This window comes from Podarcis muralis, chromosome 18, assembly GCF_964188315.1.
Source record: "Podarcis muralis chromosome 18, rPodMur119.hap1.1, whole genome shotgun sequence".
Taxonomy (NCBI): Eukaryota; Metazoa; Chordata; class Lepidosauria; order Squamata; family Lacertidae; genus Podarcis; species Podarcis muralis.
Window position 1 is genome coordinate 10066530 of NC_135672.1, and position 139965 is coordinate 10206494.

At 49.9% G+C, this 139965-nt stretch overlaps 7 protein-coding genes across 10 annotated transcripts in view; 4 read left to right on the forward strand and 3 right to left on the reverse strand.

Annotated features, from left to right (window-relative positions):
• Window positions 1-13027: 13027 nt before the first annotated feature.
• SHC2 (SHC adaptor protein 2) lies at window positions 13028-46385 on the reverse strand. 2 transcript variants are annotated; one of them, XM_028714017.2, is made up of 13 exons: window positions 45709-46384; window positions 40456-40526; window positions 37584-37644; window positions 36518-36637; window positions 31945-31998; window positions 24640-24691; window positions 23726-23852; window positions 21593-21773; window positions 20941-21007; window positions 19964-20128; window positions 16819-17135; window positions 15589-15720; window positions 13028-14792 (listed from the first exon to the last, which is right to left on the reverse strand). In XM_028714017.2, exons 1-12 carry the CDS (start codon window positions 46264-46266, stop codon window positions 15592-15594), a joined length of 1902 nt encoding a protein of 633 aa, XP_028569850.2. In that variant the 5' UTR covers window positions 46267-46384; the 3' UTR covers window positions 13028-14792; window positions 15589-15591. The 2 variants fall into 2 exon arrangements, with proteins under 2 accessions (XP_028569850.2, XP_028569851.2); XM_028714018.2 differs by lacking the exon at window positions 31945-31998 and having other exon boundaries at window positions 45709-46385.
• Window positions 46386-48046: 1661 nt separating this feature from the next.
• Window positions 48047-52912, reverse strand: CIMAP1D (CIMAP1 family member D). The gene is made up of 3 exons (XM_077922042.1): window positions 52795-52912; window positions 50062-50175; window positions 48047-48724 (listed from the first exon to the last, which is right to left on the reverse strand). The coding sequence occupies exons 1-3, from the start codon at window positions 52910-52912 to the stop codon at window positions 48240-48242; spliced, it is 717 nt and encodes a 238-aa protein (XP_077778168.1). The 3' UTR covers window positions 48047-48239.
• Window positions 52913-75616: 22704 nt separating this feature from the next.
• On the forward strand, window positions 75617-83473 carry MADCAM1 (mucosal vascular addressin cell adhesion molecule 1; the record flags this gene model as incomplete). The annotated part of the gene is made up of 4 exons (XM_077922043.1): window positions 75617-75896; window positions 77715-78029; window positions 80596-81309; window positions 82745-83473. Coding segments are annotated over 4 exons (1416 nt in total), but the record flags the coding sequence as incomplete, so codon positions are not given.
• A 2506-nt stretch (window positions 83474-85979) lies between these two features.
• On the reverse strand, window positions 85980-90094 carry LOC114588504 (uncharacterized). 2 transcript variants are annotated; one of them, XM_028713852.2, is made up of 2 exons: window positions 89461-90094; window positions 85980-87994 (listed from the first exon to the last, which is right to left on the reverse strand). In XM_028713852.2, exon 2 carries the CDS (start codon window positions 87986-87988, stop codon window positions 87272-87274), a length of 717 nt encoding a protein of 238 aa, XP_028569685.2. In that variant the 5' UTR covers window positions 87989-87994; window positions 89461-90094; the 3' UTR covers window positions 85980-87271. The 2 variants fall into 2 exon arrangements, with proteins under 2 accessions (XP_028569685.2, XP_077777913.1); XM_077921787.1 differs by having other exon boundaries at window positions 85980-88017.
• Window positions 90095-90100: 6 nt separating this feature from the next.
• On the forward strand, window positions 90101-92285 carry TPGS1 (tubulin polyglutamylase complex subunit 1). The gene is made up of 2 exons (XM_028713851.2): window positions 90101-90478; window positions 91458-92285. Exons 1-2 carry the CDS (start codon window positions 90126-90128, stop codon window positions 91987-91989), a joined length of 885 nt encoding a protein of 294 aa, XP_028569684.2. The 5' UTR covers window positions 90101-90125; the 3' UTR covers window positions 91990-92285.
• Window positions 92286-95951: 3666 nt separating this feature from the next.
• CDC34 (cell division cycle 34, ubiquitin conjugating enzyme) lies at window positions 95952-112179 on the forward strand. Its single transcript, XM_077921782.1, has 5 exons — window positions 95952-96333; window positions 106539-106625; window positions 107691-107788; window positions 109860-109994; window positions 110847-112179. The coding sequence occupies exons 1-5, from the start codon at window positions 96157-96159 to the stop codon at window positions 111055-111057; spliced, it is 708 nt and encodes a 235-aa protein (XP_077777908.1). The 5' UTR covers window positions 95952-96156; the 3' UTR covers window positions 111058-112179.
• Window positions 112180-114288: 2109 nt separating this feature from the next.
• The window catches only part of BSG (basigin (Ok blood group)), a 37200-nt gene continuing 11523 nt past the window's right edge, over window positions 114289-139965 (forward strand). Inside the window, exons 1-4 of one of the 2 annotated variants that reach the window (XM_028713435.2) lie at window positions 114289-114466; window positions 130386-130733; window positions 133744-133903; window positions 139413-139501. In XM_028713435.2, the coding sequence (XP_028569268.2) occupies window positions 114394-114466; window positions 130386-130733; window positions 133744-133903; window positions 139413-139501 (670 nt within the window). In that variant the 5' untranslated portion in view covers window positions 114289-114393. The remainder of the gene's footprint in view (window positions 114467-130385; window positions 130734-133743; window positions 133904-139412; window positions 139502-139965) is intronic. The other variant, XM_028713436.2, reaches the window with a different exon arrangement.

A 139965-nucleotide genomic window follows, 5' to 3' on the forward strand; every position in this document is an offset into this window, starting at 1 on the left:
TGGGGGGGGGGGAACCATGTTACGGAAGGCAATCTTACTCGGCTACGAGGGATCGCCAAAGAAGAAGAAGATTTTGCTCAATGGCTCACCCAGCCCTGATAAGCTCCTCCCCTGGGGCACCTGGCTCCTCCCACATGCCAGCACCTCCCACCCGCCCACCTGAGCCTCAGCCCCTGGTAATTCTCTCCCTGACCCCGGTCCTGATCCATACCCGTAGCTCTACTCTCTTCCCAGACCTTTTGAGCTGCCAAGTGCAGGAGAGGGAAGGAAGGAGGGGAGGGGTGGGCTGAGAAAGGCTACATTTCGCGTCACACCAGAGGAAATTAAAAAGATTCATGCCACCGGCGTTCGCCTCGTTAAAGGTCCGCGGCTCGTTAAGGCTGGCGCAGCAGGCAAGGACACCTCATAAATTACAGGCGGGCACTCAAAGCAGATGCCCCCCTGACAAGGAGGTGGAAAGGAGGGGGACACCGGAAATAGACTTGGAAGACAGCCGCCACTGAGATTTCACAAAGAGGAAAAAATGTGGGTTTTTCACAGCACAGAGGAGGAGGCGTTGTGGGCTGGTCCCATGGGTTACCCGAGAGACGAGGTCCAAGTCCGGTCCGTGGTCAGAGGTGCAACGTGGAGGCAGCCCGTAGTAGCTGGAGCTGGGTGCAGGGCAGGGAGTCGGGTGAAGTCAGGAACAGGCTTGCAAGCAGGGAGTCGGGTGAGGTCAGGAGCTCAGGCAGGAAAGCAGGACAGGGTTCAGGCAGGAACTAGCAACCAACAATGTTGCTCCCGCAACCTGGGACTGGGGCTGGCCGGCTTTTATCTGCCTTGAGGCATAGGGTGGCCCCGATCCTCTGGTGACTCGCCTCTCCTGGCCTGGAGGCGAGCACTCCTCCTGCGGGAACTTAGTTCCCTCTGCCTCTCTGCCCTGAGCCTCTGCAGCTCAGGAGAGGCTGGAGGGTGACCGGACCCAGAGGCAACCTCCGCTTCCCCTGACAGGGCTGAGAGTGGAGCACCTGCAGGCAATGGGTCCTCCATCACCTCAGGTAAAGGGACCCCTGACCATTAGGTCCAGTCGCAGACGATTCTGGGGTTGCGGCGCTCATCTCGCTTTACTGGCCGAGGGAGCCGGTGTACAGCTTCTGGGTCATGTGGCCAGCAGGACTAAGCCTCTTCTGGCGAACCAGAGCAGCACACGGAAACGCCGTTTACCTTCCCGCCAGAGTAGTACCTATTTATCTACTTGCACTTTGACGTGCTTTCGAACTGCTAGGTTGGCAGGAGCAGGGACCGAGCAACGGGAGCTCACCACGTTGCGGGGATTCGAACCGCTGACCTTCTGATCGGCAAGTCCTAGGCTCTGTGGTTTAACCCACAGCGCCACCCGCGTCCCTACCTATCAGTTGAGTGGCGCTGACAGCAAGTCCTGCTTGCAAAGGAGAAAAAATTCGAGAGTTCCCTTTACGCTTCCAATTGCTCCTGTGAAGCTGAGCCCTAAAGATGGATGCAGCCAAGATATTGGGTGCCTTCAAAACTCCAAGGTGATGTAGCTGTTAGAGGGCCAGCCGTGCTAGGGGCTGCAAGACCCGAGTTCAAATTCCAACTCAACCATGAAGCATCACTGGGTGATGAGTCTCTCTGTCTGTCTGTCTGTCTGTCTCTGCCTCCCCTACTTTGTGGGGTCGTAGGAAGGGGTGGGGAGCTTAGCTGTCAACTTACAGATTTGAAAATAAGGGACCAGCAGCCTCGAAAATAATGGATCAGCAGCCAAAATAAGGGATTTTCCAAGCACAGGTATGTTCGACTTCTGAGCCCCTCCGAGCCAAAGGCAGAAAGCCCAGCCAGCAGCCAAACAAAGCCTCAAGCGGTGGTTCCCACAGCGCAGCAACCCGGCAAAGGGGATGCAGCAAGGAAAACCACCGTCACCTCCCTGCTGGGAAGTGCTGAGCAAAGGCAATTTGAGGCATGCAAGCTCCACCCCCCAGTCGTTCTTAGACTCCTTATTGGGTGAGCAACGCAGCCAAGCAACACAGCTGGAGCCTCCCTCCTCCCTGGCCGGCAGGGAGGGAGGGAGAGGAGCTGCTTCCTTTGAAACCCGGGAAATTTAAGGGACATCATCAATAAGGGACAGCAGCGGGACACGGCGCTGGGATAAGGGACTTTCCCGCCAAATAAGGGACGGTTGACAGCTATGCACCAATCGACAGGAACAACTTCTGCCAAGACTGAAACCATACGCCGGAATCCTAAGGGGTTTAGGAGGTCATCCGAGTCTAGCTGTCCGGTCAAACGCCAGTCCCTCCTTGACATTTTTTGAGGTTGCTATGGTGGGGAGCCATGCGCATATGCGGAGGAAAGGAAGGGAATCTGTGTAAACAAATAAGGGGGAAAATATCTTCCCAACCAGCTTCCAAGGAAGAATGCCAAAGGAGGTCTCCGCCTGTGTGTGATTTTGCGACGAGGTCCGTGGCCAGAGGGAGGTTGCCGCTTGCTTAATTGGGATGCTATTCTAAGGCTTCTTGAAAATTTGTGAGCTCTGACACCCTGTTTCTACACTTATTCTACCCCCCCCCCCCCTTCCATCTGTTCCACGGGAAAAGTGTGGAGAGGTTTTTGCATACTGTTGCTGGGCAAAAAGAGGCAGCCTTCTCTTTCGTTCTAATATCCCTGTTCCATGGAGGCGCAGGTCAATTCTGTGTCCAGGGCAGCTCCATCTGGTACGCAGGATGAGACCCTATCTGCCTGTAGACTGTCTTGCCAGAGTGGTGCATGCACTAGTTATCTCCCGCTTGGACTACTGCAATGCGCTCTACGTGGGGCTCCCTTTGAAGGTGACCCGGAAACTGCAATTAATCCAGAATGCGGCAGCTAGACTGGTGACTGGGAGTGGCCGCCAGGGCCACATAACACTGGTTCTGAGAGATCTGCATTGGCTCCCAGTATGTTTCCGAGCACAATTCAAAGTGTTGCTGCTGACCTTTAAAGGCCTAAACAGCCTCGGTCCTGTATACCTGAAGGAGCATCTCCACCCCCATCGTTCTGCCCGGACACTGAGGTCCAGCGGCGAGGGCCTTCTGGCGGTTCCCTCATCGCGAGAAGTGAGGTTACAGGGAACCAGGCAGAGGGCCTTCTCGGTGGTGGCGCCCGCCCTGTGGAACGCCCTCCCTTCAGATGTGAAGGAAATAAGCAGCTATCCTATCTTTAAAAGACATCTGAAGGCAGCTCTGTTTAGGGAAGTTTTTAATATTTAACGCTGTACTGTTTTTAACACTTGATTGGAAGCCGCCCAGAGTAGCCCATCAGCCAGATGGGCAGGGTATAAATAATAAATTATTATTATTATTATTATTATTATTATTATTATTATTATTATTATTATTATTCCTCTGCCTCAGTCGTCATGACGCCCCTGCAAGGGCGTTTGGACTGAAAGAAAAGGGACAACAGTAGCTGGCTGGATTTATAAGAACACCAGAAGAGCATCCTTTTCTCATCAATGGTATTTTAATATTTTTTTGGAAGCTGCCCAGAGTGACTGGGGAAGCCCAGCCAGATGGGCCGGGTATAAATAATAAATTAGTAGTAGTATTATTATGGCCAGAAGAAAGAACCGAAACAAAACATTGAGATTGAAGCCCATAAAAAGGTTAAATATTTAGGGATTTGGTTAACATCAAGAAATATAAACCTATTTAAAAATAACTATGAAAAATTTTGGCTTGAGGTAAAAAGAAATTTAGAAATATGGAGCAGAATGAATCTCTCAATGTTAGGGAAAATATTGGCGATTAAAATGAATGTGTTGCCAAAAATGCTATTTCTTTTTCAATCAATACCAGTCATCCTGAAAGATGAATGCTTTAAAAAATGGCAGAAAGAGATTTCAAGATTTATCGGGGGGGAGGGGGGCAAAAGGCCAAGGATAAAACATAAAATACTTACAGATGTAAAAGATAGTCTGCCCTCCCAGACCTTAAATTGTATTATGAATCTGCTTGTTTGGTATGGATCAGGGACTGGATGAGACTGGATAAGCAAGATAAGCAAAATTTTAGGGCACACACACACACACACACACACACACACACACAGCAAACACACGCTCCACAGAAAAGCCCAATCCTTCGCCCTTCAAAATTTAGGAAATATTCCCTGAAAAAGCTGCACGTTATTTTAGCCCGCAGAACAATCCCAAATAGCTCTCCTGATTATTCTAAATTTATTTCCTCTACAGAAGGAAATATCCTGCAGGCAGCTTTCCCAATAGTTCTTTCACTTACTAATCCTGTCTTCTGAACATATATTGTGTATGTAGAGGGGATGTCCTGTGACCTGGATTCAAGATTTACCATCTCAAAAGAATAGCCAGACTGCCCAGGTAATGCAATCAGCAAAACATTATCAGGTTTCTTGGCAGACAGGAGAGAAGTCACACTCTCAAATTTCTGCACCCCTGTTTCTGGGATGTATGCTCTGATGGTGTTTCCTGCTTGGCAGGGGGTTGGACTCGATGGCCCTTGTGGTCTATTCCAACGCTATGATTCTATGATTCTTGCAAGACTCCCTTTTGCAGACAGTACGGTAACTGGGGCCCGCGAGGTGGGAGGGCAGGCAGCAGCCAGGTAACAAAAGGAAAGTGTGTTTGCATCGACTCCAGGAGCAGGAGGAAAACAAACAGGTTCCCTTTTGGATAAACACAAGGCCTGGGCAAAAGTCCAGCCTTGCCCAACTGCAACAGCTGGCAAGCGACCGATGCCCTGCAGGGGCTGGCAGAGGGCACGGGAGGAGGAAGAAAGCCTGTACTGTTTGCCCACATTTATTTTATTGCTTTCCCACTTCGTTCCTCTAAGGAACGCGGCGTAACATACACAGTTCACCCCAACCTCCTCCTGTTATTGTTACAACAGCCCAGCGAGGTGGGTTAGGCCCAGAGACAGCACCATCCATCGTGAGTTTCACGGCCAAGTGGGGGTTCAAAATCTAATCTCCCAGCTCATATTCTGGTGCTTTGGGTTAAACCACAGAGCCTAGGACTTGCCGATCAGAAGGTCGGCGGTTCGAATCCCCGCGATGGACTGGGTGAGCTCCCGTTGCTCGGTCCCTGCTCCTGCCAACCTAGCTGTTTGAAAGCACCTCAAAGTGCAAGTAGATAAATAGGTACCGCTCTGGCGGGAAGGTAAACGGCGTTTCCGTGCGCTGCTCTGGTTCACCAGAAGCGGCTTAGTCCTGCTGGCCACATGACCCAGAAGCTGTATGCCAGCTCCTTTGGCCAATAAAGCGAGATGAGCGCCGCAACTCCAGAGTCGGCCACGGCTGGACCTAATGGTCAGGGGTCCCTTTACCTTTACCTTTAACCCAGGGGTCAGCCAACTTTTTCAGCAGGGGGCCGGTCCACTGTCCCTCAGACCTTGTGGGGGGGGCCAGACTATATTTTGAAAAGAAATAATGAACAAATTCCTATGCCCCACAAATAACCCAGAGATGCATTTTAAATAAAAGGACACATTCTACTCATGTAAAAACACACTGATTCCTGGACCACCCGTGGGCCGGATTTAGAAGGTGATTGGGCTGGATCTGGCCCCCGGGCCTTAGTTTGCCTACCCATGCTCTAACCACTACAGCCCAATGGCTTGGAAAATCTCAGCAGGGGCTTCCTTTAAGCTCCTTGGCCGAGGGAGCCGGCGTACAGCTTCCGGGTCGTGTGGCCAGCAGGACTAAGCCGCTTCTGGCGAACCAGAGCAGCGCACGGAAACGCCGTTTACCTTCCCGCCAGAGCGGTACCTATTTATCTACTTGCACTTTGACGTGCTTTTGAACTGCTAGGTGGGCAGGAGCAGCGACCGAGCAACGGGAGCTCACCCCGTCATTGCGGGGATTCGAACCGCGACCTTCTGATTGGCAAGTCCTAGGCTCTGTGGTTTAACTCACAGCGCCACCCGTGTCCCTTACGCAATGCTTATTTACATATTTTCATTTTCATTCTTTTATTATTATTATTATTATTGCACTGACAGCTCAAGCTGGCATACATGGTTCGTTTGATTCCCACAAAAACCTTCCAAGGTAGGTAAGGCTGAGACTGAGTGGCTGGGCACACTGAGTGAGCCTCCTAGCCGAGTGGGGATGGATGGAGGACCCCGGTTGCTTCTCCCAGGTCCCATTGCAGCACTCTGACCACTGCACCCCACTGCCTCTCTGTCAGTTCCCACTTTCGAAACAGCACCTTGTAATTCAGCACTCGTCAGGAATGAGCCAGCTCCAAGTGAAGGTTTGCAGCTCGCTGCAGAAAGCAGCCAGGAACAGAGAGGTTTTGACATTAGTCAGGCAGGAGAGAGCAGGCAGCTGCAGACTTCGGCTCTTCCTACCTTGATGGGCAAGCTGATAAGGCAGTCGCTGAGAGCAGGCTGGAACACAGCCAAAGCTCGCCGGAAGCACAAACAGGCGCGAACAAACTCAGAGACAACCTCTCAGAAAAGGAAGATGTAGGAGCTGATCCACTAAGTCCGAAGAGTTGGTGAATGGGAGGGCTGCTATATAGGAAGCAAAACAAGAGACGTAAGGGTCGTAAGTTCAAGATCTTCTGTCAACGCCGGAAGGAGTCTTCAGAAGGGTCATCTTGAGTCGTGATGCCAGAGGCTTTGTTAGAGCCGTCTGGAGCTCTCCGTTTTTGCAACAAATCCTCCTTTTTACTGTGTTATCAAGCTGGGAACCTGTTCTCCTGACAGCTCTTCAGAAAACCCACAAGCATTTCGGCCATGGGGCATTTCAGAAGCTTTATTAGGTGTCAAATCCTGCCCTTGGGACACAGGCTGCTCCTTTTTGCAGACCTCAGTCCTCGAAGGGGGTTGGACTAGATGACACTACGACTCCCTTTCAACGCCGCAATTCTACGGTTCCATCTTGTCTCTTATCCCCCTTCGTCTTCTCCCCTCCCCTCTTTCCCCCATTCAATTGCAAAGCAGTAGGCATTTCCTTGGAGAGCGGGGGGAAAACTCCAGCGCCTTTTGATCGTTCTCATTTTAATATCCTGCGACACCGTCCCACCGCCCCCAGGTAAAGGTGAGCGCCGAACAAGAACAGGTCCCGGACTTTGATTTATGCTTCCTATTTTCTATTTATCCGGCAACTTCTCTCTCTCTCTCTTCGCTTTGCCATTGTGCAAGGAACAAAGGCGAGATGAAAAGCAGCCCGGTCTTAAACCGCTGCGCTGGAAATCGCTTCCTGGTAATGAATGAAGCCGTGACGCCAAAGGGGGAGAAAAGACTCAGAGATCCCAGGACCCACGGGGTTGCTTTGTTGACGGCTTTCCGGTTCTGCATGCGAGGGGGCAGCTCTGGGTCGAGAGATGGGCTCCTGGCCTCATCCAGCAATCTCTTCTCCTATTCCCTGAGGGGCAGCTGGGTGACCCCTTTGCAAAGAGGGAGCTGGACTAGATGTGACAGTCGCTTCTTCCTATATGTTCATGGGCCCTAGGTGCTGCTGCTGCTGTAGCTGTAGCCGCGCCATCACCATCTTTCAAGGAGTTGGAGGTGGCGTTTATAAGTGATCCACGTTTCACAAGCATACAATAAGGTTGGTGGTGTGATAGCTTTGTAAACAAGCCTTTTGCTTTCCCTGCGAATGTCCCAGTCCTCAAACACTCTGCACTTCAATCGGGTGCAAAATAAGCATGTGCTGAAGGCATCTAGTGAAGGACCACAGAAATTTCCCATCGCTGGGTTTCCCACCAGCAGATGGATGGTGGCGCTGTGGGTTAAACCACTGAGACTAGGGCTTGCCGATCAGAAGGTCGGCAGTTCGAATCCCCACAATGACAGGGTGAGCTCCCGTTGCTCGGTCCCTGCTCCTGCCAACCTAACAGTTCGAAAGCACGTCAAAGTGCAAGTAGATAAATAGGTACCACTCCAGTGTGGTGTAGTGGTTAAGAGCGGTAGTCACGTAATCTGGGTAACCGGGTTCGTGTCCCCGCTCCTCCACATGCAGCTGCTGGGTGACCCTGGGCTAGTCACACTTCCTTGAAGTCTCTCAGCCCCACTCACCTCACAGAGTGTTTGTTGTGAGGGAGGAAGGCAAAGGAGAATGTTAGCCGCTTTGAGACTCCTTCGGGTAGTGATAAAGCGGGATATCAAATCCAAACTCTTCTTCTCTTCTTCACTCCGGCAGGAAGGTAAACGGCGTTTCCGTGCACTGCTCTGGTTCGCCAGAAGCGGCTTAGTCCTGCTGGCCACATGACCCGGAAGTTGTACGCTGGCTCCCTCGGCCAATAAAGCGAGATGAGCGCCGCAACCCCAGAGTCGGTCACGACTGGACCTAAGGGTCAGGGGTCCCTTTACCTTTACCTATGTGTTTGCCTTGCACATTTATTATGAACATTTATTCTATATTTGAGAGCTTAGAATCCTTACAACATGGCTATGGGTAGCCTTTCCCTCTGCAAGCTTGCCTGATCCTCTTTCAAAGCTGTCGCCTCTTTTGCAAGGGAATCCCATAATTTTCAGTATGCACCATGTGAGCAAATCGTGCCTTTTGTCTGTCGCCCTGTTGGGTACTCAGATTATGAGAGAGGGTTTGTTGTTTTTTTAAGCTGTCTCCCTTTCTGGGGCAAAGTCTTTCAACGGGTAAGTCACCAAACAATCTGCCTCGCCAGATCCTAAGATAGCTTTATTTTCCTACTATTTCCCGGCTGCTCCGGATTCGTCTAATAAAGAGCTTATGGCTCACCTGTTGCTTGTGGCTGAGAAACTTGCTATATAGCCAGATGATGTAGAAAAAACCCAGCTCCTTTTCCCTTGTGGGATATTCCAGAGCCCTTATACAGTGGTACCTCGCGTTAAGTACTTAATTCGTTCCGGAGGTCCGTTCTTAACCTGAAACTGTTCTTAACCTGAAGCACCACTTGAGCTAATGGGGCTTCCTGCTGCTGCCGCGCTGCCGCAGCACAATTTCTGTTCTCATCCTGAAGCAAAGTTCTTAACCTGAAGCACTATTTCTGGGTTAGCGGATCTGTAACCTGAAGCGCATGTAAACTGAGGTAGCACTGTAGGGTCTTTAAGTGGGTTCCCTACTGGTAGGAGAAAATGACAGAGGCCAGCCAGAGGAAACACTGGCCTGCGAGCGCTCCAGTTGGAGAACAGCCTTGACCAAAGGTGTCATGGGCTTTGAAGACACTCCAACTCAGGATGAAAGGGGGAAACGTGCTAAGAGGAAGGCAGGCTTGGCAAATCCACACCTTGATCAAACCCTGCCCGTAAACCAATGTCCCCGCTGTGGAAGGACGTGTGGATCCAGAATTGGCCTCCACAGACACTTACGGACTCATTGTTAAAACCGTGTTTATGGAACACAATCTTACTCGCTACGAGTGATCGTCAAAGAAGAAGAGGAGGAGGAGGAGGAAGAAGAAGAAGAGGAGGAGGAGGAGGAGGAGGAGGAGGAGGAGGAGGAAGAAGAAGAAGAAGAGGAGGAGGAGAAAGAAGAAGAAGAGGAAGAAGAAGAGGAAGAAGAGGAGGAGGAGAAAGAAGAAGAAGAGGAAGAAGAAGAGGAGGAGGAGGAGGAAGAAGAAGAGGAAGAAGAGGAGGAGGAGAAAGAAGAAGAAGAGGAAGAAGAAGAGGAGGAGGAGGAGGAAGAAGAAGAGGAAGAGGAGGAGGAAGAAGAAGAGGAGGAAGAAGAAGACGATGAAGAAGAAGAGGAAGAGGAGGAGGAAGAAGAAGAGGAGGAAGAAGAAGACGATGAAGAAGAAGAGGAAGAAGAAGATTGAGAAGCAAAGCAGCTAGTAAGCCTGATCTCTATTCAACTCTTGCAACAGGGTCCCCACTCACCACACGCAGGAGGAAGGATGAACCCAGAACATTGGTGTGCAAGCTCTTATATAGACTTTTGAAATTGCCCCCTGTAGCTCAAGACCACCCCCCAAAACACCACACATACATCACAGAAGAATCGGGCTGCAACAGATTTGACAATGGCCCGTGATTGCTTTATTTGGGCAGCCCTGCCATTCTTTTGTGATGGTAAATACTTTAATTTCTGAATCCAGGTCACAGGCTCGCCCTATTCATACACTGAGATGCCCTTAAGGCAGGTGAGCAAAAGACAATGGAGAGGTTTTTCCCATTTCCTTCCTCCTGGCAGAGAAACATTTGAGGTCAATTGAGGAGAGACAAAATGGTTTCAGGATTGCTCTCCTGTACAGTGGTACCTCGGGTTAAGTACTTAATTCGTTCCGGAGGTCCGTTCTTAACCTGAAACTGTTCTTAACCTGAAGACCACTTTAGCTAATGGGGCCTCCTGCTGCCACCGTGCCGACGGAGCCCAATTTCTGTTCTCATCCTGAAGCAAAGTTCTTAACCTGAAGCACTATTTCTAGGTTAACGGAGTCTGTAACCTGAAGCATCTGTAACCTGAGGTACCACTGTACCATTTGCAGACAAGTGGTTTATATACTTACGTATATGTTTGCCTTGTCAAGTTATAAACATTTAATTTATATATTTCCCATTCTGAAGGAAATCAGCCCTGAGTGCTCACTGGAAGGACAGATCCTGAAGCTGAGGCTCCAAGACTTTGGCCACCTCATGAGAAGAGAAGACTCCCTGGGAAAGACCCTGATGTGGGGAAGATGGAGGGCGCAAGGAGAAGGGGACGACAGAGATGGTGGGACAGTGTTCTTGAAGCTACCAGCATGAGTTTGACCAAACTGTGAGAGGCAGTGGAAGACAGGAGGGCCTGGCGTGCTCTGGTCCAGGGGGTCACGAAGAGTCGGACACGACTAAATGGCTAAACAACAACAACAACAACAACAATTTGTATATTTGAGACCTTAAATTCTTATAACACTAGATGCCGGGGTCACACCTATGTTCTGCATCTTCTGAGGCCCTTCTTCGTGTACCTCTTCTCCTTGAGAGGTCCAGAGGGTGGCAACACAAGAACAGGGCCTTCTCTGTGGTGGCTCCCCATCTGTGGAATGCTTTCCCCAGGGAAGTTCGCCTGGTGCCTTCATTATACACCTTTAGGCACCAGGCAAAAACCGTTCCTTTTTAACCAGGCCTTTGGTTGATCTTATTGACATCCCCTTTAAAATGTGGCTATTTTGGTGCGGGTTTTGGGGATTATTGCTTTTGGTTTGGTTTTATCTGTTGTGGTCTTGAACTGTCCTGAGACCTCCAGGTATAGGGTGGTGTATAAGTTGAATGTATAAGGTGTATAAGGTCCGTATAGTAAAAGCTATGGTTTTCCCAGTAGTGATGTATGGAAGTGAGAGCTGGACCATAAAGAAGGCTGATCGCCGAAGAATGGATGCTTTTGAATTCTGGTGCTGGAAGAGACTCTTGAGAGTCCCATGGACTGCAAGAAGATCAAACCTCTCCATTCTGAAGGAAATCAGCCCTGAGTGCTCACTGGAAGGACAGATCCTGAAGCTGAGGCTCCAAGACTTTGGCCACCTCATGAGAAGAGAAGACTCCCTGCAAGAGACCCTGATGTTGGGAAAGATGGAGGGCACAAGGAGAAGGGGACGACAGAGGACGAGATGGTGGGACAGTGTTCTCAAAGCTACCAACATGAGTTTGACCAAACTGCGGGAGGCAGTGGAAGACAGGAGGGCCTGGCGTGCTCTGGTCCAGGGGGTCACGAAGAGGCGGACACAACTAAATGACTAAACAACAACAACATAAGTTGAATGAATAATAATATTAATGGTACCCCACTGCCGGCCATCCTTCCCCCCTTCCCTCCTGTTGTCAGTCTCTGCTCTCTCCTCCACACAGAAGAGCAAAAGCATAATAATAATAATAGCAAATTTATGTAAATTGAGGGGGTGGGATTCCATCAGCTCCCCAGAAAAGGCCGCAGGTTGCGAGGGAAGAGAGAGGGAACGAGATTGCGGCAAATCAAATCAGAGAAGAACCGAGAAAACTGCAATACTGAATTATTGCCTCCGGCGCTGAAAAGAAAATCTCTGGGTAGTTCGAAGGATTCGTGTTGACACACTTCTAAGCAAGATGTGGAAAAATGAGGGGGGGGGGAAGGACGAGGAGAGGAACAATCTTGAAAAAGCACACATAAACTTCTCCCCTCCGCCATCTGCTCATAGCTGGATTCCCTCTTTCCCAAACCAATTTGATCTTTGTTTTATTTCAGCAGAGACCTCTTGCCAAGGCGGAAGAAAGGGGAAAAAATTTCAGGCAATTAAAACCCTGCAAAGTGCAGCAGAGGGGTGGGTGGGAAGGGAGTAGCAGTCAAAAAAGAGACAGCCCTCCAAGATCTGTGTCCGCAGCAGATCTGGGAGCCAGGAGGAGGCCGCAACAGCCAAGTGCCCAGCGCCGTAATTGGCTGAAGGTTATTCCAAGGCTCTGAGCGGCAAGGAGACCGTCTCAGGCAGCCTGCAGAAGCGTCCACTCCAGAGGATGATGCAATTATCTTGGCAGAAGCCAAACAGCACAAAAGAACGATCAAAGAGAGAAGTGGGCGTCTCAGAAAGCTACAAACGTGTCTCCCTTTGTGGCAAAGTGGCAAGGAATTCGCCGGCGTCAATGCTCAGTGCGGTAGCCGAATCTGGCTGGAACGGCTTATAAAAATGTCAGCCGGCATGGTGCAATGGTTAGAGTGCGAGATCAAGACCTGCGAGACTAGGGACTTCTTGTTGTTTAGTCGTTTAGTCGTGTCCGACTCTTGGTGACCCCCTGGACCAGAGCACGCCAGGCACTCCTGTCTTCCACTGCCTCCTGCAGTTTGGTCAAAACTGAGCACATTCGGCTTCCGAAAAAGGTTCGCAAACAGGAACACTTACTTCTGGGTTTGCAGTGTTTGGGTTCCAAGTTGTTCTAGTACCAAGGTGTTTGAGAACCAAGGTACCACTATACTTGAAAGAAGTTTTCTTCTCTTGAGAAAGGAGTTTCGGTTTTTCTGTCACATTCAGAAGATCGAACGTTAATGTCTAAATGATGCGTACATCAAAACATTTTATTTTCATTTTTTTGAGCAGGGAAAACAACAGCCATCAAACAAACAAGGAAACAAAGAGACTTAAGAGCAATGTTAAGCATTTCCGTGTTTAATTAGAAACATATTTAAAACAGCCAGTGCTTTCCGGACATCAAATGTTTCCGTGGATAACTGTGCGATAGAATAGGCCATATTTATTCATATATGTGCTAAGAGTTCTGAAGACATTCGCCTGGGGAGGGAATGGGCAAAACGAGTTTCTTTTTTAAATAAAAAAATCTAGGCAGCAATGTGATAGATCAGAGAGAAGTGGGGCATGCCTAGAGAAGGCGGGTTTGTTTGTTTGCACTGGAAAAAGAGAAGCAACTTTGAAGTGCTGCCCTAGCGTCACAGCACCCCCTGGTGGCACAGGAGGGGATTTTTCAGCCACCATGACCCAAAAGCAGCCGGTCCTAAGAGATAATTTTTAGATAAAACATGTGGTGTTGGAGCCTTCCAAACTCCCATTAACTGAAAGGAGCACCAATGTCTGTAGGGAGAAAAACCAGGCAGTGTCAGGCAAGCAGTTCCAGATCATTTGCACCCTTCTCCCTTCCCTTCCAGCGACTCCAGAAACCCACAGAATTCAGAGAAAGGAAGACACTTTGCAGAAAAGGAGGTTAGAGAACCACACAGTTGTTCCTCGACTGCCTCTGCCGCAGGCTGTTTGGGAAGAAGATCCCTTCACTGGATTTGAAACTGGATTGCCCTATATATATATTTTAAAAGCCTGTTGTTGATTCCAAAGCCAGGCGGAGGCAGACAGCCCCCAGAACATCTTGGCTGCCTCTCATTCCAATCGAGAATCTCCGTTTTCATCTAGAAAGTGAGACCTAGCCTAGCTTCTCTCCTGCCTCCCTGCCATAGCTGTCAAGTGTCCCTTATTTGAAGGGGCAGTCCCTTATCCCAGCGCCGTGTCCCGCTGCTGTCCCTTATTGATGGATGTCCCTTAAATGATGTCCCTTAAATTTCAAAGGAGGCAGCTCCTCTCCCTCCCTCCCTGCCGGCCAGGGAGGAGGGAGGCTCCAACTGTGTTGCTTGGCTGCGTTGCTCACCCAATAAGGAGTCTAAGAACGACTGGGGGGTGGAGCTTGCATGCCTTGTGTGTGGCTAGTTAATGCAAGCTGAGGGGGTTTTTGAATGCTGGACGCCATTTTGTTGCACGTGCTGCTGCAAACTTTGCAGTGCAAAGCCAGGCCGGGGAGCCATCTTAAGTTGAGGCTGCATAGGCCTTGTGGTGCATGTGATTCAGATTCTATTCAGTTGAACCTCTGGTTACAAAGTTGTTTGGACAGTGTTCTTGAAGCTACCAGCATGAGTTTGACCAGACTGCAGGAGGACAGGAAGACTGGAGTGCCTGGAACAGGTGAGGCTTCAGGTCCCTTATTTTCAAGGCTGCTGGTCCCTTATTTTCAAATCTGTAAGTTGACAGCTATGCTCCCTGCCCCAACCCTAATCCATTTTTAATAAAACAGAAACCTCAGCAACTCTGAGCTGATTTGCTAGAAAGCTGGGCACAGGCCTCCTTGCAGTGTAGGCCACCTGGACTGATTTAAAGCGTTCCACCCCATATCTGGAGTGGGAGAAGGAGATGGCTGGACTTTAAAAAAGAATTTTAAAAAGTGGGAGCGACTGGTGATGGAGCAGAGCAAATCGGGAAGGTGGCGATTCAGGTAGAATCCAGGATTTCTGACTCCAGATCTCTCAATGTCTCTCCTCCGCCAATAGATTGCTGCTTCTGCAAAGCAAGGATTCCAGTCCCAGATTTGTCTGGTAGGAAGGCTGGGTCATCTTCTGCGCAGAGGGCCAGATTCCTAATGGAAAAGACATTTCAGTAAGGGGAGCAACGGAGGACCCCTTGTGGTTTCTGCACTGCTCCACATATCTCTGGTTTCTTCCTTCCTCCCCCTTTTTAAAATAAGATATTTTCCTTAAAGGTAAAGGGGCCCCTGGCCATTAGGTCCAGTCGTGGCCGACTCTGGGGTTGCTGCACTCATCTCGCTTTACTGGCCGAGGGAGCTGGCGTAGAGCTTCCGGATCATGTGGCCAGCAGGACTAAGCCGCTTCTGGCGAACCAGAGCAGCGCACGGAAACGCCGTTTACCTTCCCGCCGGAGCGCTACCTATTTGTCTACTTGCACTTTGACGTGCTTTCGAACTGCTAGGTGGGCAGGAGCAGGGACCGAGCAATGGGAGCTCACCCCGTCGTTGCGGGGATTCAAACCGCCGACCTTCTGATCAGCAAGTCCTAGGCTCTGTGATTTAACCCACAGCGCCACCCGCGTCCCAGAAGACGCTTACGTATATTGAAATTGAAATATTGATATACTACATGACCCGGAAGCTGTACGCCGGCTCCCTCAGCCAATAAAGCGAGATGAGCGCCACAACCCCAGAGTCGGCCACGACTGGACCTAATGGTCAGGGGTCCCTTTACCTTTACCTAAGCCTCTTCTATATGGAGTTGCACAACCTTGTTTAATTTTAGCATTATTTGAAGTCATCGCTGCTCATGGTGCATTCCCCTCCATCTAGTGGCAGTCAGTTACACAAGCCACCGATGCAACGATGCACCAATATCATGCCACCAGAGCAGAGAGTGGGTACTTACCCGTCATTGTTTCCACCTTACCGCCTGTCGCAGGTGGAGCTCGCTTTCGGCGGCAACGATGGGCTGTTCGTTCTGCAGGTGGTAGTTTATCAGGTGGCTGATGTTCTCAAACAAGGCATCCTTTGTCCTCACCTGAAGCAAACAGGTGAGGAGAGCAAGAGGTTTAATCTTTGCCCATGGGAGAAACAGCGCAAGCACATAGATCTTGCAAGCACTGGTAGAATCAGGCCTGAGGCTCCGCCCCCTGCCCCTTTAGCCACACCCAACATCTGACACAGTCCCCTCCCACCTGTGGCCACGCCCTTCCTTAAAGGAACAGGTCACCAGTTTTGTCCGGTCCAGTCCGTTATGCATCCAAACGTTTCGAAAGTTTATGTGAGCTTGAATCTGTATTTAGCCCATTGCTATTTTGACTTTTAAAATAAGTTTTAAATTCCTGTTGTTAATTTTTCTTACTGGTAATCTTATTAAAGTTTGAAAGGTTAATATCTTTTTTTGGTAAACCACCTTTGTGTATAGATTTTAAGAAAGAAATTAGGTAAATCCTACTCGGAGCAGACCATGGAAATTAATGAACCCAAGTGTGCTGTGTTCATGCGCTTCAATGGGTCTACTCTGTGTAAGAGCAACGCTGCATGCACCCCTATATTTATAGATCGCTTCTGCCAGGCAGAAGCAGCAATTTATGACAATAAAATACAGAATGCTTAGGAAATTCAATCCAACCGTACAGATATGAAATACTAAAAGTCTTCATCCAAATAAAAGTTGCCTAAAAATACAGAAAATTTCTATGCAGAACGTAAGTTGTCTTTGGGGCTCCTTTTTCATGGTATTTTGCTTATTTTTCTTTAATCTGGGAGCAAAGGAAGCTCTATTCTAAGCACCGAAATTTGATCACGTTACAAAATTCTGCTTTCTGGATGGGTGCTGGTGTCATGGCGAATTTGAAAAATGATTTTGGGTTGTGTATATGTTCAGTATTATCTAAACAGCATGGTTGTGTTCTGATTGCGAACTGCCCTGGCATATATATATGAAGGGCGGTATACAAATAACTTAAATAAAATACATATTTAAAAAGTACCCTAGGCGCGTGCAAAGTGCCTTTTCCCTCCCGTCTGCACAGGGCACGTCAGACTCAGGGGAGACCCACTGAGACCAATGGAGGCCTCAGTGTCCAGCCACGCATAACCGCAAACCCAGCCTCATTGAGGTTCGGCTGCTTACCACGCCTTCCGGGTCCACCAGAAGCAAGTGCTTGGGCTGCCCGCTTTGCATCCCGGTCAGGACGTATTGTCCCGGGTTAGTGACGCTGTCCCTGACCAGGAAATCCCCATCCACCTGCAGCAGCTTCTCCGCGTCCCTCCGGCTCAGCTTCCCGCGGTACCAGGGCTCCTGCTTCAGCTGCTCCTCCGTGGGGGCGATGGGGGCCTTCCGGGTGGGTGGGCTGGGCCACTGGTCCTCAATCGGCGGGCTGCCGCCGCCGACACCTGCACCGCAAGCTGACATGGATTCGTGGAGCTTCAGAGCATCTTCAAACGGCCCTGGGGGAAACCAAAAGAACTCAGTCAAGGGCCACACACCCTTGTCAGTGGTGGGTGGGGGCAGAGGCGAAAGTGGATGGAGCAATGAAGCAGCAGGCTACAGTGTTGCCCCGCAAGACGAATGCCTCGCAAGACGAAAAACTCGCTAGACGAAAGGGTTTTCCGTTTTTTGAGTCGTTCCGCAAGACGAATTTCCCTATGGGCTTTCTTCGCAAGACGAAACGTCTTGCGAGTTCTTGCGAGTTTGTTTCCTTTTTCTTAAAGCCGCTAAGCCGTTAATAGCCGCTAAGCCGCTAAGCCGCTAATAGCCGTGCTTCGCAAGACGAAAAAACCGCAAGACGAAGAGACTCGCGGAACGGATTAATTTCGTCTTGCGAGGCACCACTGTAGTTTCCACACCCCATCCTGGTCCTAGAAGGCCCACATCTCTGCCTTAGTGCTGTCCGTGGTGCTGAAGCCACACCTGACATCTCAGACTCTTTGCTGTTGCTGTCAAATCTGGAGTGAGCTTATGGTCATTGTCCTTAGGAGCATAGAAAGTCACCTAACACTGAGTCAGACCATCGGCACATTGAGCTGGGTACTGCCTGAGTTCTGATTCCATCAATGGTGTCTCCGAAGTATTTGACACATCACTTGAGAAGACAGGCGAACTAATGCCAGTGTACTGGAAGAAGCAAAGATCCCGAGTGTCAAAGCGATGATTCTTCAACATCAACTTCGTTGGACTGGTCATGTTGTGCGGATGCCTGATTGCAGTCTTCCAAAGCAACTACTCTATTCCGAACTTAAAAATGGAAAGCGTAATGCTGGTGGTCAACAAAACAGGTTTAAAGACTGTCTCAAGGCAAATCTTTAAAAATGTAGTATAAACACCGACAACTGGGAAACACTGGCCTGCGAGCGCTCCAGATGGAGAACCTTTACCAAAGGTGTCGTGGGCTTTGAAGACACTCGAACTCAGGACGCAAGGGAGAAATGGGCTAAGAGGAAGGCACGCTTGACAAATCCACACCATGATCAACTCCCAACTGGAAACCAATGTCCCCACTGTGGAAGGACGTGTGGATCCAGAATTGGCCTCCGCAGTCACTTACGGACTCACTGTTAAAACCGTGTTTGTGGAAGACAATCTTACTTGGCTGCGAGGGATCGCCAAAGAAGAAGATCCCATCCATGTTTGAGTCTGGGGCTTTCTGCATGAAACGCAGATGCTCTAGCACTGTAAAAGGTAAAGGGACCCCTGACCATTAGGTCCAGTCATGGCCGACTCTGGGGTTGCGGCGCTCATCTCGCTTTACTGGCCGAGGGAGCCGGCGTACAGCTTCCGGGTCATGTGGCCAGCAGGACTAAGCCACTTCTGGCGAACCAGAGCAGCGCACAGAAACACCGTTTACCTTCCCGCCGGAGCGGTACCTATTTATCTACTTGCACTTTGATGTGCTTTTGAACTGCTAGCTTGGCAGGAGCTGGGACCGAACAACGGGAGCCCACCCCATTGCGGGGATTCGAACCGCCGACCTTCTGATCGCCGACCTTCTGATCGGCAAGCCCTAGGCTCTGTGGTTTAACCCACAGGGCCACCCGTGTCTCTAGCACTGAGTCATGGTCTATTTTCCGAAATGGCTAATGGATGGTGTGCAAGGGGTGGTCAACGTGCCTGACCCACTGCTAACACACTACATTACTATTTACTTAGATCAGCGGTTCTCAACCTGATCTAAGCAAGGCCAGAGCTCGGGGATGATGGGAGTTGTAGTCCAACAACATCTGGGGACCCACAGATTGAGAACCACTGGCTTAGATGAAGCTTTTCTCGGTGCAGAATTTAGCCACTTGGCCTAAATGCAACAACTGCCCTGTCCATGTTGAGCGCAGAAAGTCGGAGAGAAAATGGTGCCAGGAGCCCTTCAAATTTTTCACAATACAGTCGTACCTCAGAAGTCGAACGGAGTCCATTCCGGAAGTCCGTTCAACTTCCAAAACGTTCGGAAACCAAGGCGCGGCTTCCGCTTGGCTTCAGGAAGCTCCTGCGCCCAATTGGAAGCTGCGGAAGTCGCATCAGACGTTCGGCTGCCAAAGAACGTTCGCAAACCGGAACACGCACTTCCGGGAGGTTTGCGGCGTTCGGGAGCTAAAACGTTTGACTTGCAAGGCGTTTGGGATCCAAGGTACGACTGTACAATAGAATAATATCTAGACCAAATAGAATCGAAAAGAAAAGAGAGAGAGGAAAAAGAGGAGAACAATGAAGGGAGCGGGAGGCAGGAAGAGGAAGAGGAAGAGGAAGAGGAGGAAGAAGAAGAAGAAGGAGGAGGAGGAGGAGGAGGAGGAGGAGGAGGAGGAGGAGGGGAGTTTGGATTTGAAATCCCGCTTTATCACTACCCGAAGGAGTCTCAAAGCGGTTAACATTCTCCTTTCCCTTCCTCCCCCACAACAAACACTCTGTGAGGTGAGTGGGGCTGAGAAACTTCAGAGAAGTGTGACTAGCCCAAGGTCACCCAGCAGCTGCATGTGGAGGAGCGGGGAAGCGAACCCAGTTCACCAGATTACGAGTCCACCGCTCTTAACCACTACACCACACTGGCCAGAACCTTTCCTTGCCACAAACTCCTTTCCCCCTCTCACCAAAGCTCCTCACATCAGACTCACTTTCTGTTGTGTTCATTTTCTCTCACCCTCCTTACGCAACTCACCCCAAGCACCATTCAGTGTGGGAAGGAGATATTAATAAAAATTATCGTTCGGTTCTGCCAGGTGGGAGTAGCGCACTTCTGTCAGGTTCTGTCCTGCCGAGGCAACTTTTCTTACTCATATCACTTTCTTACTCATATCAAACAGGTCCTTTGTGGGGCTTTCGTCAGCCGCTCGGTGTACACCAGCATCCGCCTCCCAGTTGTCCAGGCTCTGGGTGTTCACATACATGTGCTCTTCATAGTCTTGGGAGCCCAGGGGTTTCCCATCTGCCTGGACATACCCATCGCAGCTCTGGCCTGGAAGACACAACCACACCGTGTTGTCTAGCTTTCGCAGCTCACCATAAGGTCTCCCTGGTCCTAAATGGGGTCACTGTGCCCCCGAAGGACCAGTTGCGCAGCCTGGGAGTCATTTTGGGTTCACAGCTGTCCATGGAGGCGCAGGTCAATTCTGTGTCCAGGGCGGCTGTCTACCAGCTCCATTTGGTACGCAGGATGAGACCCTCCCTGCCAGCAGAGTGTCTCGCCAGAGTGGTGCATGTTCTGGTTATCTCCCGCTTGCACTACAGTGGTACCTCGGTTAAGTACTTAATTCGTTCCAGAGGTCCGTTCTTAACCTTAAACTGTTCTTAACCTGAAGCACCACTTTAGCTAATGGGGCCTCCCACTGCCGCCGCGGCACCACGACTGTTCTCATCCTGAAGCAAAGTTCTTAACCCGAGGTACTATTTCTGGGTTAGTGCAGTCTGTAACCTGAAGCGTATGTAACCCGAGGTACCACTGTACTGCCATGCACTCTACGTGGGGCTACTTTTGAAGGTGACCCAGAAACTACAACTAATCCAGAATGCGGCAGCTGGACTGGGGACTGGGAGCGGCCGCCGAGACCATATAACACTGGTCCTGAAAGACCTATATTGGCTCCCAGGACGTTTCCGAGCACAATTCAAAGTGTTGGTGCTGACCTTGAAAGCCCTAAACGGCCTCAATGGCCCAGTATACCTGAAGGAGCATCTCCACCCCCATCATCCAGCCCGGACACTGAGGCCCAGCTCTGAGCAGCACTTAGAGAACTGAATCAGAAAGAGGAATAAGTGGTGATGACTTACCGTGAGCATCGGAGTCCCAGTTCAAGTTGGAGTGAGTGCTGTGATCTCTCCTGGCCGGAGACGCAACCTACAGACCAGAAGATTGAGGAGACAACAGATGTCACGCTTGGCTGGAAGGCCAAAAAGGTGGGTTCCTTAGGCAATCGGTCCAGTATATCTGAAGGAGCGTCTCCACCCCCATCGTTCTGCCCGGACACTGAGGTTCAGCTCCGAGGGCCTTCTGGCGGTTCCCTCACTGCAAGAAGCCAAGTTACAGGGAACCAGGCAGAGGGCCTTCTCGGTGGTGGCGCCCTCCCTGTGGAACGCCCTCCCACCAGATGTCAAAGAGAACAACATCTACCAGACTTTGAGAAGACATCTGAAGGCAGCCCTGTTTAGGGAAGCTTTTGATGTTTGATGTATTACAGTGTTTTAATATTTTTCTGGAAGCCGCCCAGACTGGCTGGGGACGCCTAGCCAGATGAGTGGGGTATAAATAAATTATTATTATTATTATTATTATTATTATTAAGATTAAGATTAGAAAGTTCCTCATCTTGTGGGGCCTTTGCTCAAAGGTGGCACCCACACACCTGTCCCCAGAAAGTCCATTTTCGGAAGGAGGCGATTGCATTTTCACGAATAATACTTGCAAAGGGCAATTGGTGGTCACCTGGCTGAAATGACTGGCGCAGGAGAACTGAGAATGGGCATGGCTGAGGGAGGGGCCACGCTGAAGGCGGGAGTCCACCAACCCACCAATCGGAGGCTCCTTTCCTGGGATGCTGTTGTAATAGTCATGTTCCGAGGTTTCTTCATCCTCTCCCCATACAGAGTCTTCTGTTCCCATTGGCCTGGCCGGGAAGATAAATTGGGAGGGGAGGAAGGGGTCATGTGACATAGCAAGCGACCAATGGGCTTCCACCTGAACTACAAAGCTGAGCATCTTTTATTTATCTCATTCCAGCAACGGTGGAACTGCCCTCAAAGTACAGATGGGTGAACCTGCCCATTTTTGTTTAAGTCAGCAATGCCTAGGCAACACGATGACCATAAGGGTAAAGGTAAAGGGACCCCTGACCATTAGGTCCAGTCGTGGCCGACTCTGGGGTTGCGGCGCTCATCTCGCTTTATTGGCTGAGGGAGCCGGCATACAGCTTCTGGGTCATGTGGCCAGCATGACTAAGCCGCTTCTGGCGAACCAGAGCAGCGCACGGAAATGCCGTTTACCTTCCCGCTGGAGTGGTGCCTATTTATCTACTTGCACTTTGACGTGCTTTCAAACTGCTAGGTTGACAGGAGCAGGGACTGAGCAACGGGAGCTCACCCCATCGTTGCGGGGATTCGAACCGCCGACCTTCTGATCGGCAAGTCGTAGGCTCTGTGGTTTAACCCACAGCGCCACCCGTGTCCGCACGATGACCATGTACATATGCAATAAACAATCTTTTTATAGAATTCCTTCAAACCGTAACAAGTCCAAAATGAAATCTTTAGTCTCAAAGTCTCTGAAAATCTTCAAATGAAGTGAGGTACCAGATGACAGAGAAGCTGTGAAGCTTTGTGTATTCACCAAATATGATGTCCAACACTGAACAGTGATTGCAGATATTGACAACTGTTTCGCAGAATTCTTCGTCAGCGTGGTTGGAGGATATAGAATTGCTTCATAAACCCATCTTATTTCGAATGAATGAATGTAAATGAAAAATTTGGTGAATACACAAAGCTTCACATCATACAAAGTCTGGTACCTCGCTTCGGAGAAGATTTTCAGAGACTTTGAGACTAAAGATTTCATTTTGGACTTGTTATGGTTTGAAGGAATTCTGTAAAAGATTGTTTATTGCATATGTTCCTGGTTATTGTGTTGCCTACACATTGCTGGTGTTCTCTTCGCAACACAGGAGTTTGTTCCTATTAGTTTAAAAACATAAGAAGAGCCGTCTCCTCTTTGAAAGCCATCTCAGCTGGTGGCCACTTCTGCCTCCTGCAGCAGCGAGTTGCACAGTTGCATCAATAAATCCTTTCTTTTCTCTGCCCTGAACCTTCCAGCTTCAATTTCTTTCAGTCTCCCCCCCCCCCCCGAACCGGTTCGGTTTGCCCCATTTCAACATCTCTTCACGAACTGCACTGAAACGTTTTTAAAGACCTCATGAAACGTTTTGACAGAGTTTGAAATTACATTGCTCCCCCCACCCCCTTAAGGTAAAGGTAAAGGGACCCCTGACCATTAGGTCCAGTCTTGGTCGACTCTGGGGTTGCAGCGCTTATCTCGCTTTACTGGCCGAGGGAGCCGGCGTACAGCTCCCGGCTATTTATCTACTTGCACTTTGAGGCAGTGGCGTAGCGTGGGTTGTCAGCACCCGGGGCAAGGCAAGTAATTTGCGCCCCCTAACCCGTGGATTTGCGCCCCCTAACCCGTGCGTTTGCGCCCCCTAACCTGTGTATTTGCCCTAACCCCAGATGTTGCGCCCGGTGCAGCCGGCCCCCCCTGCACCCCCCACGCTACGCCACTGCTTTGAGGTGCTTTCGAACTGCTAGGTTGGCAGGAGCAGGGACCGAGCAACGGGAGCTCACCCTGTCGCAGGGATTCGAACCGCCAACCTTCTGATCAGCAAGTCCTAGGCTCTGTGGTTTAACCCACAGCGCCACCCGCGTCCCCCCCCCCGCCCCCTTACCGTAATGCATATTTCATGCTATTTTAATTCATACATTTCTTTTCATGCGCAGCTGGTGTCAATATGCACTTTTTTATCGTTGCTGGAGAATTGCCCTGGAGAGGTTCGGATTCTGAGATACATACCTATCCTGAAGCCCCATAGCCTTGGGGGGGCTGTGGAGATATTGCTTAAACCGGAGCTCGAAAGCTTGCCCCACGGTATTGATGACACTCTGTGCCAGCCCGTTACAACACTCCAAGATGTGGCAGGCTGCCAATCAGAGAGAGAGAGAGAGAAAGAGAGAGAGAGAGAGATGAGTTACTCAACACTCACTCAGCTTGATGACAAGCTCAACACGATCCAGTAGAATGACACAGCTGCTCAAAGGTTGAATGTAAAACTTAGACTGCATTAGAAGCAGAAGGTTACAATATACCGTATTTTTCACTCTATAAGGTGCACCAGACCACAAGACGCACCTAGTTTTTGGAGGAGGAAAACAAGGAAAAAAATATTCTGATTCTCAGAAGCCAGAACAGCAAGAGGGATCGCTGCGCAGCGAAAGCAGCAATCCCTCTTGCTGTTCTGGCTTCTGGGATAGCTGCGCAGCCTGCATTCGCTCCATAAGACGCACACACATTTCCCCTTACTTTTTAGGAGGGGAAAAGTGAGTCTTATAGAGCAAAAAATACGGTAACCACTCTGGCCAGGGATTGGATAGTTTTAGAAAGTTGTTACAGTAACGTTGTACTGGAGCTCTATATAAGCAGGCTGGCTGAACCCTTCAGTTCAGTTCTGTTCTGGCCTGTAAATAAACAAGAGCTGTTTGAAGCATTGCTGTGTCGTCTAGTATGTTCACCCACAACTTAACAGTACCCTTGCTTGTGTTGGAGGACTGAAGGAGATACGAGACAGGTTGACTACACAGGGTGCAAATTTTGATCCTTGCAAATTGCTGTAAGAAATACTTAGCGTTCGTATTGCATGATCAAGTTTTCAGAAGACCTGGGGGGTGTCAGACCTTTCCTTAAGTCCCTCATTGTGGGGTTTCTCTCACCTCGTTGATTGATGGGGTCCTTTGCAACGTAAGCCACGTAGTCAGTTGTGTCCTGTCCAAAAGTCCAACGAAGAAAGGAGAGTTAAGGGGTGAAAGACAGAGTGGAGTAGGAGAGCTGGGGAGGAAATCACATCTGGCAGACATTGTCTCCCTTTGGTTTCAGATAGTACATGGATAGAAGCCCAGGACACCAATTTTCATTTACAGGAAGTTAACTCTGGAATTTATACTCAATTCTGACCAAAATATGCAAGATGCATATCCCGGGTTTTTGAGACTCATATACTATCTGAACGACAAAGGTCCGTATAGTTAAAGCTATTGTTTTCCCAGTAGTGATGTATGGAAGTGAGAGCTGGACCATAAAGAAGGCTGATGGCCGAAGAATGGATGCTTTTGAATTCTGGTGCTGGAGGAGACTCTTGAGAGTCCCATGGACTGCAAGAAGATCAGACCTCTCCATTCGGAAGGAAATCAGCCCTGAGTGCTGACTGGAAGGACAGATCCCGAAGGTGAGGCTCCAAGACTTTGGCCACCTCATGAGAAGAGAAGACTCCCTGGAAAAGACCCTGATGTTGGGAAAGTTGGAGGGTGTAAGGAGAAGGGGATTTCCATGACGGAAACCAGAGCGCGTGGAAATGCCATTTACCTTCCCGCCACAGAGGTACCTATTTATCTACTTGCGCTGTGTGCTTTCAAACTGCTAGGTTGGCAGGAGCTGGGACAGAGCTCACTCCGTCGCGGGGATTCGAACCGCCGACCTTTTGATCGGCAAGCCCAAGGGGCTCAGTGGTTTAGACCGCAGCGCCACTCGCGTCCCTCACACTAGTTCCATGAGACACATAATAAAGAAATCTAAGTGGGTTTTGTTTTGGGATGCATCACTTCTCTTGCCAGAATCCCTTCTTTTACATAAATAATAATATGCTGAAGGAGTTGGCAGGTGCAACAGAATACCTCAGCTCTTTAACGAACCAGCAGGTTGCACTCAGACAGATGGGGCATCCTATCAGTGACTAAATCGCCTTCTATAAAGCACTCAGCTGCTCAAGGGCATTGCTGAGGCAACCTGGACTCAGCTGCTGGGGTGCTGTCCGTGGTCCTGAACTCCCACCTTGACCTCCCTCCAAGGTTTTCTCCTTGCCTGAAAGGTAAAGGGACCCCTGACCATTAGGTCCAGTCGTGTCCGACTCTGGAGTTGCGGCGCTCATCTGTCTTTACTGGCCGAGGGAGCCGGCGTACAGCTTCTGGGTCATGTGGCCAGCAGGACTAAGCCGCTTCTGGCGAACCAGATCAGCGCACGGAAAGGCCGTTTAACCTCAGGTCCCTTCCAGCTCTAAAGATTCTGTGATTTTACGAAAGTCTCTGCCCACAGAAACAGGAGCGGGGGGGTTTCATAAAATCATATAATTGTAGAATTGGAAGAGACCCCAAGTATCATCTTGTCTGTGTCACACGTCCAAAAAGTGTGTTGCCAACATGGAAAGTTTGGATAGATAAAGGTAAAGGTACCCCTGACCATTAGGTCCAGTTGCGGACGACTCTAGGGTTGCGGTGCTCATCTCTCTTTACTGGCCGAGGGAGCCGGCGTACAGCTTCCGGGTCATGTGATCAGCAGGACTAAGCCCCTTCTGGCGAACTAGAGCAGCGCACGGAAACGCCATTTACCTTCCCTCCAGAGCGGTACCTATTTATCTACTTGCACTTTGACATGCTTTTGAACTGCTAGGTTGGCAGGAACAGGGACTGAACAACGAGAGCTCACCCCGTCACGGGGATTCAAACCGCCGACCTTCTGATCGGCAAGCCCTAGGCTCTGCGGTTTAACCCACAGCGCCACCTGCGTCCCCTTGCCTGAGCCCTGCTCAAAGCAGCCTCAACGCTGCTCCCCTTGTTTGTGCCAGCGACCCTCCCCAGTGGTGTCCCCCTACGGATCATGGCCACAAATAAGGGTGCAGCTCTAGGGCTGGTGTGCTTTTTCACCCTTTAGGGAGGCGTCCAGGGTACAAGGGGGGGGGGGTTGGGGGTCCAGGGGCTCTGAGACTTCCTGCAAACCCACCTGGCTTCTAGCCCTTCCACCTTCAGAGCTGATGGCAGAGCAAAAGTTGTGGCAACCTTCCACCACCTCATCAGATGGAGACCTTCAGGCACCCTCCCAGGAAGAATTGACTTGCTTCCAAAGTTACCCATCAAATCTTAATAATAATAATAATAATAATTTTTATTTATACCCCGCCCTCCCCAGCCAAGGCTGGGCTCAGGGCAGCAAACAAGCAATAATAAAAACCAAGTTGAATGAATACAACTTAAAAACAAGATTAAAATACAACATTAAAATATTAAAATGCAGCCTCATCACAGGAGGAGAAAGGAAAAAGGAAAAAGAAAGAGGGGGAGAGAGTCAAATTGGCTCCAAGCCAAAGGCCAGGTGGAACAACTCTGTCTTACAGGCCCTGCGGAAATAAATCAGATCCCGCAGGGCCCTGGTCTCATGAGGCAGAGCGTTCCACCAAGTCGGGGCCAGTGTTGAGAAGGCCCTGGCTCTGGTTGAGGCTAATCTAACTTCCTTAGGGACCGGGACCACTAGGGTGTTGCTATTTATGGGCCTTGAAGCTCTCCGTGGGGCATACCGGGAGAGGCGGTCCTGTAGGTACGAGGGATTTTGCACTAGCATTGCATCCTGGGGAGGGATGTGGGGTGGACCTTAACAGCGGTGATAGCAGCATGTCCTTATCAGCCCTCGGAAGAATCTGAACAATTCCCTTCCAATAACTTTGGGCTTTTTATATAGCCATATATGAAAATCAGATGCAGCAGAGCTCTGACATTAACCTATTCATTTGGCTTAATTTGAAAGGAGTTAAATACCAATTATGTAAACCTGCAGAACAATTTTCCCTCAAAGGGGTAGAAATGGAGAAGTTTAAGCTCATTTGCAAAAATAGCTTCCCATATACTGGCAGTAATCACCCTCTTACAATAACAATTCCAATTCGCTTTCAGACCTTGGATTTTTAACCACCACCACTCCATTTCTATCATTAAACCCCGATATATATTTAGTTAATAATCTTTTAGTGCTATGAAATTATTTTTTCAAACCAAGTGAGTTGTCTATTCACTTCCCTCCCGCTATAATTTAACAAACAACTTAATTGAAAACATTCGAACCATTGAATTCAATTGTCGTGGAATCTTTTACCAATTTCTGTATACTGGGGAAAAAAATGAGTGTTTCTTTTAAATGGAAAAAAATGATATTATACCGAAGTGACCTGGAAGCTGTACGCCGGCTCCCTCGGCCAATAAAGCGAGATGAGCACCGCAACCCCAGAGTCGGCCACGACTGGACCTAATGGTCAGGGGTCCCTTTACCCTTTACCTATATGCCTATGGCATTTTTAAACTTAAAATCCATTGTTGTATATTGTTTTCAATGTTTGTTTTGCTATTGGGATTGTAGATCCATTTGTGTTTCACAAGCTGGTCTCTGACCGTAATAAATTTCATCAACAACAACCCTGTGAGGTAGCTTAGGCTAAGAGGCAGTGACTGACCAGTGAGTTTCCTGACCAAGACAGGATTTGTCCTCTCCTCCCAGGTCCCAGTCCATTGCTCTAACCCATGGGTAGACAAACTAAGGCCCGGGGGCCAGATCCAGCCCAATCACCTTCTAAATCCGGCCCACGGACAGTCCGGGAATCAGCGTGTTTTTAAATGAGTAGAATGTGTCCTTTGATTTAAAATGCATCTCTGGGTTATTTGTGGGGCATAGGAATTCGTTCATTTCCCCGCCAAAAACCATATAGTCCGGCCCCCCACCAAGGTCTGAGGGACAGTGGACCAGCCCCCTGCTGAAAAAGTTTGCTGACCCCTGCTCTAACCGCTCCACCACACTGCCTCTCACTAGGCACTTCCGCCAGCAACAACAGAACTTCTGGTTTCAGGACTCCAGTTCCTACGTCCAACCTCCCTAATCTGCTCCAGACATCTGAGACGGATTTGAGGGGTTCACAGTGCGCTGGAGGCGGAAAAGAAGCCCTGTTGAACAAAGGGGCGTCTGCTCATTCTACACCCCGGATCTCGCCCACCAGCTATAAAACGACCAAAGGTCAACTATCCGAGAACATCGATCACGGTGGAGCACTCGGAGGAGGGAAGGCGAAAGAGCAATTAGCTAAAAGCCTCCTGGAACAGATGAGGTTTGGCCAAACGCCCGCGAGAATAAGTGATTGGGCCTCTGGAGGGCCATTAAGGACGGCAACCAGAGAGGCCTAATGATAAATGGGGGCTGGTGGGCTGGTGGGAGTCATACGCCAAGACATCTAGAGAGCACCAGGTTGGGTTTGTCAAGAAAGGTGCGGCCGCTCAGTGGACTCGGTCCAGTATCCCTGAAGGAGCGTCTCCACCCCCATCGTTCTGCCTGGACACTGAGGTCCAGTGCCAAGGGCCTTCTGGCAGTTCCCTCGCTGTGAGAAGCCAAATTACAGAGGGTCTTCTCGGTGGTGGCGCCCGCCCTGTGGAACGCCCTCCCACCAGATGTCAAAGAGAAAAACAACTACCAGACTTTTAGAAGACATCTGAAGGCAGCCCTGTTTAGGGAAGCTCTTAATGTTTAATAGATTATTGTACAGTGGTACCTCAGGTTACATACGCTTCAGGTTACGTATGCTTCAGGTTAAAGACTCTGCTAACCCAGAAATAGTGCTTCAGGTTAAGAACTTTGCTTCAGGATGAGAACAGAAATTGTGCTCTGGCAGCGCGGCGGCAGCAGGATGTGGTACAGTAGTACCTCGGGTTACATACGCTTCAGGTTACAGACTCCACTAACCCAGAAATAGTGCTTCAGGTTAAGAACTTTGCTTCAGGATGAGAACAGAAATTGTGCTCCGGCAGCACGGCAGCAGCAGGAGGCCCCATTAGCTCAAGTGGTGCTTCAGGTTAAGAACAGTTTCAGGTTAAGAACGGACCTCCGGAACGAATTAAGTACTTAACCCGAGGTACCATTGTATTTTAATATTCTGTTGAAACCCAGCCAGACGGGTGGGGTATAAATAAATTATTATTATTATTATTATTATTATTATTATTATTATTATTATCATTATCATTATTACTATTACTACTACTACTACTACTGCTACTACTATTGCACTTCCCAAGTCCAGTCCCCCAATTGCATCTCTAGGCAGCGGAAGACTTCCACCAGTTTCAACAGGTATACTCTGAGGAAGGTGGTGCTGTGGTCTAAACCACTGAGCCTCTTGGGCTTGCCAGTCAGAAGGTCAGCAGTTCGAATCCCCGCGACGGGGTGAGCTCCCGTTGCTCTGTCCCAGCCCCTGCCAACCTAGCAGTTCGAAAGCACACCGGTGCAAGTAGATAAATAGGTACCACTGCGGCGGGAAGGTAAACGGCATTTCCGTGCGCTCTGGTTTCCATCATGCGCCAGAAGCAGCTTAGTCCTGCTGGCCACACGACCCGGGAAGCTGTCTGTGGACAAACGCCAGCTCCCTTGGCCTGAAAGTGAGATGAGCGCCGCAACCCCACAGTCGCCTTTGACTGGACTTAACCGTCCAGCGGTCCTTTACCTTTACCTTTTGCTCTGAGGAAGAGTAACTTTGGGGAGGGCCAATCCGTTGCCTCGCTTCTGGGGCACCCCAGGAGTAGGAAAAAATGCCGGTCACTGATAGGACCTGCCGTTAGAGGGTGGAGGTGACTCCCTTTCCCATTCCTCTCTCCCCTCCCACGTTGAAGTTGTCCTGGGATGACAGAGTACCCGGGGGATTCTGGGAAAACAAAATGGCGGCCAACACTAGGGGTGGCAAGCCACCAAAACTGGTTTCGGGGCCTCTGCCGAAAGTCGTAGCCACCAAAGGAATTGAAATAGAAGAGGAGAGGAGAAACCTCCGGAAAACGTGGAAAACAACATTCATATGAATGAACAGGTAATGAAATGAATGTTGTTTTAACGAATGAATAATGCAATGTTCACATTGAATAGTGGGGATGAAGAGGCTAATAGCAAACGTTGTTGCACCCTGATCTTTCCCGAAGGCCAGCTGTTATGTACTGAGTTGAATAGGATCCAAAAGGCAGCAGTCTGATTGGTCCTAAAACAATAGGATCCAAAATGCAGCAGTCTGATTGGTCCTAGAACAATAGGACCAAGAATGCAGCAGTCTGATTGGTCTACAGGAGCTGCCCAATCCAGCTCCAGGTGGAAGTGAATCCGCAACCTGATTGGCCTACAGGTGAATCCCGGAATTAGCCAATCACGTGGGGCCCATTGCGTAAATAATGTATATAAAGCAGACATCCTGGGGGAACTTCCATTCCTCCTCACCACTATGAGCTGAATAAAGAGCATGAAATCCACTCTGACAACATCTCAGGCGAACGCAGGCTCTGTTGCTTAATGCTTGTGCATGGACTCACAGCTGTCCATGGAGGCACAGGTCAAATCTGTGTCCAGGGCAGCTGTTTACCAGCTCCATCTGGTACACAGGATGAGACCCTCCCTGCCCACAGACTGTCTCGCCAGAGTGGTGCATGCTCTGGTTATCTCCCGCTTGGACTACTGCCATGCACTCTACGTGGGTCTACCTTTGAAGGTGACCCGGAAACTACAACTAATCCAGAACGCAGCAGCCAGACTGGTGACTGGGAGCAGCCACCGAGACCATATTCCACTGGTCTTGAAAGACCTACATTGGCTCCCAGTACGTTTCCGAGCACAATTCAAAGTGTTGGTGCTGACCTTGAAAGCCCTAAACGGCCTCGGTCCAGTATACCTGAAGGAGCGTCTCCACCTCCATCGTTCTGCCCGGACACTGAGGTCCAGCGCCAAGGGCCTTCTGGTGGTTCCCTTACTGCAAGAAGCCAAGTTACAGTACAGGGAACCAGGCAGAGGGCCTTCTCGGTAGTGGCGCCCGCCCTGAGGAGCGCCTTCCCACCAGATGTCAAAGAGAACAACAACTACCAGACTTTTAGAAGACATCTGAAGGCAGCCCTGTTTAGGGAAGCTTTTAATGTCTGATGCATTACTGTATTTTAATATTTTTTTGGAAGCCGCCCAGAGTGGCTGGGGAAGCCCAGCCAGATGGGTGGTGTATAAATAATAAATTATTATTATTATTGTTTTGCATGCATGCCCATTCCTACAGTCCTTCCGGCACAGTTTTGTTTTGGGGCTACGATCGTCCTGAGTTTCATCCGTCCCCGATGTGAGTGCCTGTGCCTCTTCCCCGACTTCTCCCACAGTTTGACACACACAGACAAAGCTTTCAACCCCCCCCCCCACCTTACCGTATCACCCCCCGAAGCGAAGGAGATGGATTGCATGTGGTGGTTCGCGATGATCTGCGATGGAAAGAGACAGGCAGAGGTGGGTGGGAGGGCGGGAGAAGAGTTGAGAAGAGCTTGACAGACACGGAGGACAGAGAAGGTCATGGGGATGACTTAGCCATCGCTCAGCGACTGGGTCGATAGAGCATTTGGAGTGAGAGAGAGAGAGAGAGGGAGGGACTGAGCAGATCAATCCGCACTCGAGTCTCTCAGGGGCAAAGCCTTCCTCACAAACGTTGGGGTCGCCTAGGCCTCTTTCGGCACAGAACAGGGGACAGGACAACCTTGGGGCGGCGTGATACCCCCCTAAAGGATTGGCGAGGTCTTCTCAGGGAGAGCCACTGCAACGGTGGCCAACGCCACAGAGACAACCTGCCCTCTCTGATATGATGGCACCCGGAACAAGCGGACATGTTCCATTTTGTCAGGGAACTGCCATGGGCTCAGGGGCGAGAGGGGAAAAGCCGGCTGGATTACAGAGAACCCCCCAAAGATCGTGGGAAGCAGCTCCTCCTCAGCGGAGGAGAGTAACCACGCCTCCAGTGGAGAGGAGCTTCAGGGCTCGGAGGAGGCGAGGCGGTGCCAGGACACCTGGCCTGGGCAAAGCGGGGAGGAGAGAGGTCCTCCGTTACCCATGCCCTCCCTGCGCAGTAGGCTTCCGCACCGAGAGGGGAGGCGCAGACTGGGCGTCAAGAAACTACTCTGCTGGGGAAGGTTTAAGGACCGCCCACTCACGGATTCTGCCCGTGAATGAGCCAGCCATGGGAGAGTGGCGCTCTGGACCGATAAAGTTTATTTTGGCATCAAAAGCAAGGCTTCACAGCCGAGCAGGGAGGCATTTGCCCACTTGCTCTCAAGTAATCCCTTGGAACCCTAACAGCAATCTGAGTAATCCATCCGGCTTTTCCCCTCTCGCCCCTGAGCCGATGGCCGTTCCCTGACACATTTGGTTCCTCGTTTCCCCAGTCTCCAATTCAGCTCTCGGCATCAGTCTGAGATTTATTAATATTCCTTCAAGCCCTCGTGGAAATCCGCCAGAATTTTGGCACCCATTACTCCGAACAGAGGCGTTTCTGTAGGTCTGCGTTCTTCAAACTTGGAAGAGGACGCCGGACTACAACTACCATAATCCCTGAACCATTGGCACGTGCTTCAGGTTACAAACTCCGCTAACCTAGAAGAGTTCCCTCGAGTTGAGAACTTTGCCCCAGGATGAGAACGGAAATTGTGTGCCGGTGGTGCAGCGGCAGCAAGAGACCCCCTGAGCAAAAACACACCTCTAGTTAAGAACAGTTTCAGGTTAAGAACGGACCTCCGGAACGAATTAAGTTCGTAACTAGAGGTACCACTGTATCTAAGGACGGCCGTGTTATTCTGGAAAGTGGCAATTCCATAAATGCAAACGAAATTGAATTCCCACCCTCCACAACCTTGCTTGGGCCAGCTTTGGTGACCATGGTCAAGGGCCAACACAGGCCAAGCCGTTGCCCTCCAATGACTCAGACTACAACTCCCATCAGCCCCAGCTCACACTAGGCCCGGCCAATCCAGGAGCTGATCTACACCTGGAGGGCGGGGCTTGATAACCTGTGTTCGTTCATTCCTGGGCAGGATGGAAGGAGCTGCACATTGCACTGCCCATTCTCTCATCTTTCCCAATCTTAAACTTCAGTTCTCCACAGATTGAGGTTGAATCCTGACAAGACAGAAGCACTGTTTTTGGGGGACAGGGGGCGGGCAGGTGTGGGGGATTCCTTGGTCCCAAATAGGGTAACTCTGCCCCTGAAGGACCAGGTGTGCAGCCTGGGAGTCATTTTGGACTCACAGCTGTCCATGGAGGCACAGGTCCATTCTGTGTCCAGGGCAGTTGTCTACCAGCTCCAACTGATACGCAGGATGAGACCCTCCCTGCCCACAGACTCTCTGGCCAGAGTGGTGCATGCTCTAGTTATCTCCCGCTTGGACTACTGCAATGCGCTCTACGTGGGGCTACCTTTGAAGGTGACCCGGAAACTGCAATCAATCCAGAATGCGGCAGCTGGACTGGTGACTGGGAGTGGCCGCCGAGACCACATAACACCAGTTCTGAGAGATCTGCATTGGCTCCCAGTACCTTGCCAAGCACAATTCAAAGTGTTGGTGCTGACCTTGAAAGCCCTAAACGGTCTCGGTCCAGTATACCTGAAGGAGCGTCTCCACCCCCATCGTTCAGCCCGGACACTGAGGTCCAGCGCCGTGGGCCTTCTGGCAGTTCCCTCATTGCGAGAAGTGAGGTTACAGGGAACCAGACAGAGGGCCTTCTCGGTAGTGGCGCCCACCCTGTGGAACACCCTCCCTTCAGATGTGAAGGAAATAAGTAGCTATCCTATCTTTAAAAGACATCTGAAGGCAGCCCTGTTCAGGGAAGTTTTTAATATTTAATGCTGTATTGTTTTTAATACTTGATTGGGAGCCGCCCAGAGTGGCTGGGGAAACTCAGCCAGGTGGGCGGGGTATAAATAATAAATTATTATTATTATTATTATTATTATTATTATTATTATTATTATTATTATTATTATTATTATTATTATTTGCAGCCAATTGCTAATTATATACACTTTAAAAACATCTTGAAAGTTCACAAGCACTTTGGTGAGGATTTCCCCCAATAAACGTATTTTTTTCCCCTATGACGGCTCTTCATATTTTTGCAATTACTTTCCCCGAATATAGCACAAACTTTCCATGCGATTTTCATTCTTATGCACCCTTTCCCCTAATTTATGTGTTTTTGCTTGGTCGGAAAACTGCATTGCAAAATTCAGACCAGTGCGGATTTCAAGGGACGACTGTGTTTTGGTCCTCATGTTCTTTTGGAAAGAATGGATTCGATAGATTTGGCTTTAAATGCAAACCAAGTTGAATTTCTTCCCCCAGTCCCAGCCAGGCCTGAGGTTCCTGGTTCACAGGTACATAGAGTCCCTGATCGGGGTTGCCATCAGATTATCTCCTCTTCCTGTGAATTTGGGCCGACACCCCACCCCTCCCAAAAAAAGGCAGTGCTTTGAATATTTAAGAAAATACCAAGGCTGTTCTGTTTGATGTTTGAAATGCTGATTTCTTAATTTGGGGTTCAAAAAAACAGGGGTGGCCTTATTTTCACAAACAAGTTACCGTATTTTTTGCTCTAGAAGACTCACTTTTCCCCTCCTAAAAAGTAAGGGGAAATGTGTGTGTGTGTCTTATGGAGCGAATGCAGGCTGCGCAGCTATCCCAGAAGCCAGAACAGCAAGAGGGATTGCTGCTTTCACTGCGCAGCGATCCCTCTTGCTGTTCTGGCTTCTGAGATTCAGAATATTTTTTTTCCTTGCTTTCCTCCTCCAAAAACTAGGTGCGTCTTGTGGTCTGGTGTGTCTTATAGAGCGAAAAATACGGTAGTCCTTGTCAAAAGGTGTTCCCCCCCCCAAAAAAAAAACGGCAATGAAATGGAAGTGTTTCTGACAATCAGCCTGTGGTGACATCATTACCTCATCACATTATCCCTGACTGACTAGACCAGGCATGTCCAAAGTCCATTTTGGGGACTTGTGGCAGCTTATTTATTGGGGTCAAATCCTAAAAAAAGGTTAACAACTTTGGTTGGCCCTCACACATTGTGGAGTTTGCCTCCTAGGATGGGACATAAGCAAAGGGTTAAAATAGATGTGATGTGATTGGCCAGTGTGAATGCAAGGGGGGGATAAAAGTTAGAGTGGGAGGTTTTGAAAGTCAGTTGAGTTGAGAGTTGGGGCTTGGGAGTTGAAGAAGGAAGAGGGAGGTTTAGGTGTGGGTTAGTAGAGTTGTATTGTGAGAGAGTGAGAGGAATTCTTAGGTGGCGTCAGATAGATAGCTGGAATAATCAGTTTGAAGTTGTTAGGAACTAAGAATAAGAAACTGACAAGAGAAAAATTAACTGAAACCATAATAAGCTTTTTTCCTGCATTTAAAAATAAACTTGATTATTTGTTTATGTTAACAACTGACTGGACTCCGTGTGTCCCCGTGAGATACAGGGTGGTGGCAGCGGAAAAAGCAATCACAGTGGGGGCACAGGGTCAATAGACCGTCAAACGTCTGGAGGCCCTGTGTGTGATCGCCACACACATGTTCACTTCATCAAATCTGGCCCTCTTTGAACTAGACCAAGCATGTGACCAGCTGACGAAGTATCGCCTTCTGTGACATAATCCGTTGAACTTGTGATCCCTGATTGGCTAGAACCACACCTATGACTAGCCCAGGAAGTGTTGCCCTCACTCTAACTTGGCTTCGTTGACCCTCAGTGACATCACCCAATCACGGCAAGATCCCAGATTTTCTAGGAACACCCTGTGGCTGGTCCAGGAAGTGTTGCCCTTCCTGCACCTCTTGGCTTCGTTTGCCCACAGTGACATCACTATGTGAGCCCTGATTGGCAAGGATCATGCCTGGGTGGTGGACACCTCTCAGCACCAGCCGAGAGAAGGGCCCTCAACTGGGAATATTGGAATATTGAGGGGTATTCCGGGCTTACCTGTCGGGTTGTAGGGATCATGAGATTCAGCCCGTCGATGGAGATGTTGACCGCTATACTAATGCCAGCGAAACGGAGATTGCTTTTGCCCAGAATTGAGAAGAGAGCTTTGTTAGGTGCCTGGGAGGAGAGAGGGGAGAGAGAGAGGGTCATGCCAAACAACTTGTGAAAACCCTCAGTCCTTTATGGCCATTTCTCCACCACAGCTGTCCATGGAGGCACAGGTCCATTCTGTGTCCAGGGCGGCTGTCTACCAGCTCCATCTGGTACACAGGATGAGACCCTCCCTGCCCGTGGACTGTCTTGTCAGAGTGGTGCATGCTCTGGTTATCTCCCACTTGGACTACTGCAATGCGCTCTACGTGGGGCTACCTTTGAAGGTGACCCGGAAGCTGCAATTAATCCAGAATGCGGCGGCTAGACTGGTGACTGGGAGCGGCTGCCGAGACCACATAACACCGGTCCTGAAAGACCTACATTGGCTCCCAGGACATTTCCGAGCATGATTCAAAGTGTCGGTGCTGACCTTGAAAGCCCTAAACGGCCCAGTATCCCTGAAGGAGTGTCTCCACCTCCATTGTCCAGCCTGGACCAAGCGGTCCAGCTCTGAGGTCCTTCTGGTGGTTCCCTCCTTGCGAGATGTGAGATTACAGGGAACTAGGCAGAGGTCCTTCTCGGTGGTGGTGCCCGCCCTATGGAACACCCTCCCATCAGATGTCAAGGAAATAAACAACTACCTGACTTTTAGAAGACATCTGTTTCGGGAAGTTTTTAATGTTTGATGTTTTATCGTGTTTTTAATGCTCTGTTGGGAGCTGCCCAGAGTGGCTAGGAAATCCGGCCAGATGTGCGGCGTAGAAATAAATTATTATAATTATAATTATTATTATTATTATTATTATTATTCACGGGAGTCTTTCCCAGTCCTACCCAGAAATGCCTTTGGGGACTGAGGCTGGGTCCTTCTACATGCAAAGCAGATGTTCTGCCACTGTGCTGTGGTCCAGCCCAAAATTACTGTTTTATGCAATAATCTCATAGAGGGTGGGACAGGTATCAAACCTACCTTCTTCTTCCAGGTTCCTTTGACTCCCGGGACAGCTTCGTACAGTCTGTTGATGGCTTCCCTGGAAAAGGAAAAAAAAAAACAATTCCAGAATATCAGTGACAGATAATACAGTGGTACCTCGGGTTACATACGCTTCAGGTTACATACGCTTCAGGTTACACAGTCTGCTAACCTAGAAATAGTGCTTCAGGTTAAAAACTTTGCTTCAGGATAAGAACAGAAATCGGGCTCCAGCGGCGTGGCGGCAGCAGGAGGCCCCATTAGCTAAAGTGGTGCTTCAGGTTAAGATAGAGAGCTGGACCATCAAGAAGGCTGATCGCTGAAGAATGGATGCTTTTGAATTCTGGTGCTGGAGGAGACTCTTGAGAGTCCCATGGACTGCAAGAAGATCCAACCTCTCCATTCTGAAGGAAATCAGCCCTGAGTGCTCACTGGAAGGACAGATCCTGAAGCTGAGGCTCCAAGACTTTGGCCACCTCATGAGAAGAGAAGACTCCCTGGAAAAGACCCTGATGCTGGGAAAGATGGAGGGCACAAGGAGAAGGGGACGACAGAGGACGAGATGGTGGGACAGTGTTCTCGAAGCTAAAGGTAAAAGTAAAGGGACCCCTGACCATTAGGTCCAGTTGTGAACGACTCTGGGGTTGCAGTGCTCATCTCGCTTTATTGGCTGAGGCAGCCGGCGTCCAGCTTCTGGGTCATGTGGCCAGCAGGACTAAGCCGCTTCTGGCGAACCAGAGCAGCACACAGAAACGCCATTTACCTTCCCGCCGGAGTGGTACCTATTGATCTACTTGCACTTTGACGTGCTTTCGAACTGCTAGGTTGACAGGAGCAGGGACCGAGCAACGGGAGTTCACCCCGTCATTGCGGGGATTCGAACCGCCGACCTTCTGATCGGCAAGTCCTAGGCTCTGTGGTTTAACCCACAGCGCCACCCGCGTCCCTTCTGTTCTCAAAGATACCAGCATGAGTTTGACCAAACTGCGGGAGGCAGTGGGAGACAGGAGTGCCTGGTGTGCTCTGGTAGAGGGGGTCACGAAGAGTTGGACACAACTAAACGATTAAACAACAACAAAGTGAAGGCAATTTGCAACGAGAGAGGCAGAGACCGAGTGTGTGTGGGTGGGTGTTGGAGCAGAGGTTCGGGGAGGGAGAGAAAAAATACTACAGAGGAAGACCTCCTGGCAGTGGGGCACCTCCCAGCCTACCCCACAAGCACAGGAATCCCTATAGGAGCGATCCATTTCCAAGCAAACTTGCTGTCTGCGCATTGGTACTCCAAAGTCATTGGGGTCGGCTGGTGGGAAAGGGGCAGCGCCTCTTCAATAATGCATGGCCCTCCTGCCCCACTGCGGAGACGCCTTCCTTCTCCAGTTACCCACCATCGATCCGCACTTTGCACGGGCGAGAGAAGGGGGCTACCCCCTCGCCGTGGTTCCTCCTCCCTCCTCCTTCCTGTAGGGCTGATGCGTCAAGCTGTCCCCAGGGCGGTACTCATCCCTGTCATGATTGCGTTCGGAAGATCCTGGCTGCTGCATCAGGGCAAAGACCATAGCTGTCAACGTTTCCCTTTTTTTAAGGGAAATTCCCTTATTCCAAACAAGGGATTCCTCGCAAGAAAAGGGAAAAGTTGACAGCTATGGCAAAGACACATCACAGGCCTCCCGTCAGCACTGGAGTTTAAAGCAGAACCACCCCACTTTAACCCTCTGCAACCACACCAAAGATTGAAAGCAGCACTAAAAAGGTAAAGGTAAAGGACCCCTGACAGTTAAGTCCGGCCGCAAACAACTCTGGGGTTGTGGTGCTCATCTTGCTTTACAGGCCGAAGGAGCCGGCGTTTGTCTGCAGACGGTTTTTCTGGGTCATGTGGCCAGCATGACTAAGCCGCTTCTGGCGAACCAGAGCAGCGCTTGGAAACGCCGTTTACCTTCCCGCCGGAGCGGTACCTATTTATCTACTTGCACTTTTTGGCGTGCTTTTGAACTGCTAGGTTGGCAGGAGCAGGGACCGAGCAACGGGAGCTCACCCCGTCATTGCGGGGATTCGAACCGCCGACCTTCTGATCGGCAAGCCCAAGAGGCTCAGTGGTTTAGACCACAGCGCCACTACACCATGTTAAATAGTCATGTCCCCACTCCCCAATCCTGGGTGCTGCTGTTTGTTAAGGGTTCTGAGACACACACCCCATTCTCTCCCCCCTCCACGGAGAGCTTTAATAGTATTATTATTATTATTATTATTATTATTATTATTATTATTATTTATTAAAAACTGAATGCATATACCGCCCTTGCCGACATCACCTTGCCGACAAAGGTCCATATAGTTAAAGCTATGGTTTTCCCAGTAGTGAGGTACGGAAGTAAGAGCTGGACCATCAAGAAGGCTGATCGCCGAAGAATTGATGCTTTTGGATTCTGGTGCTGGAGGAGACTCTTGAGAGTCCCATGGACTGCAAGAAGATCCAACCTCTCCATTCTGAAGGAAATCAGCCCTGAGTGCTCACTGGAAGGACAGATCCTGAAGCTGAGGCTCCAAGACTTTGGCCACCTCATGAGAAGAGAAGACTCCCTGGAAAAGACCCTGATGTTGGGAAAGATGGAGGGCACAAGGAGAAGGGGACGACAGAGGACGAGATGGTTGGACAGTGTTCTCGAAGCTACCAGCATGAGTTTGACCGAACTGCGGGAGGCAGTGGAAGACAGGAGTGCCTGGCGTGCTCTGGTCCAGGGGGTCACCAAGAGTCGGACATGGCTAAACGACTGAACAATATACTGCCCTATACCCTGTCATCTCTAACTGCCCTCCAGCCCACCCTGTGCTGCTCTCCGCGGTGTCTCCCCAAGGGTTTCATGACACTTACTTGGTAACTTGCGTCCGGGTGTTGAAATCTAGGGACCTCATTGACCGCAGGATCTCGATGCATCCCATGTACTGAAAAAGCAGAGAAGGGGCATCAGCAAAGGTGGAGTGGTCCAACTCTGACTTCTGCAACTCTCGCACTGCGGGGGGTTGCATTAAGTGGCCCTTAGGGTCCCTTAAGAGCACAAGAAGGACCTTCGAGACCTGCCCAGTATCCTGGTCTCACAGTGGCCAACCAGGCAAACCAGAAATCAGGATTCGAATCCAAGACCAACGTGCTCGGCTCCTGTGGCTTTGGCAGGTGCCATTCCGAAGCACTGTTGCTTCAGCTATAAATAAATCCATCTCCTTTTAAAGTCATCCATGGCTGGCAGCCATTGCTGGCTCCTGTGGGAGAGAGTTCCACAGGTTAACTGCGCACTGTGTGAAGAAGGGCTTCCTTCCATCTGTCCCGCATCTTCCACTTTCAGATTGTAATTCAGTAATACTTGAATTAAGGGGGGGGGGACACACTCCGTTTAGATGGAGATTAAGTGAAGGGCTTTTAGATCATCAAAATGTTTTACGAAAAGCAGAAAAAAAGCCCTGAGGGATTGTTTTGAATTAAATTTAAATCGAGAAACAGATAGAATGATGGTTTGGGATGCTAGTACAGTGGTACCTTGCAAGACGAATGCCTCGCAAGACGGAAAACTTGCAAGACGAAAGGGTTTTTGGTTTTTTGAGTTGCTTCGCAAGACGATTTTCCCTATGGGCTTGCTTCGCAAAACGGAAACGTCTTGCAAGTCTGTTTCCTTTTTCTTAAAACCGTTAATACAGTTGCGACTTGACTTCGAGGAGCAACTCATAGCACGCGGTGTGGTAGCCTTTTTTGAGGTTTTTGAAGACTTTGGTGATTTTTGAAGCTTTTCCAAAACTTTTCTGAAACCGTGCTTCGCAAGACGAAAAAATCGCAAGACGAAAAAACTCGCGGAACGAATTAATTTCATCTTGCAAGGCACCAATGTAAAGCAGTAATGAGAAGTTTGAAAATTGTATAGATTTCTATACCTCTTAATCTCTTTCTTTCTTTCTTTCTTTCTTTCTCTCTCTCACTCTCTCTCTCTCTCTCACTCTCACTCTCACTCTCACTCTCTCACACACACACATTCCTTGACTGAAGAAGGGCACTGCAAAATTTGGAAATCTGCAAATTTCAGAGGATAGCCATGCTTTTTTCACACATTGTTTTGCGAAGCATCCATGACGTAGGTTCACCTCTAACCATGGGTGGAATCAGAATACTGCCCCATCCTTCCTTGTCTGCAGCTAAATTCTGCTACTGACAAAACCTGTTGACCTTAACGGACATGACTAACTTAGGCCCATCAATTCCAACGAGTTTACTCTGAGAAAAAATTAGCTACACACACCTCGTTCCGCTTTCCTCTAATTTACTCCCCTTGGGACCTCCCCCAGACCCCCCAAAAAAGTCTATTTGCCTTAGGAGACTATTCTAGAAGATTAACAACCCACCATCTCCCTAATCTGAAACCAGGAAATATAACTTGAGAATAGGAATGGAAGGAGCCATCGCTTTTGGCCTTTTCCGCATCTCATTTTTGCAGTCTTATTTTCAGCTCTTCAAACTTTGCAGCAATTTGCGGTTTATATCTCGACTGGCGGGGGGGGAAGCCCTCATGAAAATTCTACAGCGTTTCAGTGCGAATTCCTTCCGACGAACACATTTTTATATTATACGCATGCCTTTTTGCAAATCAGTTTTTCCCCCTTTATATAATGCATATTTGCATGTTGCTTTCACAAGTGTGAAAAGATGCCCAAATAAATGAATTTTTTTTTCGTCAATGAGGCTTGTGTCGCAAAATTCGTAGAAGTGCGAATTTTGAAGGATAGCTGTGGATGGGTTCGCATGGTGTTCGGGAAAGTGAGGGTTTGACGGGAGCAAAAAATCATTGAATTGTTGAGTTGAAAGGGACCCCCAGCGATCATCTAGTCCTACCCCCAAATCACAGCTGAAGAATCCCTGACAGATGGCCACCCAACCTCTGCTTAAAAACTTCCACCACCTTCCGATGGAGTCTTGTTCCACTGTCAAACAGCTCTTGTCCTCAGAAAGCTCTTCCTAGTGTTTAGCTGAAATCGCCTTCCTTGTAACTTGAAGCCATGGGTTCGAGTCCTACCCAGGAGAGCCATGGGTTCGAGTCCTACCCAGGAGAGCCATGGGTTCGAGTCCTACCCAGGAGAAAACAAGCTTGCTCCATCTTCCATGGAATAGCCCGTGGGTAGGCAAACTAAGGCCCGGGGGGCCGGATCCGGCCCAATCACCTTCTAAATCCAGCCTGCAGATGGTCCAGGAATCAGCGTGTTTTTACATGAGTAGAATGTGTGCTTTTATTTAAAATGCATCACTGGGTTATTTGTGGGGCATAGGAATTCATTCTTCTTTTTTCAAAATATAGTCCAGTCCCTTGTAAGGTCTGAGGGACAGTGGACCGGCCCCCTGCTGAAAAAGTTTACTGACCCCTGGAATAGCCCTTCAGATATTTGAAGATGGCTCTCACAATCACCTCTCAGTCTTCTTCTGGTTAAACATACCCAACTGTCTCATACAGTTTTACTGATTTGAATCTCTCCTCCATCCTTAAAGTTGAAGGGACCCTTGACCATTAGGTCCAGTCGTGGTCAACTCTGGGGTTGTGGAGCTCATCTCGCTTTATTGGCCAAGGGAGCCGGCGTACAGCTTCCGGGTCATGTGGCCAGAATGACTAAACTGCTTCTGGCGAACCAGAGCCGTGCACAGAAACGCCATTTACCTTCCCGCCAGAGTGGTACCTATTTATCTACTTGCATTTTGATGTGTTTTCGAACTGCTAGGTTGGCAGGAACAGGGACTGAGCAATGTGAGCTCACCCCGTCGCGGGGATTCGAACCGCCGACCTTCTGATCAGCAAGTCCTAGGCTCTGTGGTTTAACCCACAGCGCCACCCGCGTCCCTCCATCCTTACTCAAGAGTAAAGCCATCTAAACACACTGGGGGATCACATCCCATGTATACCAACAGCCGGCCTGTGACCCTCAGAACTGTTCTGTCCTCATATGCTATTCGTTTCTGACTTCTCAGCCGGCGGAGGTTCAGAACAATAGATGTTTCTCGAGAAACCCAGCTTAACAAGGAATGATTTATAATCATTTTCCGGACAGGGAAGATTCCCTCCCCTCTCCACAAAAAGAGGCTTTGCTGCTGCAATTTGCCTGTCGAAATAAATGGCCCCTTAAACGAATTAAGAACAGGGGGTTAACTAAAGGGTTCCTCCTCCTCCCTCCTCCTCCTCCCTCTTTTCCTTTTGTGACGTGTCTTTCCAGTTTTACGCTGTAGGGCAGAGATTGCCCTTTCCCTGATATTTGCAATCAGCTTTCAGGGGGTTTCTTTCCTGCTGGAGCGCTGGGTTAAAAAAAGAGGGAGAGCTTCAAGGAAGTGGTGCCCATCTTCTAACTGAAATAAAGAAAGTGCTCTCTACCTCTCTAGAAAGAAAGAATTATTTGTTCAAAAGTATAACTCCAAGTCCCAGGTTTCTGCGTCCTGTTTCCTGAATATCAGCATTGTGATAATTATCTACAGCGTTTATCTATCCCTCCACGGAGTTCATGGCAATAATAATAATAATAATAATAATAATAATAATAATAATAATAATAATAATAATGTTTCTCCCATCCACTCACAACAACCCTGTGAGGTAGATCAGGCTGAGAGGCTGCAGCTCACCCACTCAGCTCCATCGCTGAGCGGGGATTCGAACTCGCGTCTCGCAAGCTACCACACCAGCCCTGGTTATCGTTTAACGCCTATGCTTGTTCTTATGTTTATATATTTAAAGGACAGTCCCAAATTACTAGTGCTGCTGAAGTGGGGGGGGGGGACCTCTTTTTTGAACTCCTTCCAAACTTTGAGGGCATCATGAAACGGGCCGCTGTGATTTCAGGTTGCTGTTACATCTAAGTCGCTAGGAGGAAACCCCAGATCAGATCCTCTTTACACCCTTCAATCCTGCACTGAGTGGAGGGGGCTAAAATATAAACCGCTTACTCTGTCTTTTTGTCTCCCCTCCACCAACACATAAACCTTAACCCCCATTCCACTTCTGGCCCCGATTAATTCAAAACGGCGACTTAGCGCGATAGAGTTCGTCTGTCCCGATTCCCTGGTACATCATTCCGGTCTGTGCAATGGGTACATTTGCTGCTGGGCCCCAAAAAAATCAAACTAGTGACCGCCGTCCGCTAGCTTATGAGCAAGAGGTCCCGTGGCTCAGGCTCGATTCGTTCTGAAAGCCCTACCCCGACTGAAAACATGCCGGGGTGCTCCCAAAATACTCCACAGCGCACAAAAGACCCGTCGGAGCAGGAAACTACTATCGGGGATGGCCTCTGAGCACGTGCAGAGTGAACTCCACTCCACAGAGCAACTGCAACCAGTATGTCAGACCAGGTATCTGATCGACAGGGCGTCCCCTGAGGTCCGCTACTTTTTTCACCATGCCCCCTAGAATCATAAGTTGTAGAGCTGGGAGGGACCCGATGGTCATCTAGTCCAACCCCCTGAAATGCCCCCTGGGTGGGCTCAATTCAACCTTCTGGTTGACAGACCCCACTGCGCCAAATTGCATGAATTAGTACTCCCGGCGCTTCCAGATTTCGGGCCGTAGATGGGCGCGCAAGGTTTGGTGCCTGTTGCGAAAAGTCCCCCCAAAAAACTGTCCCCAAAACTGTTGTCCCCCAAAATGACACACACCCCCTTGCGAAGGAAGCAAGGGCCCGACGGCCACGATGTAGGATATTCGGCTTCTGGGAAAAGTTCGCGAACCAGAACGCTCGCTTCCGGGTTGGCGGCGTTTGGGAGCCAAAAGGTCCAGGTCACAAGGCGTTTGAGAAGCAAGGTATGGCTGTATTTGGGGAAATGATCGAGACCCAGCGAGCGCTGTGACGTTCAAACCCTGATCTCTGACACTCTAACCACTGCACGGCACTGCCTCTTTTTAACCACGAGGAGGCCAAATGGCAGGTTATCCTGTTGCCATTTGGGGGCAAATGGGACTAACTCTTCCCGGCTGCCACCCGGATTCGCCTCTGCTCCCCTCCCAAAATGACACAGCCCAACCTGCAAAAAGTCCCCCCAAAAAACTGGCCCCAGACATTGTCCCCCAAACGACCCCCCCCCTGCGAAGGAAGCAGGGGGCCGATGGCCACTCACCCGAACGATATAGGAGACCCCCGGGCCCAGGATTCTCTCATCGGGGTGCAGCCAGCCTTGGACCGGTTTGCTGATGAAGCTCCCTTTGCGACTCCACTCTTCCCCGGCTGGCTGACCCCCCTCGGCCCGTGGGGCCTTCCTCCCGCTGCCGGCGGGGCCCCCCCTCAGCCGGCTCATCACCTGCAGGCTGCAGGGCGTGGCGCAGACGGGCTCGCAGGCGCTGAGGACGGCGGCCAGGCCCGACGAGGGGGGCTGCGGAGTGCCCCGGACTTCTCTCCCCGCGGCCGAAATCTCCTTGCTGCTGCCGGAGGGGCTCCGGCTAAGAAACCCCGAAGGGCTGGAAAATTTCCACTGGGGCATTTTGGGAATCAGCATACAGAAGGTGGTGACGGCCTCTTGCTCCTCGCCCAGCGGCGGGGGGCAGGGGGGGTCCGCGGGGGCGGCCGAGGGGGGCGACAGAGGCCCGGTGGCCGAGGCGACCTTGCCGCTCATGGCTGGTTTCTCCGACGGAGTCAGGGCGTCGTTCCAAAAACGGTCATACTTTGGCACTGCTAGCATCCCCGGCTCGTCTGGCTAAGTGGTTTTAGAGTGCTCCCGGTCGCTCTGAGCAGCGCGGCCGGCCGAACGCCGCCCCTGCCGCATGCCGCCCCCCCTCCGCCAACACAGGCCTCCAGCAGACATCCTTCTCTTACCCAACCCTTGGGAAGATCAGAGAACACACCATGACGTAATTCTCCCTGGCTACCATTTATTTATTTCTTTGCACACACAAGCGCTGTGCAGAATTGGAGGCTGCTGCTGCTGCTGCTGCTGCTCTCTCCAGCTGCCCAGACGAATTGGCAGAAAAATAAACTCGCTGTTCCCCATCCCCAAGAAAAGAAGGGGTCGTTCCCCATCTTTTTAGAATTTTAGATTTTAGAATGTTGTATTATTTTATTGTTGTTAGCCGCCCTGAGCCCGGCTTCGGCTGGGGACCGCGGGATATAAATAAAATTTATTATATTATTATTATTATTTTTCATTATGGAAACTTTAAAGATTCAGGTGTGTTGGTTTTTTTGTTTTACCTTAAGGGTTTCATATACAGTGGTACCTCAGGTTAAGTACTTAATTCCTTCTGGAGGTCCGTTCTTAACCAGGGACCGAGCAACAGGAGCTCACCCCATCGCGGGGATTCGAACCGCCGACCTTCTGATCGGCAAGTCCTAGGCTCTGTGGTTTAACCCACAGCGCCACCCGCATCCCTCCCCAGCAAAGAAGGCCGCTGCGAATCCGCCGTAAGTGTCTGGTTTTGGAGACCAGGCCTGCTTGCTCCTTCCTTCGCCAGCAGGATGGGTGCCGTGATTCTGAAAGCAGCGAAATCTTTGGCTCTCTAAATCCCTGCTATCTTCGGAGTGGATCAAGGACAGTTCATTAAAGAGAATCACAGTCAGAAGTTGGACATGCTCTGGTGCTTGAAGAAAGCTGGCCTGTCGTCTCAGAGGCTCGGATTATCTTCTGGCGGTGAGAGAGAGAGAGATGCTATACGATTCTGAGTTTGCAGCACAGTCACAGGCCAAGAAAAACAGGTGAAAGCTGTTCTCCTCGGCAGGTCGAGGGACCAGGCAACAGGGAAGGATGGAAAAAGCAAGTGATGAACCTCTGCCAGAGGTTTTGTGCCATTTTGCTCTTTAAAAACAACACCAAATCGTTTAAATTTTCAGATTTACAGACATACACCAAACAAACAAATCAAACAAACCCCGTAAGTTCCTTTGGACTTCCCTCCTCCCATTTGTGGGTCCTTATGTTAAGGGATGCGGGTGTCGCTGTGGTCTAAACTGCCAAAAGGCCCTCGGTGCTGGACCTCAGTGTCCGGGTAGAACGATGGAGGTGGAGACGCTCCTTCAGGTATACTGGACCGAGGCCGTTTAGGGCTTTCAAGGTCAGCACCAACACTTTGAATTGTGCTCGGAAACGTCCTGGGAGCCAATGGAGGTCTTTCAGGACCGGTGTTATGTGGTCTCGGCAGCCGCTCCCAGTCACCAGTCTAGCTGCCCCGTTCTGGATTAGTTTCCAGGTCACCTTCAAAGGTAGCCCCACGTAGAGCACATTGCAGTAGTCCAAGCGGGAGATAACCAGAGCATGCACCACTCTGGTGAGACAGTCTGCAGACAGGGAGGGTCTCATCCTGCGTACCAGATGGAGCTGGTAAACAGCTGCCCTGGACACGGATTTGACCTGTGCCTCCATGGGCAGCTGTGAGTCCAAAATGACTCCCAGGCTGCGCACCTGGTCCTTCAGGGGCACAGTTACCCCATTCAGGACCAGGGAGTCCACCACACCCGCCCACCCCCTGTCCCCCAAAAACAGTCCTTCTGTCTTGTCAGGATTCAACCTCAATCTGTTAGCCGCCATCCATCCTCCAACCGCCTCCAGGCACTCACACAGGACCTTCACCGCCTTCACTGGTTCTGATTTGGAAGAGAGGTAGAGCTGGGTATCGTCCGCATGTGCTAGATGTGCGACGGGTGAGGCAGTGGCCCCTGATTCTACCACTCTGGAACATCTGTGATGAGGGGCATGAGGAATTCCGAGTGGCGGACACCAAGGGAATAGGAAGGAGCTCTCGCCCTATGAACCTTCACCTTCTCTGGGCTGTGGGCCCCAGGCCCTGGGGTGTGGGAGACCTGTGTGGGCTTCTTCAACCTCCCCAGCATGGAGAAAGATGGGGGCCGACAGAGATAGACGCCGGGGTCCGTGGTGTTGTAACGCCCCGGGCCGGGGGTCTGGGAGAGGTCTTCGGCGTAGCTCCCCTTGGCGTTCCAGCCACGGATGGTGAAGGATGGACTCGAGGGCTTGCTGGGCACCCGCGGACCAAGCAGCGAGGGGAGGGTGTAGCTGTTGGGGGCCGGGACGGGGTCCACCAGGCGGCTTTTGGTGCGGGCCCCGATGGAAAAGGAAGGTGGTCTCTGCTGCGACGGAGGAGGGGCCCTCTCAGGGCTGTACGCCCCCGGCCCAGGGGTCTGGGGCAGACCTGGAGGGAAAATACACGCCATTGAACACAGCTTGGGCACAGAGGCAGTGTGGTGTAGTGGTCAGAGAACAGGAAGTAGCTTAGCACAATTGAGGAGTTGGAAGGGGTTGCGTGGGTCATACAGCCCAACCCCCAGCAATGCAGGAATCTTATGCCCAATGTGGGGCTCGAATTAAGGTAAAGGGACCCCTGACCATTAGGTCCAGTCGTGACCGACTCTGGGGTTGCAGCGCTCATCTCGCTTTATTGGGCGAGGGAGCTGGCGTACATCTTCCTGGTCATGTGGCCAGCAGGACTAAGCCGCTTCTGGCGAACCAGAGCAGCGCACGGAAACGCCGTTTCCCTTCCCGCCGGAGTGGTACCTATTTATCTACTTGAACTTTGACGTGCTTTCGAACTGCTAGGTTGGCAGGAGCAGGGACCGAGCAACGAGAGCTCACCCCGTCGCAGGGATTTGAACCGCCGACGTTCTGATCCGCAAGTCCTAGGCTCTGTGGTTTAACCCACAGCGCCACCCGCGTCTCAGGAGTCGAATTATTACTAAGTAAAAAAAAAAGGCAAATGACCCATGGACGGTTAAGTCAAAGGTGACTATGAGGTTCTAAAAATCAGATAGTTGTTTATTTCCTTGACATCTGCTGGGAGGGCGTTCCACAGGGCGGGCGCCACCACCGAGAAGGCCCTCTGCCTGGTTCCCTGCAACCTCACTTCTCACAGGGAGGGAACCGCCAGAAGGCCCTCGGCGCTAGACCTCAGTGTCCAGGCAGAATGATGGGGGTGGAGACGCTCCTTCAGGTGTACTGGGCTGAGGCCGTTTAGGGCTTTCACGGTCAGCACCAACACTTTGAATTGTGCTCGGAAACGTCCTGGGAGCCAATGGAGGTCTTTCAGGACCGGTGTTATGTGGTCTCGGCGGCCCCTCCCCGTCACCAAATATCCATCTCAGGTGTCAAAAGCCGGGGTAAAGAGGTCTGTCGTCAGCGGTTTGCTGAAAGCGGTACGATGAAGATACCAGAAGCACTTTTGTGGAGAGATCTCCCACTTAGAGACCCTCTCCTGCAAGGCCAGCACCGCCTCAAAAGCCTCTGAGGGTGGAGGAACTGCTGATCACCAGAATTGGGCCCAGATGAGCACCAGAATTGGGCCCAGAAACAAACCAGCAGCCGGGTAAAGCTCATAGTCTAGCCGCTGCGTTTTGAACCCACTGCAACTTTTATGGAGTCTCCGAGGGCAGCCCCAGCCTGACCATCTCGCAGCAATCTAGTTGGTACCCAACCTCCCCTATATTGCATGCTCTCTGTTTCATGGGTGTTTCAAAAGCCCGCCTGCCCGCTTACCTGGGGGTCTCGCTCGTGCCAGCATGGAGTAGGAAGGTCCCTTTGCCCGGCCAAAGCGCGTGAGTTCAGGGTGCACGAAGTAACACGGCCCAGGACTTGAATCCTTCAGGTCTACTGGAGAGGAGGGAAAACAACAATAGCGGATATACTAGAAGACGAGATAAAACAATGGGTACACCTAGAGAGGGACAGCATACCTCAATATTCTCTGGTTGACCTCTGTTTTTCCCTCCAACCGATGGGAGAACTTACAAAGGACTCTATGAGGGCTCTTGTTGTCCCCCATAAGGGAATAAGGACAGATTTTCGTTTATTACAAAACCTACATACAGCAGCAGTGTTTTGTGTTGTGTAGGCTCCAAGATGTAAGTCATGTCCCCCGCCTGCTAGCCTGCTCCCTAAAATATCCCTGGTTTGCTCCTTTCTATATATAGGGTATAAGGGACGCGGGTGGCGCTGTGGGTAAAAGCCTCAGCGCCTAGGGCTTGCCGATCGAAAGGTCGGCGGTTCGAATCCCCGCGGCGGGGTGCGCTCCCGTTGCTCGGTCCCAGCGCCTGCCAACCTAGCAGTTTGAAAGCACCTCTGGGTGCAAGTAGATAAATAGGGACCGCTTACTGGCGGGAAGGTAAACGGCGTTTCCGTGTGCTGCGCTGGCTCGCCAGAGCAGCTTCGTCACGCTGGCCCCGTGACCCGGAAGTGTCTCCGGACAGCGCTGGCCCCTGGCCTCTTAAGTGAGATGGGCGCACAACCCTAGAGTCTGTCAAGACTGGCCCGTACGGGCAGGGGTACCTTTACCTTTATATATAGGGTGCCTACATTCTGCATGGACTGCTTGCATTACCGTATAGCAGGGGTCACCAAAGTTTATCCTGCCTGGGCTGGATCAGTCCCGCAGAGATCCCTTCAAGGGCTAGATCGTGTGTGCACCTGCGATTTTCAGCACCTGCGCATGCGCAGACACAGACGCAATTTTCGAGTCCCCACCCTGCGCTGTGCCGATTTAGTGCAGCGCACGAATGGGCAGCTCAGTTCGGGGGGTGGCTCGGGGGCTGGTCAAACGACCTTTTCCGGCTACACCAGAGCCAGTGTGGTGTAGTGGTTAAGAGCGGTGGACTCGTAATCTGGGGGACCGGGTTCGCGTCTCCGCTCCTCCACATGCAGCTGCTGGGTGACCCTGGGCCAGTCACACTTCTCTGAAGTCTCTCAGCCCCACTCACCTCACAGAGTGTTTGTTGTGGGGGAGGAAGGGAAAGGAGAATGTTAGCCGCTTTGGGACTCCTTCGGGTAGTGATAAAGCGGGATATCAAATCCAAACTCCTCTTCTTCTTCTTCCGGCCCATGGGCCTTAGGTTGCTGACCTCTGCCATACAGCATATATTCAACACACAAAAAACAGCGACCATTTGTTGTTGACAAAGGACAGCTGGACCTAGAAGGGGCCCCATTACCTTCAGTAGCTTAGGGCCTCCTCAAACCTAAATCCGGCCCTGGTCAGAGATGCCTCACTGACAAAAATGCACGCAGGTCCTTTAATCTCAATGGGACTACTCAGAGCAGTACTAAAGTTGGATACTTTTTTCGGTAAGGGCTTCCAGGTGCAGAGAGACGTTTTGTGGGCCCCATCTCTGGAAATTGTCATGGAGACTTGAATCCTGACAGCTATTCATGCCAGCTGTCAAATGTTCATCTCGTCTCCATTGCAGTCATGTTCATTTGTTTTGTAAGCAAAGCTCCGTTAACTTTGAGAACATGTACATCCCTCTATTCCTTTTCATGTGCTAATTTTAACCGTGCCGTCTGTGTTTTTAGGAAAGTTTGGCCTGTGCTTCGTCGCTTCATCCCGCTGCGCCGCAAGCGCTCTTCTGTTCCGACTTTGGATGAAACGCACACACCTTCCAGCACATCTGTCCACATCTGGACAGCTCATTTGAACTTCCTGGAAGAAATGTTCAGAAGCATTTTGGAAGCTTCCCAGCCCGTTGCATGGCTGCTAGCACTGCTGCATCTGAAGTAAGTAAGTGTGTGTGTGTGTGTGTGTGTGTGTGTGTGTGATTTAGAGGCAGCCATGTGGGCAAGATGGCCTCAGTAGGGCCCTCTCCCTAAGCATGCCCCCTCCTCCTTGACACTGTAATAAATAATAATAATAATTTATTATTTATACCCCGCCCATCTGACTGGGTTTCCCCAGCCACTCTGGGCAGCCTCCAACAAAACACTAAAATACAATAACCTATTAAACATTAAAAGCTTCCCTAAACAAGGCTGCCTTCAGATGTCTTCTAAAAGTTTGGTAGTTCTTTTTCTCTTTGACATCTGATGTGAGGGCGTTCCACACGGTGGGCGCCACCACCGAGAAGGCCCTCTGCCTGGTTCCCTGTAACTTGGCTTCTCGCAGGGAGGGAACCGCCAGAAGGCCCCCGGGAGATGGACCCCGGTGTCCGGGCAGAACGCTGGAGGTGGAGACACTCCTTCAGGTATACTGGACCGAGGCTGTTTAGGGCTTTTAGATGAATTCGGCTGGATCAAACTTCATTACCCAGATCACTTGGGAAAGTGTGTGTGTGTGTGTGCGCACATGTGCATGTGAAAGCACCTCACAAATGGCTGTTAATCACTGCAAACAACTGCCACCCACCCACTCAGGCAACAACAGCCCACATAGAAGCCACAACTTCCTCCCCAAGCCTTGCTCTTCTACCTTACAGGTAACCACTCGGCGGTTCAACTACTCACGTCTGTTTTTCAACCTCTGGTGGAAGGAGTAAGCTGGACTGGTGAATCGAGTGTAGTCGTGGTTGACAAACCCAACTGTGGGGGGCAAGGTGTAGCATCCTGGTCCGGGGCCTTGCATGGTAAACAAGGAGGGGGGGAAAAACATTTTAGAAACAAGTTTCAGTGAATAAGAATGCGCCCAGCTTCTGGCGCAACGGGACACCGTGACGGAAACCAGAGCGCACGGAGACACCGTTTACCTTCCCGCTGCAGTGGTACCTATTTATCTACTTGCACCGGTGTGCTTTTGAATTACTAGGTTGGCAGGAGCTGGAACGGGGCAACGGGAGCTCACCCCTTCGTAGGGATTCGAACCGCTGACCTTCCGATCAGCAAGCCCAAGAGGCTCAGTGGTTTAGACCACAGCGCCACCCGCGTCTTTGGAATGTTGCTGTTGTTGTTTAGTCGTTTAGTCGTGTCCGCCTCTTCATGACCCCCTGGACCAGAGCATGCCAGGCCCTCCTGTCTTCCACTGCCTCCCGCAGTTGGGTCAAACTCATGCTGGTAGCTTCGAGAACACTGTCCCACCATCTCGTCCTCTGTCGCCCCCTTCTCCTTGTGCTCTCCATCTTTCCCAACATCAGGGTCTTTTCCAGGGAGTCTTCTCTTCTCATGAGGTGGCCAAAGTCTTGGAGCCTCAGCTTCAGGATCTGTCCTTCCAGTGAGCACTCAGGGCTGATTTCCTTCCGAATGGAGATGTTTGATCTTCTTGCAGTCCTTCTTGCAGGGTATAAGAAATTATTATTATGATTACCCAGTGTGTCATTACAGATTTAACCTGTTCATCTTTAGTCTGCCATTCCAGAAGCAAACTTTAAAACTTCTGAAATGCTGGACCAGCTGCCCATAATATGAGTAGGGAGCGCATAGTGCTCCTCTGCTGCCACGCAGCTTTCATCCTAAGCCTCTGCGGAGATCACTCTCCTCCCACGAAAGCTTGGGAAGGAAGCTGCACGCCTCCCGCCAGCCATATAGTTGGCGTGTGCAGCTGGCTGGCATGCAGGGAAAGGGGAGGCTGCCAGCAAAAGGCGCAACTCCCCCACTTGCTAGGGTGCCCCTGAGAGGCCGGCGCCCTGGCGCGACACACAACTAACACCAATGGGAAAGACGGCTCTGCTTAGCAGTTTAGTACGTTGCCATGTTCAGTATAAGGGATGCGGGTGGCACTGTGGGTTAAACCACAGAGCCTAGGACTTGCCGATCAGAAGGTCGGCGGTTCGAATCCCCGCAATGACGGGGTGAGCTCCCGTTGCTTGGTCCCTGCTCCTGCCCACCTAGCAGTTCAAAAGCATGTCAAAGTGCAAGAAGATCAATAGGTACCACTCCGGCGGGAAGGTAAACGGCGTTTCCGTGCGCTGCTCTGGTGCGCCAGAAGCGGCTTAGTCCTGCTGGCCACATGACCCGGAAGCTGTACGCCGGCTCCCTTGGCCAATAAAGTGAGATGTGCGCCGCAACCCCAGAGTTCGCCATGACTGGACCTAATGGTCATGGGTCCCTTTACCTTTACCTTTACGTTCAGTATAAACAAATAAGCAACGGTCCTCCATACCAGTCTCGCGAGCAGCAATCGCTGGCGTCTTTTTCAGTCCGGAGTCTTCCATCTTGGATCCACAAATATGGTGTTCGTCGGGGGTCAATAATGCTTTCTTGTGTCTCTTCCTCCCAACCCAGGAAAAACACACACACTCACACCCTTCTTGCCAGTAAGACACAAATGTTTTGACGAGGGAGGGTTTTGCACACATAGGGAATAGTTTCTCTCTCTCTCTCCCCAGGTGGACCGGCCCGCGGCGAGGAAGAAGAGAAGAGAGTTTGCGCCTGCTCCCGTCTCGCTGTCAGGGACGGGGATATGTCATTCGGGTTGCCGGCGATCTGCCGATAAAAGGATGCTCTGAAACGGGATACACAGCAGGTGGCCAGAGCGAGATTGTCTCTGTAAATGTATCTTCCCGATCTTTCCGAAGAGAGCGATAGGGTGGCACAAAAGGAACGTTGGCGCAGACAGCTGAAATACCCTCGGGGAGCTGGGCCGCTCCGTGTTTCTAGACATTGCGCTCGTGAAATGCTTCTGCCGGGTGAGCGGCAGGTAAACAAAGAGAACGTCAAAAGAGCTCCCTGCTGGATCAAGCCGACGGGCCACCAAGTCCGGCATTCTCTTCTCACAGTGCCTGGGGGGGAACCCACAGCAGGATTCGAACGCAGCTCTCGCCTCCTGCGGTTTCCGGCAACTGGGATTCGGAAGACTTGGCGCCCCCAACTGCGGAGGCAGAACAGAGGCGTCGGGAGGAAGTCCACAATAACTCGCAAGATGTCGGCGAAGTTAACTATTCAAAGAAACGAAACAACTCAGAGCACGTGAGCACAGTGACTCTTCCCCAACGAGGCCCTTGCGAAGGCTGAAGGTCTCCGCCTTGCCACCGCTCTCTACGTCCCTTGGGATGTGGGTGGCGCTGTGGTCTAAACCACTGAGCCTCTTGGGCTTGCCGATCGGAAGGTCGGCGGTTCGAATCCCATTGCTCTGTCTCAGCTCCTGCCAACCTAGCAGTTCGGAAGCACACCAGCGCAAGTAGATAAATAGGTACCGCTCCGGCGGGAAGGTAAACGGTGTTTCCGTGTGCTCTGGTTTCCGTCACGGTGTCCAGTTGTGCCAGAAGCGGTTTAGTCCTGCTGGCCACATGACTCAGAAAGCTGTCTGTGGACAAACGCTGGCTCCCTCGGCCTGAAAGCGAGATGAGCGCCACAACCCCATAGTCGCCTTTGACTGGACTTAGCCGTCCAGGGGTCCTTTACCTTTTACCTAAGTCCCTTCCTCCCCCAGTTCCTTTCCAAGAAATCTGAGGCTCCTTCGTCTTGTCTGTCTTTGCTCTGCCCTCTTCACCCCTCTTCTGATTCCGGGACACATGGAAGGGGGGAGAGCTGGTCATAGCAGGAAGAGGCTAACCACCCTGACCCATCCCTGCTTTGTAGCAGAGCTGCCTGCTCTTCATTTGACAGAAATGGACGCAAAACGGATTGGTGGTGTTCAGAGGAGACCTCGTTCTCTTTGAGCAATAAACCTGTGAGAGAAATTGATTGGTTTCATTGATTATTGGCACGCCCCCAGTCTAGATTCGCATCTTGTCTTTCGAGAAAGTTTCAAGGCAGCTACCAATCAAATTCACATCGCGGCTATTGCGCTAAACGGGAGAAATCTATTTTTGTAATTGATGTCCACCTTTTCTTTAAAAAAAGAGGATTATATCACATGTCCAGTCTTGTTGCACTAATGGAAGGATGCAAAGGTTCGGGGGAGACAAAAGGTTGTTTATTATCATCATCATTATTGATTGTATATAAGTCTCCATGGAAGCCTTGCAGCGTCGGGCAAAAACATAATTTCTGGCTTAGACCCTGCTCTGCCTTCATGAGGGAAGCCCAAAGAAAATTGGGAGTTGGAGAGTGGGGAATATTAACAAAGAATCAATGTTACTCAATGTAATCCAAGAGAGGCAGTGCTGCACAATGTTTGGAGCAGGGGTGGGGAAACTTTTTTCCATGCAGGGGCCATATTGTCTTGTATGGAACCTTCTGAGGGCCACATGCCCTGGTGGGTGGAGCCAGAGGCCAAAGGAGGCGGGCCAAAGGGTGTGGCTTTTGTACTGTTCGACCAAAGTTGTTGAAGCTTTCGAGCTTTTTCTGAGCCATGTCTGGGAAATTTCAGACGTATGACAACCCTAGAGAGGAGGGGAGATTTCAGTGGGGGCCGGATTCAGCATGGATGACTCCTTACCTCGCTAGCTAAGACTCCAAACACCTACCCCCAACCCCAGGCCTGTGAAACCAAGCAATACGGTTCTGAGTTCAAGTTGCGGCAAACTGCATTAGGAGAGAGTTACTGGATGGCTACCGTGAGAATATGGTGGACTAGAGGGGCTTGTTTTCAGGTTTTTGTACATTCTTATATCGGCAGCCACCTAGCGCCCTAATGGGACACGGGTGGCGCTGTGGGTTAAACCACAGAGCCTAGGACTTGCCGATCAGAAGGTCGGCGGTTCGAATCCCCGCAATGACGGGGTGAGCTCCCATTGCTCGGTCCCTGCTCCTGCCAACCTAGCAGTTCGAAAGCACCTCAAAGTGCAAGTAGATAAATAGGTACTGCTCCGGCGGGAAGGTAAACGGCGTTTCCGTGCGCTGCTCTTGTTCGCCAGAAGCGGCTTAGTCCTGCTGGCCACATGACCCAGAAGCTGTACGCCGGCTCCCTCGGCCAGTAAAGCGAGATGAGTGCCGCAACCCCAGAGTCGGCCACGACTGGACCTAATGGTCAGGGGTCCCTTTACCTTTAGCGCCCTAATATTATTGATACTGGGGTAGAGGCAGAGATTTTCCTCTTTATCAAATCGGATATTAACCGATCTGTGGCGCGGTCTCTTACGCCATTACTTCATTTATTTATTTTGACATTTACGCCTCCCTTGTTATGCCTAATGATTTCCTTCTGAAGAGATCTGCTCCTGTTTCAGCTCACCAACTGCCGGCGTGATGCCGCCCCAGCTCTAATTTAATTCTAATTACTGCTATTAATGCTAATTAGGACCACTAATACTTGGCACCGATATAGAACTTTTAAAAGTGCTTCGCATGCATTCCGTTATAAGGTGACTGTTTCTCTTGCAAACGGGCAGCTGTGTGTTTTGATCTCTGCCTGTTTTAGGATCTCATTTGGCCGAGACCTTGTTGTTGTTGAGTCATTTAGTCATGTCCGCCTCTTCGTGACCCCCTGGACCAGAGCACGCCAGGCCCTCCTGTCTCCCACTGCCTCCCGCAGTTTGGTCAAACTCCTGCTGGTAACTTCGAGAACACTGTCCCACCATCTCGTCCTCCGTCGTCCCCTTCTCCTTGCGCCCTCCATCTTTCCCAACATCAGGGTCTTTTCCAGGGAGTCTTCTCTTCTCATGAGGTGGCCAAAGTCTTGGAGCCTCAGCTTCAGGATCTGTCCTTCCAGTGAAGAAGAAGAAGAAGAAGAAGAAGAAGAAGAAGAAGAAGAAGAAGAAGAAGAAGAAGAAGAAGAAGAAGAAGAGTAGTAGTAGTAGTAGTAGTAGTAGTAGTTTGGATTTGATATCCCGCTTTATCACTACCCGAAGGAGTCTCAAAGCGGCTAACATTCTCCTTTCCCTTCCTCCCCCACAACAAACACTCTGTGAGGTGAGTGGGGCTGAGAGACTACAAAGAAGAGTGACTAGCCCAAGGTCACCCAGCAGCTGCATGTGGAGGAGCAGGGAATCGAACCCGGTTCACCAGATTACGAGTCTACCGCTCTTAACCACTACACCACACTGGCTCTGAGTGAGCACTCAGGGCTGATTTCCTTAAGAATGGAGAGGTTTGATCTTCTTGAAGTCCATGGGACTCTCAAGAGTCTCCTCCAGCACCAGAATTCAAAAGCATCCATTCTTCAGCGATCAGCCTTCTTGATGGTCCAGCTCTCCCTTCCATACATCACTACTGGGAAAACCATAGCTTTAACTATACAGACCTTTGTTGGCAAGGTGATGTCTCTGCTTTTTAAGATGCTGTCTAGGTTTGTCATCACCTTTCTCCAAAGAAGCAGGCATCTTTTAATTTCGTGCCTGCTGTCACCATCTGCAGTGATCATGGAGCCCAAGAAAGTAAAATCTCTCACTGCCTCCATTTCTTCCCCTTCTATTTGCCAGGAGGTGATGGGACCAGTGGCCATGATCTTGGTTTTTTTGATGTTGAGCTTCAGACCATATTTGGCGCTCTCCTCTTTCACCCTCATTAAAAGGTTCTTTTAACATCTGGGAGGAGCCAACACCAAAAAGGCCCTCTCTCGTGTCCCCACCCAACGCACTTGTGAGGGTGGTAGGACTGAGAACGGTGTCTCCCCTGAAGATCTTAGAGCCCAGGCAGGGAGAATAACGGTCTTTCTGACAGCCTAGGGCCCGAGTGGTTTTTGGCCAAGCTAGCTGCGGTTGATGAGGAGTTTGGAGTCCGGCAAGATATGGAGGTGGGGGCACCGACTTGGGGAAGCCCGGTCAGCCCTCCTTCCCCACCCCACCAAACCTACCGAGCATCTTCCAATTAGCAGCTTCGTCAGCGTTGACGCCAATCTACTGAAAGAAAACCTCGCGCGGAGCCCTCGGAAACTTCACCCCCGGGGGCATTCATTAAAAGTTTTAAAACACCTTGCTCTAGTGGTGTGCTCCCCTCCTTTCTTCTCTCGGCTTGGGCTCTGGCACTGCTGCCAATTTAGCTAATTGGAAGGCTTGAGGCCTGACAGGCGGGCGACGTTCCTTATCCTCTGGCATTCTTTGTCCTGCGGGCCCTGTGGCAGATTCGGCAGCCAACTCCCATTGCCGCTGCTTTTACTGAAGTCAACTTGAAGCCACTCTGTGTGTGTGTGTGTTTTTCTCGCCTTGTTTACTTATTAAAGGGGAATATAGGCAGCGGATCTTCCCCCGCTATTAAGCTGGAGTTGGGCGTTAATTTTGAGGTTAGACTCATCGCAGAGGCTGGCATAGCAGGTGGAATGGCGGCTGTCTTCAGGGATCTCCCTGCTGCCCACGAAACCTCTCAGTAACACCGTCACCCTCCAAATACAACATGGTTCAACCCCCTTCTCCTACAACGACCCTGCGAGGAAGGCGAAAAGGCTGTGACTGACTCATTCATTCATTCATTCATTGACTCCAAAGTCAGCCCCGAGAGCTTCAGGATGAAGTGGGGATTCGAACCCTGATCTCCCAGGTCCTAGTCCGACACTCTAACCACTACACCACCCTGCCTTCCTGGAGTCCAGCTCTATAAATGAAGTTAGGGACTCACGGTGGCTGTCACGGTCCGGTCTACGGGCGATCGAAGTCCCGGCTGAGGACGTCGGGACCGGGTGCAAGATGGCGGGGTGGGAGCAGGAACGAGAGTCCAGAAGGCAGGGGTCCGAGGGTCGGGAAGCAGGGAGTCACGAAGTCAAGGGTCCGAGGGTCGAGGAGCAGGGAGTCACGAAGTCAAGGGTCCGAGGGTCGAGGAGCAGGGAGTCACGAAGTCAAGGGTCCGAGGGTCAAGAAGCAGGGAGTCACGAAGTCAAGGGTCTGAGGGTCAAGGAGCAGGGAGTCACGAAGTCAAGGGTCCGAGGGTCGAGGAGCAAGGAGTCACGAAGTCAAGGGTCTGAGGGTTGAGGAGCAGGGAGTCACGAAGTCAAGAGTCTGAGGGTCGAGGAGCAGGGAGTCATGAAGTCAAGGGTCCGAGGGTCGAGGAGCAAGGAGTCACGAAGTCAAGGGTCCAAGGGTCAAGAAGCAAGGAGTCACGAAGTCAAGGGTCCAAGGGTCAAGAAGCAAGGAGTCCCGAAGTCAAGGGTCCAAGGGTCGAGGAGCAGGGAGTCACAAAATAAGGGGTCTGAAGGTTGAGAAGCAAGGAGTCAAACGCAGCAAGGCAGGGAACATGTTGCTGTGGCAAAAAGAGCCGAAGGGAAATGCTGACCTTATATCCAGAACAAACTTAGGAAGGCCCCAGTCCTGCGAAGCCCTACTGGTCACAGGGCCTAGCTCCTGCACGCACTCCTGGCATTGGCGCTGTGGTTTAAACCACTGAGCCTCTTGGGCTTGCTGATCAGGAGGTCGGCGGTTCGAATCCCTGTGATGGAGTGAACTCCCGTTGCTCCATCCCAGCTCCTGCCAACCTAGCAGTTTGAAAGCACACCAGCGCAAGTAGATAAATAGGTAACACTGCGGCAGGAAGGTAAACGGCATTTCCGTGCACTCTGGTTTCAGCCACGGTGTCCTGTTGCGCCAGAAGCGGTTTAGTCCTGCTGGCCACATGACCCGGAAAGCTGTCTGTGGACAAACACCGGCTCCCTCGGCCTGAAAGCGAGATGAGCGCCGCAACCCCAGAGTCGCCTTTGACTGGACTTAACCGTCCAGCGGTCCTTTACCTTTTTTATATATAAATGAAGCAGGCATTTATATAGTAGGCATTTAAAGCAAAATGTCACTCTGATATATTTTCCTTGAAGCTCTGTTTTGTTCCAGATTGCTTTATTTGAGCTTTTCATGTGCTGTAAACCGCCGTGAGATTTTTTTTCTTTAAAATATAAAACGGTATAGATATGTAATGAATAATAGCAGCAGCAGCAACAATAACAAAAAGTAATAAATGTCGCAGCAAAAAAAAAAGTTGCCTAGACATTTGCATTGTGGCTTAACAACAACAACTGTATGTACATGGGCATCATTTTTAATGATTTCTATTTTGCAGTTTTACACAAATTTAATTTGGCAAGCAAAAGCAAATTATATTAATTATATGTTTTTTGTGGGTTTATTTTTATTTATTTTTTTAATTCCCAAGTCGTGTTACAACTTTTTAGCATTCGTTGTTTTTGGAATTTGTGCACTAGTGCCCCCCAGAGGACAGTTTGAGCATAGCCGCTCAGAAACTTGACAAAACCTTTTGAATGGCAATAACCTTTTTTAATCACCGCAGCCCTAATAAATATAGATTTGATGAATCAGTTGGAAATGTTAGTTGGCTGAAAGCTGGATTTTAATGAACCATACTGAGAGGGAGGGAGAGGGAGACACACGCAGAGAAACGTTTATGAAAAGCTTTAGATGGCATGATAGACTTCGTGATTAGTAAACTTTCTTCCTTCCTTCCTTCTTTCAGATATGGTGACCAGAACCTCACACAATGGATTGTCTCTACTCTTAGCCCTACCCGGAGTAGGCTTACTGAAAAGAACAGAGATAGCTAACTTGAGCCCATTAATTTCAACAGGCCTACTTTGAGTAGAAGCGACATTACATACACCTCAGAATTTGTAGGAAGGGATTGCAATACTGGTATGTATGTACGTGTGTATGTATTTATTTATATGCTTCCTTTCCCAATTATCCCAATTATAACTGGGAGCGGCTGCCAAGACCACATAACACCGGTCCTGAAAGACCTACTGTTATGTACTGAACTTCTCACCCTGGGATACTGTGGATAGTTTTCAGTGATTGGATAGTTACAGAAAGTTGTTACGGTTGCATGGTAAAAAAGTTAAAGGGACCCCTGACCATTAGGTCCAGTCGTGGCCGACTCTGGGGTTGCGGCGCTCATCTCGCTTTACTGGCCGAGGGAGCCGGCGTACAGCTTCCGGGTCATGTGGCCAGCAGGACTAAGCCGCTTCTGGAGAACCACAGCAGCGCACGGAAACGGCGTTTACCTTCCCGCTGGAGTGGTACCTATTGATTTACTTGCATTTTGATGTGCTTTTGAACTGCTAGGTTGGCAGGAGCAGGGACCAAGCAACGGGAGCTCACCCAGTCGCGGGGATTCGAACCGCCGACCTTCTGATCGGCAAGTCCTAGGCTCTGTGGTTTAGACCACAGCGCCACCCATGTGGTACTGGAGCTCTATGTAAGCAGGCTGGCTGAACCCTTCAGTTCAGTCCTGTTCTGTTCTGGCCTGTGAATAAACAAGAGCTGTTTGAAGAATCGCTGTGTTGTCTGATATGTTCACCCACAACTTAACACCTACATTGGCTCCCAGGACGTTTCCGAGCACAATTCAAAGTGTTGGTGCTGACCTTGAAAGCCCTAAACAGCCCAGTATCCCTGAAGGAGCGTCTCCACCCTCATCATCCAGCCCGGTCACTGAGGTCCAGCTCCAAGCGCCTTCTGGCGGTTCTCTCCCTGGGAGAAGTGAGGTTGCATAATTCCTAGCAGGAAGCTTCAGGTTTTTTTAGGGGTAAACAGTTAAAATCGCTAGTAGGGTTGTAATATCACCTGTAGTTTAAGGCTGAATTCTGGACATAATGGAAGAGGCTAAAGGGTTTGGATTATCATAAAAGATGCGGGAGGAAAGGATTACTGTAATAATAGGACCTACGAAGGAGAGGATGGGAGTCCAGGAGATTCCTTGGAATCCTGTCTTTATGATTTATGTTTGATAAAAGGTAAAGGGACCCCTGACCATTAGATCCAGTCATGGCAGACTCTGGGGTTGCGGTGCTCATCTCGCTTTATTGGCCGAGGGAGCCAGCGTTCAGCTTCCGGGTTATGTGGCCAGCAGGACTAAGCCGCTTCTGGCGAACCAGAGCAGCGCACAGAAACGCTGTTTACCTTCCCGCCAGAGCGGTACCTATTTATCTACTTGCGCTTTGACATGCTTTCAAACTGCCAGGTGGGCAGGAGCAGGGACCGAGCAACGGGAGCTCACCCCGTCGCGGGGATTCGAACTGCCGACCTTCTGATCGGCAAGTCCTAGGCTCTACCCACAGCTGTAAAATCTTGATTTGAAAAACCAAATAAACAAATTTACGAAAAAAGAAGAAGTCGTAGTAGTTGGCCGTGGCGAAGCCAATGCTGGGAACAGTTCCATTCCCCAGGAAAACCACATTCCCCATCAACAAAAGACGCTTTTCCTGCAGCCGGAGTAAGGAAATCAAACTGCATTCACGAGCGCCGTCGAGCTTAATGATAACTGGATGAAACGAAAGTTCTGCTCTTGGACAAGAAGCCCGAGAAAGCAAGTTTCGTTATCCAGGAATGCATTCCACGTGGCCCTGTGCCATTCCTGCTTCTCGCTACCTCGTCTCCCCGCGCACAGCATGCGCTGTCTGTATCAACAAGACTTCCGCTCCCACTAGAGAGGCATTGCGCTCAAAGTATCCATGCCATTTCCTTCTCTGTGGGGATTTTATAGTATCTGATTTCTCTGGTGGCAGGGGTAATAAACTTTTCGCCCTTGTTTCCTGGCAGTCTCTCAGAAGGCTTCTCACCAGTGGGTGACAACCAAACAGGAATTACTGGGGTTTTTCCATTTATTTGAGCAGCCAAAAAAAAACCCTTTAACCGAAAATGCGAAGTAATAATAATAATAATTTATTATTTGTACCCCGCCCATCTGGCTGGGTTTCCCCAGCCACTCTGGGCGGCTTCCATAGAAACCAAAAATACAGTAAAATATCACAGATTAAAAACTTCCCTGAACAGGGCTGCCTTAAGATGTCTTCTGAATGTCAGGTAGTTATTTATCGCTTTGACATCTGATGGGAGGGCGTTCCACAGGGCGGGCGCCACCACCGAGAAGGCCCTCTGCCTGGTTCCCTGTAGCTTTGCTTCTCGCAATGAGAAATCCGCCAGAAGGCCCTCGGCGCTGGACCTCAGTGTCCGGGCTGGATGATGGTGATGGAGACACTCCTTCAGGTATACTGGACCGAGGCCGTTAAGGGTTTAAAGGTCAACACCAACACTTTGAATTGTGCTCGGAAACGTACTGGGAGCCAATGTGTGTCCTTCTATTGAATTTATTTTTTAATCCTTCCTGATCATTAGCAGGGATGGGAGAATTTCATGGGAGAATTTGCATCGGCCAAACGGACAGGTTTAGAGAGAAGTTCAGGGAAAGGTTAGCTGTGTGCAAGGCTGGGGTTAGGTTTGATGAGGCCCTCAGCTATCGAAGGCAATGGGGCCCTTTCTATGTCCAGCTGTCCTTTGTCCACAACAAATTGCCGCTGTTTCTTTGTGTTGAATATATGCTATGTGGTCATTTATGCACCTCATAGGTATCTCAAGCCATTTGCGCATGTTGCCCTGCAACCAGTCCATGCAGAATGTCGGCACCCTATATATAAAAAGGAGCAAACCAGTGATATTTTAGGGAGCAGGTGAGCAGGCGGGGCCCATGACTTACAACCTAGGAGCCTACACAACACAAAACACTGTTGCAGGATGTAGGTTTTATTTTATTTGTTTTTTATCTTATATTTTGGAAATGTACACCCAGTGGTTTTTTTCCTTTAAACTTTTTGGGGGCCCCCAAGAAATTGGGGCTTGTTTAAAGGTAAAGGGACCCCTGACCGTTAGGTCCAGTCGTGGCCGACTCTGGGGTTGCAGCGCTCATCTTGCTTTACTGGCCAAGGGAGCCGGCGTACAGCTTCCGTGTCATGTGCCCAGCAGGACTAAGCCGCTTCTGGCGAACCAGAGCAGCGCACGGAAACGCCGTTTACCTTCCCGCCAGAGCGGTACCTATTTATCTACTTGCACTTTGATGTGCTTTTGAACTGCTAGGTTGGCAGGAGCAGGGACCGAGCAACGGGAGCTCACCCCGTCATCGCGGGGATTTGAACCACCAACCTTCTGATCGCCCAGTCTTGCACTCCAAATTTCCCTTTGCCAGCTGCAGACCTCAGGAAAGAGAGAGGGTGCCAAGCAGGGTTGGCGGCCACAGCGGTGGCTGAGGAGGATAAAGGACACTTGACGTTCCAGACTGACATCTGTCACCCTCAGGTTTGAGAAGAACGGGAACTGGTGGCCTCAGCACTTTTCTCCCGAAGCGCCGAAGTGTCCAGAAATAAGAGCCTGGCTGGACAGGAAAGGAAGGCATCCATTTCCCAAGAAGGGGACCGCCATCCCACTTGAGGGAAACAATGGGTTTGGAGGACAGGGTGAAGGGCAAATCATTCCAAGGCTGGAAAGTTTGCAGATATGCCAAGGCCAGGAGGACTGTGGAGGGGACCCAGCGCCGGGATTTGTGGAGACAACAGGAAACGTATGCCTGCGCTTTCCTATGGTTGTCAAACATGGGGTTTTGAAGAGTGTGGCGCAGCAAAGCACACATTTTTTTTAAGAATCAGCAGCACCTCACATCCTTCGATGTAAACATCCCTCTAGGGCTGAAGGACAGTTTGTGGCGAGGAGATTGAGAAGATGACCTCGTGACCGACTCTGGGGAAGCGCTGATCTTTACGTAGTAAGGTAAAGATAAAGGGACCCGTGACCATTAGGTCCAGTCGTGGCCAACTCTGGGGTTGCGGCGCTCATCTCGCTTTATTGGCCGAGGGAGCCGGCATACAGCTTCCGGGTCATGTGGCCAGCATGACTAAGCCACTTCTGGCGAACCAGAGCAGCGCATGGAAATGCCGTTTACCTTCCCGCCAGAGCGGTACCTATTTATCTACTTTCACTTTGACGTGCTTTCAAACTGCTAGGTTGGCAGGAGCAGGGACCAAGCAACGGGAGCTCACCCCGTCATTGTGGGGATTCAAACCACCGACCTTCTGATCGGCAAGTCCTAGGCTCTGTGGTTTAACCCACAGCACCACCCGCGTCCCAATAGTACAGTGGTACCTCGGGTTAAGAACTTAATTCATTCCTAACCTGAAACTGTTCTTAACCTGAAGCACCACTTTAGCTAATGGGGCCTCCTGCTGCCCCATTGGAGAAATGTTGGAGGGTATGCAGAACCGTACGTTTGTCCCTGTGGAAATTCACTGTGTTAATGTTGGCCCAGTTCCCTAGTCGGTAAAAGGTAAAGGGACCCCTGACAATTAGGTCCAGATTCGAACCGCCGACCTTCTGATCGGCAAGTCCTAGGCTCTGTGGTTTAACCCACAGCACCACCCGCGTCCCTCCCTAGTCTGTAGCTGACGTAAATTCATTGAGTACAATGGAGTTCCTAGTTAAACCCGCCCTTTGTGCAGAACCATGAGATCTAGAATCTTGGTCTCAGTGAGACACAAGGGCTTGTGGCTTTTTGAATACCTGTCAGCTCCTAAGCTCCTCATTCCATGATGGCAAACCTCTAAAAAAAGAAAACAAACTCCCCTGTTTAAAAACCCGCTTCCTAAACCAGTTAAAAACTGATTAGCTGATGACCCGACGGATAAGACGACAGGAAAACAAGCAGCCTTAGCTAAACACCCAAGAGGGCTTTCCGGAATCGGCAAATTTTCAGACCTGCCTTTGTGCAGAAAAGCAAGGCCAAAGGTTTGGGTAGTTTGCTGGCGATGGGTGGCCGTCCAAAGAGAGAGGGGGGGACGCTCTTTGCTCCAGAGTGGGGACACCCCAGCCGAAAATATGTCCGCTAGAAGCTTAGACAATGCTGGGGATTTTTGTGGAGTGCTTGCTAGTGCATTTCCGAAGCGCCGCAGAACGGATTTTCATTGTTGTCGTTCCGTGGCTTGGATTCTCTCTGCCCTGGAAGCGGAGATTAATTTCTCTCCGGGAGTCAAAGGTGAGAGGAAAGCGCACTCAAATCAAGGGGTCAGAAGTGCAGCTTCCAAGAATGGGGAAAGAGGGGAATACCAGAAAGCCTTGAGTGTTCCTGTTGTGCTCTAAACTAAATCCATGCGCCTCCATGTGGTTCTCATTGGTCATTGCCAGGGCTGGATTTAGGTTTTGATGCGGCCCTCAGCTACGGAAGGGAATGGGGCCCTTTATATGTCCAGCTGTCCTTTGTCCACAACAAATTGTTGCTGGCTTTTTTGTGTGTTGAATATATGCTACGTGGTAATTTATGGACCAAAAAGAAGGCTGATCGCCGAAGAATGGATGCTTTTGAATTCTGGTGCTGGAGGAGACTCTTGAGAGTCCCATGGACTGCAAGAAGATCAAACCTCTCCATTCTGAGGGAAATCAGCCCTGAGTGCTCTCTGGAAGGACAGATTGTGAAGCTGAGGCTCCAAGGCTTTGGCCACCTCATGAGAAGAGAAGACTCCCTGGAAAAGACCCTGATGCTGGGAAAGATGGAGGGGACAAGGAGAAGGGGACCGACGGAGGACAAGATGGTTGGATAAGGTTCTTGAAGCTACCAGCATGAGTTTGACCAAACTGCGGGAGGCAGTGGAAGACAGGAGTGCCTGGCGTGCTCTGGTCCAGGGGGTCACGAAGAGGCGGACACGACTAAATGACTAAACAACAACAACAACAATGGCTATCTAAAGCCATTTGCACATAAGAAAACATGTACTTTATCAAAGTAATTGTTGAACTGAAATGCAATTAAGAAGGATATTAATAGTGAAATGCAATTAAGAAGAAGGATATTAATAGGGAAATAATTATTAAGCTCTAACGTAGAATGATTTTTTTTATTCATAACAAACTTAATAGCGCAAACACATTGGCATTTGGTAATAACAAAAGTTCCTTTAGAAACACAATTGACAAAGACGGATACTCTAGTCTCTAGAAACTTGCTGTAACATGAAATGATAAGAGGTGTAAATATATGATGCAAACTACTAATAATTATAAATAACTTTATTAATATGAAGTTAACATGAAATTAAGTGTTATAGGTAAAGGTAAAGGGACCCCTGACAACTAGGTCCAGTCGTGGCCGACTCTGGGGTTGCGGCGCTCAGGTCAATTCTGTGTCCAGGGCAGCTCCATCTGGTACGCAGAATGAGACCCTACCTGCCCACAGACTGTCTCACCAGTGTGGTGCATGCTCTGGTTATCTCCCGCTGGGACTCCTGCAATGCGCTCTATGTGGGGCTACCTTTGAAGGTGACCCGGAAGCTGCAATTAATCCAGAATGCGGCAGCTAGACTGGGGACTGGGAGCGTCTGCCGGGACCACATAACACCGGTTCTGAGAGATCTGCATTGGCTCCCAGTACGTCTCTGAGCACAATTCAAAGTGTTGGTGCTGACCTTGAAAGCCCTAAACGGCCTCAGCCCAGAATTGACCTGCGCCTCCATGGACAGCTGCGAGTCCAAAATGACTCCCAGGCTGCGCACCTGGTCCTTCAGGGGCACAGTGACCCCATTCAGGACCAGGGAGTTTTTCCCCCAAAGATGCTGAACTTTAGGCCCTCCAGAAATTGCTGGCCATCCTTGCCTAAAACATTGACCATACTGGGGGAACTGTGGAGAGCTGGGGTGCAGCCTCTGCAGAGCCACAGCTTCCCTTGTCCTTGGCAGAAGTTTTATTTTATATTATTTTATTTCTTTTGGGAGGACAGTTCTACTTAGAAGTAGTTCCAAGGCTGGCCGCGGCCAAGCCAAGGCCGGGAAGAAACTCCTTTCCCAGGAAGACCCACTTTCCCATAAACAAGAGGCAGTATTCCTGCAGCCAAGGCGAGGTATCTTGCGGAAATAAAACTGCATTAATGAGCGCCGTCAACCTTACCTCCTCCGATCTTCTTATGCCATTTCCCAATTTCTCGTCTTTCACGAACTTTAGGCTTTCTTCACTAAGTGCTTTAGCATCTCTTTTGCATGCAGAAGGTCGCAGGGGCAGCTTTTAATGTTCTGTTTCCTAGTTCGCTCCACATCCATTGCCAACTTTTTTAAAAAAGGAAATGTTGTGCAAAAGCCGGGCTGCCTGTTCCTGCCTTGCTTTTCCACCCAGTTTTACACTGTCCTGATTATTATTATTATTATTATTATTATTATTATTATTATTATTATTATTATTACAGCAACTTACTCCCCTAATATGAAGCAATTTTGCACATTATTTTAATAGTAGTAGTAGTAAGGTAAAGGTAAAGGGACCCCTGACCATTAGGTCCAGTCGTGGCCGACTCTGGGGTTGTGGCGCTCACCTCGCTTTATTGGCCGAGGGAGCCGGCGTACAGCTTCCGGCTCATGTGGCCAGCATGACTAAGCCACTTCTGGTGAACCAGAGCAGCGCACGGAAACGCCGTTTACCTTCCCGCCAGAGTGGTACCTATTTATCTACTTGCACTTTGACGTGCTTTCGAATTGCTAGGTTGGCAGGAGCAGGGACCGAGCAATGGGAGCTCACCCCATCATGGGGATTCGAACCGCCGACCTTCTGATCGGCAAGTCCTAGGCTCTGTGGGTTAACCCACAGCGCCACCCGCGTCCCTGTAGTAGTAGTAGTAATAATAATTTATTACCTATATCCCGCCCATTTGGCCGGGTCTCCCCAACCACTCTGTGCGGCTCCCAACAGAACATTAAAAACACAATAAAACATCAAACATTAAAAACTTAAAACAGGGCTGCCTTCAGATGTCTTCTAGAAAGTTGCTTATTGTCGCCTGGGAGGAGCCACCACCGAGAAGGCCCTCTCGAGACAGACCGGTGCCAACAGCGAACTCTGAGTAGGACTAACATTGCATGATTTATTATCTATTTACTTATTTTTGTAATAGCACACTGCTTGATGGCAAGATAGAAAACCTCAAAGTGGTTGAGAAGAATGAAACGACCAATAGAATTTTTAATCTTTTGTTGGAAGCCGCCCAGAGTGGCTGGGGAAACTCAGCCAGATGGGCGGGGTATAAATAAAAATAAAATAAAATAAAAAATGTTGTTGTTGTTTCTATGGGTGTAATTTTTTGGACATTGGTCTGCAGAGGCAGCAAGGCTGCCAATGTGAGCCAGTGTGGTGTTGTGGTTAAGAGCCGTAGATTTGTAATCTGGGGAACCGGGTTCGATTCCCCGCTCCTCCACATGCAGCTGCTGGGTGACCTTGGGCCAGTCACACTTCTTTGAAGTCTCTCAGCCCCACTCACCTCACAGAGTGTTTGTTGGGGGAGAGGAAGGGAAAGGAGAATGTGAGCCGCTTTGAGACTCCTTCGGGTAGTGATAAAGCGGGATATCAAATCCAAACTCTTCTTCTCTTCTTCCTCCATGGGGCTACCCCAGTTTCCTTCACAGCCCCCGCCACCTTGGACTCCTTTGAAACAGCAAACCTTGGAAGGAAAAGGGTGAGGCCAGCATCAAACATAGCTGGCTGGGTTTCTGTTTGTCTACGAGCTGACCTTTTCATAAATCTGACAAATCTTTTGGAGTGAAAACAGACAGATTAGAAACTGGCAAGGCCTCCTCTGATTCTGTCCGTTTTTCAGTGGAAACGAGAAGGAAGCTTACGAATTTCGTTGGAAAAGCGATTTCAGTATGTGACATTGAGGCGGGTTTTCCTACCGCGCGTAGTGTCCGTTCCACCAAAGGCCAGAGGGTAGCGTAAGGCCAAAGGATTTCTGCATCTGTGAAACTTTACCCCTTCCCCATGCCAATTTCATCGGACACCCCCCCTTACTCCTGTTAAGGTACACCAGAGACACCACCTTGCCGACAAAGGTCCGTATAGTTCAAGCTCTGGTTTTCCCAGTAGTGATGTATGGAAGTGAGAGCTGGACCCCAAAGAAGGCTGATCGCCGAAGAATGGATGCTTTTGAATTCTGGTGCTGGAGGAGACTCTGGAGAGTCCCATGGACTGCAAGAAGATCAAACCTCTCCATTCGGAAGGAAATCAGCCCTGAGTGCTCACTGGAAGGACAGATCCTGAAGCTGAGGCTCCAAGACTTTGGCCACCTCATGAGAAGAGAAGACTCCCTGGAAAAGACCTGATGTTAGGAAAGATGGAGGGCGCAAGGAGAAGGGGACGACAGAGGACGAGATGGTGGGACAGTGTTCTCGAAGTTACCAGCAGGAGTTTGACCAAACTGCGGGAGGCTGTGGAAGACAGGAGGGCCTGGCGTGCTCTGGTCCAGGGGGTCATGAAGAGGCGGACACGACTAAACAACAACAAGTGTTATGTTGGGGGTGGAATGAGGAACAGGACTAGGAGGGGTGCAAATATTGGAAAAGGAAAAAAAGGAGTCTTCTATCCTGAAAAAGATTACCGCCAGACCCTTGGCGGCATTGTCATTGTTTTGTTTGTTTCTGATATTTGTACCCTCCAACATTTCTCAAATGAAAATAGGGACGCCCTGTTCCATAATGATAATTTTGCTCTTTATACATCTTTTTGGGTTGCCCTGGCCACTCTGGGCAGCTTCCATGACCAGCATCTGGGGTTGGCTGCGGGGGGCAGGTACCGTATTTTTTGCTCTATAAGACTCACTTTTCCCCTCCTCAAAAGTAAGGGGAAATGTGTGTGCGTCTTATGGAGCGAATGCAGGCTGCGCAGCTATCCCAGAAGCCAGAACAGCAAGAGGGATTGCTGCTTTCACTGCTCAGCGATCCCTCTTGCTGTTCTGGCTTCTGAGATTCAGAATATTTTTTTTCTTGTTTTCCTCCTCCAAAAACTAGGTGCGTCTTGTGGTCTGGTGCGTCTTATAGAGCGAAAAATACGGTATCTTGTGCGCTAGCTAGAAAAGCACGTCAGAAGTGGGGAAGTGTGAGGTCTGGGAAGACTTCTCACCTGCAAACCTTTGCTTGGCTCCACGCTCATGGAGATCCCTCTGCCTGCTTTTCAGAGCCCGTAGAATTTTTCTGCTTTACTTTTTTTGCTGGTTGTTTTTGCTATACTTTGGAAAGCTCTGAGAGCTGAATTCTTGCGCATTCTGGAACAAGGTGGTACGAACTTTGTTTGGCACAGAACAGGGGAAAGCCACGTAGGAAACTCCCTTAAGGCAGTTTATTTTTCTCCAGGTATTCCATATATTTTTTCAGTCTTCTTTCTATAATAAACGGTAAAGGGACCCCTGACCATTAGCTCCAGTCGTGGACGACTCTGGGGTTGTGGTGCTCATCTTGCTTTATTGGCCGAGGGAGCCGGCGTACAGCTTCCGGGTCATGTGGCCAGCAGGACTAAGCCACTTCTGGCGAACCAGAGCAGCGCACGGAAACGCCTTTTACCTTCCTGCCGGAGTGGTACCTATTTATCTACTTGCACATGACGTGCTTTCGAACTGCTAGGTTGGCAGGAGCAGGGACCGAACAACAGGAGCTCACCCCGTCGCGGGGATTCGAACTGCTGACCTTCTGATCGGCAAGTCCTAGGCTCTGTGGTTTAACCCACAGCGCCACCCACGTCTTCTTTGTATAGCTCTCCGTAAAAATCAACAACTGCCTACATTATCAAATTTTGAATTATGGTGCTGGTGCTGGAGGAGACTCTTGAGAGTCCCATGGACTGCAAGAAAATCAGCCCTGAGTGCTCACTGGAAGGACAGATCCTGAAGCTGAGGCTCTAAGACTTTGGCCACCTCATGAGAAGAGAAGACTCCCTGGAAAAGACCCTGATGTTGGGAAAGATGGAGGGCACAAGGAGAAGGGGACGACAGAGGACGAGATGGTGGGACAGTGTTCTCGAAGCTACCAGCATGACTTTGACCCAACTGCGGGAGGTAGTGGAAGACAGGAGGGCCTGGCGTGCTCTGGTCCAGGGGGTCACAAAGAGGCGGACATGACTAAACGACATCAACAACAACAACAACAGAGGAGGCTGCCCTGCACAAATCGCTGCTTTGGAGCTCGCCCAGATCATGGACTCTGACAGAGACACGACAAATAAACTCTTTTTAAATTTTATTTTAAGGGATGGTATTCCTGCTGTGGGTTCGGCTTGGGAGAAAATCAGCATTCTGAACTTCCGAATCTGAGCAACGCAGCACCATTAGTCGGCCGGTTTCTCGGTGACCACGTATCACGCAGAGATCCAGCAGGAAGGCTCCTTCGTTCAGGGTCCCAGTGGGATTCCCCCGGACCGCATTCACGTGGGAAACGGCTTTTTTCACTGTTTATTGGAACACCTCCAATAAACAGAACGGGATTCGTCCGCTGATAAGCAAAGTTGAAGAGTTAATTGCTCTTCTTCGTTCTTTGATTAAAAGGGGGAGGGAAAGTATGTCTGGAAAAAAGGCTAAATCCAGGATTCTAACATCACTTAGATTATGGGAAGAGGCAGGCTGTGAGGGGTGGGTGGATATTGTTTTTTAACGCCCCCCCTTGACACAGGGGTGGGCGGAGACACCCACCTTGGATTTAAGAGGTCCTGGTGTCATTGAATTTCGGGCAGACTTGGAAACTGCACCAGGGCGAGAGTGCCGTGAGGAAGGAAGGAAGGAACTGCATTAATTAATTTGGAAAGAGACAGGCTGCTGCTGCTGGAATAAGTCCGTGTAACTGTAGGTAGAGATATAACTCAATTGCAAAGGGCATGGCAGCCATCAACTTGGGACTCCTGTTCATTTTCGTCAGGTTTTGCTGGGGTAAGTCGGATCATTCCCCCCTTCCAAAATGCAATTTTTACCTAGGATTAAACTGGAATTAAATTTATAAATAAGAAAATGTACGATAAGGAAAGTTATGCAACAGGATTAGGACTGTGATGTGGTATTTTGAAACACTGATATTGGAAACTGCTACCTATAAGTACTAAGAAATTCGGATGGAAGAGATTCGAGGAAATCAAATACCGTATTTTTTGCTCTATAAGACTCACTTTTTCCCTCCTAAAAAGTAAGGGGAAATGTGTATGTGTCTTATGGAGCGAATGCAGGCTGCGCAGCTATCCCAGAAGCCAGAACAGCAAGAGGAATTGCTGCTTTCACTGTTCAGCGATCCCTCTTGCTGTTCTGGCTTCTGGGATTCAGAATATTTTTTTTCTTGTTTTCCTCCTCCAAAAACTAAGTGCGTCTTATGGTCTGGTGTGTCTTATAGAATGAAAAATACAGTGCTATGTTTATGAAGATGGATGATATACTTAATTAATTAAGTGGTAATATGCTGTATGTATCTTTTTTCTCTTTTTCTTTTTCTTTTCTTTTTTTGTTTTTATTATTGTAAAAAAATCTTTACTATGTTTGTCTACTGAAAATGATAACTATTATTTGAAAAAAAAATGCATTTTTTTAAAAAGAGAGAAAAATAAATAAATGCTGTTCCCTCCGCCTTCCGCAACCTTCCCATTAAACAACAATAAAAAGGCAATTTCCCCCATGACCGTCCCAGCAGAAAAAATTGCAACGTTTTCCATTAGCATCTCGGCAAATTGCCGTTTGCAAAAGGAAAAAGTGCATTGTTTGGTTTTGTTTCCCCCCAATTGTTATTTTTTTAAAAAGGAGAAGATTTCTTGCACGACTAAACAGATTTCGTTGGCTGCTTTCCTCCGCACCTTGCCTGAGCAAGTCGGCTCCCGGACCTTTTAATGGAACGAGGTTGCCCAGGGGTGTTGGGGTGACAGTGAAAAGACAAGTCAGAAAGGCAAAGTATCGCTGAAAGGATGCGGAATTCGCTTTGGGCGGGGGGAAGAAATACAAAAAACTTGGGGCGCCTTACAGAACCGATTGCCACTAGATGTGTGGGCCATAATAATAATGATGGTGATGATAATAAATTTATTTATACACCGCTCTCCCCGGCCAGAGCCGAGCTCAGGGCGGCTAACACCAGTAAAATTACAGTAAGAACATAATAAGTGGGGGGGGGGGGGACCAATTTAAAATACAGGTTAAAATGCAATTGAAAATGCAGCCTCGTTTTAAAAGTAGCCCATTATGGCACTGAACCTTCATAGTTTCGTTTTATCCTTATCTGAGAGCCACCTTGCGTGCATTTGTTGGCTGCATGTCTACGGAACTCCTTGCCACAAGATGTTAGCATGTCACCCGTTCAGAACTGGCTTCGAAACTGCCCTTGCAACGCCTTTTAAATCTAAGGCACTTCTAATTAATTACTCCTCACAAAACTTCTTGCAAACCTACAAACGTCGTCTGATCTTCACAAATACTTTTCAAATAGTCCGTAAATTTACTCCAGTCTTCCGTGAGTTTCTGGTCCCGCCGGTTTCGAATCCTTCCTGTTAGTTTATCTAGTTCTGCATAGTCTATTAACTTCATCCTCCATTCTTCAGTCGTTGGTAACTCTTCTTGCTTCCATTTTTGGGCCAATAATATTCTTGCTGCTGTTATTGCATATAAAAAGAGCTTACCTTCCTTTCTATTTATATCACTCCCAACAATGCCCAGTAAAAATGCTTCTGGTTTCTTTATAAATGTATATTTCAACATTTTTTTTCATCTCATTATGGATCATCTCCCAGAAGCATTTCACCTTTTTACATTCCCACCACATGTGATAAAATGTTCCCTCTTTTTCTTGACATTTCCAACATTTATTCCTGACTTTATACATTTTCGCTAACTTGTATACCATCTATACATCCTTTTCATCACATTTTCTTTTAGGGCATTGCATGCAGTAAATTTTAAACCTTCTTTCCATAATTTCACCCAATCACTCAGCTGTATATTATACCCAAAATCTTTAGCCCAGTGAATCATAACCGACTTAACCTCCTCATCCTTCAAATGCCATTCAACAGGTCTTCCCAGTTCCGTCCTGACCGTCCACCCTCAGAAGGCGCTGGTGGAACTGGGAGGCTTCGTCCGGCTGACCTGCTCCACGGACTGCCCTGGCGGCAAGGTCCAGTGGGAAGGCTTGGACATTGAGCAGGGCGAAGTCTTCTCCAACAAGACTCACAGCATCCTCACCATCGCCAAAGCCACCGTCAGCATGGAAGGAGCCAAATTCTGCACAGGACAGTGCAGGGGGACCTCCGGACAGAAGAAGGTGGATCTGCAGGTGTACTGTAAGTGCCGAGATGGAGGCGAAGGGGGTGGCCGGGGGGAACCTTCCACATGCCAAGCGCCCGCTCTGCCCCTGAGGTCACAGCTGCCTGCAGAAGGGGCCTCATGTGGTGTCAAGGACACCTGCTTTGCATGCAGAAGGTGTTCAGAGTTGAGGTGCACACTCAGCGTGCTCAGAAGGGTTTAAGGCAGCTGGTCTAGGAATCTGGACATCTCCGTCTCGTCCTTTGACATTAGGCTGTCAATCAGAATCTGAACCATAGCTGTCAACTGTCCCTTATTTGGCGGGAAAGCCCCTTATCCCAGGGCCGTGTCCCGCTGCTGTCCCTTATTGATGATGTCCCTAAAATTTCCCGGGTTTCATGTTCGCCCGGCTCGGGAGGGAAGCGGCGGCTCAGGGTCCTCCACCGCGAGAGAGAGAGCGTGCGCACGAGCTGCTGCGTCTCCATCTCTCCCTTTTCTCCCTCAGGGGCACGTCGTGAGGAGACGGGTGGCGGCGGGCGGGCAGGCAGCCCCTCTCTTGCGAGACTTCCGCCACACTGCCAGGGGAAGTCGGAGGCGGCGGTGGCTGAGGAGGCGACCTGAGGGAGGAGAAAGAGGAGGGGATGGGGAGGGACGCAGAAGGGCAGTGCTTCAGCAGCTGCCGCGGTGCCGCAACCGCCTCATGCCAGGCTCGTGGGCAGCGTGGGCGAGAGTCTCTCGGGCAGGGAAGGGCCGATGGAACTCCTCGCGCCAGGACGACGGCAGCCCCGACGTGCTGCTTAGCATCCCCTCCAACCAGTGCAGCATCTTAATGTAGCGATTTCCCCCTCTGCATCCCTTTCATAACTCTGTTTTTATAAATCATTTGTCCATCCGTAGTTCAAATTTTTACTACAAGTTTTCTGTCAATCCTACCAATGGATGTAACTCTTGACAATAGCTTTCCAACTAAATTATAAACTTCCCCCATTCTTTATTAAAGAGGTCCTCTTCCTGGTTTCCAATTCTGCCTGTAAGCCTGGGAAACCCAGCCAGATGGGTGGGGTATAAATAAATTATGATTATGATTATTTTAAAAATTTATTGATTTTCACAAAATTATAAACAAACACATGAAACAAACATAAATCATAACCTTCTTAACAATTACACTTATTAACATTGTTAAGTGACTTCCTCGCTTCCCCTCGGTTGAATGTCAATGCAAATCCTTTTAACGGTTCTTACAAAACTTAACTTGGAACGTTAACATCCTTAGATCTTTCCATTTTGAAATTAAGCATATTAATTCATCACTTAACTTATATAAAATCCTAAGCCAGTTAAGTATCTGCAAGCTGTTTCCGATTGATTTAGCTTGACATATTTAACTAAGTAATCATTAAATTTAAAGGTAAAGGTAAAGGTACCCCTGCCCGTACGGGCCAGTCTTGCCAGACTCTAGGGTTGTGCGCCCATCTCACTCAAGAGGCCGGGGGCCAGCGCTGTCCGGAGACACTTCCGGGTCACGTGGCCAGCGTGACGAAGCTGCTCTGGCGAGCCAGAGCCGCACACGGAACGGCGTTTACCTTCCCGCCAGTAAGCGGTCCCTATTTATCTACTTGCACCCGGGGGTGCTTTCGAACTGCTAGGTTGGCAGGCGCTGGGACCAAACGACGGGAACGCACCCCGCAGCGGGGATTCGAACCGCCGACCTTTCGATCGGCAAGCCCTAGGCGCTGAGGCTTTTACCCACAGCGCCACCCGCGTCCCTTAATCATTAAATTTAGTTGTTTATTATTATTATTATTATTATTATTATTATTATTATTATTAATGCCCCACGGGCTGTTTTCCAGCTTTCCCCGATGCCTTGCAACTGGACTCTGAGCCGAAGATTATGAGGACTGGGCAGCCCGCTCGTCTCGTCTGCTCCTTGAGCAAGGTGTACCCTCCGGGCTCTCTGACGTTGACCTGGTTCCGGGGAGAGGAGAGGCTGGAGGCTACGAAGGTGGAAGACGACATGGTGGATTTTGAGCAGCAGCTGATGTTTTATAGCTCCGTCCTTGAGGTCCCGGCGGCCGCAGAGGGAGCAACCTACAAGTGCGAAGCTACTCTGGAGGTCGAGACGGATACCTTCCGCCAATCCAGGGTGGCCGCCGTGAACCCCCAAAGTAAGCTTTGACCGTGTGTGAAACCCACATGGAGGAGACACAAGCCTAAGAGCAATGCTCCCCTACCTGCTTTCACGCCTACTAAGCCCCTGATTGCTTTAAGGTAAAGGTAAAGGGACCCCTGACCATTAGGTCCAGTCATGGCCGACTCTGGGGTTGCGGCGCTCATCTCGCTTTATTGGCCGAGGGAGCCGGCGTACAGCTTCTGGGTTTTGTGGTCAGCAGGACTAAGCCGCTTCTGGCGAACCAGAGCAGCGCATGGAAATGCCATTTACCTTCCTGCCGGAGTGGTACCTATTTATCTACTTGCACTTTGACATGCTTTCAAACTGCTAGGTTGGCAGGAACAGGGACCGAGCAACGGGAGCTCACCCCATCGTCGCGGGGATTCGAACCGCCGACCTTCTAATCGGCAAGCCTTAGGCTCTGTGGTTTAATCCACAGCGCCACCTGCGTCCCTGATTGCTTTATCCTCCCTGAATTTGTCCCATCAGATTGAGGTTGAATCCTGACAAGACAGAAGTACTGTTTTAGGGGGACAGGGGGCAGGCAGGTGTGGAAGACTCCCTGGTACTGAATGGGGTCACTGTGCCCTTGAAGGACCAGGTGTGCAGCCTGGGAGTCATTCTGGACTCACAGCTGTCCATGGAGGCGCAGGTCCATTCTGTGTCCAGGGAAGCTGTCTACCAGCTCCATCTGGTACGCAGGATGAGACCCTCCCTGCCCACAGACTGTCTCGCCAGAATGGTGCATGCTCTGGTTATCTCCCGCTTGGACTACTGTCATGCGCTTTCCATGGGGCTGCCTTTGACCTGGAAACCACAACTAATCCAGAATGCAGCAGCTAGACTGGTGACTGGGAGCGGCTGCCGAGACCACATAACACTGGTCCTGAAAGACCTACATTGACTCCCAGTATGTTTCCAAGCACAATTCAAAGTGTTGGTGCTGACCTTCAAAGCCCTAAATGGCCTTGGTCCTGTATACCTGAAGGAGCGTCTCCACCCCCATCTTCCAGCCCAGACACCGAGATCCAGCTCCGAGGGCCTTCTGGCGGTTCCCTCCCTGCGAGAAGCGAGGTTACAGGGAACCAGGCAGAGGGCCTTCTCGGTAGTGGCACCCGCCCCGTGGAACACCCTTCCATCAGATGTCAAGGAAATAAACAACTATCTGACTTTTAAAAGACATCTGAAGGCAGCCCTGTTTAGGGAAGTTTTTAATGTTTGATGTTTGTGTTTTTAACATTCTGTTGGGAGCTGCCCAAAGTAGCTGGGGAAACCCAGTCTGATGGGTGGGGTATATATAATAAATCATTATTATTATTAAAGCTCTCCGTGTTGATGGCTGTCGCTGCCTCCTGTGGCAGGTAGTTCCACAGCTCAACTACATGCTGGAGGGAGGCTTTTTTTTTTAATCTGTCCTGAATCTTCCAGCATAGTATGCCTTGGGGGACAACTGCTAGCTCTATTCCTGGGTTGTAGATGCCACAACCTCTCACGCAGAGGGAAAACACCCCACCCACACAAACAGGATAGTACCTTAACTCCCAGAAGGCCCCCATCAGCTCTGGATCATTTAGAGATCCAAACGCATAAATCGGCTTTTTCAAATCCGGATGCTTTGGACTACAAATCCCATCATCCCTTACCTTTGGTCAGGGCTGGCAGGAGCCGTGGCTCAAAGCATTGGAGGGCACTGTGTTGGGGGAAGGCTGGTGTTACATTAAAAATATGGCATCAATGCTCAGCCCTTGCTGATAAAAAAGAACTGGCCCAGATTAATCAACGGCTTGAGAGCAGTACATGTGAAAAGGATCTAGGAGTCTTGGTTGACCACAAACTTGACATGAGCCAACAGTGTGACGCGGCAGCTAAAAAAGCCAATGCAATTCTGGGCTGCATCAATAGGAGTATAGCATCTAGATCAAGGGAAGTCATAGTGCCACTGTATTCTGCTCTGGTCAGACCTCACCTGGAGTACTGTGTCCAGTTCTGGGCACCACAGTTCAAGAAGGACACTGACAAACTGGAACGTGTCCAGAGGAGGGCAACCAAAATGGTCAAAGGCCTGGAAACGATGCCTTATGAGGAACGGCTAAGGGAGCTGGGCATGTTTAGCCTGCAGAAGAGGAGGTTAAGGGGTGATATGATAGCCATGTTCAAATATATAAAAGGATGTCATAAAGAGGAGGGAGAAAGGTTGTTTTCTGCTGCTCCAGAGAAGCGGACACGGAGCAATGGATCCAAACTACAAGAAAGAAGATTCCACCTCAACATTAGGAAGAACTTCCTGACAGTAAGAGCTGTTTGACAGTGGAATTTGCTGCCAAGGAGTGTGGTGGAGTCTCCTTCTTTGGAGGTCTTTAAGCAGAGGCTTGACAACCATATGTCAGGAGTGCTCTGATGGTGTTTCCTGCTTGGCAGGGGGTTGGACTCGATGGCCCTTGTCGTCTATTCCAACTCTATTATTCTATGATTCTATTCTAACTAAACTCTAGTTGATTAATCCGCTGGTGAAAATCTTGCGAATGCTTTTTTTTAAAGATGCAAAATCCTTTGGTTCACAGCCACACAGGTGCCCAGCGCTACAGAGGAGGCCACCTTTGCTCTCGTGACGGAAAGAACGAGCCACGTGGCTACTCTGGAGTCGGCCATCACCGAGCCGCCGGCGACCACCCAGGGCCTTCCCCTTCTCTCCACCGAGCCCCCGACCACAACGTCGACCGCTTTTCCCACCCCAGAACCCCTTCCGGAAAAGAGTAGCCCTTCCCCGACAAGGAATCCTGTTGCGGAGGTGCAGACGAGCTCTCAGAATCCTGGGACCGGGGCCAACACCGTGCAAGTCCCTGTCTTGACATCGACGGAGACCCCAGCGACTTCGCAACCCCCTCGCTTGACAGATGAGCCACCTACCACCGCGCCCGTCCCCGCCACGGCCAGCAGCCTCGCCACTCGTTCCGCCGAAAAGCCACGCAGCTCCTCCGCCACTACGGACCCCTCCAGAGACCCCTGCCGCCCCGTCATCACCCCTGTCCCCACTCAAGGCAGCACGGGGGGCACCCTGCGGATCACGTGCCTCGCGGCCGACTGCGGCAAAGACGTCCAGGTCCGGTGGGTGGAGACGCCTGTGGCTAAGTCCCGGTACCACCAGGAAGAAGCTGAGGGCCGGTCCACCCTGGTTGTGGAGAGCGTCTCCCTGGAGCATCAAGGGGTCTACCGGTGTGTTGCGATAGCCAGCCAGCCTCGCATGGCCAGCTTGACCATCTCCATCGTGCCTAATGGTGAGTACACAGGGGCTCCTTGTCGTTTCATTTTGGCCTCCGCAAAAGCCCTGCTGCCCATTGCGGGCCAACCGCCCATCATCGCCTAGGGGGTCCTCCCTTCTTGGCCTTTTGAATCCCTAGGGTCTCTGTGTTGTTGTTTAGTTGTGTCCGCCTCTTCGTGACCCCCTGGACCAGAGCACGCCAGGCACTCCTGTCTTCTGCTGCCTCCCACACTTTGGTCAAACTCATGTTAGCAGCTTCGAGAACCCTGTCCCACCATCTCGTCCTCTGTCGCCCACTTCTCCTTGGGCCCTCCATCTTTCCCAACATCAGGGTCTTTTCCAGGGAGTCTTCTCTTCTCATGAGGTGGCCAAAGTCTTGGAGCCTCAGCTTCAGGATCTGTCCTTCCAGTGAGCACTCAGGGCTGATTTCCTTCCGAATGGAGAGGTTTGATCTTCTTGCAGTCCATGGGACTCTCAAGAGTCTCCTCCAGCACCAGAATTCAAAAGCATCCATTCTTGGGCGATCAGCCTTCTTTATGGTCCAGCTCTCACTTCCATACATCACTACTGGGAAAACCAGAGCTTTAGCTATACGGACCTTTGTCGGCAAGGTGATGTCTCTGCTTTAGGGTCTCTGTACCAGAACTGGTTTTTATTCCACTGGCTGAGTCATGTAAAAACACCAGGCAGGCCCCACAAATAACCCAGTCCCAGCGAGCTGGACCAATGTTCTGACTTGGTATAAGGTGACTTCCTATGTTCCAGAGCAGGGATCGGCAAACTTTTTCAGCAGGGGGCCGGTCCAGAGTCCCTCAGACCCTGTGGGGGGCCAGAGTATATTTTTTTGGAGGGGGGGAATGAACGAATTCCTATGCCCCATAAATAACCCAGAGATGCGTTTTAAATAAAAGCGCACATTCTACTCATGTAAAAACACGCTGATTCCCGGACCGTCCGCGGGCCGGATTGAGAAAGCGATTGGGCCGCATCCTGCCCACAGACCTTAGCTTGCCTACCCCTGAGTTAGATCATCCCTTATGGAAGATGCGCGGCAGACTTTCTGGCTACAGTGGTACCTCGGGATACATACGCTTCAGGTTACATACGCTTCAGGTTACAGACTCCACTAACCCAGAAATAGTGCTTCAGGTTAAGAACTTTGCTTCAGGATAAGAGCAGAAATCGTGCTCCGGCGGCGCGGCGGCAGCAGGAGGCCCCATTAGCTAAAGTGGTGCTTCAGGTTAAGAACAGTTTCAGGTTAAGAACGGACCTCCGGAACGAATTAAGTACTTAACCCAAGGTACCACTGTATTTCTAAAGTGGAGGGGGGTGTTGGGGGGAGTTACTGCCTCGGCACCAGATTCGCCATAGATTGCGCCAGGATTCTTGCGGTTACGGGAACCGCTGAATTGTACACCGCTCACGCTGTCTCCCTTTCTGTCTCTCTCCAGCTACTTTCAGCACAGAAACCGCCGTCGCCATCGGAAGCACCGGCTCCCTCTTGGGGGTTGTCATTACCGGTTACGTGGCCCGTCGCTTGTGGCGGCGGCGCGGCTAGGATCCGGCGGCTCTGCTGACACCCGCCTGTTCCGGTGCTGTTCTCTCTGCAGCAGTTACCGTGTTTTCCCCCTGAATTTTTCTGGGGCGCCTCTCCTGCCAGCTGCTGCTACTAGAGGGGACCCGCAGGACGACTCGAGAGGTTTCTTTCTGTGGTTCCTGGGGTCACAGAGAAGAGGCAAGTCCAGCAGAGGCCCCCTACCACCCCGGCGGAGGGTGGTCGACTCTCCCCACCCACCAATCCATAGCTGTCAACTTACAGATTTGAAAATAAGGGACCAGCAGCCTCGAAAATAAGGGATCAGCAGCCAAAATAAGGGATTTTCAAAGCACAGGTATGTTCAACTTCTGAGCCCCTCCGAGCCAAAGGCAGAAAGCCCAGCCAGCAGCCAAACGGAGCCTCAAGCGGTGGTTCCCACAGCGCAGCAACCCGGCAAAGGGGATGCAGCAAGGGAAACCACCGTCCCCTCTCCGCTGGGAAGCGCTGAGCAAAGGCGAGTCCCCAGGCAACGCGGCCGATTTGATCGGCACAAGGCATGCAAGCTCCACCCCCCAGTCGTTCTTGGACTCCTTATTGGGTGAGCAACGCAGCCAAGCAACCCAGTTGGAGCCTCCCTCCTCCCTGGCCGGCAGGGAGGGAGGAAGGGAGAGGAGCTGCTTCCTTTGAAACCCGGGAAATTTAAGGGACATCATCAATAAGGGACAGCAGCGGGACATGGCGATAGGATAAGGGACTTTCCCGCCAAATAAGGGACAGTTGACAGCTATGCACCAATCGACAGGAACAACTTCTGCCAAGACTGAAACCATACGCCGGAATCCTAAGGGGTTTAGGAGGTCATCCGAGTCTAGCTGTCCAGTCAAACACTGGTCCCTCCTTGACATTTTTTGAGGCCAAGACCCTAAGCACAGGTTGCTTCTGACTGCACTTGAAATTCAGCGAGTTTTGAGTTGGCCTTTTTTCAGGGCAGCGGGCAGAAGGCGAACAGTTGCTCCAGAGTTTTGAACACTGCAGAAAAGAGACTGGAGAGGAACTATCCTTAGAGGTGTGGGCCCAACATCTCCTCCATTTCTCCCTCTTTCCCAACTCTTGGGCTTGAGACGTCAATAGCTGGGTTTGCTGGCTGGCCAACAAATCCCCAAGCACAAATTAAATCAGGTATTTCTTTGTGGACTTTTAATTCTCAGGGACGCAGGTGGCGCTGTGGGTTAAACCACTGAGCCTAGGACTTGCCGATCAGAAGTTTGGCGGTTCGAATCCCCGCGACGGGGTGAGCTCCCGTTGCTCGGTCCCTGCTCCTGCCAACCTAAGCAGTTTGAAAGCACGTCAAAGTGCAAGTAGATAAATAGGTACCGCTCCGGCAGGAAGGGAAACGGCATTTCCGTGCGCTGCTCTGGTTCGCCACATGACCCGGAAGCTGTACGCTGGCTCCCTCGGCCAGTAAAGCAAGATGAGCGCTGCAACCCCAGAGTCGGACACGACTGGACCTAATGGTCAGGGGTCCCCTTACCTTTTTTTAATTGTCAGAGGTTGCGGCGATGACTACAGCCTTAGGCTGCCGAGCATCACAGAATCGTAGAATTGGGACATCTGTGACACGGGAATCTTACTCAATGCGGGACTCGAATCCACAACCCTGTGATTGAGAGTCTCCTTCTCTACTGACTGAGCTATCCCCCAGGGCTCTTCTGGTCTTTTTTATGGAGGGCAGATGTGTCAATTTGCTAGTGATGGAACCTCCACAGTCAGGGGAAGTCTCTCTGGGTTGTCCGATACTTAAAACAGAAGGGCGGGCGCTAAGCAAATTTTTGCTCCCATTAAGTGAGTTCATCCAGAAATGCCTTTGTCAACCGCAGCCACATCCATAAACGGATTGCTTTGTATATAAGTCATATCTATTGTACATACAGTTGTTTTTTGTACAGATTACCACCGCTGTAATTAAACAGGGTTCTTTTCCACATCCTGTCGGCTTTGTATGATCTTAACGAGCCTTAAACCTAAAGCAGCCCCATCTGTCGTGGGAAGACGGGATTCCTCAACTGCTTAGAGGACAGCTTCTTCTATTTCAGCGGTTCTCCACCTGTGGGTCCCCAGATGTTGTCGGACTACAACTCCCATCATCCCTGAGCTCCGGCCTTGCTAGCTAGGGGTGATGGGAGTTGTAGTTCAACAACATCTGGGGACCCACAGCTTGAGAAAGGCTGTTCTATTTCATGGGTAGGCAAACTAAGGCCCAGGGGCTGGATCCAGACCAATCACCTTCTAAATCCGGTCCGCAGACGGTCCGGGAATCAGCGTGTTTTCACATGAGTAGAATGTGTCCTTTGATTTAAAAGGCATCTCTGGGTTATTTGTGGGGCCTGCCTGGTGTTTATACATGAGTAGAATGTGTGCTTTTATTTAAACTGCATCTCTGCTTAAATAAAACACTTTTCAAAATATAGTCCGGCCCCCCACAAGGTCTGAGGGACAGTGGAAAGGCTGAAAAAGTTTGCTGACCCCTGTAAATCTATTTCTTAGAGGAGGGGGGCTGCGCTACGTGACAGAACCCCTGCTTTGCATCCAGAAGGGCCCAGCTCCAATCCTTGGTCCCGCCAGTTAATAGGATCAGGGAGGAGATACAAGGGGCAGGTGATGGATCTGAAAGACCAGGCACTGCCAATCAGTGCTGGCTAAACCACAGAGCCTAGGACTTGCCGATCAGAAGGCCGGCGGTTTGAATCCCTGCGATGACGGGGTGAGTTCCCGTTGCTCGGTCCCTGCTCCTGCCAACCTAGCAGTTCGAAAACACGTCAAAGTGCAAGTAGATCAATAGGTACCACTCCGGCGGGAAGGTAAACGGCATTTCCGTGCGCTGCTCTGGTTCACCAGAAGTGTCTTAGTCATGCTGGCCACATGACAGCTGTACGCTGTCTTGGCCAATAGAGCGAGATGAGCGCCGGAACCCCAGAGTCGGTCACGACTGGACCTAATGGTCAGGGGTACCTTTACCTTTACCTAATATGGGGATTAGCAGCTAATAAAAGTTTGGGGGCTCTTTTGTTTGGAGCTTCCAAAGACGCAACCGTCTTCCATAAAGACCAAGCCTACTGGCTGCTGTTTAATAATAATAATAATAATAATAATAATAATAATAATAATAATTTATTTATACCCTGCCCATCTGGCTAAGTTTCCCCAGCCACTCTGGGCGGCTTCCAATCAAGTGTTAAAAACAATACAGCATTAAATATTAAAAACTTCCCTAAACAGGGCTGCCTTCAGATGTCTTTTAAAAAGAAGATGGCTGCTTATTTCCTTCACATCTGAAGGGTGTTCCACAGGGCAGGCGCCACTACCGAGAAGGCCCTCTGTCTGGTTCCCTGTAACCTCACTTCTCACAATGAGGGAACCGCTAGAAGGCCCTCGGAGCTGGTTCTCAGTGTCCGGGCTGGACAATGGGGGTGGAGACGCTCCTTCAGGTATACAGGACCGAGGCCGTTTAGGGCTTTCAAGCTCAGCACTGACACTTTGAATTGTACTGGGAGCCAATGTAGGTCTTTCAGGACTGGTGTTATATGGTCTTGGTGGCCACTCTCAGTCACCAGTCTAGCTGCTACATTCTGGATTAGTTGCAGTTTCTGGGTCACCTTCTAAGGTAGCCCCACAGAGAGCGCATTGGAGTAGTCTAAGAAAGAGATAACCAGAGCATGCACCACTCTGGCAAGACAGTCCGGGCAGGGAGGGTCTCATCCTGCGTACCAGATGGAGCCGCCCTGGACACAGAACTGACCTGCGCCTCCATGGACAGCTGTGAGTCCAAAATGACTCCCAGGCTGCGCACCTGGTCCTTCAGGGGCTGGACAATGGGGGTGGAGACGTTCCTTCAGGGATACAGGACCAAGGCCGTTTAGGGCTTGAAAGGTCAGCACCAACATTTTGAATTGTGCTCGGAAACGTACTGGGAGCCAATGCAGATCTCTCAGGACCAGTGTTATGTGGTCTCGGCGGTCGCCCCCAGTCACCAGTCTAGCTGCCGCATTCTGGATTAGTTGTAGTTTCCGTGTCACCTTCAAAGGTAGCACCACGGACAGTGCATTGCAGTAGTCCAAGCGGGAGATAACCAGAGCATGCACCACTCTGGTGAGACAGTCTGCGGACAGGGAGGGTCTCATCCTGCATGCTAGATGGAGCTGCCCTGGACACAGAATTGACCTGCACCTCCATGGACAGCTGTGAGTCCAAAATGACTCCCAGGCTGCGCACCTGGTCCTTCGGGGGCACAGTTACCCCATTCAGGACCATGGAGTCCCCCACACCTGCCCGCCCACTGTCCCCCCAAAAACAGTACTTCTGTCTTGTCAGGATTCAACCTCAATCCATTAGCCACCACCCATCCTCCAACAGCCTCCAGGCACCTTTTTGTCCAAGGGAGCCCTCAGATTTCTCCGTTAGCAGTGTGCACGTTCCGCATGTGCTTTAAAAGGTTGGACTTGTGATTGAACGCCTTGGAGCACTGCTCGCAGCCGAAGGCCGGCTGGGCCTGGTGGGTGCGCCGGTGCTGCAGGAAGGTGGAGCGGTGGGTGAAGGCCTTGGCGCACTCGCCGCAGCGGTGCAGCCTCTCGCCCGTGTGCACCCTCTCGTGCTCCTTGACCGAGGCCTCCCACTTGAAGCGCCGGGCGCAGTGGGCGCAGGCGAAGGGCTTCTCCTGCGTGTGGATGCGCAGGTGCTTCACCAGGCAAGAGGTGCGCTTGAAGCGCTTGGGGCACTGGTGGCAGGCGAAGGGAGCCTCGTCCGAGTGCACCTTGCCATGCTTGTCCAGGTCGGCCCGCAGCTTGAAGCGCTTCCCGCAGGTCCGGCAGCGGAAGGGCCGCTTGGCCGAGTGCACAAGGCGGTGCTTGATGAGGTCAGCGCAGCGGGTGAAGGTCTTGGCGCAGCGCTTGCATTGGTAGGGTCGCTCGCCCGTGTGGATGCGCTGATGCTCGCGGAAGTTCGTCAGGTACTTGATGTCCTTCTCGCAGACGGCGCAGCGGAAGACGTCCACCTCGGCGGGAGCGGAGGGGGCCTGGGGGCGCCTCGACTTGCCCAGCCGGACCACCACCTTCCTCCTCTTCTTCCGGGGGCGGGTTTTAGGAGGGGCACGTCCAGCATCCATGAGTGCCTGGCAAAGATGGAGCAGAGGCTCTATGGGGGTGGTGGGGTAGATTTATTTATTCATTTCATAAAAGGCATGCACTGATTTATTGCAAAAGGAAAAGAAAGATTACTGGGAAATGATACTACAGTGGTACCTCGAGTTACAGACGCTTCAGGTTACGGACTCCGCTAACCCAGAAATAGTACCTCGGATTAAGAACTTTGCTTCAGGATGAGAACAGAAATTGCGCGGCGGCAGCTGGAGGCCCCATTAGCTAAAGTGGTGCTTCAGGTTAAGAACAGTTTCAGGTTAAGAACGGACCTCCGGAACGAATTAAGTACGTAACCAGAGGTACCACTGTATTCATTTCATAAAAGGCATACACTGATTTGTTGGAAAAGGAAAAGAAAGATTACTGGGAAATGATACTAGATTCAAGTAGGTAGCTGTGTTGGTCTGCTGTCATGGGTAAGCAAACTAAGGCCCGGGGGCCGGATCCGGCCCAATCGCCTTCTAAATCCGGCCCACAGACAGTCCAGGAATCAGCGTGTTTTTGCATGAGTAGAATGTGTGCTTTTATTTAAAATGCATCTCTGGGTTATTTGTGGGGCACAGGAATTGATTCATTCCCCACCTCCCCCAAAGGCTGAGGGACAGTGGACTGGCCCCCTGCTGACCCCTGGACTCTGCCATAGTCAAAATAAATTAAAACAATTCTTTTAAAAGATAGTTTAAAAAACTCTTCTTAAAAACCTAAAAAGTCCCTTAAAAGAATCAAATCTTCAAAAAAGTTATATGATCTAAGAAAGTATTTAAAAGAATCCTTCCAAAAGAATTTTATAATTATAAAATTAGAGAGCAACTGAGTCGTTTTAGGTATAAGCTTTCATGTTTGGTATAGGCTTCCAAATGAAGTGTGTTGTTTGTGTCAGTGTGTACCCCAGGCGTTCTGCTTTTAGTGCCGCTTCTCGATTTCATCCTCCGGACCCAAGCTTTGCAGTTTTGACTCTTTATTTCTCTATCCATTTTGATTGGGGGTAGAGGGAAGGAAAAAGAAGCAAACATATAAATAAACACAGGCACGTGCACCCAAGAGACAGAGATGCTCGTGGTTTCTCTGCCCCCACGCATGCTGGTTTTGCAACCAGGCTGAAAATTTAAATAAATTCTGGGGGGCGGGCAAATAGCAACAACACACAGGCTGATTAGCAACCCACACCCTTATTGATAAAGAAACAAATATCATGCAATCACTCCTGTGAGCATTGCAAAGCCCTTAATAGCTTTAAATTGTATTTCAATCAACTTGTTTTTATTATTGGTTGTTAGCCGCCCTGAGCCTGGAATTGGCTGGGGAGGGCGGGGTGTAAATAAAAATTTATTATTATTATTAATATTATTATTAAAGCCCTTAATAGCTTTGCAATGCTATTAGGCCCCCCCCCAAAAAATACCATGCAATCTCACTTTATGCAAACCCTACCACTTACTGGGCTCCAGCAAGAGGAGGCTGGGGATCAAATTGCCAACGGAAGCAGATAAAACTCCCCCAAGTCACAGCTCAGCCGGTACACTAAGAGAGATGGAAACAAAACCAGCCTTTTCTGGCATATTAAGGGTAAAGTCACGTTGCCCATACTAAAGATGGCTGCCTGCGCCTCACACCCGCCCAAACAGAACGCCTAGTTCGCCCTGCGAGTTGGCGCGGCGCTCTGATTGGCTGCTGTTCCAATTCTCGCGACACTTCCTCTATCCTGCAGTTTCGACGGAAATGGACTGCCATAGAGCAGGAAGGGATAGACTGGCCATGGGGGGGGGAAACACACACACTCGAATAACTATGATTTTTAAAAATATAATAATACTGGATATCTATCATCGATATGTTGACGCAAAGCAGCGCTGCCTTATGCCTTAGCAACTTGATGGTAGAGCGCGGCCTATACTTCCGGTAATGATGGAGGGCGGCGCTCTAGCCATCTCCCTATCTTCATGGTGGAAGCTGGGTTAAAAACAAGAATGGCGGTCGCTTCCCTCGCCGGCTTTTGATTGGCTGCTCGTCTCAAGAGCTCGAGGCGCGGCCCTCACCCAAAATGGCCGACGCGCGGCCCTCACTCAAGATGGCGGCCGTCGCTAAGCGGCGCCCTCAGACAAAATGGCGACCAGCGAGAAGCGGCGCTCGGCGGCGGCGGCCGGCGGGAGCGACCCGGCCCGGCCGTCCCTTCCCTCGAACGGCGCCCCGCCGGAGAGCGAGGCGGAGTTCCTCCTGCAGGCGGGCGTGAGCGACATGGTCCGCGAGGCCCTCCTGAAGGTGCTGGAGGCGCGGCCTGACGAGCCCGTCGGCTTCCTGGCCGGCTACTTCGAGAGGCTGGCGCAGGGCGGCCCTGAGGAGGCCGAGGCGGGAGAGGCCTTGTCGGCGGCCGACGGCGGCGGGGAGCCCCGGGGGCTGCTGCGGGGGCGCCTCGGGCGGGCCTTGTGGTACCTGAGCCTGGCTCACCACTCCCACAGGTGCGGCAGGTGGGAAGGAAGGCCGGGGCGGGAAAAACTACAGCGCCCAGAATGCACCGCGGCAAGATTCGGGGCTCTTTCGCTGTGCTTTGGCGCGCGGGGCCTCCTGGGACATGAAGTCTTTCCCCCTTTACCGTTTTTTCAGAGGAAAAGCGAATTATTATTGTTAGCTGCCCTGAGCCCGGCTTCCGGGATATAAATAAAAAAATATTATTTATTATTATTATTAGGAAGAGTGAACGCTTTAATTTTTTTCAATTTTTTTTTGTTTTCGCAACATTATAAACAAACAAACAAACACATAAGACAAACATAAATCATAGCCTTATTGAAAATTACACTTATTAACATTGTTAGGTAACTTCCTCGCTTCCCCTTGGTTGAATTTCATTGCATGTCCTTGTAACGGTTTTCCAAATCGCAGTTCTTGTAAAATTTAACGTAAACATTAACATCCTTAGATCTTCACATTAAGAAATTAAACATATTAATTCAACACTTAACATAAATAATATCCTAAGCCAATTAAATGTCTGCAAGCTGTTTTCAGTTAATTTAACTTAACGTATTTAGCTAAGTAATCATTAAATTTAATCCACTCTTCCTGATACTACTCCTTCAGGACGCGGACTCTTCCGGTTAGGTTGGCTAGCTCCGAAAAATCCATCATCTTCATCTGCCATTCTTGTATCGACCTCCCCCCGCCCTCCCAAAAGCATCCATTCTTTGGCGATCAGCCTTCTTTATGGTGCAGCTCTCACTTCCATACATCACTACTGGGAAAACCATAGCTTTAACTATACAGACCTTTGTTGGCAAGGTGATGTCTCTGCTTTTTAGTCAAAATGACTAGGTGGGAATTAATCATACCAAGGACAAAATTTCCTTACCGTAGCCAGATTATTCTCTCGCTCAATATCACTTAGGGCTCTGTCTAGTTAAATTGTCTGCTTTACCTGTTTTATGTTCCTTCCCGTAGGATGGCCTTTAACAACAACGTCAGTGTGGCCTATGATTCCCTGTCCGCCGCCGGCAGGCGCAAGAAGCCCGGAGTCAGCGGGAAGCTCTACAGCGAGCTGCTGAGACTGATGTGCCAAGACAAGGGCACGCCAGAAGACATCGCTCTGCCCCTGCTGAGCAAGGTCGGCTGCCGAGACCACGAGGCGGTGCCCTTTGACATCTTCCGCTACGGCGTCCTCACCTGCCTGGTCCTCCTCGAATTCCTGGCCAAGGCAGACTTGCTTTTCAACGCACTGGGCGGCGGCTCGGGGGCGGCGGACAAACGAGTCTGTGCGGCGGTCCTGGGGACCCTGGAAGACGCCCTTTGCCCCGCCGAAGTCGCAGCCCCCATCCGCTTCCTGGAGGCCGGGTCCAAGCTTGGGCCGGATTGCTTGGCTTCGGCCATGGACAAAGCGCTGGGTGAGCGGAAACCAAGCGTGGCCATGAAGAAAGAGGAGTTCCTCCAGAGAGCCTCGTCCATCTTCGTGGCGAGAGTGAAACCCGTTGAATGAGCTCTGAAGTGGGGCAGGTGGGTTTGTGTGTGTGTGTGTGCTTCGTCTGGTTCCCTGATCACCAACCTGGCGGTTCATCTAGGATAGAGAGACAATGCCAACTTCTTGTTTTGGGCCGGCGATGGAGAGAGATCGAAACGGAGCAACAATTTACCGACTTCGCTTTCTGAGGTTCAGTAGAGCTGCATGACTGATGTCCAAAACTGCTGCTCTTTTGTTGAGTAAATCTCATGTCAAACACTGGATAGGTTTGAAGGATGAAGGAGATATTTAAATTGGGTTATTTATATTGCAAACTGTCTCAGATTTCTTTCTTTCCTCTTCTTTTATTACACCACACAAGTCATTGCACCAGTCCACACCTTTTCTGGGTGTGCCCAGAATGTGGTCCCGGCTGCCCACCTTCCCCAGTCAGATTTTGGAAATTTGCACACAAGACCGGTGTTTTTTTACTGTGCTTTTTTTGCTCTCAATGCTGAACTGTGTGCTTAGACTTTTTAGATTTATTATTTCAGAACATAATACAGTGGTACCTCTGGTTGCAAAGGGGATCCGTTCCGGAGCCCCCTTCGCAATATGAGCAGAATGCAATCTGCGCTTGCGCGGGTCGCGATTCGCGATTCGCCACTTCTGCACATGCGCGTGACGTCATTTTGAGCGTCTGTGCATGTGTGAGCGGCGAAACCCGGAAGTAACCCTTTCCAGTACTTCCAGGTTGCCGCGGGACGCAACCTGAAAAGATTTAACCTGAAGCAAACGTAACAAGAGGTATGACTGCACATCGCTTGGTTGTTTAAAATAAACCACAAAAAACTCAAAAGCTGTTTTTGAAAGGAATTAAACAATAAAATTTTCAGCCAAAAGGAAAAAAAGAAACAGCTTAGAAAACTGCAATTTAAAACATTGAGAATAAACTAAAAGCAGGTTAGAACACACTTAATCATTTCTAGATATATGGATGGGATTGTCTTAACAAAAGTGTTTTTAGCCCACACCAAAAATAGTGCAGCGAAGGTGCCTGCGATCAACAGGCAGGGAGTTTCAAAGTGTAGGTCATGCTGCTTTTTTTACAAATGCACTGTGGAACTCCCTGCCTATTGATGTCAAGTAGGTACCTTCACTGCACTCTTTTCGGCACCTGCCTGGTGCTCAGGCCTATTTCCAGGGTACATCTCCACACACTCTTTGCCTGACTCGGATGTACAGTGGTACCTCGGGTTAAGTACTTGCCGTATTTTTCGCCCTATAGGACGCACTTTTCCCCTTCCAAAAATGAAGGGGAAATGTGTGTGCGTCCTATGGGGCAAATGCAGGCTTTCGCTGAAGCCTGGAGAGCGAGAGGAGTCGGTGCGCACCGACCCCTCTCGCTCTCCAGGCTTCAGGAAGCTATCCGCAAGCCTTGGGAGCCCGCGGGAGTTACCACTGGGCTCCCAAGGCTTGCGGACAGCAGCCTGCCGCCCGAAACCTGGGGAGCACAGCGGAGAGCACCCCAGGCTTTGGGCAGCTCTCCGCAACCCTCAGGAGCCCGGCGCAAATTTGCGCCGGGCTCCCACAGCTTGCGGGGCGCTGCCTGTTCTGGGGGCTGGGGTTGAGGGAAGCTCGGGCTTCCCCCGCCCCAGCCCCGCGCCTGGGGGGAGGATTTTTTCTTTATCCCCCCCCCAAAAAACTAGATGTGCCCTATGGGGCGAAAAATACGGTAATTCGTTCCGGAGGTCCGTTCTTAACCTGAAACTGTTCTTAACCTGAAGCACCACTTTAGCTAATGGGGCCTCCTGCTGCTGCCACGCCGCCGGAACACAATTTCTGTTCTTATCCTGAAGCAAAGTTCTTAACCTGAAGCACGATTTCTGGGTTAGAGGAGTCTGTAACCTGAAGCATATGTAACCTGAAGCGTATGTAACCCGAGGTACCACTGTATCTTTGAACTGAGAGAATGTCACTCGCTTGCCTGATGAGGGAATGTCTTTGTGCCTCTACAGAAACCTCTTGACTTTTGCATAGCTGGGATAAGCAAAGGTAATTGTAGAGGAGGGGTCGGCCGGTTCACGGTCCTGCAGATGCTGCGGTGGGCCGGAGTGCACAGGCACGCATGCGCAAACTCTATTTCCTGCGCTCCTTTTGGCGCGGAGGAGGCGTGCGCAGCTTCCCATTGGCTGCAGGAACTTCCATAGGTTAAACTAACTCCTTTCCAGCCCCGGGAGGAGCGTTCGTGTGACACTCCTACTACACACTGCAGCAGACACACTAACATGTCGCGACACGTGGTTTGGAAAGCTCTGGTATAGAAAAAAAATACCTTTAAGGTCAGCCAGACACCTTTTATCCTGGTAAGATCACTGAAATCTTTGGAGAAATTACCTGCTGATCATTCCCCACAACCTTGTGCTCATCTGCGCAACCCATAAACTCCTAGAAGCTGTGCATTCACTGTAGTGAAGCCCCAAGGCTGTGCTCTCTTTATTATCTTCATTTTAACAGATTTCCATGGTGTTTTAATACTGTTACTGTTTAATTAAATGTTGTTGTTTAGTCATCTTAGTCGTGTTCGACTCTCTGTGACCCCATGAACCAAAGCATGCCTTGGAAACTCTCACTTTCTACTCAAAGCTTCTCCTTTTTTTATGTCCATGGAGTTTTCTTCGCAAAATACTGGAGTGGTTTGCCAGTTCCTTCTCCAGGTGGATCACATTTAGTCTGAACTCTCAGCTATGACCTGTCCGTCTTGGGTGGCCCTGCACGGCATAGCTCATAGCTTCTCTGAGTTATTCAAGCCCCTTCGCCACGACAAGGCAGTGATCCATGAAGGGGTTTAATTAAATAGTAATTAAAATTGTTGAATATATATATATTACTTTTTAATTAAACAATAACAGTATTAAAACACCATGGAAATCGTTAAAATGAAGATAATAAAAAGATAATACTAAAAAGAACACACACACACACACACAAGCTTTCTGTAGGTATATTTATATATATATATATATATATATGCTTTCTGTAGTTAGCTGGACTTTCTTATTTTTGTAAGACGCCTTTGAGCCCCAGTCTGGGGAAGAGGTGGATTAGACGAAATAATAATAATAATTCATTTCATGCTATTTATATACAGCTTGATTGCAAAAAGGACGGTAGTTTATCTGGGCTTTAATAATTTTTGTAAGCTGCCTTTGAGGCCTAGTCTGGGGAAGAGGTGGATTTTGAAGAAGAAATAACGATAATGATAATAATTCCATTTCATGCAATTTAGATACCGCTTGATTCCAAAAAGGCAAGGATAACTGTGACTTTAAGGATGAATGGGAACCCTTTACAAAGTACCTGAAGATGCAACAAAGCGAACTGGACTCTGGAAGTTTTTGAATAAACATTCACAAACTTTTTATTGATAATAATCAGCTAAATAGTTTGAGGATCTATACAACTTTGTAACATGCAGAAAACAGCATTCTCAGAGAAACCAAAGACTGGAACTGAGGGAAGTCGGGGGGTGGGGGCGGGAGGAAAAATGGGGGGCGGGGACCAAGGATGATATGTTTTTGGATAATATCTCTTGCTTTAATTTTGAATAAATAAACTAAAAAAAAAATTCCAAAAAGGCAAAAAACCACACCCTCAAGAGCAGTTTACAAAAGCACTGAAATCGCCTGTAAAAAACAAAAAAAGATTTAAAACAGCCATTGAAAAGATGTAGGTGATTAAACACACAGATAGATAAGAGAGAAATTCACAAGACACTTCCCCGCTTATTTGTTTGTGTGTTCAATACATGCGGAAGGCGCTCCTCGCAAAGCCTCCTGGGAAATGCAGTCCTCGCCCTCCGGTCCCGCCCTCTCCCCCACCTCCAGAGACGCCGCTCATTGGTAGCCGCGCGTGATGGGCGGGGACGAGGGCGTGTCGCCGCCGCCGCCGCCTCCAGGGGAGGAACTACGCCTCCCAAGCGGCCCCGCGCGCGCTCTCTCTGTTGTTGTCTTCGCCGTTCCAGCGGCTCGAGCCCCTCCGCGGCGCTCTTTCGGGTCCGCAGCGGCCTTCTCCCTCCGCGCGCGCCTCCCCCTCCGCCCGCCGCCCTTTCCCCCCTCCCCTCCCCGCCACGCTCCTCCTCTCCCCCGGCCTCGCCGCTCACGCGAGCCCCCGGCTTCACCCGAGGCCTACCCGTTCCCTCCGACCATGGCGCGGCCGTCCGTGCCCAGCTCGCAGAAGGCGCTGCTGCTGGAGCTGAAGGGGCTCCAGGAGGAGCCCGTGGAGGGTTTCCGCGTCAGCCTGGTGGACGAGGGGGACCTCTACAACTGGGAGGTGGCCATCTTCGGGCCCCCCAACACCCACTACGAGGGCGGCTACTTCAAGGTGAGACGGCGCAGGGGGGAGGCTGGGGGTCGCGGGTGGAAAAACACACGGGGGCTGGGCCTTACTCCAGAGGAGACCCGCTTTAAAGTAGAAGGAAGTGGCTGGGTTGGGTCCTTTGGCCTCCAAGAGGGTCTACTGTGAAGCAGGGCGAGTTTTACTCCAGAGGAGACCCACTGAAAGTAGAAGGAAGTGGCTGGGTTGGGTCCTTTGGCCTCCCAGAGGGTCTGCTTTGAGGCAGGGCGGGTTTTACTCCAGAGGAGACCCACTGAAAGTAGAAGGAAGTGGCTGATTTGGGTCCTTTGGCCTCCAAAGGGTCTATTCTGAGGCAGGGCGAGTTTTACTCCAGAGGAGACCCACTTTAAAGTAGAAGGAAGTGGCTGGGTTGGGTCCTTTGGCCTCCAAGAGGGTCTACTGTGAAGCAGGGCGAGTTTTACTCCAGAGGAGACCCACTGAAAGGAAAAAGATATGGCGGATTTGGGTCCTTTGGCCTCCAAAGGGTCTATTCTGAGGCAGGGCGAGTTTTACTCCAGAGGAGACCCACTGAAAGTAGAAGGAAGTGGCTGGGTTGGGTCCTTTGGCCTCCAAGTGGGTCTACTCTAAAGCAGGGCGAGTGTTAATCCTGCTCTAGAGGAAACCCACTTTAAACTAAAAGGACATGGCTGATTTGGGTCCTTTGGCTTCCAAGAGGGTCTGCTTTGAGGCAGGGCGAGTTTTACTCCAGAGGAGACCCACTGAAAGTAGAAGGATGTGGCTGATTTGGGTCCATTGGCCGCCAAGAGGGTCTACTGTGAAGCAGGGCAAGTTTTACTCCAGAGGAGACCCACTTAAAGTAGAAGGAAGTGGCTGGGTTGGGTCCTTTGGCCTCCCAGAGGGTCTGCTTTGAGGCAGGGCGGGTTTTACTCCAGAGGAGACCCACTGAAAGTAGAAGGAAGTGGCTGATTTGGGTCCTTTGGCCTCCAAAGGGTCTATTCTGAGGCAGGGCGAGTTTTACTCCAGAGGAGACCCACTTTAAAGTAGAAGGAAGTGGCTGGGTTGGGTCCTTTGGCCTCCAAGAGGGTCTACTGTGAAGCAGGGCGAGTTTTACTCCAGAGGAGACCCACTGAAAGGAAAAAGATATGGCGGATTTGGGTCCTTTGGCCTCCAAAGGGTCTATTCTGAGGCAGGGCGAGTTTTACTCCAGAGGAGACCCACTGAAAGTAGAAGGAAGTGGCTGGGTTGGGTCCTTTGGCCTCCAAGTGGGTCTACTCTAAAGCAGGGCGAGTGTTAATCCTGCTCTAGAGGAAACCCACTTTAAACTAAAAGGACATGGCTGATTTGGGTCCTTTGGCTTCCAAGAGGGTCTGCTTTGAGGCAGGGCGAGTTTTACTCCAGAGGAGACCCACTGAAAGTAGAAGGATGTGGCTGATTTGGGTCCATTGGCCGCCAAGAGGGTCTACTGTGAAGCAGGGCAAGTTTTACTCCAGAGGAGACCCACTTAAAGTAGAAGGAAGTGGCTGGTTTGGGTCCTTTGGCCTCCAGGAGGGTCTGCTTTGAGGCAGGGCGAGTTTTACTCCAGAGGAGACCCACTGAAAGTAGAAGGAAGTGGCTGATTTGGGTCCTTTGGCCTCTAAAGGGTCTATTCTGAGGCAGGGCGAGTTTTACACCAGAGGAGACCCACTTAAAGTAGAAGGAAGTGGCTGGGTTGGGTCCTTTGGCCTCCAGGAGGGTCTGCTTTGAGGCAGGGTGAGTTTTACTCCAGAGGAGACCCACTTAAAGTAGAAGGAAGTGGCTGGGTTGGGTCCTTTGGCCTCCAAGAGGGTCTACTGTGAAGCAGGGCGAGTTTTACTCCAGAGGAGACCCACTGAAAGTAGAAGGAAGTGGCTGGGTTGGGTCCTTTGGCCTCCAAGAGGGTCTACTGTGAAGCAGGGCGAGTTTTACTCCAGAGGAGACCCACTGAATGTAGAAGGAAGTGGCTGGGTTGGGTCCTTTGGCCTCCAAGTGGGTCTACTGTGAAGCAGGGCGAGTTTTACTCCAGAGGAGACCCACTTAAAGTAGAAGGAAGTGGCTGGTTTGGGTCCTTTGGCCTCCAGGAGGGTCTGCTTTGAGGCAGGGCGAGTTTTACTCCAGAGGAGACCCACTTAAAGTAGAAGGATGTGGCTGGTTTGGGTCCTTTGGCCGCCAAGAGTGTCTACTTTGAGGCAGGGCGAGTTTTACTCCAGAGGAGACCCACTGAAAGTAGAAGGAAGTGGCTGGGTTGGGTCCTTTGGCCTCCAAGAGGGTCTACTGTGAAGCAGGGCGAGTTTTACTCCAGAGGAGACCCACTGAAAGTAGAAGGAAGTGGCTGGGTTGGGTCCTTTGGCCTCCAAGAGGGTCTACTGTGAAGCAGGGCGAGTTTTACTCCAGAGGAGACCTACTGAAAAGAAAAGGATATGGCCGGCATGTGTGCCTTGATTTCAGTGGTTCCACGATGGAGCAGGATGATTTGTAACCCTACTCCAAAGTAATAAATGGGCATGACTTGGTGGGCTACTCTGGAGTATTAAGTTTTGCCTTCATGTTCCCATTGCAGTTGTGGCTAAATTGGGACCACTGTCCTCAACTGAGTCTGCCCTAAAGCGGGGCGGGTTTTAGCCAGTGTTAGTCCTACACCAGAGGAGACCCATTGAAGGTAAAAGGACGTGGTTGCCTTGGGGCCCATGGACTTCAGCTAGTCTGCTGTGACGGAGAAGTCCTACCCAGTGTTAGTTCTACCCAAGACCCCTTGAAATTAAACAACAAGGGTGACTTGGGTCCACTGACTTCAGTGGGCCTACTTTGGAGTAAGACAATATGTACCCAGAGTGGAGCCATTGTGGTTAATGGACGTTGCTGGAGTTTAGACAAGTTTCTGGACACAGGACACACCTTTTTACGCTGTGTTTTCAGGATCCACCCCCATTCCCGTGACTGTGATTCTACTCTGAAGTAGGACCCGGACAGATACGACGCTTTGCCTTGAAATAGGGGCAAGAGGGAATCATTTCTATCCTTGTAACAAGAGAATAAACTTCTTTTCCTGTCTCTCCCCTCCTCCGTTTAAAACGAAGGCAGTAAATCGCTTAAGGCGGTATCCAACCTACATTATACTAAGCCCTTTGAAAGCAATGGTGTTAAAATTATCTCTAACCTAAGAGTTGTAGCCAGTGTTAGTCATGTTCAGAGCGGAGTGCCATGGAAATCAAAATTATGAGCAACAGAAGAATGGCGTGAGTTAGCAGAGCTAATGTCCCATCTAATTTAAGCATCCTGTTTTTACAATGAGCAACCAGGTGCCCGTTTTGGGAAAACCACAAACACAACAGCAACACTTGCAGTTCCCGACACCCGGCGTTCAGAACCATATTGCCTCAACTGCAGAAGTAGAGCATAGCCATGAGGCATTGTAATCCTCTATGAATTTGTCCAGTCCTCTTTTAAAACCCTCTGAGTCTGTGGCCACCACTGTCTTCCGCAGGAGCGAGTTCCATGGGTTTACTCTCTGGTGGGTGAATAAGTCCTACTTATAAGTAAGTAGGAGGGGACACGGGTGGCGCTGTGGGTTAAACCACAGAGCCTAGGACTTGCTGATCAGAAGGTCGGCGGTTCGAATCCCCGCGACGGGGTGAGCTCCCATTGTACGATCCCAGCTCCTGCCAACCTAGCAATTCAAAAGCACGTCATGTGCAAGTAGATAAATAGGTACCGCTCAGGCAGGAAGGTAAACGGCGTTTCCGTGCGCTGCTCTGGTTCGCCAGAAGCGACTTAGTCCTGCTGGTTACATGACCCGGAAGCGGTATGCCGGCTCCCTCAGCCAGTAAAGCGAGATGAGCGCCGCAACCCCAGAGTCGGCCACGACTGAACCTAATGGTCAGGGGTCCCTTTACCTTTATAAGTAAGTAGGCGTTCTAAAATGTTTTTTCCCCTCCTTGCCTACTGCCAAAAACCTAGGATGGACTTATACAAGAAAGATAAAATTTATACCCTCCTGAGTTTACGTTTTCATAATAAAGGTTTGGCTCGATGTAAGTGTACAGAGTTTTGAAGATCCGAATATTGCAGATAAGATCTGAACATGACTGTATTCATGACTGATGAGCTTTCCATTGCTGCTGTTAATAATTTTATACTATCCTTTTGATCCTTTATAAATGAAGCCAAAATGTGGGCAACTATATCTGTTGCCCTGTTCAAGTTTTTAATGTGTGACGTTTTAATGTATTTTTAATCTTTGTTGGAAGCTGCCCAGAGTGGCTGGGGAGGCCCAGCCAGATGGGTGGGGTACAAATAATAAATTATTATTATTATTATTACTTTTTGTCTGTCCTGAATCTTCCAACTGTTCAGTTTCGTTGGAGTTTTAGCATTAGGAGGAGGGGGGAAAATATCTGTCTACTTCCTCCATTCCATGCAAAATTTTTTACAATCTTGAGTCATCTCTCGTCTTGCTCACCTTCTTCCTAAACTTGAAAAGTAAATAAATCAGGTGTTGTAACCTTTCCTTATTAAACTTTACAAGTGAAGCTCTGAATAAATTCTAAACTTAGGCTTTTGTCCAACGAGACTACACTTGGAGGAGACCATTTGAAAATAATTGGCCGAAGTTAATTGGGTCCGCTTGGGGTAGGACTTAATAGGATGGCAATTTTAAGGATATAGTCATACTGTTGAGTAGAACCATTAAACTTAATGAATAGGGCCAGGTCATTCTCAAGGTAGACCTGGAATCATAGAGTTGGAAGAGACCACAAGGGCCATCGAGTCCAACCCCCTGCCAAGCAGGAAACACCATCAGAGCACTCCTGACATATGGTTGTCAAGCCTCTGCTTAAAGACCTCCAAAGAAGGAGACTCCACCACACTCCTTGGCAGCAAATTCCACTGTCGAACAGCTCAGAAGTTCTTCCTAATGTTTAGGTGGAATCTTCTTTCTTGTAGTTTGGATCCATTGCTCCGTGTCCGCTTCTCTGGAGCAGCAGAAAACAACCTTTCTCCCTCCTCTATGTGACATCCTTTTATATATTTGAACATGGCTATCATATCACCCCTTAACCTCCTCTTCTCCAGGCTAAACATGCCCAGCTCCCTTAGCCGCCGGAGTTGCCGCCGGGCTCGCAAGGCTTGCGGGCAGCAGCCTGCAGCACGGGGCGCCCTCCGGAGGCTCGCAAGGCTTGCGGGTAGCAGCCTGTTCTAGAGTCGGGGGAAGCTCGGGCTTCCCCAGCCCCATGGCTGGGGGGGAAATAAATTTTTTTTAATTGATTTCCCCCCCCCCCCCCAAAAAAAAAAACGAGGTGCGCCCTATGGGCCAGTGTACCCTATAGGGCGAAAAATACAGTAATTTCTTCCTGGTGTTTAGTCGGAATCTCCTTTCCCAGCAAGCGACATTCAGAAACGAGCTTCTTCCTGGGACACTGAACTAGGTGTCGGCATAGCTAAATAGGAGTGGCGGTTATCCCCATAAATGAATAGGCACGTAAATAATCCAAACAGGAAGCACGTGAGTACAGAGTTGATTGCATAAATAGGAGATATATTTTTTGCACATGATTAAAACATCTAGGCTGTTTCCCCACCCTGTGAGCCTTCCAGGCAGTGTACGAAAAGATTCATTAAAAATAAACAAACATTAACCCTCACCGTTAAAAACAACGAAGGCGCAGGATCGGTTTTATTTTATTTATTTATTTTGTTCTGTTTGCGATCAACTTCTCACGAACGACCTCAAAGCGATTTCGCAGTAAAAGCACTGACCTTTTATTTCTTTTTCTTTAAAACTGTATGTAAAAACGGTTAGGCAATTCCATTCATAAAATAATTTAAAAGGTTGCTGTCCGTCGAAGCGATTTTGCACCTGATACGCAGAGTGGACAGGGGGGGAAGCAGACAACAGAGGCAGCAATCTCAGTAAAACAGAGCTAGTTGCTTAACCAGTATTGAAGGCCCATTCAAATATAGAAGTAGAACGGTAAACAGTAAAGGTAAAGGGACCCCTGACCATTAGGTCCAGTCGTGGACGACTCTGGGGTTGTGGCGCTCATCTCGTTTTATTGGCAGAGGGAGCTGGCATACAGCTTCCGTGTCATGTGGCCAGCAGGACTAAGCCGCTTCTGGCGAACCAGAGCAGCGCACAGAAACGCCGTTTACCTTCCCGCTGGAGCGGTACCTATTTATCTACTTGCACTTCGACGTGCTTTCGAACTGCTAGTTTGGCAGGAGCAGGGACCGAGCAACGGGAGCTCACCCCGTCACGGGGATTCGAACCACCAACCTTCTGATCGTCAAGTCCTAGGCTCTGTGGTTTGACCCACAGCGCCACCCGCGTCCAAAGGTAAATATAGAAATGTCTAAATATGAACAGTGTTGTAAATAGCCACACGCTGTGAAGTGAATATCCAGATGGGAAATATATTAAGTGTAGGAACTATAAAGTGTGCCAGTATAGAGGTAAACAGACTTTGGGGCTGCCAATCCATGGGCATGGATCCCTGCCAAGTATGTCTCTGTGAATTCCTGTTCTAAGTATTTCAAACTCTAATAATAAGCAGTCCCTTGGGTACTCAAGGATGTGTTGCGAAGCCTGGTTTTCTCGCCTTCCAAGGTGACCTAAATAATAGGTATATAACAGGAAGTACCCCATGGCAATGCCAAAAATGGAGATCCGTTTCACGGTTCCTGAAGAGTCATTGCTTTTTGTTAGTGTCCCAACATGATTCATCCCCTAAAGGCCTTACTCAGTGGCCTTTTCTACAGGAAAAAAAAAGAGAAGACAAGAATTAATAAACACTGCTTAGAACTCGTTTTAGAAACGATCTGCAAAGCCACAAATAAAACCCTGATTTTCTCCATTCCCTCATCAACGTCTTTCGCATAAAAACTTACTAGAAAACTCCTACCAAGGAAGGTAAATGGCGTTTCCGTGCGCTGCTCTGGTTTGCCAGAAGCGGCTTAGTCCTGCTGCCCACATGACCTGGAAGCTGTATGCTGGCACCCTCAGCCAGTAAAGCGAGATGAGCGCCGCAACCCCAGAGTCGGCCACGACTGGACCTAATGGTCAGGGGTCCCTTTACCTTTAATTCACCCCTTGCCGAAAACTGGGCAGAGGCTTGTTTTTTCCTTCTTCCTGGGTGTACGTTTAGTAGGTCATCGGGATCCACAGGAAATAAACAAACGAGCTACTTCCTCTGAGCCAGTTTTGGCCCGGGAATCTACTTTGGGTCGGTTTATGAGCCTGTTTTGCAACTTTGAGGTACCTGTCCATCTGCCCTTTTGTGCCTCTTCCCCGACAAACCTGTCTGAGTCATATCGGGAGTTGGCTGAGATCAGGTGGTTGGAGTTTGTTGTATCTTGGCAGATCTCCTAAAACCCAAGCCCTAGGGCTCGCCACCGGATGACACCACCATATGTGGATGACGTCTCTTGTTTCGTCGCGTAGATGATAATATCAAGCAACACTAACATGAGTTTCAGTCCTATGCCTGCGGCTCAGAAGCAAGCCTGTTGGAGTTTTGCATGGCTCCCTTCCAGGAATCCTTGCATGCTATTGTTTAAGAGTTCCTAGCAAAGTTATTTACATGGTATTGGCTAGCTACCTTACGACATAGGGACGCGGGTGGCGTTGTGGGTTAAACCACAGAGCCTAGGACTTGCCAATCAGAAGGTCGGTGGTTCAAATCCATGCAATCACGGGGTGAGCTCCCGTTGTTCGGTCCCTGCTCCTGCCCACCTAGCAGTTCGAAAGCACGTCAAAGTGCAAGTAGATAAATAGGTACCACTCTGGCGGGAAAGTAAATGGCATTTCCGTGCGCTGCTCTGGTTCGCCAGAAGCGGCTTAGTCCTGCTGGCCACATGACCCGGAAGCTGTACGCCAATAAAGCGAGATGAGCGCCGCAACCCCAGAGTCGGCCGCGACTGGACCTAATGGTCAGGGGTCCCTTTACCTTTACCCTTTTGGTCATCGTGTTGCCTAGGCATTGCTGACTTAAACAAAAATGGGCAGGTTCACCCATCTGTACTTTGAGGGCAGTTCCACCGTTGCTGGAACGAGATAAATAAAAGATGCTCAGCTTTGTAGTTCAGGTGGAAGCCCATTGGTCGCTTGCTATGTCACATGACCCCCTGCCCAGAACAATGCGGGGGAAAGCCACGCAGACAAAAATCAAACAGAGGAGAAGGTTAGCGGAAGAACACCTTTTGTTCTCGCGCCGGTTTTTCAGATGGAGGCTGTTCTATTGGCCTCCCTTCCCCCAGAGGGAGTGCTCCAGGTCTGATGACGAAGCATACCTTCTCTATGGGAAAAGTTGCAGCATTTGGGACTTTTGAAAAGCGAGAAAGACGTTTCTAAAGTGATGCATGACATTGGGGAAAGCTGGAAGAGAAAGTTCTCCCTCGCCATAACACTAGAAAGTGTTATGAATGCTGAATGCTGGGGAATTTAGGAAGGACTTAACATATTTTTTCATGTACAGTCGAATTAAGGCCTTCTCGGAGGGCCTTCTCGGTGGTGGCACCTGCCCTGTGGAACGCACTCCTGTTAGATGTAAAAGAGAAAAACAACTACCAGACTTTTAGAAGACATCCGAAAGCAGTCCTGTTTAGGGAAGCTTTTAATGTTTGATGGACTATTGTATTTTAATATTTTGTTGGAAGCCGCCCAGAGTGGCTGGGGAAGCCTAGCCAGATGGGCAGGGTATAAATATTATTATTATTATTATTATTATTATTATTATTATTATTATTATTATACACAGAGATGCCTTTTAAATAAAAGGACACATTCTACTCATGTAAAAATACGTGAATTCCCGGTCCGTCCGCGGCCGGATTTATAAGGCGATTGGGCCGAATCCGGCCCCCGGGCCTTAGTTTGCCTACCCATGCTCCGAGGAGCTATACATGGCTCACCTTGATTTTTAGCCTCACAACAAACCTGTGAGGTTGGCTGGGCTGAGAGGCCATGCTTGGCCCAAGAGCTTCGTGGCCGAGTAGGGATTTGAACCACAGCCTCCTGGACCCTAGCCAGACCCTCTGACTTCTCCTATTTGTGTCTGGCAACATTCTGCAGCTCAGCGCTTTTATGGCATGAGGGGGGAAGCCCCAACATGTGCTTTCTCTTGTCTCTTTCTGAACATCAGCAAAAGCTTGGTTGCCCGCAGGCAGCTCTTGTTTGGCGCAGGGAAAGCGCTCCCGACGAGCCCAGGCAGGATGCATGCTCTGTCCCAACCAAGGCAAACCTGGGCGGGCCTCAAAACCTCCAAACGCCGGGGCGGCTTCGGAGGAAGTCGAGGCAGGGAGTGCCTGTGCCGATGGTTGCGATCCGTGACTCAGCTGTGCGCACAACACAAACGGGACTGCCTGTGAGAGGAAGGGACGGGTCTTGGGTCTGGGAGGTGCCACGTGTCCAGGAGCCTTCCCCGGCCATTGGCTGAGCTGCTGTGATGTCACGGAACGTTCGCAAGCGCGCCGGGCAGCGGCGCTACTCCTCTGAGGAAACTCGGTTGTTCCTGGAGACTCTCAGGCAAGAACCTGGAAATTTTTGGCACGACTGTGTGCTGAATTTCACATTCGTGTGCACTTGGTTGTAGCATCTAAAAATTCGCATTTTGCTACTGGGGCAGGTCCAGTTGCGATCGCGTAGAGCATGGGTAGGCAAACTAAGGCCCGGGGGCCGGATCCGGCCCAATCACCTTCTAAATCCGGCCTGCGGACGGCCCGGGAATCAGCGTCTTTTAACCAGAGTGTCCTTTTACCGTATTTTTCGCTCTATAAGACGCACCAGACCACAAGACGCACCTAGTTTTTGGAGGAGGAAAATAAGGATAAAAATATTCTGAATCTCAGAAGCCAGAAGAGCAAGAGGGATCGCTGCGCAGTGAAAGCAGCAATCCCTCTTGCTGTTCTGGCTTCTGGGATAGCTGCGCAGCCTGCACTCGCTCCATAAGACGCACACACATTTCCCCTTACTTTTTAGGAGGGGGAAGTGAGTCTTATAGAGCAAAGAATACAGTATATAAAATGCATCTCTGGGTTATTTGTGGGGCCTGCCTGGTGTTTTTACATGAGCAGAATGTGTGCCAGCGCTTTGAATTGGGTCCAGAAATCCACTGGCAACCGGTACAGTTGGGTGCCAGGGCAAGCCACTTGCAATTGTAACCTACTTGTTCATTGCTGCTTCCCGAACCGCTGACACCTCTCCCGTTCTCTGTTCTCCGCAGGCTCGTCTCCGATTCCCTATCGACTACCCTTATTCACCACCCACCTTCCGTTTCCTGACCAAAATGTGGCATCCAAACATATACGAGGTATGGTGGCACACTGGGACATAGGCGTCGAGCTTGGGTGCCTTGCTGGGATGCCCTGGAATGTGGGCAAAAGACTCCGTCTGCCCACCCCCAACGGACACACTATTTTTCCACATATAAGACAATTTATTTATTTATTTGTTGTTGTTTTTTCTGTCAAAAATTGGGGGTCATCTTATACAGTCATACACATAGCTGTCAACCGTCCCTTATTTGGTGGGAAAGTCCCTTATCCCAGCGCCGTGTCCCGCCGCTGTCCCTTATTGACGATGTCCCTTAAATTTCCCGGGTTTCAAAGGAAGCAGCTCCTCTCCCTCCCTCCCTGCCGGCCAGGGAGGAGGGAGGCTCCAACTGTGTTGCTTGGCTGTGTTGCTCACCCAATAAGGAGTCTAACAACGACTGGGGGGTGGAGCTTGCATGCCTTGTGCCAATCAAATCGGCCGCGTTGCCTGGGGACCGGCCTTTGCTCAGCGCTTCCCAGCGGAGAGGTGACGGTGGTTTTCCTTGCTGCATCCCCTTTGCCGGGTTGCTGCGCTGTGGGAACCACTGCTTGAGGCTTCGTTTGGCTGCTGGCTGGGCTTTCTGCCTTTGGCTCGGAGGGGCTCAGAAGTCGAACATACCTGTGCTTTGAAAATCCCTTATTTTGGCTGCTGATCCCATATTTTCGAGGCTGCTGGTCCCTTATTTTCAAATCTGTAAGTTGACAGCTATGGTCATACCTCATGTTGCATTCCGCTCTTCTTACAGACTTTCAGGCCCAGAAGTGTTTACTTCTGGGTTCGCCGCATGCGCAGAAGCGATTTTCGTGCACGGTGCATGGAAGAGGCGCTCTAGTTGCGGACTTTTTGGGTTGCGAACGGCACCCCAAAATGGATTAAGTCTGCAATTAGAGGTACCACTGTATACCTAACTTTGGACCTCTGCAAACAACTTTGGCCAACTTTCTTCAAAAAAAAAAAAAAGCTCAGAGTTTCGATGTTTAAAATATCAATTTCTTAATTCGGAGTTCAGAAAAATAGGGGTCGTCTCATACATGGAAAAAATAATGGTATATCCATCTTTCAGACCGGGGACGTTTGCATTTCCATCCTACACCCTCCGGTGGATGACCCACAGAGTGGAGAGCTGCCTTCGGAAAGATGGAATCCCACGCAGAACGTGAGGTGAGGCCTGAGTTGCAGTTACGCTGTCCCTAGTCTGTCGTCATAAGATTGCCCAGCCCTCCCATCACGGGCAAAGTGAAGCAGTCACATCTGCAGGTGACTGATTTAAGTGATTGAATTTAATTTTTATTTATACCCCGCCCTCCCCAGCCAAAGCCAGGCTCAGGGCAGCTAACAGGGCAGCTAAGTTGAATGAATACAACTTAAAAACAAGATTTAAATACAACATTAAAATATTGAAACATTAAAATATTAAAATGCAGCCTCATCGCAGGAGGAGAAAGGAAAAAGAAAAAAGAAGGGGGGGGGGAATCAAATTGGCTCCAAGCCAAAGGCTGGGCGGACTAACTCTGTCTTACAGGCCCTGTGGAAAGAAATCAGATCCTGCAGGGCCCTGGTCTCATGAGGCAGAGCGTTCCACCAGGCTGGGGCCAGTGTTGAAAAGGCCCTGGCTCTGGTTGAAGCCAATCTAACTTCCTTAGGGACTGGGACCACTAGGGTGTTGCTATTTATGGACCTTGAGGCTCTCCGTGGGGCATACCAGGAGAGGCGGTCCCGTAGGTACGAGGGTCCTAGGCCGTGAAGGGCTTTAAAGGTCAAAACCTTTAAGCTTGCCTAGCAGGGAGGCAGGGAAATCCGGTGGATATTTCCTCAGACAGTGGCCATGTTCCTCTGTCCTGGGAGTTGTTGAACCTCTACCCGTCAACCGTATCACGGCTCTGATTGGCTGTCTCCAATTTTGCATTATCCCCGGACGCCATATTAGGGTGTGGAGCTACGTGGAGCTGTAGAACCGACTGCGTTTGTCTTCGACAATAAAGAGTAAACTATCCATCATGTGCATTCCTTGGCTGGAAAGTGCTCTCAATGCCCAACATTTGCTGAATTTAAAGGACTCTGGGGTTCTGTTTAGATATTTTGGAACCTTTATAAATTAAGGATTCTGGCTTCCACTGGAACCTTTGAGTCCGGTTCAGTGTTAGAAACACGGAGGTATAAGCTAGTGCCCAGTGGCGCCTTAAACCTAGGTTACAATCGCCACAGTGGAATGTCTATTCACCAGGGGGTTGGACTAGATGACATTTGGGTTCCCTTCCAACGCTACAGTTTTATGATCTCAACTGCGTTGCTTGACTGTAGCTTGCTCTTACAACAATTCACTGGGCCCAGCATGCAAGGAGGAGAATCACACCCACTGGAAACGGAAAATGGTACAGTCGTGCCTTGGTTATCAAACTTTATACATTCCGGGAGGCACGGCTTTTGGTTGGCTGCAGGAGGTTCCTGCACTCAGAGGTTCGGCTTCTGAAAAACGTTCGCAAACCGGAACACTTACTTCTGGGTTTGCGGCGTTTGGGAGCCGATTTGTTCAGCAACTAAACCGTTTGATAACCAAGGTAAAGGTAAAGGGACCCCTGACCATTAGCTCCAGTCGTGACCGACTCTGGGGTTGCGGCGCTCATCTCGCTTTACTGGCCGAGGGAGCCGGTGTACAGCTTCCGGGTCATGTGGCCGGCGTGACTAAGCCGCTTCTGGCGAACCAGAGCAGTGCACGGAAACGCAGTTTACCTTCCCGCTAGAGCAGTACCAATTTATCTACTTGCACTTTGACGTGCTTTCAAACTGCTAGGTTGGCAGGAGCAGGGACCGAGCAACAGGAGCTCACCCTGTTGCGGGGATTCGAACCGCCGACCTTCTGATCAGCAAGTCCTAGGCTCTGTGGCTTAACCCACAGCGCCACCTGCGTCCCATACGATAACCAAGCTACAGCTGTATTAACTATGGTCTGAGGCAGAGGTTTTTAAACTGGTTGCTAACCTGGCCTCCAGAAATCTCCACATCGTCGGAACTGGACCCACGCTAGTAGCAGAATGTGCTGGGCTAATTTCTGGCCCTGTTGACTTGGGCCAAAGCCCCACCTCATCCTGCTTCTCACAGCGTCTGATCAGATGGGTGCAATCCGCCATGGAGGTCTCCTTCTTTCCTATAACAGCAGCGACACCGGTGAGTTCCTGCCGCCTCTTCCTCCCTCACCTTGTCATTTGCTTTTCCTTCCCCTCCCCACCCGCAGGACAATACTTCTCAGCGTGATCTCGCTGCTCAACGAACCCAACACATTCTCTCCGGCCAACGTCGACGCTTCCGTGATGTACAGGAAGTGGAAGGAGAGCAAAGGCAAGGATCAGGAGTACACGGACATCATCAGGTTGGTGGGAAAAGCCCCTAGAAATACCATTGTTGCACCCACAACAATGCTGTTGAGCTCCTCGCTTTCATATCTCAGTTTCTAACACAGGTATCTGGTTGGCCACTGTGAAAGGAGGTTGCTGAACTAGATAATAATAATAATAATAATAATAATAATAATAATAATAATAATAATAATAAATAATTTATTATTTGTACCCCGCCCATCTGGCTGGGTTTCCCCAGCCACTCTGGGCGGCTTCCATAGAAACCAAAGATACAGTAAAATATCACAGATTAAAAACTTCCCTGAACAGGGCTGCCTTAAGATGTCTTCTGAATGTCAGGTAGTTATTTATCGCTTTGACGTCTGATGGGAGGGTGTTCCACAGGGAGGGTGCCACTACCAAGAAGGCCCTCTGCCTGGTTCCCTGTAGCTTTGCTTCTCACAATGAGGGAACCGCCAGAAGGCCCTCGGAAGTGGACCCTGGTGCCCGGGCTGAGCGATGGGGGTAGGAAATAATCCCCCCCCCAAAAAAAAAAATCTAGGTGCGTCCTATAGGGCGAAAAATACGGTACTTGCACTTTGACGTGCTTTTGAACTGCTAGGTTGGCAGGAGCAGGGACCGAGCAATGGGAACTCACCCCGTCGCGGGGATTCGAACCACCGACCTCCCGATTGGCAAGTCCTAGGCTCTGTGGTTTAACCCACAGCGCCACCCGCATCCCGTCCACTCTAGGCAACAGGAAACGTTGCATTTGACTGCTTCGGTGACGATACATCCCACAGCTCCAGCAGCTGATCCTCCCTTAACGCTCTTCTGCCGTCCGAATCCCTGTTGCAAACGAATGTCTTTTATCGCCCAACTAGGAAGCAGGTCCTCGGAACCAAGGTGGATGCGGAGCGCGACCAAGTCAAGGTCCCGACGACGCTGGCGGAGTATTGCGTCAAGACCAAGACTCCTGCGCCGGACGAGGGCTCGGATCTCTTCTACGACGACTACTATGAGGACGACGAGATGGACGACGAGGTCAACAGCTGCTACGGCGACGAAGACGATTCCGGCAACGAGGAGTCTTGACGAGGGACACCTCCCCACCCTGCCACTCTCGTCAGCCCCCTCTTTTTCTCCGCGCCCCCTCTCTGCCCCCCTTCCCTCCACCGCTGCCTCCTGCTGCTGCTGCTGCTCCCGTTAGTAGCAATAAACTAACTGACTCTTTTACTTGAACCCAGGACGCCACCCGGCTGAGACTCAGAAACAAAGCAAAAAACCCTCTCCGGCCCTGAGATGCGAAATGAAAAAAAAACTCTACCTCAAAAGGGAGACACTGCTTCTGCTGGAACTGGGGGTGGGGTGGGGGGTTGCCTGTGTGCAGGGAGGGTTGGCAAATCTACGATTTGGCTTAAAATGCTGTGCGTGGTTTTTTGTGTGTGTGTGTGTGTCGTCGGTTTGTTTGTTTTTTAAGAAAAGGAGAAGCTGGGAGGGACAGGAGAGGGGATGGTGTGTTCGTTCACCACCGAGCCGTGGCCTAATCCAGCGGCGTCTTCTGCTCCCGGTTAAGAAAGACTGCAGAAAAAAAGAGGGGGAGAGGACCTTGTGACAAGTCCTTTGCGGAGAATTGAGGGTGGGTGGGGGTTTGGAGGGAGGGCCTGTTTATTTTATTTTATTAGGCCATGTTAATTTGTGGGGAGGGGATTCTTAGTAAGGGCTCTCTAGTTGCATGGGTTGGGGGGGGGGGCGAGGATAATATTTTTGCAATCTCATCGGCCACGTTAAGTCCGGATCGAAAAGTCTCCTCTCTTAGATTGGCCCTGCAGTGTCACCTGGCGCCACTGGGTGGCGCTTGTACACCGTCTGCTTCCTGTAGCATTTGACCCCCCCCTTTCCCACCCCCCACTAGGTGATGTTTTCCCATCCACCTGCGTGCTCACCCCCCCCCCCCCCAACCCGGCCTCTCTATGAGTTTGCTTGTTGGCTGTGCAGTTTCGAAAACCTACAGAGGGACGTTCTGGAAAGGGGCGGCAGTCCTTCTGCAAAAAAGCAAAATGAAATTTTGAAAATGACGGTTTTGTGGAATCAGGGAAAGCGGGGCAGGGGGGGGCGCGTCTTTTTTTAAGCATCAAGGTGTGGGCGATTTCTTTTTTAGTTTGTTTTTTCTCCTAGTTTTTTGAAACTATTTAATAAAATGGACTTTGAAAGGAAGCGTGGTGTTGGACGGCAGCGTGGCCACAGCGCAGCCTGGGTTTTGTGTCTTTTACTCTGGTGTAAAGAAGGGGCGCAGTTGTAGGTGGAGCAATCACCCACTCGTCTACCTCTGTTTATTTTTATTTTATTTCTTCCAGTAGCACCTTAAAGACCAACTAAGTTAGTTCTTGGTATGAGCTTTTGTGTGCATGCACACTTCTTCAGATACACATATCTTATTTTATTTATTAGATATTTTATTTATTAGTCTGCCCATTTTCACCTGGGGGGCTCATTTTGATCCTCAGCAACAGCCCTGCAGGGGTGGATTGAGCCGTTCACAAAGTAAAGGTAGGATTGAACTCTGATTAATAAGAATACACAGAGAGGCTTGAACCAGCAAGACTCTGGGAAGGGTGCATATAATAATCTCTGTGTCTCTCCACCCCTCGGCCCAGGTCGTTTTATTCAGAAAAGAACTTTTACAGAGTGTTCGTAAGAACCAATCAGATTTCTTCTGAGCATTCAACAAACCCCACGTTGGGACAAAGTTAAACTACCAAAAGTAATTAAGCACACATATTTCTGGGGTAAACAAAGAGCAGAACTACAAAGGAGTGCATTTGGCAACCCCAGAGGTGATTAAAGAAGCAATATACATGATAAGGAGGATGGCCAGGAAGACAGTGATCATTATTACCATTCAGGTGAGATCTGTTTCCTGGCCCTAAGATTAACATATCAGAAAAGCTACATCAAAGAAACTTGCGCACTACCTTTATGGCCCAGGATGCCTGCCTGGCGAAGCAAGCAACTGGGCCGTGTACATGACTTGTCAAGCAAGAGAAACGGGCAGTAGAGGAAATGGCCAGAGATGCAGAGCATTGTTTATAATTCCTCATAGTAATCCCACCTGACCCCACACTCTGGATATGTGCACTCCTACAGCAGATTGCACCCAGACACAGTGACTTAGAATCATAGCCTTGTAGAGCTGGAAGGGACCAGTAAGGGTCATCTAGTCCAACCCCCTGCAATGCAGGAATCTTTCACCCAACGTGGGGCTTGAACCCGCCACCCTATTTATCTACTTGCACTTTGACGTGCTTTCGAACTGCTAGGTTGGCAGGAGCAGGGACCGAGCAACGGGAGCTCACCCCGTTGCGGGGATTTGAACCGCCGACCTTCTGATCGGCAAGCCCTAGGTTCTGTGGTTTAACCCGTAGCGCCACCCACATCCCAGTAACATCTGGATGGGCAGGCAATTGGGAGGGAATCTGCTTTAGGAGGTGGTAGTGTCCCTTTGTCATTGGCGTGCAGAGGTAGACTGCCCCTAGACATGGAGGCTTTATTGTACCATCAAGTCAATTAACAGGGCAAACTAATTTTAAAGCCCTTTTCAGGCTGATCTCTGGTCATTTTTTATTGAAACACACACACACCCCTTTATTCCCTCGGGATTTTGCATTTGGAAATGCGACACACTTTTATTTTTTTAATGGGTTTCAAAACCTTCGGTGAAAAAAAGCAACTTTCCAAGCAGCAGCCTCGAATTGTAAGCACACCGCCTATTTCAGCCTATTGTCCTTCCCCGGCACCCGTTGATGTTGACTGTGACGTCAGACGTATGGGCGCTGGAGCGCAGACAACGGGCCAACTTGGACTGTGATTGGTCGGGACACGCGCCCGTTTGGAGACTTCGCGTTCTCATTGGACGGCGCCCCGTAAGAGTGGGGCCCCGATTGGTCGAAGCTGCTGCTCCCCCTTTGCTCTGCGTACGTGACAATCCCGGCGCTGCTGAGGCGAGAGGAGTCGCCCGGCCCCTTTCACCTCAAGGCTATTCCTATTGGCTGCCGCACCAGTCCATCGAACCGCCCCGCCCCCTCGCCGTCCCTCTTGGCGAACGATTCCTCTCCCCCGAGCCCCGCCTTCCCGCTCATTGGCTGGCCGCGCACGTCCTTCAACGCCAACCGACGACGACCTCCCCCCCCCTCGAGCCTTCCAACCGCCGCTCTGGGCTCCACCCCTCCGGCTCTCATTGGGCCTCCCTGCTTCCCTCCGCCCAATCGTCGGCCTCGCAGACCCCGCGCGCTTGTTGTGGTTGGCTGCGGCCGCCGCTCTCTCCCGCCCACTCCCGCCGGCCTCTCGCTCCCCTCAGGCGAGCTGAGGAGGAGACCGAGGACATAAAGCGGGGCGGGAAGCAGCGCCGCCGCCGAGAGAGGAGAAGCGGCCATGGGCGCCTGGGTTGCTGCGGTGCTGGTGTCGGGCGCGCTGCTGTGTGCCGTCGGGGGCGCCTTCGGGGCAGGTGAGGAAGCGGGGCTGGGAGCGTTTGTGAGGGGAAAGGGCGTCGAGCGTCGCCTGAGGGGAGCGGGGGAAGGGTCTCTCAGAGGGGAGTCAACGGGGCCTTGCTCTCGAGTAACGCTTAGGGCCTCTATGAGGGGGTGCAAACCCGATGGGGGTCACGTGAGAAACACATACACGTGTGTGTGTGAAGCGGTAATCCGAATCCAGCCCTCCTCAGAGTAGACCCGCTGGCGACGGGGCCTTACTCTCGAGTAACGCTTAGGCCTCTCTGAGGGGAAGGGGGTGCAAACCCGATTGGGGTCACGTGGGAAACACACACAAACACACGTACGTGTGTGTACCCGCTTGGGGTCACGTGAGAAACACATACACGTGTGTGTGTGAAGCGGTAATCCGAATCCAGCCCTCCTCGGAGTAGACCCGCTGGCGGCGGGTGCCGTTACTTTCGACGGCGACGGGGCCTTACTATCGAGTAACGCTTAGGCCTGTCTGAGGGGGAGGGGGGTGCAAACCCGATGGGGTCACGTGAGAAACACATACACGTGTGTGTGTGTGAAGCGGTAATCCGAATCCGGCCCTCCTCAGAGTAGACCCGCTGGCGGCGGGTGCCGCCACTCTCGACGGCGACGGGGCCTTACTCTCGAGTAACGCATAGGCCTCTATGAGGGGAAGGGGGTGCAAACCCGATTGGGGTCACGTGGGAAACACACACACGTGTGTGTTTGTGAAGCGGTAATCCGAATCCGGCCCTCCTCAGAGTAGAGTCACTCTCGACGGCAAGGGGGTCTTACTCTCGAGTAACGCTTAGGCCTCTATGAGGGGGAAGGGGGTGCAAACCCGATGGGCGTCACGTGGGAAACACACGTGTGTGTGCGGCTGCAATCCGAATCTGGCCCTCCTCAGAGTAGACCCGTTGGCGCTTTTCCCATTCGACTCAGCTGGTGGGGATTACGCTTTTGAGGAAAGCTCGGCCTTTTTTCAATTTGGGAGTCAGGTGCGTGACCTCTTCCCCCCCCCCAATCTCTATCTCTCTGGGTGGGTTGGGGGGGCGCCCATTATTATTATTATTATTATTATTATTATTATTATTATTATTATTATTATTATTAGTTGGGGAGTGTCAGGGGAAGCTCAGCCAGATGGGCGGGGTATAAATAAATTATTATTATTATTATTATTATTATTATTATTATTATTATTATTATTATATTACATTTCTATACCGCCCCCCCCCCCAAAGATCTGCTGGGCGGGGTTCGCAAGGGGCTCAGGTGGGGTGTGTGTTTTTTTGGGGTGGGGGATCCTCATGCCCAGCCCTTCTCTGGGAAGGGTCGACTAGGCACTAGCCCCCCCCCCAACCTTTAATCTCTTGAGGGAGGTGGGTTTTACTTGGGGCTGTATCCAAGTGCAGTTCTCCGCAGAGTAGTTACTGGTTTGTTTTTGGTTTGTTATGTATTTTTGTATCTTTCTGCTGCGAACCACACATAAATTTGCAGCGGGGAGAAACGAGAAGAAAATGTTAATGCTGGAAACCAGCAAACGTCTACAGAAGTTGAAAAAAAAGCACTTTGCCTGTGTTTCAAGTAAATTGGGGCAACCGTTTCAGCCCAAGGGCTGCGTTCCTTTCTGGGCAGTCTTCCAAGGGCCACATGCCAGGGGTAGGCAGGGCCAGAGGCAGAAAGCGGTCAGAACAAAGAGTATGAATTTTATGAGAGAGTCCTCACCTCTGAAAGCAGTTCAGGTCTCTGCCCTGAGCTGTCTACAATCTACATCTGTGTTATGTTACACTATGTCTTTGCACAGGCAGGATGGATTCATTGGCTACAACCCAATATTCTTAACTAGTTGACGGCCTGTTACTATGATGTGTGGAGGGTAGCCTTTTATATTGCAAAGACTCATTAGAGTGGTGGTGTACAGTATTTGTGTACAGTGGTACCTCGCAAGACGGAAAACTCGGAAGACAAAAGGGTTTTTGGTTTTTTGAGCTGCTTCGCAAGACGCTTTTCCCTATGGGCTTGCTTCGCAAGACGGAAACGTCTTGCAAGTTCTGTTTCCTTTTTCTTAACACCGCTAATACAGTTGCGACTTGACTTCGAGGAGCAATTCATAGAATGCAGTGTGGTAGCCTTTTTTGAGGTTTTTAAAGACTTTGGTGATTTTTGAAGCTTTTCCAAAACTTTCCCGACACCGTGCTTCGCAAGACGAAAAATATCGCAAGACAACAAAACTCGCGGAACGAATTAATTTCGTCTTGCGAGGCACCACTGTATTCTTAACGAGTTGATGGCATGTTACTATGATGTATTGCCTTTTATATTGCAAAGACTCATTAGAGTGGTGGTGTACAGTATTTGTGTACAGGGGTGTAGTGCTTGTTTGGTGAGAGAAGGGCAGGCCAACCTGAGGACGTGGTACACAGGTGGCAAAGTTGATGTTTCTCTGTAGTAGTACGTAGTTTTCTGAGCCCCACGCTACTTTTTCCATGATAGCAAATGCAGCTGTTCACTTACCTGAAACAGAGTATATGGGTGCCCTTGGGTCCTGTTGGGGTGGGACCTCAACTTTGCTTGCTCTCTCCTTCTGGAAGCAACAAGCTGTTGAGAATGCAATTTCACAGCTGCATCACAGGCAGTATTTCTTGGGCCTAGATCTCACCGAAATGGTGAAACCCATGTCTAGATGGGCCTGTCCGAATCTTAGGTGATTGCTACAAATGCTCTGCTCTTCCCCCCACCCCCCAGTCATCTTCTGCCAGCATGCCCAGTGGTCAGGGCTCATAAGAGTTGTTGAGAGATGTAAGGTTGGGGAACGCTGCCCTTTCATGCTGCAGGCTCAAGTGATTTTGCAGTAATAAAAAAATTGCAATTTATTACTAAAAGCAACAGGGATGAAATGCTCCTTCCTATGAAAAGGAGGCATTGAGCAGGGCAGTTGATGGCCTAGAGGCATGTTCTGTGGAGAATCCCAACGAGCAGATAAGAGACACCTGGAGCCACATTCAGCAGCTGAACCTGAGGTTCCCTATAAGTGTGGCACAAAGTTGTATTCTAGGTATGCCTGAAGGAATGTGTTGTTTTTAAACTATGCCATTAATGTTCAGATGCCCCTCTTTTATCTCTCTCTTGCGCTCTCTCTCCACTAACTCAGTTATGGTAAAGCTGTGAACTGGCTTCAGCATTTGCAATTGGATCTCTTGTCTTTAACCAAACTAAGAAGAAAATGTGTATAATTCTAAACCTTGTTACAGGTGCCTTTGGAGAGGATAAATCTTTTAAAGAAACCAAAGCTATCAGTCCGTTGTTGGCAGGAAAAGCCATCTCAGACTTCTACTCTTATTCCCTGTTCCTTATGTATCACTAAGTTAGGTAGGTCCATTAATTTCAGTGGGTGTGCCCTGAGTATGGCTAACTCTGGGAGCCTATGCCCAGAGAGGGGGGAAACACAGGGGCATCTGCAAGAGAACCAGCCATCCTTGGAGGAGCTTCCATTATCATCCCTGTAATGAGCAATGGCTGAACAATATACAATTCATTTCTTAATTGGGGCTGACCTTCCCCTGCAGAAGAGAGATGGGAGTGGGCTTCTCTGTTGGAAGGAGTACAGAGTATGTGTGTATGGAATTGCCAAATGTTCCCCCAACTCAGTCTTCATGCAGTGCAGTAAGGTGCCCATATAAGGTGACTTTTTGGTCTGCCCATCCTACTTCGCTGCTTGTAAGCGTGGGGACAGGTAGAAGCAAGTAACTTATTGGGAAATTTTCTGGTGCCCCCAAGCAGGGGCTGCTAGCCGTATTATTATTACTAGTTTTAATGCTCACCAGAAGGTCCCAGGGTGGGGGCAGCAGTGTAAAATACACCATTAAAACATCTTTAAAGCAAAGGGTGTAGGGAAGCCTGTGGCTGCCTGTCCCACAGGTGCCACAATGGCAGCCCCGGCCCTATAGAGCAATCTAATTCATTGTGTTCATTTGATTCCTATTCAGTAAACAAAGTTTAAAAAGAAACACCTTTGTATTTGCAGTTGGAATCCATTACAAAGGAGAATTCTTCATGGCTAGAATGAAATACTTCCTCCCACATCACTGGGAGTAAGGCACTCGTTTTGTGAGGGCCCATTTTCTTTCAATAGCTTGCATGTAGAATCATAGAGTTGGAAAAGACCACAAGGGCCATCGAGTCCAACCCCCTGCCAAGCATGTATTCGGTGTCCTTTCTACAGTGGGGGGTTACCAGGACATGCCTGCTGGGTTGTGGGACGACTGAGTTTCTCTTCACAAGGAGGGGTGAGAGGAAATGGTTCCCATATTAAGGAGGGTGGAGATGACAAATGGGATCCTTGGCATACTGCTCCTCATTGCCCTGAAGACTGAGATTGGATTTTATTGTGGTTTTATTGTGCTTCAGCTGTGAGGGGGATGAAAAAGCTGGGGCAGGGTAGGAAAGAGACTATATGGTACATTGACTTAAAAACCCTTATCACTTCTAAGGTTTGGTCGAGTTATGCCCAAGCATAGCTATGTGTGGGTGTCTTAATCCTACTGAGATTGAGAAAAGGAACATTCCCAGGATCATGCCCTTTGTTCATTGACAATTATTTTTTTGTTTCCCCACCATCCCAAAATACAATTCTGGAGGAAGGGTTTGAGAACAGTATCATTTTCTTTAGTGAAACTCTTTGCTGCTTTGCAGATGAACTGGTTTCTCACCCCTGCCCTTCTTTTCTGGGGCTGTGAGATTGTTCATTGATGGAAACACCCCTTTTAAAGCTCTGTAATTAAGGTTTTCTATTTTTAATGCAAACACGCAGTTGAGCCTGTTCCTCTTTCTTCCTCCTCCCAGCTTGTTCAGGATTTCCCCCTCTTCTTATTTCCAAATAGTAATATAAAATTGCTAACAGCGTACGTGCTAGACAGGAGGGTTTTCATCATCTTGACCAGTTGTAAAGGGGAAACTGACCCTCAGTCTTTAAAACAAGACGTAAAATTGTTTTATCTTCTAGTGGAGGGTTGGCTCAGTCATTGGACTACATGGCCAGTGACCAGGAATTATGGGAGTATAGTTCAAGAATATCTGGAGGGCCACATGTTCGAGTGAAAGAATGTTTGCATCTGGTTTTTCTCTCTGGGACTGTAAATGCATCCACCATTTCATCTAAACACCTAGTCCAGGAGCCAGAAACCTTTTTCAGCCTGGGGCCACTTTTCCTTCTGGACAACCTTTGTGGTTAACACAGCAACAGGCAGGACCAGAGGCAGAAGTGGGTTAAGGTTAGGTTAGTTTCTACACACACACGCCTCTTATCTTCCATCTGGGCAGGTGAAAGGCATGAAAGTTCAAGGATCCAGCCAGCTGCAAAGCAAAGCCATGGGGGTGGGTGTGACCTAGGAGAGTTCCAAGGGCCAGGAAGACAGGTCTGGAGGGCCATGATCAGCCCCTGGCCTGACGTTCCCTGCTCCTGACTTTGACCTAATGCTGCTACATCAAATCTAAACTGGCATGGTTTTGAATTAGAAACTGGCATTTGTTTTTTTACCCTGAACAAAACATGTTCTCGTATTTCACGGCATCTTTATTTGTTTTCAGCTTCCTTTGAAACAGTTGGCAGTGTGGGGAGGGGGGGTCCTGCAGTACAAATACGCTGCAGCCTCCTGCAATGTTGTTGATTCTTTTGGCCTGAAAACAGCAGGTGGGGACAGAAGGCATTGTACTTCAAGGCTTTGCAGGAGTGGGGGAAAAGGGTGGTGGTCTAGATCTGTGTCTCCATCCTGTCCTCAGGCTGTACCATCCTTGAAACTTCTTTTTTTTAAAAAACAGATTTGGGTTCATCAGCTGGCATTCAGACCACCACCCCACAGGGTTTTGTTTGTATGGTCTTAATTCCGTTGCTTGTTAATTTTTATTAGGGCCTATTAAAGCTTAGCATTAATACCCAATGAAGCTCCTCAAGATTAAGTGTTTGCAAATGTAGCCTGGTATTTAATTAGCTCTCCGCTTAAAGACCTTTCCCGTGAGAGGCTTAGAACCTGCCTCGCGCTGGCAAGCCGGCCTTGTTACGTCTCCTTCTCCTGGCCCCCTTAGTAATGCTGCTTTTGTTGCAAGTAGTTTCCCAGAATATCCCTGTGAGTCTGGCTGGCATTTCTAAGCCCGTGAAGACATTCTGGGCTCTGGAGTTCACCTAGTCATCTTTCAACAACAGGGTGGTAAACAGATCAGCCATTTGTGTGGATTTAAATATCTTTGCTGGCCTGTTCCATAGGCTTGGAAGGGCTTAGAGCACTGTACATTAGGGGTGATGGGATGGATGATGACCTCTGGTTTCAGTAGCTTCTGAAAAGTGTTTGACATATTCGTGGTTGTATGAGTTGCTATTTGCCATAGTGGCTATAGCAATCCTCTGGATTTGGAGGCAGTCTTCCTTTTTTGTCCAGAGGTATATACGTGGTTTCTATGGGAAACAGGATGCCAGACAAGGTGGACACTCACACAACCCACAGCATGGAATAGGCTCAAATGTATGGTCTTAGTAGGGTGAGGTTACAGAAGACCTTGCAAACTTAGGGCATGGGTGACTGGCTTCCTTGCTTATTTTTCAGAGCAGTGGAAACCACAGCCCTGCTTGGTTACAGAGCACTTGGACATAATTCATACAACAACCCTGTAAGGGAGGTAATTGTTCTTCCCATTTTGCGAATGGGCGGTTGAAGCTGGATTTCCCCCCTCAGCCAGGCATGATTTTGTCTACCCACATTCAAGGCCCAGACAAGCGGGTTCCTTGAATTGCACTGCTATCTTATTCTACAGTAGCCTTCACCAAACCCTGGTGCCTTCCAAATCAGCCTTAGCCAACGTTGCAGGCTAAGACATCTTAGGGGCACCAGTTTGGTGAAGGCTGCTGAAAAACATTGAGACTATAATCATTTAGTGGGATAACTCTTGCTGCAGATGCTGACCTTTGTGTAAAAGCCCACAGATTATTGTTTGATCAGACCAATCTTTGAGCAGATCATTAGCTTAGCTGCTCTGAGAGCGATCATGTGGTGCAGCTTTATAGTTACCCTTCCGGCTTTTAGTGGGGGGGGAAACCTCTAGCGGGCTTCAGCTACAAAATGGGAGGCTAAGAGCAACCGTCTTGTGAAACACCAAACCCTTTAGCGGCTCTCTTCATCTGTGTAATTCCGGGTACACTTTGCTTGCTTACAAGCTGTTGTTCAGAGATGCCGCAACTGTTGGGCTATACCCAGTAACTGGCTTTCGGAGGCACTTACTGCCTTTGACAGTGGAAGAACATGACAGATAGCCTTCTCCTCCGTGGATTTTGAAAGCTGTCCAAGTTGGTGAGAGCCCACTCCTGCCACCCTAACCAGTCAGGAATAATGGGAGCTGGGAGTCACAACAACTTCTGGAGGGCTGCAGGGGGTCCCTTATCCTGATTTAAGCTGCGAAGCACACAAGAGAGTTTTTTGTTATTAGATCCTTTTGACAGCCTGTTGTGTCCTATCTTAACTTAGAAACACCCTTTGAAGCTCAAGGAATTCTCCGTAGGAGGTGAAAACAGCCTGGGAAACAAGGGAGTGCCCTCTCTTCTCCTGTCTAGGTTTGCTTTGCAGAGATATCAGCCAAATACATCTAAGAACATCAGAAGAGCCTGGTTGCTGGATCAGGCCAAAGCACACCCATTCCAGAATCCTACCCTCACAGTGGCCAACCTTGGCAAGCCTGCAAACTGGACCTGAGTGCAGTAGTGCTTTTCCCACTTGCAATTTCCTGCAACTGGCTTTCCTCAGACAGTGGAGGGGAGAATGTAGCCATTGTGACCGGTAGCTGTTAATAGCCTTATACTGCATGAAACTGTGTAATCCTCTTTTTCAAGTTGGTAACCATCACTACTTGTGGGAGTGACTTCCAGAGTTCAATTGTGTGGGCACGTCGGAGGGAGGGGGGAGTTGTTGTTTATGGTTAGTTGTTTCTTAAATGCATCTCTTGGGGTAGGTTTGTGTGGGTTTTATCTGGGTAAGGGCTTATCTGAGCTGGTCCAGCTGTCCTACTGCTTGCTATCTAGGCACTTTCGAAGTGCAGCTATGGGATACTATGCCTCGGATTTGTCCACTCACCATCTCTCAGGCTCCTTTCAGACAGTTTGTACTTCCAAATGCCACCGTGCAGTGCTTGCCGAAAGCGCAAGTTTTTCACTTGTTTCTGTACCTTTTGCCCCTGAATCTACATGCTGTCTTAGCATGGTCTCCTTGTAGGGCAAGCAGCTGTTTCAGAGGGCAGGTTTTGAGCGGCAAAGCAACAGCTTTTTTAAAAAATTGCTGCTTACATTTGTTGGAGAGCTGCCGTTTTAGATTTGCAGCCTTGGGTTAGTTGCAACATGAAGCCTCCGCCCTGTTGAAAAAATGAATTATTCCCCAAACCATCTCTTTGTATGAGGTTGGGCGTATTTAGAAATGAGGTTAAAAAGTCACCTGCCAGGTTTCTTCAACTTAATCTTTTTTGATGTTGTCTCGGTTCTAAGAGTGCCAAAGAGTCAAGTTTAGTCAGGATGCCTCATGGCCTAAAATTAGAGATGGGGAGCCTGAGGGCCAAATGCAGCCCTCCAAGCAATCCTGTCTGGCCCTCAGAACTCTCCCTAGGTTGCAAACTTCACCAGCCCTGTTTCCAACACTCCTTGACTGCGTTTGCCTGGCTGGAATGTGCCCTTGAACTCTGATATTGGCTCTTTCTCTCCAGAATTGGGAAAGTGAGAAAGAGAGAGAGAGTAGATAAACCAACCTATGGTCCAAATGAGAAAATTGACGCTCACTGCTCCACACTTTTTGCACTGCCCGCTACTGGCATGTGGCCCTTGGAAGATTGCCCAGAAGAGAAAGTGGCCCCTAATGCTGGAAACAGTTCCCCAACCCCTAGCCTAAAAGATGAGATGAGCATCCAGTCCCAGGCATGCAGAAATTTGCATGGAGGCTTAGGATGCGCTCTGCTTTGTCCAAAGAAGCCTAGTAGCTGTAACTGGGGGGGAAAGGGGTCAAAACCCATGCTTTATATCTGTGAAAGGACCTGGCACTTGGCCATAGCCAGTGGCTGGGTGGCTACATTTGTGCCAGAGATCCCCTGCGGTTCTCCAGCTCCTCCCCTCAGCTCCCGAGTGGGGAGTGTCTGTTTTTAGTTGAAGGTGACTTTACTTTGAAGCGAATGAGCAGATCATGTGTTTTTCCTTGGGGCAGGGTATATAAGAGCTGGGCATAAACAGCTGAGCGGGACAGGAGGCTAGGCAGTATCCTCCTCTCTCTTGGGACATCGTTCTGCCCCTCTCTTGATCCAGCCTGTTTACTCCATCCTCATCGAGGACTTACTTCCCTGAGAACCTGGCAAGTTTTCCCTATTCCCTTGGCCTGCAAGCTGTGCACCTCCACAGTCAAACAAGCTTGCTCCGACAAGCAGTAAATCCTGTGTAGGAACAGGATGCCACATTTTTTATTGGTGAGGGAAATTGTGTGGTTCAGCTCCCGTAGGATAGGGTGCCTGTGAATGCTCCCACTAAGGTTAAAAAGGGTCATAGCTCAAAGTGTGGCAGATCAGCAGTAGAACATCATGCTTTGCATGCAGAAGGTCCCAGGTCGAGACTCATTGTGGTTGAGACGCCATCATTCTCCCTCTTACCCTCCTCCTCACTGGAAAAGTGACTTGTCCCAATTGCATAAGGCAAAGCAAGCTAGTCCTTATTGGGCTGTGCTAGTGTGTCCATCATCCGCTAGCCAGCCCACATGCCTAATCTCTCTGCACCTTTCCTTGTTTGCTAGCGATCCATTTTGCCGTACCTTGTTTTTAATATGTTTTGTAGCCCAGAGCAGCGTGCGCTATTTTAGAACCCACCTCCCATGTGAATTCTGGGGTTTACTGGGAGTAGACACCAGCTGGGTTGTCTAGCCAGCCCGACCTTTGCAAGAGGGCTGGCCCTTCTAACCTTTTAACTGCTTTTATTTATCAAACACATTTCTCCGCTGCCCTTCAGCCGCAGAGCTGTTGCCAGTGTGGTTTATAAGAATAAAGCCAACTCCATAAATTTAAATAAGCTTCGTAAACCTGGAGTGACATGGTGCTTTGATTTTACTGTGACCAAAGTCTCTTCAGTTTTGAAAGCTGAACACCAGTTAAGGCTTAAAACCTAGCTGGAATTGTTTGTAATGGGGTGGATCTAGCAAAATTCTGTTCAGAGTAGACTCATTGAAAATAACGTGCATGGCATGGCTAGCGTATATCGAATTCAAGCTTTGTCCTCTAAATTTCAGTGGGTCTACTCCGAGCATGACTAATGTTGGATACAGCCCAATGTACTTCACAAAGTACCCCCCCATAAATTTTCTTGAATATATACCTTTGACTGAAGGAAATATGTGCTGTCCTAAGTCCTAGCAGTTCGAAAGCACGTCAGAGTGCAAGTAGATAAATAAGTCATCTATTTGTTTCCTTAATTTCTACCCCACTTTATTTTTAAAAATATATACACTTTGCAGTTGCTTCTCTGAAAAGCACAGAGCCAAAACCAGAAAAAGCCTTAAATTGTGTATTGTGTAAAGTAGGTTCTTATTGTTCCTGCCCTGAATTTACCACCACACAACTTCCTGAGTTATCGGATTATGCAAGGAACAGAAAAAATCCCGTCATGACCATCTCTCTCCTCTTCTGCCCCCAGAGCATGGCAGTTCCTTGGCTGTTGGCACAAACTCCTTCCCGAGTGCCTCAGCCAGCAGTTAGTGCTTTTTTTCCCCTTTTCCTTTTTTAAAAAGTGTTTTGATGAGTGAACAAGACTCAGAGCCCAATGAACTGAGTTCAGCCCTGCAGGGTTGCCTGCAGCGCTTCATTTGCTTGTTCCAGTTTGGAGGCCAGATTTAGGGACATTTTTTTAAAATGCGTGGATTCTTGTGTGTATAATTTCCCACTAATTTGTTTACCGCTGCGTTTTTTAAGCTCTGTAAAGGGGGGGGGGACCAGGGACGCGGGTGGCGCTGTGGGTAAAACCTCAGCGCCTAGGACTTGCCGATCGCATGGTCGGCAGTTCGAATCCCCGTGGCGGGGTGCGCTCCCGTCGTTCGGTCCCAGCGCCTGCCAACCTAGCAGTTCAAAAGCATCCCCGGGTGCAAATAGATAAATAGGGACCGCTTACCAGCGGGAAGGTAAACGGCGTTCTGTGTGCTGCGCTGGCTCGCCAGATGCAGCTTGTCACGCTGGCCACATGACCCGGAAGTGTCTGCGGACAGCGCTGGCTCCCGGCCTCTAGAGTGAGATGAGTGCACAACCCTAGAGTCTGTCAAGACTGGCCCGTACGGGAAGGGGTACCTTTACCTTTGGGGGGGGCATTTCCAGGCTGGTGGCCACATTTGTCTCCCCATCCAAGCTGGGTTGGGGGAAAGCCAGAGAGATACAGGGATAGACATACATCTCTATCCTCCATCCAGGCAGGTAAGAAGCATTTCCATAGGTTGCAGACAGATTCAACAAATACACAAGGAGAGGCCTGGAGGACCAATTTCTCCTCCTCAGACCTGGACTTCCCCATACCTGTTGTCTAAAGGAGCTTCTCTGCCTACATCTCTGGGAAGCTTGCAGGGCAGGACATGGGGTGGGGAGCCAGTGACCAACTGGATCTTGCTGAACTCTCATTGTTCCTGACCATTGTGGCTGGGGGTGATGGGGCTTGGAGTCGAGCGATGTCTCAAGGGCCACAGGTTCCTCGCCCCTCACATGGGTTTTTCCGGGTAGCAAACCAGGCAACATAGCCAGACCTGACTGTACAGGATGTGATGCAAACCACCAGTTGTTCCCGTGACTAAAGCCAGTTAAAGTTCTCTTGGATGTGATGACTCAGTTTTCTTGCATATGATGTACTGGGAAGAGTTTAAAGAGAGGCTATTTGGGTTGAGTGAGGACTAGCCTTACGTAGAAGTTAAAAAAAAAAAAAGGCAACCTTAGATTCTTTGGTTGAGGTCACACAGGGCATGCCCATGGTACGTTAAGCTAGAGGTGTGCAGATTTAAACCTTTGGTACAGTAGGCTGTTTTCAATACACACACACACACTGTCCTCCATACAGACACGCAAGTTCAAGGACACATTCGAGCTAAGCAAAAACAGTTAAGGAGTGTGTCAAGGAGGACCAGTGAGACCTAGGAAAAGTTCCCAGGGCCAAACAGAGGAGCCTGGAGGCCCACATTTGATCCCTGTCTTGAGGTTTCCCTACATTCTCTAAAGAGGCATGCTATGGATGTGCAAGCAGGGCTTCTGGCCCTGACAGTGTCTTGTTTCTGAAGAAAGCAGACCTTTAAAACCCCAGGCATGAATAAGGTTTCCCGTTTTGCAACCGTTTCCCTGAACAGGCTTGCCTACTCTGTCTGGTTGCTAAAACAATTAAAAGGCATATTGTCTTGACAAGTAACTAGAGTTTATACTAGAGTTGCTGGAAACGGCAGGAGGGGAGAGTGCTTTTATGGTCGGATCCTGCTAGTGGTGTTCCCACAGGCATCTGGTAGGCCACCGTGAGAACAGGATGCTGAACTAGATGGGCATTGGCTCTTTTCACATTCTTAGGCAGAAGGTCCCAGGTTCAATCCCTGATAGCATCTTCAGGAAGTATTCTCCCCGCCTGAACCCCTGCAGCGTCAGTTTTGCTGATTTGATACAATGTTGAACTGGGTACGCCAAAGGTCTGACACTGTGTGGTGTAGTGGTTAAGAGCGGTAGTCACGTAATCTGGGGAACCGGGTTCGCGTCTCCGCTCCTCCGCATGCAGCTGCTGGGTGACCTTGGGCCAGTCACACTTCTTTGAAGTCTCTCAGCCCCACTCACCTCACAGAGTGTTTGTTGTGGGGGAAGAAGGGAAAGGAGACTCCTGAAGGGGAGTGAAAGGCGGGATATCAAATCCAAACTCCTCTTCTTCTTCTTCTTCACTGTATAAGGCAGCTTCGCATGTCCCTACCATAGGTGTCAAGCGTCCCTTATTTGGCGGGACAGTCCCTTATCCCAGGGCCATGTCCCGCTTCTGTCCCTTATTGATGATGTCCCTTAAATAAGCTACTGAAGGTAATGGGGCCCTATCTATGTCCAGCTGTCCTTTGTCAACAACAAATTATTGCTTTTTGTGTGTTGAATATATGCTATATGGTAATTTATAGGACCTAATAGGTATCTAAAGCCATTTGCACGCAACAAAATATGTATTTTATCAAAGTAATTGTTGATCCCTTACTTTGGCTGCTGATCCCTTATTTTCAAATCTGTAAGTTGACAGCTATGGCCCCTACATGCATTCTAAATCTAGCCCCTCTTGAGCTTCAATGTTCTGTTGACTCTGTCTTCCCCTGGGTAGCCTCGGCATTGTTCTGGCTCTTAATGCTATTTGCTTTGGGCAAGGTTTATCCAGCCTTGGTTAAAGAAAAGATTCCTTGAACTTTTATTTTTTGCTCAGTTTTTAATTTTTGGCTTACGCTAAGATTTTGCGAGGGCATATTGTATCCGATTGCGCAGCCGAGTGAGCAAGCACACTGAGGTCTGACGCAGCACGGCAGGTTGGCTAGTAGCGCAGAGGGAGCTGGCTTGCTGCACCGGGAATCGGAACCCCACACAATGGCACCCAGTCACTATGGCCAGGCTGCATGCCAAGAGTTACCCAATTTGGGTCAACTGACCGTTGGCGGAGGAGGCAAAGGCATGCTTGTTCACCTCAGCGTGGGGCATGTGAGGACGTGCTCCCTGTCGGAGGGGTGCTCCGCTTTCTGATAATTGCGTAGCAGGGCTTGTCTTTGTCCCTTGGCATGCCTGAAAGGAACCATCGGGGTTTGCTGCAAGGGCAAACACTCCTGCGACAATTGCTAAACTGTGTGGCAGTTGATGTGCACGGTGCCTCAAATGTCCCCTGCCATTAGCTTCCTTCTTAATGACTTGTCCCCCTGTTTCCCTCTTCTCTGCAGAAGGGAATGAAGACCAGTAGCCAGAACTGGAAAGCAAGTGGGAAGTCTTTTGCAAGTGAGGGCTTAAGCAAACTGCCTATTAATATTATTATTACTATTATTAAGAAAATACACCTGCCTGAGCATCCCCACCTAAATTGCTCATCCCACTGCCCCCAAAATGGAAGAAAATTGGGGAGCCATTGCTTACATGGGTGCTTTGCGTGATTCTGAGTTTAGTTGAGCATAGGACTGGAGTGAAGATGTCTAAGCTAAGGGCTTCTCTGTAAACCCTTTTGCTGTAAGTTGCCTTGCTCCGTGAAAATCAGTCCAAAAATAAAATCTGCAAAGACAACTAAGCACCATGAGTGTGCAACATGCTAGCTTTCTTGGCTAAATGCAAAACTTGGGCAAGTTTTGGCTACTGTTCATAGTAAAGGCTCACAAACTTGTGATCCGCATGTTTAGGTGCCCTGTGGAAATCTCCGTACTTAACCCTGTACTTTTTAGTTTATCTTCTGATGATAGAGCCCAGGGTTGGGGTTATCAAAGAATCTACCAAGGCCCTAACCTGTGCCCTGTGACTTCCACAGTACATTGTGGGTGCAGTATACCACCTTTTCGCATTTTCAGCAGTCTTGCCTAGGGCCCATGATTTTCACAATAGTGTGCCAACTTTCATGCTAGTTCTGAAGAGGAATTGCTCCCCTCCTTCATCTATCACACAAGAAAGACAAGAATGTCTTGGTTGAGATAAAGCTGTCTGTGCTTTGATTATATAGCTAATGTGGTGCAGTGGTTAAAGGTGGTGGATTTGGACCTGAGGGACTGGCATTCAGTGTTTGAAACTCCTAGGTGCATTTTGTGAAAGCAGTTTCTGAACTCTGGGTGCATTACTGCGCCTAAGATTTCAGATTAAAACTGCAGAGTGGAAGGAAAGGAGAACCTTTTTCTGCCTCCCCACTTCCAGCCACTCTCTGAAGACTGGAGAAGAGACCCTCTTAAGAATATTAGGGGGTTGGGCAGGGGAAGGACTAGACTGTGTGAAAAAATGAAGACGATATTTTAGCTGCCGTTCCTTCATTTTCAGCTTTGTGTTCTTCTTATAAAAAAGTGCCTAGACATTCCGTTGTTGCGCCCACAACCTAGGTTTAAAGTGCCATTTAACTCCTAGCCTTCATATCTCAGTTTCTAATACTGTTGGCGTTCAAATCTACACTCAGCCATGAAGCTTGCCGGGTGACCTGGGGCCAGTCACTGCCCTTCAGCCTAACCTACAGGGTGTTGCAACAATAATATGGAGAGGGGGAAAGCCATGTACCTTGAGCTCCTTGGAGGAAAGGTGGGATATGAAGAGCAAATAAATAACAAAACAGTCCATTTTCCAGCATTTTTTGTTTGGGATGGGTATGGATTGAGAGCCTCTGATTGCTGTGTTGCTGCATAAGTAAAGCATCTGGAGCTGCAATGCTGTTGCCTCGTTCACCTTCTTCTGAGCACGTCCAAAGTTCTGCATGTGGCCTTTCTGTTGAAGGCCCTGTAATTGCCTCTGAAGCTTGTCAAGCCTTCTGATAAGGACACAGTGACCCAATGTACCCAGGACTTAAACAGTTAAACAGCAAGAAGTGTAAAACCAGTGTTGTGGTGCTTCCTGTCTAGTTTTCCACCAGTTCCTTGTATGCCCCAAGTTCTTGTGCAGGCAAAGCTTGAAAAAGAAGAATGGGACTTACTAACGGAGAGTGCAAGAGCCACTCGCCCACCCCTGTCTTTTGAGGGGAGGACAAAGATTCTTCTTACTCAGTATTTTCAGCTCCATGTAATAGAAGTGGCCGTTTGTGGAGTGAGTGTGTGGAGTTACCATGCTGGATCTTCTTTAAAATATTTTTTAAAGGCTGCTGATCTCTTTCTCTTCACTGTCTTTCTCTCTCGCACTAATAATACTTTGCACTAACGCCTCTCCCCCCACCCCGCCTCGCAGCTGGCTTCATAAAGTCGCCGCTGTCTCAAAAGAAGCTGACGGAGGACAGTGTGGAGCTGCACTGCGAGGCTGTCGGTAGCCCCATCCCCGAGATCCAGTGGTGGTTCGAGGGGGCCGAGCCCAACGAGACAGCCGTCCAGCTGTGGGACGGGGCCTGGCAGGACCGGGTCAAAATCAACGCCACCTACAAGCAGCACTCCACCAGCGCCATCTACGTCACCAACCTCACGCTCAACGACTCGGGCACCTACGAGTGCCGGGCCAGCAACGACCCCGACCGCAACCACTTGTCGAAGAGCCCCAAAGTCAAGTGGATCCGTTCCCAGGCGAACGTGATTGTCATTGAGCGTGAGTGGCAGTTGCCCCAATCCCCCTTGGCGGTGGCATTTGCTTGGACACAGCCGTGTCTCTTAGCTTTGCCACGCCCCCGCCACCCCTTTCACCCATGTCCCATGGCTTCCCGAGAACCCTGCTGCACCTTCCCGCCCTAACTGTGTAGAAATCCAAGAGACCTCCCCCAACCCCACCCGCATCCTCCCCTTCACTCCTGGCGAGTGGCCCTGCTCAAAAAGGGTTGTAACTTCCCCATCAGAACCACACCGTCCTGACCGATCCCTCTGGCTTCTGGACCCTGAATGCCAACGTTGTCCTCCTTGGTGTTCCTTTTCCGAAATGCAAAATTGAAAGTGGCTCTGCTTTTGGCGGCCGCCAGCAAACCGACCTCTTTTCATCTCGTTTTCCTGCGTATCTCTCTTTCTGTATACACACACAGTCTTGCTTTTCCCCCCACCCCTGCTTTTGATATGCTTTCCAACCTTGCTAGAGGTTACTGGTTGTCGCGAGCTGGATTGAAACGGTCTTGTTTTGCTTGTGGTGTAATTGCAACCGTTTTTGAAATGGCCGTAGCACTGTCTCTGCGCAGCACTGGGTGGGGGAACGCGTCTAGTTGTTTGTGCTGTGGAACAACCAGTTTTAGCTTATTTGCCTCCTCCCCCTTTCTCTCCCCCCCCTTCCCCCCACCCTGTGCTGAGCTGAAAGTCCAGATTGTCCAGCGACAAGAGAAACGGCTTGTCTTTTGTGGCCGAAACGCTGAGCAAGCAAATTGAATTGGACGTGCCTCCGTTTGGATTCTTTTACAAAAGGAAGTGCCCTCCCTTGCTCGTTGCCCTCTTGTCAGTGGTTTTCAAATTCCATTTGGGAGTACATCTGCTTTGCATGCAGGGAAAAATCCCAGGTTCATTCCCCAGTGGCAGCATCTCCAGGTAGGGAATGTCCCCCCTGCCTGAAACCATGGAGAACCTGACTCAGTAGAAAGCAGCTTCCTGTGTTCCTTGGAAGCTTATTGGGGGTTCCTTAATGAGAAGATCCATAAAGACAGATATTAAAGCTTTCTTTCCCTGTGATGCTCAGGAATGGGTTTACAGTACACACTCTACTCTTATAGCAGAGCTGGCCAAGGGCCACTTATGAACTGTACGCAGGCATGAGGCTTGTGGGATCTGCTTTTAATTTTTATTGGCACTCCCAAGATTCACCAACCAAGAGAACATGGGGCCATATGTTTAGGGTTGCATCCAATTCCAGTTAAGGGACATGCCTGACTTAGGGCCATTAATTTCAGTGGGTTCCCTGCGAGTATGACAGAGTTGGATACAACACTTAAAATGTAGTAATTTTGGAGTCCAGGGATTTGTTTTCGAAATTCAGAACCAAACTGAGCTCAGAGTCCTTCCACGCAGCAGTCTTTACCCTGAAGTTTCCTTCCTATCAGCAGCGTGGTTTAGGGCAGGGAAGAATTCAATTTGCAACCGGGAGTCAGGAATCACTTTGCCGATTTACTGCAAGTCCCCCAGAGGTTTTATCGGTAGGTCCATATTTATCTTTCTCACACAGCCCCAGTTGCTTCTGCGGTGGACTGGGAATTCCCTGCCAGGTGTCCAGAGCTCAGTGCAAGAAACAATTTTCTAAATGTCAAACTTTGAAAACCACTGCTGTATTGATGGCTGGAAAAATAAATAATAATAACGTTTCTTGGTAAATGGAAATATCCTTCTTTTCGGAGAGGCAAATCTCAAGAGTGTCTTTCAGCCCTGTAGAGTCCCCTGTCTCTGAGGAGAAAGGGCTGGGTGGGGGATTTGTCAAGTATCTGTTTGGTTATTGAGGGTGGGGGAATGTCTGCAAAATTTGCCTTGAAATTGATACTCTGCTTGGCCACAATAACTGGCCTGGATATGCTTATCTGGGTGCTCCAGGGATTCGGTTTAGGTGGGGGCAAAGCTGCCTGTTTTAACTGTTACCTCTTCAAAGGTTTCGGTCCCTGTGTCCAGGTGGTTTCATATGAAATGACTCCTCAGGTCAGTATAGGGCATGACCGTTTACTCGCTGGCTGCAGCAAATTCCCCCATAAAAAGAGCAAATGTAAAAACTGTCACATGAGACCCAGGCATTGAGAACAAGTGGTCCTTGGGCGCAGACCAGTTGCTGTAAGTTGCCTTCCTTGCCAGCATTTCACTGCACTTCAAAAGGTACTGAGTAGGAATCTCCCTCTGGTACCCAGAGCGTGGCAGCTGGCAGTTCTGCTACTACCAAAGTTGCTGACCTCCTCGCCATACCTCCAGCTTCAAGAATCTCAGCAGACTGCTGCTGTTGCTGCTACCTGGCCATTTTTACACATGCAGAGCACGTGGTGGTGCAATTTCACTTCACGAGAGTCGCTTGACAGAATCCAAGATGTTTGGATGTGGGTGGAGTGTGTACCGAATGCCTAATTCCTCTTTAACACCCCCCATGAACCCGCAAACTTGGTACCCAGAAGAAATGATGCAAACTGGCCAGATGTGCATGTAAACCTGCTTGACTTCTCAATCTTGGTAGCAGTCATTGGCATCGGACTGGACTAGAATAGCCGTGAGCACGGGAAACTGCCTCTGCCTCCTAAGCTCTCTGGAGGCTTGTGCTGGAACCCATTTGGGCCTCACCTCACGTTTTCACAGTCATATGACCAACAAGCACATACTTGAGGCTTTACGGTTAGGTGCTATGCAAAGCCTAGGCCAGGCCCTTTCCCATGCCATTGCCTTCAAGATGCTTTGGACTACAACTCGCATGTAATCTCCAGCCAGCACACTGGAAGTTGTAGTCCAATGCCTCTGGAAGTCAGTTTGGGGAAGGGCAGGCCTAGAAACAGGCCATTATGTGACAACTAGGCCACTTTACCTCTGCTTACAGGTGACTGAACACGCTGCAACGGTGTCCTCTCCCACCACCCCTTTCTCTTCTGAAAGCAGCCCGCCTTGGCTACGTCTTCCTAACTTCTTCTCTTGCCTTCATTCTTTCCCCCAAAATATCGACAACGCAGGGGCCAAAATCTCAGCCACTCCCGAGGTGACTGCCGGCTCGAACGTGATCATTTCCTGCAACATCACCGAACCGCCAACCGCCGTCAAAGGCCACTACTGGGAGAAGGGGGGAACGAGGCTTGATACGAATGAGACTTCACCAGAATTTACCTCATACCTGTAGGTATCTTTTAATATATTTCTTGCCGGGTGGGGGAGGCGTTGTTTAGCATGTTCTCGTCCATGCCAACAAGCTCTCCGGGTGAGCAATTCTTTCTAAATCCAGAACAGAGCAGATAGGTTTATTATGAACGTAAGCAAAGCCTGGCTGAATCAGGCCAATTGCCCATCTAGTCCAGCACTCTGTTCTCACAGGAGCCAACCAGATGTCTGTTATGGGAAGCCTGCAGGCAGGACCCAAGGGCAACGTCAAACTTTTTTTAAAAAGAGAGAAAGGGCTTGAATGTACTGATGCTGCCAGAAAGAATCTGCTGTAGGGCAGGCTGAGAGACTGACTGGCCCAAAGTCACCCAGTGAGCTTCATGACTGAGTGGGGATTCGAAACTGGGTCTTTCGGGTCATAGTCCAACCCTCGAATCAATACAGGCAACTCCCCATTTATGCGGGGGTTACATTCCAAAGCACTGCACGTTTAAGTGAAATTGCATTTTTGGGAACACCATTGACAAAGCCTGCAGAGACCCTCTGGAAACCCTTGAAAAAGCCAGCAGCGCTCCTTGGATTGCACTTGCAAAGGCTTGTGGGATTGCCAGACACTGTTTTTGCACCAGTTTGCCATTTTCACGCTCTTTGGGGGGCCATTTTTGCTCCTTTAAGTGCCACTTTCGGGTTTGCAGTGATATGCATGTCTTGAACACACATAAATGGAGAGCTCTCAATAATGCTCCCTGGGGCAAACCAAAGCTTTAGGGTCACCTCCTTGTTTTTCTTTCCCTCCAACACCATCTCATGTTCATAGGGATCTGCCCAATCAGGTCATTGGTGCACCTAGCTCATTATTGTCAGCACTGACAGCCAAAAACTCCAGGATTAGTCTGTCTCTCAGCCCTACCTGGGTATGCTGTAAGGATTTGAACCCAGCACCTTCTGTGCTCTGCTTTTGAGCCAAATTTAGTTGGAAGACAAGCCCCATTGTTTTCAGTACAGTGGTACCTCAGGTTACAAACACTTCAGGTTACACACTCCGCTAACCCAGAAATAGTGCTTCAGGTTAAGAACTTTGCTTCAGGATGAGAACAGAAATCGTGCTCCGGCGGCAGCAGGAGGCCCCATTAGCTAAAGTGGTGCTTCAAGGTTAAGAACAGTTTCAGGTTAAGAACGGACCTCCGGAACGAATTAAGTACTTAACCCGAGGTACCACTGTATTGCATATTCTCCAGTAAGTGCACAGGATTGCAGCTTGACCTTGACTTTACCATGGGAGCATCCCTGCTGTCCTCATCAGTGCCAAAGCATTGGAGCTCTGGAAGGGAACAGCTTCTTGTTTTGGTGCCGTCCAATGGAGCCTCTTGGACTGTCCCCCCAGTCCCAGCCTCCCCCTGTTTGCTTGAGCTGGTGGGGGCAGAAGGAATTATTTCCCTTCTGAAGCTCAATGCAAAGCGTGCGAGAGAGGCTGGGTGTTCTTTTCTGCCTGAGAGCAGTAAAACACACCCTGTGGCAAAGTCAACAAGCAGAACTGCGGGTTCCCTGTTTGCCTTGCTTTATTATTGCACTTGTCCTGAAGATCATTTGGGTCCCCTTAGGTCCCCTAAAGGAGGGGCAGGGAACCTTTTTGTCAGCCCAAGGTTCTGAGCTGTCTCCTGAGGGCCGTGAGGTGGGGTGAGAATCAATCGTGGGCAGAATAGCACATACAGTTTCCCCCTGTGTACAGTACACTAGTTTCTATGCACACCACTTTTCTGTGTCCTCCAGGCAAGGGAAAGTCGTACTCAAGATTAAGGACCCTTTTCTGGCCAGTCAGAAACATTTGAAGAGGTTCTGAATCAGCCTGGGTGATGGGTGTAGGCTTGGGAGATTCTCTAGGGCCACATTCAGCCCCCTTTTCCTAAGCCTTAAAAGGCTTCTATCTAATTTTGTTCTAATTGCAGTGTAACGGGGTTTAGCAGTATTTTGCCAGGACTGCTGGGGAAGGGAGAGTAGGGCGAGACCCCATATTTGAGAAGATCATAAACTCCTCCTCTAGAGGAGAAGGCGGCACATGCTGTTCCTCACAAGTCCTGCTCCTAACCTGCGTGTACAACTCTGCATTCTGGTTGCGCGTTGCTGGTGTTTGATAACTGGCCGGACAATGAAAGGTTCCGTCAGGCAGCCTCCTTGAAACAAAGGAATAAACCCATTGGGGAGAGTGTAGGAATGCTTGCTGCTGCTGGGCCCCCTGTGGAGCCTTTGTGCATCGCGCCAACTTAAAAAAAAACAACACAACCCCAACACAATGCCTTTTCCTGGTAAACAAGATACAGAGGCCGGGAGAAAGTGACCTCAGTTATTCAGCCTCTTTGTGAGACCCACGGCAGGTAGCATTCCCTTCTATCGGCCTCCCCCTTTACAAGAAATGACATTTAGACGAAAGAGCAGGAAGAAGTATCTGACACTAAGAGCTGTGCGTCAGTGGAATGGACTCCCTCAGGAGGTTGTGGACTCTCCTTCCTCTGGGGTCTTTAGGCAGAGGTTGGATGGCCATCCATCATGGATGCTTTAGTTGAGATTCCTGCTTTGCAGGTGGTTGGACAACCCTTTGTGGTTCCTTCCAATTCTGTGATTCTGAACAGCCTGACTTGGTCAAATTCTGTGCTTATATTTCGACACACCACTTCTTACGTTTTTCCTCTCATGCTGAAGGGCAGAGGGCCGAATGCTCTTTGTACGGACTGATTTGCCGTGCAAGAGTGTGTGAGAGATTGCACACCTTGCATTCTGAATCTCGGATCCCCGCAGAAAACGAACCTTCACTGTAGGTCCAGTATCACATTTCCTTCTGCCCTCGAAGCATTCCCATGACAGCCTCATTGCCCTGGATGTCTGGGTTCCTTTGAACTGAAATGCCAGCCCTCGCTACAATGGCAGAGTGGACTGTCCACCCCCCTTAGTCCCCCTCTTGCCCACCCATCCCGCTGGCAGAAGTCCATCTGGCGGGAGAGGAGTCACGTCCTTTTCCACGCAGCAGCCGAGCAGACGTGCCTCTCTCCCCATAGCAACAGGGAGCTGAGTGAGGATTAAAAGTATTTATCTTTCCCCCGCCCCCAGCAACCCTCTCTCGTGCCCTCAATTCTCTGACTGGGCTCTCTGTCTGCATGTGTTGAAATCAGGGGGATGAGGAAAGAGTTCCTGACCTGCTGGAGATCTTAACAAAATGGGGCCTTCCCACTGTGTTGTCGTCATCTCTCCCCCACCTCACCCCCAGAATGTTCTGCCTCCCTTTTGTACAGCACAGCAACTCTCCCTCTCCAAAATAATTGATATGGTGTGTGTGTTTGTGTTTGGGAGGTCTGGCTAATCCATGAAATCCGGTCTGAACAAGCTTCCTAACTGGGATGCCATTGCCTCTCTGGGCTCAAGGTGGATAAATATTTTCTTCCCACCCCGCCAAGTGATTTCCCCTTCCTGTGTCCCTGATTTTTTTAAAGCTCCTTTTTTGTGTGAGGGAATCTCAATCTCTTGGTGGCGGAGGGGGTGGATTCTGAATGGAATTTGCCTCCCGCCCTCCTCACATTGCACTCAGTTCCTCTTGTAGCCTCTTCTGGGAGATTACTCGGGAGTAAATATATTAGGCCTTTCCCCCTCTTTGACCTGCCTTTTCACTTGGGGAGGTGATCACAGACACAGGGTTATACTTGGGCAAGATGACAGGGTTGCTGTTTGCCACCTACAGCCTGCTGCTAAATGGTTTTACATTGTGTTATAGTGTTTAGAGTGTCGGACTAAGACCTGGGAGACCAGAGTTCGAATCGCGCACCCCAGCCATAAAGCTCACCGGCTGATCTTGGTAGCAAGTCTCACTGCCAACCTACCTTACAGGGTAGTTGTGAGAATTAAATGAGGAGGGGGGAAAGAACCCGTGTACACCACCCTGAGAAAAAGGTGGGATATAAATCTACAGTTGTGACTTGCCCATACCAAAAATAAAATAAAATAAAATGCAGGGCAAACACTGTTATTGTTGTTGTTGTTTTTACTTGTCTATAGCCTGCCCTTCACCGTATGGTCCCAGGCTGGTTGCAACATCAAAACACAAAATTAAAAACAGTTTTAAACAACTTAAAACTGCAAAATTAAAGTGGGTCCAAGAAAATAAGCCCCCCCAAGTGACAAAAGCCAAAGTGAAGAGATGCCTCTTCAGCATTCTCCAGAAGTTATATAATGAAGGTACCAGGTGCACCGCTGCAGAGAGGGGGTTGCACAGGTTAGGGGCAGCCACGGAGAGTACCCTTTGCCAGGCTGCCTCTGCCAGCCACTGCCCGCCCGCATCTGAGGGTGGAGTTTCCCACACACAGTTCTCCTTCAGCCGTGTCTGCTGCTCACAGAAGACAACTTCAGCCTCCCCTTCCTTGTGGTGTCCAACCAGATGTCTTTGGGAGATCAGAAGTAGGGCACTCACCTGTTTCCCTCGCCTGTTGACTGGCACCAGCATCTGGTACTCAGGGGTAGACTGCCTCTGAAGATGCAAGATCCTTTTAACCACCCAAAAAGGAGCCCTGCTGGATCGGGCAAAACAGCCCCTGCCCTAATTCACCATCCTGTTCTCCCTGGCTGCCTTTGAGAAGCCCCCCATTGGGGCATAAAAAGTCAATAACCCTCTGCTGCTTCTGACAGCTTGGCATTCCGAGGTAAACTGCCCCATAACCTCTGTCTGGCACTACCTTATATATCTTTAAAGGTAAAGGGACCCCTGACCATTAGGTCCAGTTGTGGCCGACTCAGGGGTTGCGGCGCTCATCTCGCTTTATTGGCCGAGGGAGCCGGCGTACGGCTTCCGGGTCATGTGGCCAGCAGGACTAAGCCGCTTCTGGCAAACCAGAGCAGCACACGGAAATGTCATTTACCTTCCCGCCAGATTTATTTATCTACTTGCACTTTGACGTGCTTTCGAACTGCTAGGTTGGCAGGAGCAGGGACCGAGCAACGGGAGCTCACCCCGTCATTGCGGGGATTTGAACCACCGACCTTCTGATCGGCAAGTCCTAGGCTCTGTGGTTTAACCCACAGCGCCACCCGCGACAAAAAACATTCCTCTTCAATCAGGCCTTTGGCTGATTGATATTATGCAGTCTTTTACATGTGGTGGTGGGGGTACTGTTTTGCTGTTTCTGTTTTAACTATATGTGCTTTTATGTTGTGAACTGCCCTGAGATCTTTTGCTGGAGGGCAATATATAAAGATAGTTAATAAATGAATCAAATAAACCTGGAGGTTCCTTTCAGCTGCTATAGCCAATAGAAGCTAGTAGGCATTTATTTATTCTTTTTAGACATCTCAGCTAACTGCCATGGCCACATCTTGTGGTAGCAAACTCCATAAACAGCAGAATATGGCTTGAGGGTCACAGTCGAGCCCCACATCCCACCCCAATCTTGGCCCAGAAAAAATAAGGGTGGTTGTGTTCTCATGCAGCGATAACTGGGGTGTGCTCTGCTCGTCTTGCTGCTGACATGCTTTGTTTCATTCGTTCCAGAATCCCAAAAGTGGACCACGACACCTCAGGGGAGTACCACTGCATCTTCGAAACCGTTCCCCTTTCCAAAGCAACTGTGTACGTGAAAGGTGAGCTCTGCGGGGGAACCCGAACACTCGTCCTGCTTCTGCCTTCTCTAGCTGCTGTTGTATCATTGCTAAACGTGGGTCAAATGATTGGGGGGTGTTTTTCTTTTACATGGGCACTTTTGCTGGTGGTTGACCTGCTCCTGGTCCTCTCAGCTTTCTGTCCATGTCAAGAAGCATACCTGCTTGCCCTTGTCCTTTGGGCACTGATGGAGGTGCCCGAGGGTTGTGTCCAACATCCCCTCTGCTCAGAGTAGACCCACTGGGATTAATGGGCACGGCTACTCTTAGGGAAGGGACGTGGGTGGCGCTGTGGGTTAAACCACAGAGCCTAGGGCTTGCTGATCAGAAGGTCGGCGGTTCGAATCCCGGCGACGGGGTGAGCTCCCGTTGCTCGGTCCCTGCTCCTGCCAACCTAGCAGTTCGAAAGCATGTCAAGTGCAAGTAGATAAATAGGTACTACTGCG

Bases quoted from the DNA above. Each gene is read 5' to 3' on its own strand.
- CIMAP1D (XM_077922042.1), bottom strand. From the start codon at position 52,912: ATGCAAGGCCCCGGACCAGGATGCTACACCTTGCCCCCCACAGTTGGG. The intron at 50,176-52,794 runs GTGAGTAGTTGA...CCTCCTCTCCAG, and splicing joins CCAGAGGTTGAAAAACAGAC to TAGACCTGAAGGATTCAAGT. The intron at 48,725-50,061 runs GTAAGCGGGCAG...TTTTCCCTCCAG, and splicing joins GGCACGAGCGAGACCCCCAG to GTCTGCCCCAGACCCCTGGG.
- LOC114588504 (XM_028713852.2), bottom strand. From the start codon at position 87,988: ATGGATGCTGGACGTGCCCCTCCTAAAACCCGCCCCCGGAAGAAGAGG.
- CDC34 (XM_077921782.1), top strand. From the start codon at position 96,157: ATGGCGCGGCCGTCCGTGCCCAGCTCGCAGAAGGCGCTGCTGCTGGAG. The intron at 106,626-107,690 runs GTATGGTGGCAC...TCCATCTTTCAG, and splicing joins GGCATCCAAACATATACGAG to ACCGGGGACGTTTGCATTTC. The intron at 109,995-110,846 runs GTTGGTGGGAAA...TCGCCCAACTAG, and splicing joins GAGTACACGGACATCATCAG to GAAGCAGGTCCTCGGAACCA.
- SHC2 (XM_028714017.2), bottom strand. From the start codon at position 46,266: ATGCTAGCAGTGCCAAAGTATGACCGTTTTTGGAACGACGCCCTGACT. The intron at 23,853-24,639 runs GTGAGAGAAACC...TCTGATTGGCAG, and splicing joins GGACCCCATCAATCAACGAG to CCTGCCACATCTTGGAGTGT. The intron at 21,008-21,592 runs GTGACCACCAAT...TCTGGTCTGTAG, and splicing joins GCGCCAGTCATTTCAGCCAG to GTTGCGTCTCCGGCCAGGAG.
- TPGS1 (XM_028713851.2), top strand. From the start codon at position 90,126: ATGGCGACCAGCGAGAAGCGGCGCTCGGCGGCGGCGGCCGGCGGGAGC. The intron at 90,479-91,457 runs GTGCGGCAGGTG...TCCTTCCCGTAG, and splicing joins CTGGCTCACCACTCCCACAG to GATGGCCTTTAACAACAACG.